Source organism: Mirounga angustirostris, unplaced genomic scaffold (assembly GCF_029215605.1).
Source record: "Mirounga angustirostris isolate CCGP_5_RB_7025 unplaced genomic scaffold, mMirAng1.0.hap1 SCAF_10, whole genome shotgun sequence".
Lineage (NCBI taxonomy): Eukaryota > Metazoa > Chordata > Mammalia > Carnivora > Phocidae > Mirounga > Mirounga angustirostris.
This window is the reverse complement of record NW_026991718.1, coordinates 124,321,180-124,462,464: the sequence shown is the minus strand read 5'-3', so window position 1 is coordinate 124,462,464 and position 141,285 is coordinate 124,321,180. Positions and strand designations below refer to the sequence as shown.

General features: G+C 49.7%; 2 protein-coding genes across 9 annotated transcripts; both read left to right on the top strand.

The window, feature by feature from the left end:
• The first annotated feature begins 53,939 nt into the window (after positions 1-53,939).
• ELMO2 (engulfment and cell motility 2) lies at positions 53,940-92,797 on the top strand. 6 transcript variants are annotated; one of them, XM_064573291.1, is made up of 25 exons: positions 53,981-54,038; positions 55,539-55,603; positions 55,951-56,037; positions 56,285-56,424; positions 57,020-57,119; positions 65,137-65,264; positions 65,596-65,636; positions 66,084-66,156; positions 66,558-66,608; positions 69,781-69,962; positions 71,523-71,622; positions 72,741-72,892; positions 75,355-75,433; positions 78,737-78,787; positions 83,574-83,696; positions 84,052-84,186; positions 84,763-84,867; positions 84,947-85,055; positions 85,472-85,608; positions 86,659-86,822; positions 86,924-87,036; positions 87,219-87,326; positions 88,274-88,356; positions 89,948-90,025; positions 91,236-92,797. In XM_064573291.1, exons 6-25 carry the CDS (start codon positions 65,187-65,189, stop codon positions 91,434-91,436), a joined length of 2,163 nt encoding a protein of 720 aa, XP_064429361.1. In that variant the 5' UTR covers positions 53,981-54,038; positions 55,539-55,603; positions 55,951-56,037; positions 56,285-56,424; positions 57,020-57,119; positions 65,137-65,186; the 3' UTR covers positions 91,437-92,797. The 6 variants fall into 6 exon arrangements, with proteins under 6 accessions (XP_045741837.1, XP_054366115.1, XP_064429361.1 ...); XM_054510138.2 differs by lacking the exons at positions 56,285-56,424; positions 57,020-57,119; XM_054510140.2 differs by lacking the exons at positions 55,539-55,603; positions 56,285-56,424; positions 57,020-57,119 and having other exon boundaries at positions 53,957-54,038.
• Positions 92,798-94,536: 1,739 nt separating this feature from the next.
• SLC35C2 (solute carrier family 35 member C2) lies at positions 94,537-108,732 on the top strand. Of its 3 annotated transcripts, none has more exons than XM_045885879.2 (10): positions 94,537-94,623; positions 99,980-100,354; positions 100,967-101,117; positions 101,959-102,022; positions 102,722-102,794; positions 103,346-103,514; positions 103,592-103,675; positions 105,962-106,137; positions 107,292-107,421; positions 107,785-108,732. In XM_045885879.2, the coding sequence occupies exons 2-10, from the start codon at positions 100,235-100,237 to the stop codon at positions 107,913-107,915; spliced, it is 1,098 nt and encodes a 365-aa protein (XP_045741835.2). In that variant the 5' UTR covers positions 94,537-94,623; positions 99,980-100,234; the 3' UTR covers positions 107,916-108,732. The 3 variants fall into 3 exon arrangements, with proteins under 3 accessions (XP_045741835.2, XP_064429359.1, XP_045741836.2); XM_064573289.1 differs by lacking the exon at positions 94,537-94,623 and adding an exon at positions 94,670-95,005; XM_045885880.3 differs by lacking the exon at positions 94,537-94,623 and adding an exon at positions 95,053-95,320.
• Positions 108,733-141,285: the final 32,553 nt, after the last annotated feature.

Sequence of the window (141,285 nt, the reverse complement as noted above, 5' to 3'; positions counted from 1 at the left end):
GAAAGCAGAATAAATTATAGGACTATTAACAGTTTTGGACTCAGAAAATACTTCTGACCAATGACTCCAGAGTAAACAAAATCATTTCTTAAATAGGGACATGGCCTTGACCATTTTACATAGAAAGCCAATCAAAACTTCGAAGAATGGGGCACCTTCCTGGCTCAGTCAGTAGAGAGTGCGACTCTTGATCTTGGGATTGTGAGTTCAAGCCCCATGTTGGAGGCAGAGTTTACTTTAAAAAAATTTTTTTTTAATAAAAATAAATAAATGAAAACTTCAAAGGACACATTTCCTTTTTATACAAAACAGAAGAAAGAAAATCGGTATGGGAAACTTCACCACCTTATTCTAGGAGACAAAGACACCCCCAAAACAAACAGGGCAAACATACTTGTAGCCACAAAAGAATAAATAAACTGATTTCTATTTTAAACAGATACAGTTTCTAAATATAAAATAGCAGAATTATTCTGCTATATAGTTAGTACATTTTGCTCCTGGAATGAACACAAAGGTCAATTATAAAGACCCTGTTATTCAAATTTAGTACATTAACAGAGGAAAGAAAAACTCCCAGTGGGTACCAAACTGTGAATTTGATAAGATTCAGCCAATTTTCAAAACAATACTATTTGCTGGGGCTCCTGGGTGGCTCAGTTGGTTAATCGGCTGCCTTGGGCTCAGGTCATGATCCTGGGGTCCAGGGATCGAGCCTCGCATGGAGGCCCCTCACCCCCTGCATCAGGCTCCCTGCTCAGCGGGGAGTCAGCTTCTTCCTCTGCTCCTCTCCTGCTCATGCTTGCTCGCGTGCTTTCTCTCTCTCTCTCTTGCTCACTCTCTCAATTAAATAAATAAAATATTTTAAAAAGAAACAAGTGTCATCAATCCTGCTACTTCCAGCTGGGTTAGACAAGAAAAATATGCCTCAATAAGCACACTGTATAATGGTAGAGACAACTAGGTATGGAATGTTCGGGACATGAGTGGATCACCTACTGATTTTTCTGTGACTGTGTTCTATTGTGCCAAGTGTTACTACTGCAGTCATTGCATATGTGAATCTGTATTTTGTAATGAATGGAGTATGTTGGAGTCTGCCTAGGTAAATTGCCCTGTGTGTTGTGACTGCATTTGCATAATCAGTTGAGTGGGTATCTCCGTCCTTTCTTTAAAGATGTAGATTCTGCAGGAGAATATTGCTACGTAAGGATATGGGTATAGATGTATGACTTTCACAAGCTCAATAATGGTAAATAAGCCACCAGAAATGGCTTCTGCTTAATACTTCACACCCATCAATTACCAGTTACTTGGCATATGGTCACCAAACTATTTCTCAAATCCGTTCCCTTCTGTCCTTTTCCAGATGCAGTCCTAGTCCAGGTCCCTCCCTATTATAGTCCCTGGGGAAGTAAGTGCCCTCAGTCCCTCACAGTGCCCTGCTCCTCCACTCTTTCCTGCTCTGGGCGGTGGGTGAGGGGTCCCCAGTGTCCCAGCGCTCCCCCTCTGCCTGCCTTTCAATGGGAAGCCTATCTGGAGTCAGTCCTGAGCCATTCTGTTTATTAGAAGCATTACTCTGCTTTTCTAAAAAAAAAAAAAAAAAAAAGTCCTGCCTGGTCTAATTATTTTCCTTTCAGATGAAGTTTTAGAAATGTCTGTCAAGTAAAACATCAAAGCAAAAACTAAACCAATCAGATTTTGGTTGGGATTTTGTTAGACCAAAACATGCTTCCCAAAGGTGTGCAGTGTTCTTCATGTGTGTTTTTTCTTTCCCTCTTTACTTTTTTCTTCTTTCCAAAGCAGTTTGTGGGAAAAACTAGTCGCAAGATTGGCCCCCGTGGGTTGGAGGCAAACTTTAAGATCAGCCCATCCATGCCAGCGAGGACCCTAAATTCTTTGTTTCTTCGCCTGCCCGAAAGTCCCCCCAGGTCTACCAAGGTAGACCTCAGCCCGAGATCTGCTTTCCAGGGCTGGAGGAAGCTGGGGGAGGCTTAATTTGCCTTCATTCCTTTCTCAGTCAGTGTACTCTATATGCTAGTCGGGAGCATGGAAATGCATGAGAACTGTCTTCCCAGACGTGGGTGTGGTTCACTCGCTTTCCTATCACAGTCATTTGGTAAGCCACACACTTGTTTTTTTTTTAATTTTATTTATTTATTTGAGAGAGAGAGAGCACGAGACGGGGGAGGGTCAGAAGGAGAAGCAGAAGGGGAGCCCGATGCGGGGCTTGATCCTGAGACTCCGGGATCATGACCTGAGCTGAAAGCAGACACTTAACCGACTGAGCCACCCAGGCACCCCATAAATCCTCATTTTAATAAGTAAAGTAAGGCTCATCCAGCTGAAGTAGAGGTCATATAGCTAGTGGATGGAGTTGCTTTGGGGTTCAAATAGATATTTAACTCTAAATTTCATTATCTTTTCAATACATATTTATGCCTAAAATTAAAAATGTATGCACCATTTTATCCTTAATATCAAAACAATGTAAAAGTTATCTTTGGGGCACCTGGCTGGCTCAGCAGGTAGAGCCTGTGACTCGTGATCTCAGGGTTGTAAGTTCGAGCCCCACGCTGGGTGTAGAGATTACTTAAAACTGAAATCTTCAAAATAATAAATTAAATAAATAAAAAATAAAAATATCCTTAATCACATGTATCCCCTATGCCAAATAATTATGGAGAAAATATTGAGTTAATCTTACATTTGTGGTGATTGCATTTCAAAAAGTCAGACAGTGAGAATTGTAAGCCTCCCCTAACCTCTCAAGTCTGGCTGTGTCCTCAGTAGCCCAGTATAGAGTTTATAGCTCAGTCTGAGGTTCTAGATCAAGTTCATTTGACCCCCACATCCAAGCTCCAGAGGAACACGACCTCAAGAGAAGGAACAAGGGGATGGTTCTAGAAGCATCTTGGAGAGCACCCTTGCTAACCTGAGACCTGTTAGGACAGAGTCAGATTCCCTGGAAGGAGAAGGTCCTAGACAGCTGGGCTTGAAGCAGTTCCTGATTCTCCAGCTTCTAGTGAGCAAAATTAGGATAACATCACCACATCCGTGAGCCATCCAGTTCAGTGTGACAGTGGAAGCTGTGGGCAAACTTTGAGAGGTGAGCGGTAAGCCAGGGTAAAAGGGACTGGTAAGGGACAAGGTCTAAGGGGGAAATAAACATTATCGTAGGGTATTTAAGGGGTTGGCCGTGGAATAAGAGCTCACCAACCCCAGCAGATGAAATGTGCCTCCACTCTTCCCTACATTATACACCAATTCTATTTTCTGCTTCCTCTTTCCAGATCCTGGGATGGTCGTATACCATAGGTGTTAACCATACCTAATTGATTTTTTTTTCCCCCTCGATCCTGGTCAAGGTGAAGAAAAGCTTTTCCTCTTAGCTAAAGAATCACTGAAAGGTAGTACTGGGGTGAACTTTGTAAGATACCTAAATCTTGCTCCTGGTTTACAATAGCCATAAAATTAGGGTAGAATGAGTAACTTGTCTAGGATCACATATATCGTGAGTGACAGAATTAAGACTAGAAATTGAGAGAAACCTCCTGCCACTGTTTTTAGATGAAATGGATGAATTTCTAGAAAAATACCAATTACCAAAACTGATAGAAGAAATGGAAAATCTACATAACTCTTTATTTAAAATTCTTTTTAAAATTGATTCTATAATTTAAATTTTAAGGTCCCAGATATTATCACTGATTAACTGTAGCAAATACATAAGGAAGAAGTAACCCAATCTTACAGAATTGTTCTAGAGAGTAGAAAAAGAGGAAATATTCTTCAACTTATTTTATTGGCCAACATATTATTTTTTTTTCACAAATCATTAAAATTTTTTTTTAATTTAGCCAATAGCCATTCTTTAATAGAGTAGTTCAGCCTACTTACATTTGTTAAAATTAGTACAGCCATTCTCCCTTTATCGTTGGGTAAATTTAACTGTATTGTTGTAGATTTTTCTTTTGTTTTTAATCAAGAATGGGTATGGGATTTTATTGAATGCTTGCAGAGCATCTATTAAAATAGCTATAGAGTTTTTCATACTTTAATATGATAAAATAACTTTTTGGATGTTGGATTATCTCTGTATTCCTGGGATAAATCCAATTTAGTCATAAAATACTGTTTTAAAACATTGCTAGAGGGACGCCTGAGTGGCTCAGTCGGTTAAGCGTCTGCCTTCGGCTCAGGTCATGATCCCAGGGTCCTGGGATCGAGTCCCGCATCGGGCTCCCTGCTCCGCGGGGAGCCTGCTTCTCCCTCTGCCTCTGTCTCTCTCTCTGTCTCTCATGAATAAATAAATAAAATCTTAAAAAAATAAAAAATAAAACATTGCTAGATTTGGGTCACCTGTATAAGGGAAGTGGAGGTATAAAAAAGAGGTCATTGGGAAGTTAAAAAAAGACTTCCAATTTTTCTCCCTTTTTTTCTCCATTTTATGATTGAAAATTTATAACATTCACAAAAGTAGAAAAAATAGTATGAAAACTCAGGTACCCATTTAGCAGTTACAACAGTTGTTAACTATTGGCCAACATAATCTGGATATCAAAACCAAATAAGGATATTATAAGAATGAAACATTAAAAGTCGATCTCACGGGGCAGCTGGGTGTCTCAGTCGGCTAAGTGTCTGCCTTCAGCTCAAGTCATGATCCCAGGGTCCTGGGATCGAGCCCCATATCTATGCTCAGTGGGGAGCCTGCTTCTCCCTCTCCCTCTTCCTACCACTCTGCCTACTTGTGCTCTCTCTCTGTATCAAATAAAATCTTTTTTTTTAAGATTTTATTTATTTATTTGACAGAGAGACACAGCGAGAGAGGGAACACAAGCAGGGGGAGTGCGAGGGGGAGAAGCAGGCTTCCCGCCGAGCAGGGAGCCCGATGCGGGGCTCGATCCCAGGACCCTGGGATCATGACCTGAGCTGAAGGCAGACACTTAACGAATGAGCCACCCAGGCGCCCCTCAAATAAATAAAATCTTAAAAAAAAAAATTTAAATAAATAAATAAAAGTCGATCACATTCATGAAGTAGAGTTCTAAACAAAATATTAGCAAATAAAATTGGGCAATATTTCTTCTAGTTTTATTGAAACATAATTGACATATAGTACTGTATAAGTTCAAGATGTACAGCATAGTGACTTAACTTTTTTTTTTAAGATTTTTTTTTTTTAAGTAATCCCTACACCCAAGGTGGGGCTTGAATCTACAACCCTGAGATCAAGAGTCACATGCTAACCTGACTGAGCCGGCCAGGGGCCCCTGACTTGACTTTCATATTTTATGAAACAGTTACCACAATGAGTTTAGGTAACATCCATTATCTCACATAGATACAAAGAAAAGAAAAAGGCAATATTTTTAAAAGGTGAGAGTTCATGACCAAGTTGGATTTAGTCCAGGAATACAGTATTTGTTTAACTCTAAAAACTAACCAGTGAGGGCCACCTGGGTGGCTCAGTCATTAAGCATCTGCCTTTGGGTCAGGTCATGATCCCAGGGTGCTGGGATCGAGCCCCGCATCGGGCTCCCTGCTCAGTGGGAAGCCTGCTTCTCCCTCTGCCTGCCGCTCCCCCTGCTTGTGCTCTCTTTCTCTCTATCATTCTCTCTGTGTCAAAAAGATTTTATTTATTTATTTGACAGAGAGAGACAGCGAGAACAGGAACACAAGCAGGGGAAGTGGGAGAAGGAGAAGCAGGCTGACCGCTGAGCAGGGAGCCAGATGCGGGACTCGATCCCAGGACCCTGGGATCATGACCTGAGCCAAAGGCAGACACTTAACAACTGAGCCACTCAGGCACCCCAATGAATAAAATCTTTAAAAAAAAATTAACCAGTGAAACAAAAATATATTAGCAACATAAAGGTCATATCAATAATATGGAAAATGCATTTGTTAAAATTCAAGTCCAGTCATAATTTTTTAAATTCATTATTTTAAAGATCCTTAGCAAGCTAGGAATAGAAGGAAATTTCCTAAATATGATTGATAATGGACATTTATAATAAACCAACAGCAAGTATACTAACGTCTCACATTAGGTACAAATTTCAATATAATACAAGTCTGTTGGATTTTCCAAAATTGTAAGGAACCACAGGCATTATAAGCAGCAAAGAGTGCTAATTGTGAGCTCTGTTTATGTTACTGAGATTTGGCTATGTCATTTTAGCAGATAAAGTAAAATTCATCCATTTAACAATCAAGCTCTGGATTGTTAATGTCCTCGAATGAGCACACTGTTACTAATGCTTTAGAATATTTTGAATGATTTTGTTACTTTGGCAGTTATTTTAGCATTCACTGTTATTAAAATTTAAAATATTTTAATTACTACACCATTCTCATCCAAATATTCATTAAATGGTAGTGCTCTTAAGGGGCTTAAAAATTCATGAAGACCAATTACTTTGAAGTGGAAATTAGATGTTATAATATACTACAAAGACACTTAAATAAACACCATAATGCACTGTGCAGTTAATTTAGTGGAGAATGCTCAATACAACATCAGAGCTAAGGCCAACAAAATAAAAAAGGCAGTATTAAAGCTGATACATTCCACAGTGGGTGTGAATTTATGCTCTCTGGGAATGCATTCTTCCTATTCTGCATCTCTTCCTATGGGGATACGAGTATTGAATAAGGCAGGTTTTGAATTTTTCCAGGTCTTATAAGCAAAATCCTTACATAGACTGCTCTATTGTTACATATGAAAGTCAAGTAATTTTTAAGTTTTTGGGTTCAGTTTTGTTCCTGTATTTGGTTTTTACATTTGTTTTTATACCCTTAGGAGACATTTATGATTTTTATTAAAAAAAAAAAATCAATACCTTATCTTTTTGTGTAAAAAGTATTTTATTTTTAAAATATTGTAATAAATAGGACATCTGGGTGGCTCAGTCAGTTAAATGTCTGCCTTTGGCTCAGGTCATGATCCCGGGGTCCTGGGATTGAGCCCTGCATTGGGCTCCCTGCTCGGCCGGAAGCCTGCTTCTCCCTCTCCCACTCCCCCTGCTTGTGTTCCTGCTCTCTCTATCTCTCTCTCTCTATCAAATAAATAGATAAAATCTAAAAAATATGTATTGTAATAAATAAATAAATAAATAAATAAATAAATAAATAAATAAAATATTGTAAACTCCCCCCATGTCAGTCAATATATCTCTGCATTATAATCTTTCGTGGGTACCTGATATATTCCCCACCTTATGGATTCCTACAAGCTCTTTTTTTTTTCTGGTTTTCTGGTTTTTTTAGATTTAGACTTTTGACAGTGTGGTGCTGTTAACATAAGTTGTAAGAAATGTACTTATACATGTATCTTTAGACAATTATTTCTTTAGGTTGTATTCCTAACAATAGAATTGATACATTAAACTACATGCTCCTTTAAATCTTGGTACAGAGTGGCTTCCAAATTGTTTTATAAATTACATTCCAAATAGAAATTTATGAGAATGAACATTTTCCCAAACTTATGCCCACCCTGGATATCATTTTTCTTTATAATCTTTGCCAACTGTAAAGGCCAAAAAATGTATTTAAACATTTGCATTTTTTTATTTGTGGTTTATCGGCTGCTTCCACATATTTATTCCTCATTTGCATTTTCCCTTTTATTACTTTCCCCCTCCTATCCATCAATCATTTTTATGGTAGTGTGATCTTCTTATAAATGTGTAAGAGATAATTAAATGAAGCCAATAAACCATTCTTTCATATATTTAACAAATATATTGCCCAAGTGTGTGTTTACTTGATTTTTTTTTCTGAAAGTAAGGTTTTAAATTTTTCTAGAGTAAAATTCAACAGTCATTTTTTTATGGCTTGCCAGCTTGCCATCCCTGCCCAGTTTAAGTGAGAAAATTCTTTTATATTTTCTCTAGGTACTTGGTGGCTTACTGTTCATATGTTAAATCAAGAGTCGATATGAAATTTATGTGTTATAATGTGTCCGGACTGAGACATAAGCTTGCCCTCTCCTCCCATGGCCCCTAGATTCTGAACATGATTTCTTGACTGCCTCATTTCTCCCCTCCTCCCACAGTGCTCTACTTGGAAATTCCACCTTTATCGTGCTCTAAATTCTTGTGAGGTCTTGGGTACCTGTTCTTGGAAGGAGCAGGCAACGTTTAGGAAATACTCCAATTTTTTTTAAGTCCCGGCTTTTTTGCTAGGGTTTGGTTTTTTTTCCAGATGAAATTTAGATGTGTTCTGTTAAGTAAAATAAAGCAAGAGGAAGGAAGGAAGGAAGGAAGGAAGGAAGGAAGGAAGGAAGGAAGGAAGGAAGGAAGGAAGGAAGGAAGGAAGGAGGAAGGGAAGGAGGGAGGGAGGGAGAGAGGGAGGGAGAAGGGGGGAGGGGAGGGAGGGAAGAAAGAAGTCAGGTCACTCAAGTTATTAAGATTTTGATTGGAGGGGGGCGCCTGGGTGGCTCAGTCGTTAAGCGTCTGCCTTCGGCTCAGGTCATGATCCCGGAGTCCTGGGATCGAGCCCCACATCGGGCTCCCTGCTCCGCAGGAAGCCTGCTTCTCCTCTCCCACTCCCCCTGCTTGTGTTCCTGCTCTCGCTATGTCTCTCTCTGTCAAAAAAATAAATAAAATCTTTAAAAAAAAAAAAAAGATTTTGATTGGAGGGGCGCCTGAGTGGCTCAGTCGTTAAGCGTCTGCCTTTGGCTCAGGTCATGATCCTGGGATCCTGGGATCCTGGGACCCTGGGATCGAGCCCCACATGTGGCTCCCTGCCCAGCGGGAAGCCTGCTTCTCCCTCTCCCACTCCCCATGCTTGTGTTCCCTCTCTCGCTGTGTCTCTCTCTGTCAAATAAATAAAATCTTAAAAAAAAAAAAAGATTTTGATTGGAATTTTTTAAAAGAATATTGAGTTTTCCCATCTAGGACAACAAATATGTGTCTTTAAAATACAATATGTGTCACATCTTTAATGTCACACAGTAGAGTGTAATAGTTTCTTTTGTGTAATTCTGCCAAATTCTTGTTTTTTATTTTTTTTAGTATAGTTGACACAATGTTATATTAGTTTCAAGTGTACAGCATAGTGATTCCGCAGGTTTATACATTATGCTGTGCTTCCCACAAGTGTAGCTAAATTCTTGTTAACCTAGTCCTAGACACTGAATGCTACTGTCAATGGAACTCACTTCCTTTTACCATCATTCTCATGTGGCATAAGAGAAACAATTGATAGAAGAGTATATCGACTGGCACATCATCTTAATCATGGGATCAAAGGTAATATTACCAAAAATGGGACAAACGAACATCATGTATATGAAACTGATCTGATGTGATTTACTAAGAAGAATATAACATCCCTTATGTAGAATTTCTGCCAAGAAATGTGATAACCTGAATCTGTTGAGGAAACAGACAAACCCAAATGAAAGAACATTCTTCACAACAACTGCTCTGTTCTCTTCAAAACAGCCACTGCCATGAAAGACAGACAATGGTTGAGGAGCTAGATTAAAAGACTCTAAATAGTTTGACAACTGCATCTAATGAATGATTCTGAACTGGATCCTGGATCAGGGAAAAAAAATGTTGACAACTGCATCTAATGAATGATTCTGAACTGGATCCTGGATCAGGGAAAAAAAATGTTATAGAGGCTATTATTGAGACAATGGGTGAAGTTTGAATATATGGTCTGCATATTAGATAACATTTCAGTGTTCGATTTCTTGGGTTTGATCGTTGTGTGGTAGTTACATAAAAGAATGCCCTTGTTCTTAGGAGATGCACACTGAAGTGCTAGGGATGACAGTTCATGTCTGCAGCTTACTCTCAAATGGTGAGGATGAGAAGATGGGGAGAGAAATTGAGAATTGCGTATATGGCAAAATATTAACAACTGGAGAATCTAAATGGTTTCCAGGTGTTCATGCAGAATGAATCGTGCCTGCAACCTTTCTGTAAGTTTGAAATTTTTCAAAATAAAAAGGTTAAAAGGGTCAGAAAATGAAAAAAAATCAAAATAACACATTGAATTTTTAGGGTCCTGTTTTAACAAAAGTATCACCTAACATGGTCATCTCGGGGAGGGGAGATTATGAGGGCTGTCCTTGATCAGATCTTCCTTTGATTTTTGTGTATCTGCTGTTTTATCTACAATTTTAGTGGTACTTCAAAATCCAGTTTTGAGTGGAGGCGATGTTTGCATTCCTGGGAGAAAACTGGCTGGTGGTGGGCATCAATCTTTTACTATATTGCTGGGCTTTATTCTCTAGTACTTTAGTTAAAATTTTATGTTTTCATGTGTGCAGTTGATATCTACCCTTCCTTCTCAAGGTCGCTTTGAGTCTAAAGGGACCCTGGTCGTAGGAACCCGTGGAACCGGGTTCAGATTCCTAATGCAGGGATCATGGAGGAACCAGGGCTCCGAACAAAAGTAAAGACGATTTTGGACAAATAACCCAATTCACCAGATAAGGCAGGGACTCTTCCGACATTCCCTAAGACAGGGGCGCGGAGACTTCTGGGAAACGGAGTCCCGAATTGGACGGATTACCGGCAGGAGAGCCCAGGGAACCTGGCCCTCGCAGCTCCTTCTGCGCATGTGCAGTTCTTCCTCGTTGTTCGCCCGCTCCCTCGTCTCCGGCTTCGCCCCGCAGGTAGTCGTAGAGCCTCCGGGTCGACGCGCTGCTCGGTGACCGAGTCCTCGGGAAGGAGGTGCGCTACAGGTGAGGACCTAGTTTGGAGAGCTGCTTTGCGGGGCGCGGGATGGGTTTGTGCCCCCACACGGTGGAAGCAAAAACTTGAGCGAACCCCACGCGGGCTGAGGACCCTTAAAGAAAGCCAGAGACAGAGCAGCTTCGCTGCAGACGCACAGGTTCCACGGAAAGGATGAGGGCGCGGGTTTCTTGGTCAGAATAAAGTGCGCCGAGAAAAGGCGCCTAAATGTGAAAGAACTGTTTCCAGGAGCTCCTCGAATTTGCATGTGCGCTGGTCAACCATTCATTAGCGAGTCAAATCCACGACAGCAGTGGGCATGAGAGGGAACGCTTATAACATTTATTATATGCCTGCAAGCTAAGGGCAGATGGTGAGTCTGCATTGTAGCAGACTGATGGAAGAGCCTGAGTTTGAACTCCGAAGAGTTTAAATTCTGGCTCAGCCACTGAGTCTCCATGGGCAAAATGATGAGCCTCTAAGACTCAGTTTCCCCGTCTGTAAAATGAACTTTTTTCCTAAAACCTGTCTCCAGGTTGTTCTGAGGATTGAATAAGGTAACACCTGTAAAGCGCTCAGCACAGGTCCTGGCATTCATTGAGTACCTGGGAACTGTTAATTGCCCTTATCATTGTTCTTTTCATTAAGAATATTATTTATTTCCAAAGACCCCCCCCCCCCGTAAAATTGGTATTAATCCCATTTTAACCAAGAAGAAAACCAAGACTCTGGAGGTGAAGTCTTGTGGACAGTAATTGAAGGAGCTAGCATACAAACCTCAAACAGTTTTATTTCCAAATCCCATGTTGGGCTTTGTCCGGCAGCACATCCTTCCCAGCACTTAGCAGAGTGGCAAGTCCCTCAGAGGCATGAGGAAGAACCTGGAATGTACCAAACTGAGTCTTCTCTATAGTTCTTGGAGATTTCTTGACATCTTTTCAGAGCGCTCGGGTTACTGCCTCATGGAAGCTTCTCTACTCTTTCTTCATTGTCCATCTGCCCTGTGACCTCAGCAGTTTAAGACTCCCAAACCAGATTTTTCTGACAGTTGTTCTCAAATAAGCTTGTTAAAACCCAAGAGCTGGCTAGACCCCACCCCCAGAGTCTCCGGTTCAGTAGGTTGGGGAGGGGTCCCCACATTTGCATCTCTATCAGGCTCCTGACTGATGTGCCTACTGCTGGTCTGGGAACCACACAGAACTCCTGTTGTAGGGGTGGTGAAGTCCCAGAGACAGTTGGGACCTGGGCTGGAGATTCCAGTTATTTGAATTTACCCCTCCAGCCAGGTTCACATTTCCTTGGATCCCACAGCTCTTGTAAGGAAAAGAGGTGGGGCCACCACGAGCAGGACTCCCACCTGGGAGATCCCCACCCACCCAGACGCAGCCCACCACCGCTGGGGGCACAGACCCCAGAAACAAGCAGGTTCTATCTATCTTTGCTTGCTCAGAAGCGATTTCTGATCGTTCTGCCCTGAGTCACATCACCACACCAGAGGTTGTCAAGAACAGTCGGTCAGCAAAAGTGTGGGCCAACTTTCAAAAGAGAGAGGTGAGCTGAGCTGAGGGTGCTGGGCAAGAGGCAGGCTTCTGGGATGAGGAAATCCTGTGGACAGTGGATGAGGATGTGTTCTGGGGGGATGGGCAGGGAGACACTATCATCACTACTCCCATGCTTTTTATTCTCCCTGAAGCCCCTCTCCCAGGATTCTGCACAGCCTGCAAAACCACAGCCATCCCCTCATCTGGAATTTAGGGATATGCTACCCACCCCCCCATTCCTGCCTTTGTAAGCATACACCAAAGGCCTTCAGAGGTTATGTAACCCTGCCTCATTTTAAAAATGAACAGTATTGGGTCTGAGGGAGTCATTAGCATAGGGTTAAGTACAAGGTTTCTGGAGCCAGACTGCCAGGGTTCAAAGCCAGGCTCTACCACATTACTTTCACTTCTTCCCTCAATTTCCTCACCTATAAACTGGGAGTGATAATACTACCTACACCTTGCTTTATTTTAAGGAATAAATGAGGTAATGTAAGTAAAGTACTTAGAACAGTGCCTGTTACATAGTAAGCACCATCCAAGTATTGTCAGTATCCTTAATATTAGTATAATCTCGGTTTACATTATTTGTTAGTCCCAGAAGGACCACTGGGGCCCCCTGACTCCCAAGCCCTTGTTCTGTCCACTGTGGCTCAGTTAAGTCGAAACAAGTTTCTTAATAAAAAAAAATTAAAAATAAATAAATCCCTTAGAGACACTGAAACCAAAGGAGAATAAATCCCTTAAAAAAAAAAAATAGACTTCCTTAAGGCACACCTATCCCTGTTAGAGGTTCCTATTAATTTTTTAACTTGAAGGAGTTAAAAATATAAGTAGGAGGGGCAGCTGGCTGGCTCAGTCCATAGAGCGTGCAACGCTTGATCTCAGGGTTGTAGGTTCAAGCCCCATGTTGGGTCTACAAGAGATTACTTAAAAATTTTAAAAATGCAAATATATGTGTGTGTGTGTTGGAAAGTAAATGAGCAGATCTCTGTCAGGTTTTTGTTGCATCATTTTTTACACTTTTTTCTGATGAAAATATTCAAAACATACAAAAGTAAAGAAAATAATATAATGACTCCCACATATTCGTCACAGCTTCAGCCATTATCAACCTAAGACCATTTTGTTTCATCTATACCTGCCCCCAACACACACGTACACATTTCCCTTCCACCTTCCATCACTAGATTATTTTAGAAAATCCAGAGGGCTCCTAGCTGGCTCAGTCGGAAGAGAGTGGGACTCTTAATCTCAGTGTCATTAGTTTGAGCCCCACATTGGGTGTAGCGATGACTTAAACAAACAAATAAATAAATGAACTTAAAAAAATAATAAAGTAAAACCCAGACATTAAAAACTTAAAATGTAACATGTTTAATAATGGCCAAAGGCATGGCATGTCATCCTTGCTATGCTAAGATCTGTTTAACTGGCTCTTTCTTAGTTGGACTTTGGCTTGTTTTGTATCTGTCTGCTATTAAATCAAAGAAAGCTGTGAATTGTAAGAAACCAATAAGATAAGAATATTTACTCTCCGCAGTGAAAAGCATGCTTCTCTTAGTTCCCCATGGTTATACCAGGGATAGGAGAGTCCCCTCAGCACCCCTGCCCCTTTGAAGGGTCAGAGACATTGTCCCACCGTGTGGCTGGCTCTCAGCTACTACATGTGGATTTCTAGGCAAGGGCTCCGAGGACCTTCAGGACAGACCCTATTTCTCATGATTGCTCCGCTCCTTTCCCTTCCTCCAGCTCTGGCCTCACAGTTCTCGAAACTTTCCCCACAACAGGAGAAAATGAACACATCTCAGGTAAGTCATTTACTTCTTACTCAACTTTTTCAATGAACTCTTAAGAGTGACTTCACGTTTTTTAGTGACCATGCCTTCTTATCGATTGTTTTTCTTCTTTTTTTTTAAATTTTTTTCCTGGGGTATCATCTGACTTTCCTTTTTTCCTTTCCTGGCTTTGGAGGTCTACATTTGATTTGTGTTGTATTATTGATTACCTTTGATGTGTGCGACACATAGGTGAACATATTTTTTTTTCAACATCAGGGATTGTTTTCACCCATAGTTCCATCTAAATAACATATACTCCTTTATCTCAGATTCTCCTTTTAAATGCTTTTCTTTTCCCACTTTCTCTTTACATAATAAATATTATTTTTTGAATTCTTTGTTAACAATCGCATCACACCTTCTAGCAACTGGAACAAAAATTATTTCAATTCTAATATACATTTTTTTGGTTATTTTTGCTGTCCCAAGTTTGAAGATAAAGTGTTATAATGTTATCTACAGCTTAGGGTTGCTTATCATGTTCCAGTCACTGTTAAATTCCTTGCCTGATTTAACTCTTTTAATCACAACAACAGCATTATGAGGTATGGAGTTTTATTATGCCCTTTTTACTGAAAGTATAAATAACAGATTAAAGTGCTTGTAGCTGGAATGGTTCTAAGGTTATCTAAGGATACATCATTAGAAATTTGGCCAGATAGGGGGTGACTGGCTGGCTCAGCTGATAGAACGTGTGACTCTTGATCTCAGGGTCATGAGTTCAAGTCCCACATTGGGTGTAGAGGTTACTAAAGAAAAAATAAAATAAATTTGGCCAATTGTCAAATTTGTCCTAGAGTCTAAGTCCACTATAAGCTTTCCACCCATTTTGGGGAGTAAGATTTTGGGAGTAAGTTCCAGCCTGTCCAAGAACTTGGAACGGGACATCTCTTAGGTATGGCATTGCCAGAGAAGATGCAGGGCACAGAGATTATACCTTGCATGGGACATACTTATCCTAAAAACCTATTTGTTGTTTCCCTGGGTGCCCTGTGTTTTTATTTACTAAAGCTGGGAACTGTACTCAGGTAGAAAGAGGGTTTCAGGTGCCCTCTGCTGCCCATGAGCTCTGGCATTCCTAACGCATCCAGAGGACCAGTCATTCTCTGTCTTTTCAGGGGCTGGTTTTACTACCTCGTTCCAGATGGCCTCTTGCTGGACCAGCACAGCCTGCCTCAGTTTTCCCATCAATCATTGTAGCAGCCCCTCTTCCCAAGTTTCAAGAATTCTCAGGCTTCACACCCACAATATGTTGCTTTGCCCAAAAATGTAAAAATGTTGCCTACATGCAGTTCATAAATATTTTTTGAAGTTTCCTGTTGAATTACCCTGTGCTTCTTATGTCTGTAAGTCCCCCTCCCTTCACTGGCTTCACTAGGAACCGTTCTTCCTGCTCTTCTGTCTGCTCAACCATATTCCCCTTCTCCTGCTGTGTTCCTTCTCCAACTGCTGAGTTCTGACGGACGCCTCTGGAGAATCTTCCACCTTCTGAGTCTGAGTATCTGGAAGTACCTTTATTCCACCCTGTGACAGGAATGACTGGCTGTAGCACTGGGGTCTGCACTCCTTTTCCTTCAGGGTATGAGGAGAAAACAGGATCTCCGTTATATCCCAGCATCTGCAGAGACTGAGGAGAAGTCATCTGCCACTCTGCTTCTCACTCCTGTGTTATTCTTTCTTCTTGCAAAGATTTTCTTTCTCCTGGGGTCTGAGCTATCTTGCCAGGCCACATCTGCTGGAATGCTTGCCTGGTACCCGAAGAAGATGCTCCTGCTCATGAAGCCTCGTGTGCCCTGGGACACTTCCAATGATTTCCCGAGATTATTCCATTCCCTGCCTCCTCTCTCTGTTCTTGACACCCAGAGCTCCTGGGAGGCTGTCAGTGGCTCTCCGCAGTGGTCTGCCTGTCCTCCTTTACCTTTCTGTCACGTTTTCCATTATCCTGTGTTTTCGTTCTGTGCGTTAAGAGATTTGCTCATTTTTGTCACCCAAGTCATGTGGTTTTCAAAGCCTTCTTTGGAGGGTTTTAGATTTGTTTTGTTTTGTTTTCCTAAGTCAGCCACAGAGTATGTCCTATCTGGGTCCTTTTTCTTTTCGCAGAGCCAACTTCTCTCATTTTATGGAAGTAAGACTCTGACACCAATCTGACCAATTTGAAGTCTTAAAAATTATTGTCTTCAACATCTAAATTAATTTTGTTTTCATAGGCTTCAATTGATTCCTCTTGGTACTTATTTTTTTAGGCTGTTGGTTTTTATTTACAGGAAATAATACTTTGTTACGCAGTTTTTCTTGATGCTTATTTTTCCAACTGTTTGTTTTACCTCCAGCAGAGTCTGGGCCCTTTTTAGTTTTCTGTTGTAAATGGAAAGGCAGAAACCTCAGAAGATCGATCTAGGCAGCTGATGTGCGTTCACTCCACAGCACAGAGGTCTGTTTCCTTGGCAAGCTCTTCCCTGGAATGGAAGGACAGACTTGGGGCCTTTTCCTGATGGCAGAGCACGTTGGTTTGTTTCCCTAGCGTTGCCCTAAAAGCAAAGCTGGGACCGATCAGGGTACTCAGCATCGTACTTTGCTTCTCTCTCGGGTTGCAAAATTCACGCAGACTCCTTGAGGCAGTTGCCCCGCTTTTTATAGAGAAGGTTCTCCTGAGTGTTGACCCTTCGCCAACCCCTCTGGGGGGTAAGAATGAGCCAGGAGTGTGGCAGTCCTCATATGCCCACTCACTCTCCTGGGTCTTCAGCCCAGAGCTCACTTCATCTTCCTGCCACAGCTACTGCTGAGCTGGGCAGTCCTGCCTGGCTCTGAACAGAACCTGAGATTCTTGCACCTTCTGGGTTTGTAGGAGAGGATGAGCACACGGCCTCCAGTATCTACCTCCTACTCTATAACTTACAGAAACCAGTCAGAATTTGTCTCTTGCTGACAGCCCCCTTTCCATGCACTCCTGTGCCCCGATCACACAGTGGTGTTTTTATGTCTCTTCCTGCTATGGTTTGGAGGCAGAAGAGATAAATGTGTGTGCCCAGCCCATCATGTCGAGTTAGGAGCATCTCTTATTTTTTTTTTTTTTTAAGGTTTTATTTATTTATTTGACAAAGAGAGACACAGCGAGAAAGGGAACACAAGCAAGGGGAGTGGGAGAGGGAGAAGCAGGCTTTCTGCTGAGCAGAGAGCCTGATACGGGGCTCGATCCCAGGACCCTGGGGTCATGACCTGAGCCGAAGGCAGACGCTTAATGACTGAGCCACCCAGGTGCCCAGGAGCATCTCTTGTTCTTGAAATTATCACCAGCGATGGCTCCCAAGGAGCACTTCGTTCCTTCGACGGCTGCCTCGTGAGCACCGTCATGGATCTGCCCTGCTCACCATGTGCAGATGCAACTGCTAAGTCCGGCTTCTTTGGTCACCAGGGCCTTCTCTCCCTCCTCCTCCCCATCAGGCTCTGAATCTTCCATCTCCCCACTCTTTGTGGGCAAGTTCCCTACTTGGATGGCTTTAGCTACACTGAGATACTCCAGATTTCCAAAATTTATCTTAATCCTCGCCCTCTCTCCTGAGCCCCAAGACCTTATATACAACCGTCACCTGGAACTCTCCACCTGTGTGTGTCACAGATATCCAAGATTTCTCTCTCCTGCCCAAACTATTCTTCCTCCCGGCTTGTCAGGCTCAGTATATGGCACCAGCCTTGACCCAGCTGCTCTTGCAGATAACCCTGGAGTAGTGTTCCGTTGCCCCTCTTTCCCTAACCAATTGATGATGAATACCATCTAGAATCAACTCCACTTCTAACTGCCCCTGTTACTGCATTAAAATCTTCTCTGATTATGGTTATTATCTTCCTCTCTGACGTCCCTTCCCTTCCCTTGAAAAACCCTTCCCTGGCTTTCTCAACCTCAACACAATCAGTATTTGGGGCCAGATAATCCTTTGTTGTAGAGGCTGTCCTGGGCATCGTAGGTTGTCCAGAAGCATCTCTGGACTCCAGCCAACTAGATACCAGAAGCACTCTTTCCTCCGTTGGGACAACCACAAAGGTCTCCCGACATCACCAAATGCCCCCTACCCCTCAGCAGGCAAGACCATGTTGATTGAGAACTGCTGCTTTGAAACACTCTCCTACTCTGCTGCTAGGGCATTGCTTTCAAAATATAAATCTGGTATGTCCCCATTTCCATGGAAGTCATCTCCAAGCCAGGAGTCCACCCCATACAACTGCACTTTGACAATCAAGCAGTGTATGGTATGTGAAGAAAGTACTAGAATGACCTTTCATGTTTCTTTTGTATCTAGAAAAAATTAAGGGCACCTGGATGGCTCAGTTGTTAAGCGTCTGCCTTCGGCTCAGGTCATGATCCCAGGGTCCTGGGATCGAGCCCCACATCGGGCTCCCTGCTCCACGGGGAGCCTGCTTCTCCCTCTCCCACTCCCCCTGCTTGTGTTCCCTCTCTCGCCGTGTCTCTCTCTGTCAAATAAATAAATAAAATCTTAAAAAAAAAATTAAGGAAGGAAACTTTACTTTTGGTGGCTAGCTGGAGAGTCCTAGACGTATATCATTTATAGCTAATGCACAGAGGGATGCTTAGGAACACCTACTGATGGGGTGACTCAGTATTTGGAAGCCATTGGTCTCCAGGGGAAAGTCCAAAATTTCTCCATGTCGACCACTAAATAACTCTACTGGTCTGAGTCTCATCGAAGCCCCCAACCTTATTCAGTCACCCTGCACTACTTACAACTCCCTTAACTTAATGTGTGTTGTTATTTATTATCATGTAATTTATTATTGGACATGTATGTGCTTTGTAGAAAGTCTCCTTGTTGGTCTGTAAACCCTTAAAAACAGGACCAGTGTCTCCTTTGCCTTAGCATCCTTACAACTAGAATAGTTCTAGATATATATAAAGGGACTCAAATTTTCATTATTTTATGAATTAATAAATAAATATAGAGGCAGAGTATTTCTGATTTCTGTTTCTTCCGCAAAGTATAACCTAAAGGAAGGTACATGGTTGTCATCCTTTGTAACATGTTCTAGTAAATTCTTAACAATGAACACAGTAGGGGCGCCTGGGTAGCTCAGTCAGTGAAGTGTCTGACTCTTGATTTCGGCTCAGGTCATGATCTCAGGGTCGTGAGATCGAGCCCCACGTCGGGCTCCGCACTGGGCGTGGAGCCTGCTTAAGATTCTCTCCCTCCCTCTCCCCCTGCCCCTTCTCCCCTCCCTATCTCCCTCTCCACTCTCTCTGCCCCCCCAATTTTTTTTTAATTTTTTTTTTAAAGATTTTATTTATTTATTTGAGAGAGAATGAGATAGAGAGCATGAGAGGGGGGAGGGTCAGAGGGAGAAGCAGACTCCCTGCTGAGCAGGGAGCCCAATGCGAGACTCGATCCTGGGACTCCAGGATCATGACCTGAGCCGAAGGCAGTCGCTTAACCAACTGAGCCACCCAGGCGCCCGCCCCCCCCCCCAATTTTAAAACAATGAACACAGTAGAAATTCATTCCCATACGGATTTCCCATGCCATCTGGTCTTGAGCACTTCCCAGTGAGCAGGATTGGACTGTTACAGGGCTCGGTGTTGTTCGAGGATATATCTGTGGACTTCAGCCAGAAGGAGTGGCAGCTACTGGACCCTGCCCAGAGGCTCCTGTACAGGGAGGTGATGCTGGAGAACCACAGGCTGCTGGTGTCCCTGGGTAAGCACGACTTCCCATGCAGCTACCCACAGCATGCACTTCCTGTCTTAGCCACCAAATCACTGTAGGGTGTAATGAGTCTCAGGCTTGAGATTTTGGATTCCAAGACCTTTTTAGGGAACTTGAAAGTCTGTTACATTCTCACCTCCCTGGTGAAAAGGTCTTCTTTGATGAGGGCCCCATCATTGTACAGCTTCTAAAGCTTCTCCCTTCCGATTCTTCAAACGGCCTGACCCTTAAGCAGCTTTGCCAAATCCCATGTCACTTCCCATAACAGGGTGCTGTGTCACCAAACCTGAGCTGATACGCAAGTTGGAGCAAGGAGAAGAGCCATGGGCACCAAAGAGAGAACTCCCAGGTCAGAGCCACCCAGGTGAGTTCCCGAGGGGGGAGAGGAGGCAACTGGTGGGAACTGGATCCAAGTGGCCAGTCCAGGGTATTTTTGAAAAGGTTTTAGAGGCTCTTAGACGTGACTAAAGACAGATGATCACCCTCCCTTAGATATCAAACCTCCAGATAACACTCTCAGATGTAAGTGCTCTTTGTGTTCTGTTCAACTTTTATGCATAGAGAGATTGGCTTGGTTTTCGTAGAACCCGATTGCTCCTTTCCTCATCCTAGATCTTTGTTTCTGTTTTTCTCTGTTGGGTAATAGCCATTGTTCACCTTTCCTCCTGTGCCAAACATGCTGTCAGAATGCAGTTATTGGAAAAAAAAAAAAGAATGCAGTTATTGGTGCATTCTTATATCCAACAAATATTCATCAGGCACCTGCTATGCACCAGTCACATTCTAAGCAGAGGGGATACAAAGTCTCCACTCCTATCAGTAGATCTAATTAGCAGATTGGCAGATTTAGCAAAAAGTTGGCAATTAACAACAACAACAAAGAGTAATATGTCTGGCAGTAATCAGCAGTATGAAAAATTAAAGTCAGATGAAGGGTATAGGGACCGATAGGGAGTGCTGGTTTGGGAAAGGAACAGTGCAGGAACAGTGGAATAGAGTCTTGAATGGAGGGATGGAGTGAGCCACAGGTTATCTGAGAGACTTCCAAATCGAGGGAGCAGCAGGTATGAAGCCTCTGAGATGGGAGTGTGCTTGGTGTAATCAGGGAACAGCGAGGAGTCAGTGGGACCAGAAGCGGTTCAAAAGAAAGTAGCAGCTGATGTCTGAGAGTTAGCTGGAGCAAAGCTTTATGGGCCTGGTAAGACTGACTTCTACTCTGAGTGAGACATTAGGTGAGAGGGGAGGTCAAGGGCTGTACCTGTACGTACGCACTAGGTTTGGAGATCAGGAAGGCACATGACTCTAGCAAGTGAGACTGAGCAGAAGCACTCAGTACACAGGGAGGGAACCAGAAGACAGTGGGTCCCAGAAGCCCCATGAACAAAGCGTTTTGAGAAGGGAGGAGTGAATTCCAGATGGATGTGTTCAGTCAGCGTTGCCTCTTCTTTTCCTGCGGATTATTCAAAGGCCACAGGGAAAATAAAAACAAAATGTCAACTCCATTTTCACTGGAGGTAGGAGGCAGCTGAAATCCCAAACTTAAAATAAAAAGTGGAATGGGGTGCCTGGGTGGCTCAGTCGGTCAAGCATCTGACTCTTGATCTCAGCTCCGGTCTTGATCTCAGAGTCGTGAGAGCAGGCCCTGCGTGGAGCCTACTTTAAAAATTAATTAATTAAAATGTGGATTACAATCAAAAGCGATAGAAATCAGGCTCGGTCATGGGAAGTAGAAGTAGAGAGGAAACATCACACAAACCAGCTGTGGACAAAAGTGTCAGAACACATTGTACAGATAGTATTTACTTGCAAACTTTGCCACAAATGGAACTTGAAGTGATGAGATTCTTAAAACAAACAAACAAACAAAAAAAACAGTGGGACAGTATTATTGCCCTAAAGGATGTGTAGGTTCTGAGTAGAGCTAAGGACAGAATATGTTAACCAAGTGAAGAACATGAGTGGATATGTGGCTAGAAATGTCCAATTTACAGAATTAAATACTCTGATCTGATACATCTAACAATACCTTAGCTTATAATATGCTGATCACTTGAACATGTGTTGTGAACTTAGGTATAAGAACCTAGTGTAAACTCTTAGGTATAAAAATCCAGTATCAAATTTTACTTGCTAGCATATTGGCTTCTATTTGTTTTATCTGCTACAGAAAAGTCATATATTTTTAAGCATACACTTGATATTCTTGCATAAAATGAGAATAGCAGAGGATAGTAATAATCACCCATAGCTAAAAAATTTTTAAGACAAAGATTAATAAAGGTCCTTGGACCAAACTGGATAGCCAGCTGCTTGAGTTTTCACAGAAAAAAAGAAATCGGAGAGGAAGAAAACATGATATAAAGGTGGAATTAAACATTAGTATTGTGAGAGGACACAATCAGTTGGCAAAGTAAATCAGCAGATTGAAAGAGGGAGAAGTAGAGGGTGTCAATCAGGACAGATAACTGTTGATTAATCCTGATGGAATCAAATGACAGAACCAACAACCAGAATACAGAATTGAATCAGATCCTGTTGCAAGCATGGCTTGTTCTCTCTTATGTTTAACACTCTCTTGGACATTGTTTTACCATATCACAGCTCTATGAAGAGATGGGGATGAACTATAGGACTGGACCCTGAGACCCAAGTAAATTAGTAATTTCATAAGTTTAATTGGGGGTTGGTGTACAGAATGGGAAAGAGGAGGAAGAGTTTGGGAACATGGTGAGTGGAGTAAGGATTTCACTGCAGGTGGTAAAGTATGGGGGAGAAGAGGATATGGTTCTAGTCTGATCTGCTGTCAATCTGATCTTGGCTCTGATACTTCCCTTACTACCCTCCAGTCTTCCTTGTCTCCCTCCTCAGTGTCCCTTGTCTTTGCCCATCCTTTGATAATTCTCCATCCTTGGATAAATTGTTTTCCTGACATCCTTTTTAACTCAACTCACCATTCCTTATGTCTTAATTTCAAACTCTCTATCCATCTTGACATCATATTTGTAACAAACCAAAGCCACTTGTGTTAATTTTCAGCTTCCTCTCCTTTTTTTCTACTATAATGTGTTTTTATCTTTGTTTTCATGTTACCAAATCAAAGGAGTAGAATAAATATTTGCTCAGGACTTCTTTCATCCCAGAACACTATGTCTAAGAACCTAAGAATCAACTCCATATAGGCCACTTATGTACAATGCCAGTTCTTAAGAAATGTGTGAAGATTTGTAATGTATGTCAATTTCTCATATTTCTAGAAGTCCAGAAAGCCAATAGCATGAAAGAAAGAAGCCAAGAAAAGGAAGATAAATTTTCAAGGCAAGCTTTATTCAACAACAGAATATTGACTAAGGAGAGAAGTAAGACCTTGGGAGAAACATTTAATATGGCCACAAACCCAGTGCCCTCAAGAAAAGTATCCCATAAATGTGACTCATCTGGAACAAGCTTGAAAAGTGTCTCAAAATTAATTATTAGTAATAGAAACCATGTAAGAAAAAAGTCTAATGATATCAATGGATGTGGATTCCTTGATACTATGCATGAGAAAACTCATACAGGGAACAAGCCCTATGAAAATGATCACAAGAAGAAATCCCACAGACATAATGAGGACTTTATTCAACATCAGAAGAATTCTGTTTTGGAGAAAGTTCTTGAATACAATAATTGTGGGAACGCCTTTCACAAAAAGACTGCCTTTGTTACATGTAAGAGAGCTCACAAAGGAGAGAAACCCTCTGAAGGTAATGAATACAGACAAGCCTTCACCCAAAAATTAAAGCTCAATGCTCACCCAAGAACCCTTAAGGAAAGGAAACTGCATGAATCCAGGAAAAATAGGAAACCCTCATGCACGAAGTCAACATGTGTATATCAGAGAGCCCACATAGGGGAGAAACGCTATGATTGTAATAAACTGGGGAAATCCTTTAGCAAGAAGTCAAGCCTTACTCAACAGCAGAGAGAGTACAGAGGAGGAACACCACCTGATGAGTATCATGAAAGTAAGGATGCCTTGCAGAAGTCATACCACACTCAAAGTGAGAGAACTCATGCAGGAGAAAAAATCTATGACTGTAATAAATGTGGGCAGTCCTTCCATGAAAAGCCATGCCTTGCTCAACATCAGAGAACTCACACAACAGAAAAACCTAGTGGGTGTCATGATAGTGAGAGAGCCATAAAGAAGGAGTCACACCTCCCTCGAAATCAGAGAATTAACACAAGAGAGAGAAGCTTCCAAGGTGGTAAATGTGAGAAGTCCTCCTGGGAGAAGTTAAAACTCGCTCGACATCAGAGAATGCACCCAGGGAAGAAAACCACTGAGTGTCACGAAAGTGGGAGGACCTTAAGTAAGAAGTCACACCTCACTCAAAATCAGAGAGCTCACCGTGGAAAGGAAGCCTATGACTGTAATAAATGTGGGAAAAGCTTTCATAAGAAAACAGACCTTACTCAACATCAGAGCGCACACACGGGGAAAAAACCCTATGAGTGTAATGAATGTGGGAAGTCCTTCTTTGTGAAATCCAACCTCACCGAACATCAGAGAACTCACACAGGAGAAAAACCGTATGAATGTAATGAATGTGGGAAGTCCTTCTGCCAGAAATCAGCCCTCACAGTGCATCAGAGAACTCACACAGGAGAGAAACCGTATCAATGTAGTGAATGTGGGAAAACCTTCTGTGTGAAATCAAACCTTACTCAACATCAAAGGACCCACACAGGAGAGAAACCCTATAAATGCAATGAATGCTGGAGATCTTTCTGTGTGAAATCCAACCTTGTTGTACATCAGAGAACTCATACAGGAGAGAAACCCTACAAATGTCCTGAATGTGGGAAAACCTTCTATGAAAAATCAGCCCTCACAAAACATCAGAGAATTCACACGGGGGAAAAACCCTATGAATGCAATGAATGTAGGAAAACCTTCAGCCAGAGGTCAGCCCTCACCAAACATCAAAGAAAAACACACAAGAAGAAAACTCCCACCCACGTTGCCCGCATGCAGAAACCTGCATCTACAAATCAGACTCATTGAACATCAGCAAAATCACAGGGCAGAAGAGCTAAGATGTCAACATATGTAGGAAAGTCTCCATCAACTGGTTATAGCTTATTGGAATTAGAGGATTAATATAGGAGTGAAACTTTATGAATGCTTTGAACATGTGAAAGTTTTCAACAAGTGTTCAAAGATAATGGAGGGGAAATTTATCACTTTAAGGAATATGGATAAAAATGTTCTTGTGGAAAGGTTGTTTAACTAGAAATATATACGCCTTTGTGTATAAGTAGATGTAGATATATACATGTGAGCTATCAAAGTACAAAGTACAAAGGAAAGCAAGTGGATGATTAACAAAATCTAGGATAGCAGTTACATCTGTGGAGGAAAGAGGGACTTATATTTGCAGAGAGAGAGAGAGAGAAAGCTGCATGTTTCTCATATGACTCATGAATATACAGGTATTGCTTTTAGTATTTTATATCATATATATGCATACATGCCTATTTCTGCTTATAGACTAATTTTCAAGAAACGGGCTTCAAGATCATTGCACTAGAATGTTAGCAAAAGCGGTGTTTTGGCATAAAGATCATAGGTAAGTTTTTTTCATTCATCTCTTTTTCTGGATCCAAAATTTCAATAATGATGTTTTCAAGAGTCTACACCACTCACCTTTGTGCCTCGCCATCTTGATTTTCTTCATTGTATTTTTTCTTTTGCTCCCTAGTAAGATTAATCCTAACTTTTTAAAAATAATAAAGTGAACATTGACCAAGATAGAAAAAGTAAAGCCAATGAAAAAAGAAACAAAATCAAAGTACATTAAATAGTAAATAGAAATAAAAATGAAAAAATAATGAAAATTCTCACAAACATGAACAAGTTGAATTCACACATCAAAAACAGTGGTGGTTTGATGGTTGGTTTAAAAACCACCTGTGTGGGTGCCTGGGTGGCTCAGTCGTTAAGCATCTGCCTTCAGCTCAGGTCATGGTCCCAGGTTCCTGGGATTGAGCCCCACATCGGGCTCCCTCCTTGGTGGGAAGCCTGCTTCTCCCTCTCCCACTCCCCCGGCTTGTGTTCCCTCTCTTGCTATGTCTCTGTCAAATAAATAAATAAAATCTTTAAAATAAAAAAAAAAATTTAAAAGCCCATCTGTGTGTGGTTTGCAATATATATATAAAAACCAACTGACAAAGGAAGTTTAAAATTTAAGGGGTTGGGGTGCACCTGGAAGGCTCAGTCAGTTAAGCATTGAACTCTTGATTTTGGCTCAAGGTTGTGAGATTGAACCCCGCATCAGGCTCCATACTGGGCATGGAGCTTGCTTAAGATACTCTCTCTCCCTCTCTAAAAAGAAAAAGAAAGAAAAAGAAATTTAAGGGATTGGGCAAAAGATGATACATAGATGGATAGATATACAGATAGATATTGATAGATATTTATAAATGTAGATATATATCTTTTCTATTTTTTTTTTTACATTCATCCGCTAAAGCATAACTACCTACTGGTAAGTCCTGTGATTATATCATTTAACCCAACTGTGCTCTTAAACATTAGGTTCTTCAGCCTCTCATCAAAAATGATCTCAGGGAAAGAGCCATTTATATGAATATATGTTCAGGTTATGCCGCTTTTCTGTCATCAATGAACGTTTTTAACCTTTCTCGATTTGAGGATCCACAGGAAGCTCTGGAAAGAGCAGAGAAGGGAACGGGCTTTCAAGCATGTGTGTCTTTTTGATTGAGGGTGCTCCCTTGGTTGTCGTTTCTAGTAAGAAACTTTAAGATGCTTGCTTTGACTTTATTTGGAATGATGGACAGGGCACTGAGAGTGGGCAACTTGACTTCTAATCTTGACATTGCCTCCAACCCGATTTTATTAATCTTTAAAACGAGCAGATTTAGACAATATTATTGGCTTAGTCCGGTTGGACTGCTATAATAATACCATAGATTGAGGGTCTAATAAACAACAGAAATTCATTTCTCACAGTGCTGGTGGGGCTGGGGAGTCCAAGATCATGGCAGTATCTGGTGAGGGCTCACTTCCTGCTGCACCGTGTCCTCGTGAGGTGGGGTCTCTTAGAAGGGCACTAATCCCATTAACCAGAGCCCCACCCTCATGACCTAAGCACCTCTCAAAGGCCACACCTCCTAATACCATCCCATCTGGGGGGCTAGAATTGCAAGATGTGAATTTTGGAGGGATACAAACAGGACATAACAGCTATAATGTTTTTCCAGTATGATCATTCTGAACTTCGTATGTCAGTTTACAGAGCAATCAGCACATCTGTAGAGGCCAAAGGTGTTGATCTGGAAAGAGTGTGGAGAATAAAGAACGCATGGAGCTTGAATGTCCTCAGCTGAGCCTGATGACACCCTCCTACCTAGCTTGCAGACACCCAGTAGTAGTCCTTGTCTGGTGGAGCCTGTTTCCTTCCAGTCCCCTCAGCTCAGCTCACATCTCCGAAAGCTGCCCCCAAGCCTTCCATCGTCAGCCAGTGCTGACAGTTTCTGCAGAGGTGAATACTGCAAATTTTGCACGCTCAGAACAGAAGGATCGAGAATTGCTTCTGACCCAGCTCCCTGTCTGGAGCCCTCCTGCCTCTTCCCAGAGCTTTGGTAAGAAGTCTAATTTCAGTGTGTGTCCCCTTGTTGGGTTTTTATTCCTGGGGTCTCCTCCTAACAAACAAGAGCTGGTGTATTTATGTGGAGTCAGTATCTGGGCACCAAACAAAGTCACTTTAGATGGGACCTCCACTCCAGTAACCAATATCTATCTCTGATGGCACCTACTGGCCCCTGGAATCTCAAACCTGGCTTCTAGCAAACTCAGACCAGGGCCACTAAGAAAAACAGCAGGCTGGAGTGTCCAGGAGCCATCCTGAAGCTGCAGAAATTCAATTGGGCCTCAAAGTCCAAAGAAACACCGAGAAATCCAAGGACTAGAAGACAGGAGTCAGTTTTAATTCATCACTTGTTTCCTGGGGTCACTTGAGGGCCTTTTATTGGTCTGAGTGCTCTGAAGAATTCAAAGATGGTTGAAGTCCAAGTCTGGGTTTTAAGCGGTGCGGTATGGGGCGCCTGGCTGGCTCAGTCATCAGAGGAGCATGAGACTCTTGATCTTGGGGTCGTGAGTTAGAGCCCCGCACTGGGTGTAGAGATTACTTAAATAAATAAAACTTAAAAAAAAACAAAAGAGAAACATAATCTAAGCTCACGACTCAAGAATCTAGAAAAAGAACAAAACAAATCCAAAGCAAGCAGAAGGAAAGAAAGAATATGGATAAGAGGAGATACCAATGACATTAAAAACAGAAAAACAATAGGAAAAAGATCAGTGAAGGTAAGAGTTGGTTCTTTAAAAAGATCAACAAAATTGATAAACCTCTAGAAAGATACAGGAAAAAAAAGAACACAGAAGATTAAAAGAACACAATATAATGAAATTCAGTATCATGACAGACCCTACAGACATCAAAATGATTAACAGGGGCAGCTCTGAACAGCTTTATACCCATAAATTTGACAACCTAGGTTAAGCCAATTCTGAGGGGCACCTGGGTAGCTCAGTCAATTAGGCATCCAACTCTTGACCACAGCTCAGGTCTTGATCTCAGGGTTGTGATTCAAGCCTCTTATTGGGCTCCAAAATAAATAAATAAATACATAGCTAGATAGATAGATAAAAAATAAACCAATTCTGAAAAAAAAAAGACAAACTCCCACAACTCACCCAATATGAAATAGAATTAAATTGAATTTGTAATTTTAAAATTCCCCAAAAGGAAACCTCCAGGCCCAAATTATTTCACTGGAGAATTCTACCATATGTTTAAAGAAGAACTAACACGAATTCTACACACTTTCTTCCCAAAAATCAAAGAGAAGAAAACACTTCCCAATTCAGTGTATGAACCTAGTATTCACTGATACCAGAACCAAAAAATAAAAAAATACACGATACAAAAAAAAAGATACAGACCAATATTCCTTTGACTATATGCACACAAATCCTTAACAAATATTAGCAAATAGAATTATTTATTAATTATATGAAAAGACATGAATATATGAAAAGAATTATATACCATGGGGGTTATTGCAAGGATGCAAGGCTGGTTCAATAATCAAAATCAAATTTAAAATACAATACCATTTTAAATTGCTCCCCAAAAAGCCTATGGTTAGATGTAAATCGAACAAAACTTTTGCAGAACTTGTATGCTGAAAACTATGTAATGCTAATCAAAGATAATCTAGGGGTGCCTAGGTGGCTCAGTTGGTTAAGTATCATTGGGCTCCCTGCTTGGCGAGGAGCCTGCTTCTCCCTCTCCCTCTGCCGCTCCCCCTGCTTGTGCTGGTGCTCCCTCCCTCCCTCCCTCTCTCTCTGTCAAACAAATAACTATCTTTAAAATTTAAAAAAAGATGATCCAAAGAAATGAATAAACATACCTTGTTCGTGGATTGTAAAATATGTCAATTCTCCCCATACTGATACATAGGTTTAAAGCAGTTTCTATCAAGGGGCACGTGGGTGGCTCCGATGGCTGGGCATCTGCCTTCAGCGCAGGTATTGATCCCAGGATCCTGGGATCGAGCCCCATCCCCCTGCTTGTGCGCTCTCTCTCTCTCTCTGCCAAATAAATAAAATCTTTAAAAAAAAAAAAAAAAGCAGTTTCTATCAAGATGCCAGCAGGAGTTTTGTTTTGTGGGTAGATATAGGCAAGATTATTCTAAAGTTTATAGGGAAGAGAAAGGAACTAGAATAGCTAAAACGATTTTGGAAAAGAATAAAATGGAAGGCTCAGTCTACTGGAGATGTATGATAAAGCTACGATAATCGAGTCTGTGTGGTATTGGTGAATGGAAAGACACATAGATCAATGGAACAATGCGTGAGAATGGAGAACCCAGAAATAGACCCATACAAATGTGGCCAACGGATTTTTTACAAACGTGCAAAAGCAATGGAGGAAGAGTAGACTTTTGGACAAATGATGCCGCAGCAATTAGCCAGGTATAGATGGAGAAATGAACCTCGACCTCCAGAGGAGGAGAGTATGGGCTTTGGATTCGGACAAACCTGACTTTTAACTCTGGTTTTGCCGCCTTACTACTGTGTGGTTCTGACTCTGTCAGTAAACCTTACTAAACCTCAACCCCCAGCCTGGAGCTCAACAGCGACACCTTACGGATACTGGAAAAATAGCAGGCGAGTGAATGGGCTACGTTAATTTACTGGGCGATGTTCCCGAAATGGCCAGCAGAGGGCTCTAGTCGCACGTGAAAGACCGCCACCTCTCTGAAAGCTTGCTGCCTCGCGAATCCTGCCTGGGCATTTCAGCCACCCATTTTCGGAAGTCCACCTTAATACACAGTGCTGAGGAAACACTTTCCACAGCCATGTGTGTCACTATGTTTCTGTCAAAGAATCAAATCGATCATTTTAATTGTAATACCTCCTTTTCCTTGCCCACTTTAATTATTTTCATACTGGGATAGGCATGCGTTCTCAACGGGAGCAATACTGCCCCAAGGGGGTGAAAATTGGTTCTTGGGTCCCACCCCAAATCCTAGATATTGCAATGGTCTGTGGCCTTCAAAGGGCCATAGTATATAAACAGGTGTACAGTATATGTATGGTATTAAAATTTCATGAGGAGGGGGACAACTAGGGAAGAAAATAGCTAAAAAGGCTATCCAGGGGGAGGGGGCTGTAACCTAAAGAATACAGGTTGAGAAACACTGCAGTAAGGGGAGATGAGTCAAGAGAACACCCCAGCGTTGCCCCACATCTGAAGTTAGAACAGTCTTTTCCCCTGGAACTTGGGGTATGCTGTGATATTGTCCGACCTCAATAGCTCCTAACTGCAGATCTTGTTCCTGCCCAGAATGCACTCCCCCAAGGGAAATTTAAATCCCAGTGTTCCCTTACACTCATTCCCAAAAGTTTCCACGTGCACCATCCCATTCCCTCCCTTTATGTCCCGCCAGCCCATCCCCCCCAACAACCACTGACCTGCTTTGTGTCACTGCAGATATGTTTGCGTTCTTCAGAGCGTTCTATAAATGGAGTCCAACGGTCTGTACTCTTTCTTTTTTGCTTGTTTCACGCAGCCTCATTATTTTGAGATGCATCCATGTTGTTGGGTCTGTTAGCGGTCCATTCCTTTTTACTGCTGAGTACTATTCCATTGTACCAAAATTTGTTCATTCATTCACTTGTCCATGGATATTTGGTTTGTGTCCAGTCTGACGTGCCCGTGAATAAAGCTGCTGTGAGTATTCATGTGCAAGTCTTTGTATGGACATGGGTCTTCATCGCTCTTGGATAAAATACCTAGGAGACATACTACTGGCTTGACGACTAAGGGGCTGATTAAAATCCCTTTGCCCCTGGCGATGGGGCCCCTTTCCCACGCCTCTGGGAGGAGCCCTCTTGCATAATTCAAAAGGAGTCTTTCCTGGGAAGCCTTCTCCAGTGATGGCAGGTAAGTGATGGCACCCTCTCTTTGGAGAGCGGGGAGCTGACAACAACTTGCACTGAGCCAAGACGATTTTCTGGAACCTCTCTCCAGAGGAGTGAAAACACACCTACACACATGTAATCTCTGGCGTGGCAGAGTACATCTGCTATGGTATGAAAATGTGGAAAATACGAATACAAAGAAGATTAAAATGGCCCACACTACCACCACTGAGGGGTAAGAATGGCCAACAGTCCACTGTATTTCCTTCTAGTCTTTTCCTAAACATCTTGTACATAGAAATGTGTGGCCCTTACGAAGACACATCATTTTTCACGACTTAACTTTCCTGATCAGGTGGTTTATCATCCCTTTCAAAGTCACAATCCCTCACTCAGCTTCCAGACGTGAGCCAGTGTTAGGGTTCCAAACACATCGATTGAAGGAGAAGCTGGAGTCCTAGAAGGACCCTGTAAGACCATGACAGATAACAATATGCTGGGAAAGGGGGAGATGCCAGTATTTTAAAAAACCACCAGCACAGGGTCCGAGTTGGCATTTATACCCGCAGAACCATTTGAGATAGTGTAGAAATGGATATACTTTATTCCTTCCATTTTAAGTCAACCTTACTATTTATTTTACTCTATTATTTCCTTTTTCTTGTTTTTGCTGGCTTGATAACATGGCCATTATCTTTTTTTCTTTTAGATTTTAGTGTTCTTCTATATTTTTCCATTCCAACAGCAATTACCTTTCCCTTTTTTTTTTAAAGATTTTATTTATTTATTTGAGAAAGAGAGAGAGAGAGCGAGAGAGAGCGCATGAGCCAGGGGGAGCGGCAAAGGCAGAGGGAGAAGCAGGCTCCCTGCTGAGCAGGGAGCCTAATGAGGGGCTCAATCCTGGACCTTGGGATCATGACCTGAGCTGAAGGCAGACACTTAACCACCTGAGCCACCCAGGCGCCCCTACCTTTCCCTTTTAACATTTACAATAAAGCACATCATCGCAATTACGTGACCTATTATATGAATACCATCTCTTTTATATTACTTTTTAATTACCATTTATATTACTTTGAAGATGACCCATTTATAACACTTTTACATCTCCATGCTCCCCAACCCCCAAAGAGATGTAAATGCTTTTATTCTCCTCCATCTGCCCCTCTCCCAGACACCAGGCAGAGGTCCTCCAGTACTAAAATTAGTCTTCTCCATAGGATTCCTTTTCTCTCAAAACTCTGTAGATTATGCTTAACACCATCCTTTGCTTACCGTGTAACAGATAAGAAGCCCAATGCCCGCCTCATTGGTTTTCTTTATAAGTTACTTATTTTTCCTCCCTGGAAGCTGGGAAGCCTTTTTTTTTTTTTTTTTAGATTTTATTTATTTATTTGACAGAGAGAGAGAGAGCACAAACAGGGGGAGTGGCAGGCAGAGGGAGCGGGAGAAGCAGACGCCCCACTGAGCAGGGAGCCTGACGCGGGACTGGATCCCGGGACCCTGAGATCACAACCCGAGCCAAAGGCAGACGCTTAACTAACTGAGCCACCCAAGCACCCAGGGAAGCTTTGTATTGGAGCTCACTCAGTTTTTCAGGACATGCCTAAAGGTAAGTATTATTTTTTCTAAGTTCTGTCTAGAATTCAGCAAATCCTTCAGATCTTCGGATCAAGTATTTATTGGCAAAATTTCCTCCTTCGTTCTGTTTAATTATTGCCCGTCTTCCCTTTCCTCTGTTCTATGAGTTTCCAGTATTCCAATAATAATTCCAATATTGAATAATTCCAGTATCCTAGTATTTGGTTGCCTGCATCATTCTCTCAAACCTTTCTTTTTTACCTTATCATTCCATCCTTTTGAATTTCTGATGTGTGTTTTGTTTTATGTCTCCCCTGGGTAGCCCACGTCAGGTTCCAGCAGCGACCATCCCCTCCCCTGCTCCTCGGATCCTCTCTTGAGATGTTTGGTCTGAACATGAGATTTTCCTACCGCCCAACACACGTGTGTGTTAATGAACGTGAGGGTGAGGGTGCCGCCCTGTACTTGCAGCTCCTTGGTGGTGCTCTCATCATCGGCTCCTGTTCAGGGCACCCTCTCTCTCCTCTCCAGTAGGTTTGTACCTGCTCTTCTCCACGATGCCCCTGTTCTTACCCTTGCTCATTTCTAGCTCCCCGTACGCATGTTGGTGTTTTCTCTTGCTGGCTCACTGGGGCCCATGGTCAGCTCCTGGGGGTCTTTGGCAGAGTCAGTCCCTCAAGTAATGGACGGCCAAGTGGGTTTGGCCCTTCTGGGTCAGTGGTGCTTTAGCTGGCAAGTCGTGGTTCCCAGAAGGACCCCAGTCTCCTCCGCTGACATTTTCCTGGGGAAGAGGGGAGAGGCACATTGTTAACTCCCCCACAACATTTTTTGTTTGTTTGTTTGTTTCTTTCTTTTTTAAGTAGGCTCCATGCCCAACATAGGGCTTGAACTCACGACCCTAAGATCAAGAGTTGCACACTCTACCCACTGAGCCAGCCAGGTGCCCCCGTCCCAAAGCACCCTCAGATGGGCAAGTGCAGGCTCTCCCTCAGGATGTCCTGGGATTTCTATAGGTCAGTGTTCCCAGATCTCACCACTTTGCTTCTGACCACGACTCCTGGGCTCTGTGCTTCTTGTCCCCAGGCCCTCACTGGACTCAGAGGTGGAGAGTTTCTCTGCCAACTCCCTTCTTCTGGACTCCAGAGAAAAAAGATCTTGAGGCTACACTAAACCTCGGAGGCTTCTTGCCTCAAAGAATGTTCCGTGGCTAGTTTTAAGCTGAAGGAGGATGGTGGCAAGGATGGATTCAAGAACCAGATCCCCGGAATTCCCAGAGGAAAATTCACTATATTCCAAAATACCATAGGCTGTTTTCACAGACCACTGTGCAACAAAACCAGGAATCATCAACTAGAAGACCCAACTCAGAAACTAAACACTTCACCATCAACAAACCCCTTCCAGACACAAATGTCAGCACTCACTCTTTTAACTATCTATCGGGTGAAAGAGAAAATCAAGATGGAAATTATAAATTATCTTTAATGAATAACAATGAGAACAGAAAATACAAAAATCTGTGAGATGTGACCAAAGGAGAATTCGAAGGAAGACGTGGAGATTTATATAACTGTTTTAGAAAAACAAACAAAAGATTAAAAGTAATGAAGAGGCCCCAGGTAAAGATAGCACATTGCATATTCAAGACTAATTTTGCTTCCACTGAGACACCTATTAAAAATAAACAGATTTTATTTTCACCTATATTTTGTAAAACTTCAAATCCCCAGAAAAGGCAAAAGAACATTACAATAAACATGTCTGTATGAACCATCTAGATGCACCAACTGTTATGATTCTGTCACATTAGCTTTATCTCTGTCTCTCTTTTCGTACATAGATACACATTTTTGTTCCTGAATCATCAACAATAGTTACCAATATTATGACACTTCACTCTTTTTTTTTTTTAAGATTTATTTATTTATTTATTTGAGAGAGTTAGAGTGGGGGGGGGCAGAGGGATAGAAAGTCTCAGGCAGACTCCACGCCCAGCACAGAGCCTGACGGGGGCTCGATCCCAGGATCCTGGGATCATGATCTGAGCCAAAACCAAGAGTCGGACACTTAACCGACTGAGCCACCCAGGCGCCCCTATGACCCTTCACTCTTCAGCACACATCCCTTAAGAATAAGGACAATCTCCTTTTGCCATAGCTGGCATTCTCAGAAGAAAGACTCCGAGGCAGAGATTTGCATGTGGAGCGCCCTTGGGATCCACATCTGTGAAAGGGAAGAAAGATCTGGGCTGTTACATAGATTCAGTAAAAGCAGGTGCAAGCCCCTAGAGGAGCTTTGAAGCTAGGCTGGAACTTCAGAGTTGTCCCAAGTTGGTATGAGGGGAGCTGGGCCTTTATACTCCCCTGTCAACCAGTAACCGGACTTGGGCTGCCCAGGGAAAGGGCATGACCTTGGGTGAAGCAGTTTTCTTTGGCCCAGGTGCTCCCCAAAGAGTGCTAACAATGGAGGATGATTTGCTGGCAGTATTTCCAGCAGCCATGGGAATCAGTCCTTCCCTCCTGAGGGGAGTCAGGGCCATGCATCCAGTGTCCACTACTGTCCACTCCTGCCACTCAGTGCCACTTCCTCATTTCAGTTCCAGGACTCCCACGGGCATCTTTCCTGGTGGGAAAATCTATACGAGCAACCTTACAGGGACAAACCGCCACCTCTGCCAAAGCAGCTGGTCTCAGGGCCACACTGATCCTCTTGCTCTGTCAAGGTGTTTGGGATCCAAAAATTGGCTTTGATCTGGAAACAGACAAAAAGGCAAGAGTAGCAATATTCACACCAGACAAGCTGGACTTTAAGATTAAAATCCCCAATTGGATAAAGAAGGACACTAGTACTACATGATTTATGAACAGGATGGGCATAAAACTTTCTGCACCCGACAACATAGCAGGCAAATCGAGAAAGCAAAAATGCTCGGAAACACAAAGAGAATCTCATGAGAATACAGTTTCAGTAGGAGGCTTCAATCTATCTCTTTCAAAATCGGTAGCTCTGATAGCGAAAAATAGGTGCCTTGAAGAATTAGTAATATAGACCACAAACTCAAACAAATATCTCTTCATTTACAGAATATATATTTTTGGGGACGCCTGGGTGGCTCAGTCGGTTAAGCGGCTGCCTTCGGCCCAGGTCATGATCCCAGGGTCCTGGGATCGAGTCCCACATCGGGCTCCTTGCTCAGCAGGGAGCCTGCTTCTCTCCTCTCTCTCCCTCTGCTTGTGCTCTCTCTGTCAAATAAATAAAATCTTAAAAAAAAAAAAAAGAATATATATTTTTGTGTATACATGAGCATTTACCAACATTTACCATCTACTTGTTCATAGAAAAATCTTGAAAAATTCAAGAAATTAGATATCTCATAGACTATCTTCTCTGCTCATTATTCAATTATAAAAAAAGAAATAATTTAAAAGGTTACCAAAATATGCTAACTACTTGGAAAGATCTGGGCTGTAAGAAACACACTGTTTAATAACACTTGGATCAAAGAAAAGCAAAAGTAAAATTACAAATTATCTAGAAAACATAAAAAAGAGATTTCACTGGAAAACTTACGGGGCCAGAAAAAGCTACACTCAAAGGAGATTTGCAGCCTTAAGTAACTCCATTAATAAGTGAAGAGAACTCGCTACCTGTATATAAGCCACTTTAAGCATTGCTTCAAATCTGGAACCACATCCTACACCTCCCTCGTCTTCCCTGCCTCCGTCACCCCTCTCTCCCTTTGTCCTTGGGCATTGTCTTGCTTCAGTGAACATGATTTGTTTGTCTTACTACATACAGCAATTCTTCTCAAACTTCAACGAGCAAATGCATCACCTAAGGCTCTTGTTAAATTGCTGATTCTGGGGCATCTGGTGGCTCAGTCGTTAAGCGTCTGCCTTCGGCTCAGGTCATGGTCCCAGGGTCCCGGGATCGAGCCCCGCATCGGGCTCCCTGCTCAGCAGGAAGCCTGCTTCTCCCTCTCCCACTCCCCCTGCTTGTGTTCCCTCTCTCGCTGTGTATCTCTCTGTCAAATAAATAAATAAAATTTTTTAAAAAAATAATAAATAAATAAATTGCTGATTCTGTTTTAGTAGTTCTGGGGTGGGGCCTGAGATTCTGCATTTCTAATAAGCTCCCAGGTGATGCTGCTAATCCCCTCCCCACACACATACTTTTTTTTTTTTTAAGATTTTATTTATTTATTTGAGAGAGAGAGAGAGTGAAAGAGAGCATGAGCTGGGGGAGAGACAGATGGAGACAGAGAGGCAGACTCCCTCCTCAGGGCTCCATCCCAGTTACAAAACTCTCAGTAATGCTCCGGCTCACCCTGGCTCTCCTCCCAGACTCACTTTTCCCTCTCAGCCTGGTTTCGCGGAGGCTGCACTCCTCCGTGAGGTGTTAGCATGTAGACTTTGGCCACAAGCTCTGTTTTCTGGGAAGCCCAGGCTAAGCCCATGCTGTCCTTGAGAGATAGAAAAAGAATGAGAAGATAAACTGGAAAAAAAAATTAAGGAGAATTCATTAAGATAGAAGATGATATTTTAAGAATAGTAGGGGGAAATATCCAAAATCTCTTTCTTTGAGGAAAACAATCCCAGGATATCAGTCAGGGTGCTGTGTGCTCTGCAATACAAGCCGATGCTGATGATGAAACAGCAAAGCAAGTTTATTAAAGAGATACTGAGTAGCTCGCACTATTGCTATGAGGCCTGGTAAGCCAGACTCAAGGTGAAGTCATGCCCCCAACTCCACCCATGCCATCTACTCCTGTCACCACCCCTCCCCCATGCCAGGACCTTGACCTTGGAACCATTGCCGGCACTGCCACCTGCAAAGCTCATTGCCTGTCCCACCAGGACCTACAGAAAGGGCAACTCCGTGCTGAACTTGATTCCCCATGTAGCCAGCCCACTTCCTATTCATCCCACAAAGGTCTGGTGTCCACAACCTAATAATGAAGGAGCCTTGGGAACTTGAGTTCTGATCCAAGCCAGGAGAGACAGGACTCATGACTGTGAATTTCTCCAAATCTAAGAGTGCTGTCCCGAAGATGACGGGAAGTGGCGAATGTAAGACAGATGTCTCCTAGAAGCAATAAGACAGCTACACCCCTCGTGAGGCAGATCAAAAATAAGAGAAACAGAACCAACATGTTTAAGAAATAGTCCTGACAAGCTCCTTATCTGGAGTACAGCTGTCCGAGAGAAATATAATGGAAGCTGTGTATGTCATTAAAATTTTTCTAGCATCGGGGCGCCTGGGTGGCTCAGTTGGTTAAGCGACTGCCTTCGGCTCAGGTCATGATCCTGGAGTCCCTGGATCGAGTCCCGCATCGGGCTCCCTGCTCAACGGGGGGTCTGCTTCTCCCTCTGACCCTCCCCCCTCATGCTCTCTCTATCTCATTCTCTCTCTCAAATAAATAAATAAAATCTTTAAAAAAATAAAATGAAATAAAATTTTTCTAGCATCCACATTAAAAGAATAAAAAAGAACTATGTTAATTTTAATATTAATCCAACATATCCAAAATAGTATTTCAACATATATAAATATAATCAATCAATATAAAACTAACGAGGCACTTTACATTTTTTTAATCCTAAATCTTGGAAATTGGTGTATATTTTATTTTTTTAATATTGTATTTATTTATCTATTTTAAGAGAGAGACAGAGAACATGAGCAGGCAAGAGGAGCAGAGTGAGAGGGACAAGCTGACTCCCTGGTGAGCACAGAGCCTGACGCCGGCCCCATCCCACGACCCTGAGATCATGACCTGCGTTGAAATCAAGAGTCGGATGCTTAACCGACAGAGCCACCCAGGTGCCCCAGAAATTGATGTATATTTTAAACTTACCATTCATTTCAGTTGGACCAGTCATATTTCAAGTGCCCAAAAGTCACATGTGGTTCACTATATTCGATAGTCCACAGATAGAAATAAAATCAGAACCCTATTGCACACATCATTTGAACCGAAACAAATTCCAAGTGAATTAAAGATTTGAATCTAAAATATAAGGTTATTAAAATCTTACAAGAAAACATGCAACGCTGCACTTGTAAGCTCTTTCTAGCCACCTGCAATGCAGATGGCAGATAAAGGGTTAATATCTATATACACAAAGAGCTTTGGCAAATTAGTATCAGAATAAAAATGGTCAGAAGCTCTCATAGAACAAACCCACATGGTCAATAAACCTAAAAAGATATCCAGCTTCCCTGGGAGTCAGGAAAATACACATGAAATAACAAGACATCACTTCACTCACATCAGACTAGCAAATCGGAAGCTTGTGAACACCTACTACAGGCTAGGGAGAGACTCAATTCACCACATCACAGATTGCTGGAGAGCCATCCGGCAGCACCTATCAAAATAAAGCAACTCCACGTACTCTTTGACCAGCAATCCCATGCCTGAGAATCCACAGCGTAGAAAGAAAAGCACCAGAATGTATGTAGATGTGGATGTTCACATCAACAGGGATCGTGAGTATAGGTAGAGTAAGAGCTGAATAAAGTGTGACACGTCATGCAGCCACTAAAAAAGAGTTTCTTGTCTCAAGGGGACTTCTGTCCTCCATCTCGGCAAGATGCAGAGAAATGTATAAACTGATATAGGAAAGACGTTATTAGTGTTCAAAGCCCACGGCCAAGAAAGAATTCTTGAGACGTCTTTGGTGCAAAAATGTGATTTTCTTAAAGCACAGGGACAGGACCCGTGGGCAGAAAGAACTGCATGGGGGTCATGAGGAGGGGCCCATTATATACTTTCAAGTCGGGAGGGGGTTAGGGATAGTGTAAGTCCCTAAGGAATTTTGGAAGCAAGGTTTCCAGGACCTTGAGGGGGCTAGCTATTGTTGGGAAAAGGTCATTTATTACCGTCTAATAAAACCTTAGTCATGAGACCCTTCAGATGTGTATCGGTGGGCCATATGCTTGGGGGATGATTGCCAATACCTATCTTGGAGGGTTTAGAGATAAAGGAAGTTTCCAAAGGAATTCTTATACGTTAAAGTAGACTTATAGGATTGGGGGCGGGGTCAGACTAGAATTGCCTTTTGCCCTTAGCAAAGTATTAACATCGAGGCAGTTGAGTCCTTAGAGGACAAACTCTGCCTGTTTGAAGGACTTGTCAGTGGGCTCTAGGTAGTAAGGAAATTTAGTAATTTTTCTTCTGCCTTTGTTTCCCACATCATAAACTATGGTTCCATTTCTGTAAGAGACCGGGAGAGAAATCTACATCTGATTTTATGAGCATGAAGAGAGAGCTAGATGGAGATAATCGCTCTAGTATCAAGGTTATCTGAGAAGGAGAAGCAGTGGTACAGATAGAAACCCGGGAAGGCAGGAAAGAAAAATATGAGACTAGAGAAAAGGGAGGGAGGGTTGAAAGAAAAAACTATTATTTCAAAGACGGACAATTTCTGTAAAGTTATCATGTGTGTTTGAAAAGGGCAAACATTTATCTCCACATAAATCTATTCGATAAAGCTTGTGAACCATGGTATTTCAAATCTTCCATGTGCTTTACTTGATGTTTCAACTACTTGTTCTGCAGATTTCTAACAGGCGTATTAAAGTTTCCCACCGAGCTGTGGATTGGTTGTTTCTCCTTGGAATTCTATCAGTTTTAGTGTGATACGTTTTAATCCTATGTCACTAGGCACATACAAGCACAAAGACTAAATTTATTGGTAGATTGAATATTTATCAACATATAGTTTGGTCTTTTCAAAGAACTCTGATCATTTTTGTGTGGAATCCATTTTGCCTAATGCCATGATTGTTTGCAGGGCTTGCCTTCCTCCTCCTGGCTTGCCCGGTGCACCTTTTCCCTCTCAGCATTTCCAGTCTTTCTGTGTCACTCTGCTTTTGCTCCCTCTAATGAAACAGCATACAGTTTGACTTTTTTTTTTTTAATTCAATTCAAGAGTCTCTGTCTTTTCACAGTGAATTTAATATATTCACATTTATTATGGTTATTGATGCATTTGTCCATTTCTACCAATTTACCTTGTGTCTTCTATTGTATGTGTTGTGTTCATGTTTCTTTTTCTAGCATTTTATTTGCTCCCAATTAATTTTTCTTCTAATGACTTAGAAAGTATATATTCTGTTCCTATTCTTTATTTGTCGAAACACATAGTTAAGCATATTAACTAAAGCTATGTCTTCCTACCAAATAAAATGATGATCTTAACTTCCTTTTACTTTTCTCTCCTACCTCCTTTCCAGTCTTCATACCTCCCCATCCCATGTTGTCATCTCAGGTTTTAGTTAATTATTATAATTCAAGATTTTTATTTAGACTTATATTTTGCTGATTTCCTTGCTTACCTGTGTTTCTTATATCCCATGTTTTCTTCTTGGATCCATTTTCTCTTCATTGGAATCTAACTCCCTACACCAGTGGTTTCTCAACCAGAGGCTATACCACAGCCCTTCCCAATGTGGAGTTGTATTGTCAAGGTGACTAAGGAGAAATTCCACTGACGTTTGGTGGACGGTGGTCAAGGACACTAAGCACCCTGCAGTGTGTGGGTCAGTCTTACACGATAAAGAATCCTTCCACCCAAAGTGCCACCAGTAGCCTGTGGAGGAATGCCATGCTACATGAACTGTGAGTTGTAAACTTTTTTAGTCCATTTCTCTCTTAAAATGTCTTTATGATGCCCCTACATTTCCCTGACAGATTGGTTGAGTAAAGACTCCAAAAACTCGCAAGTATTCCCCCAGAGAACTTTGAAGATACCATTCTGCTATTTTCTTGCTTACAATGTTGCAAATGAGAAGACTGATGTCAATCTTAGTCTCATTCTGTCCTGGGTAATTGTTTTGTTTTTGTTTTTGTTTTTTTCACTCTGGAGACAGTCAGGATTTCCTTTTCATTCTTAGTGTCCTGAGATTTCAGGATGACGTTGGTAGACATAAGTCTTTCCACATTCTTCCCATAAATATTCACTAGGTCCTCTCGCTAGAAGAGCTCGTATATTTCTTAAGTTCTAAGAAAATGTCTTGAATTACTACCTTGCTTCAGGGACTTTCCTTCTTTTGTTTTCTTCTCTTATGCTGTAACTCACGTGAAGCAGACAATGGAACTTTTGCAACTGCCCTTCACATCTCCAAGCTCTGTTCCTACTTTCCATCTGTTTATTCTCTTGCGCCGCCCTCTGGGAGAATTCCCTAACTCAGTCTTCTGGTTCATTACTTCACTCTTTAATCCATTTTGCTATTCAACCCATCTATTGAGATTTTTATCTTTAAAACAATTACTATTTTTTATTTTAAGAAGAATCCAACTTTTTTGATTTATAAAGCTGTTGTACACTTTTTGAATGCTTTTTTTTTTAAGATTTTATTTATTTATTTGGCAGAGACAGACAGCGAGAGAGGGAACACAAGCAGGGGGAGTGGGAGAAGGAGAAGCAGGCTTCCCACCGAGCAGGGAGCCCGATGCGGGACTCGATCCCAGGATCCTGGGATCATGACCTGAGCCTAAGGCAGACGCTTAACAACTGAGCCACCCAGGCGCCCCTGAATGCTTTTTTTTTTTTTTAAGTAAACTCAACCCACAATGTGGGGCTTGAACTCACGACCCCACGTCAAGAGTCGCATGCTCTACCAACTGAGCCAGCCAGGCACCCCTTGTTGCGTGCTTTTTTAAAAAATTGATGCAGGGGCACCTGGCTGGCTCAGTGAATAGAACATGCGATTCTTGATCTTGGGGTTGTAAGTTTGAGCCCCATGTTGGGTGTAGCGATTACTTAATAAAATCTTTTAAAAAATTATAAAAATAAAAATAAAAAATGGATGCGATAGGCCCTTTCCTTTGTCCAAGATATTAATGATACTTATTCTATAGTCTGGTTCTATTCACTCTCTTAACTCAGTTTCATCATCTGTGAAGCAGGAATAATAATTCCTACCACTGAGTTTCCTGGTGATTATTAGAATTAACATAAAAGGATGCCTGGCATGTAGTGCATTAAATACCTAGTTGATGAATAGACAAAGCAAAATAATAAATGTAAAATACCTAGCACATACGTGGTAGGTAGTCATTAAATGGAAGCGTCTTATCATTATCCTCATTGTTAGTATTTGGGGACACAATGGCGTTCATTCCTGGTTTTGACTCTGTCATAATACCACCACCCCTCCCACCCCCAGATCCACAGCATGGACTGCTTCGTAACTTTGCTAAGGCACGAATTTGAACTCTAAGGTGCAAGGCTGGTGAATGGGAGTGGGAATGTGCCCAGCGTCTGTCTGCCAGAATGGCTCTCTGTTTTTATTTAATATATCAAGCCAGTTAACCCTCGCCACCACCCTGAAAGGCAGATGTCATTATGCCACTCTCGTAGGATGATAAACCGCGAAGAAAAATACAAGCTGTGGTCCACAAGGCAGTGGTTTAGGAATCTCTGGTAGGCAGTCAGTTTCTTTCTGACTCAAGAAACAGACTCAGTTTATTATTCTGTAAAATGGGCCTTACAGTGCCTTTTTTGTCCGCTCTGCTGGAATGCTACTTCTCACTTGGCCTTGGATGCCAGTTCCAATGCAGTGTGGTCACTTTCAAGGATTAGAACCATTCAGGCGGAACTCCACCACATTCTACCACTCCCTCTGCCCCTTCATTCACCTAAGGCATCACCCTTTGCTGGGAGTCAGTTGGCTGCATAGGCCATGGGCCTCATCACCAGACAGGGAGCAATTTGAAAGAGATACAGAAGGCAACAATGAGGTGATTTCCCCAAATCTTAGAAATAGGGCTGCCCTCTGAGGACTAAATAAGATAAACCAGAGGACAAATTGTCGAGATGAATTGCCATTGACCTAGTAGTCAAGTTGAACCCAGCTCCCTTGGTGACATGTTGCTAGGGCCATAGAAAAATCACTCTTTCATAGGAGTGACATTCCCCCTTTGGTCTTCCTGCTTCCATCTTTGTATTCTAGAAGCCATTCTCAACACAATTCGATCACCGCAACCCATGGGATCTTTCTTCAAAATTCAGACCAGTTCTCTCCTTTTCTCTGCCATCCCAGTGTGTGTGGTTGACTGTTCCTCACCATGTTTTCTCACAAGACTTTAGGGTTAAGCGATTCCTGGCCAAGAAACAAAAGCAAAATCATCCCAATCCACTGGTAATCCACTGGAAAGCTGGTAATAAAATTAGGTACAACTCCAAGAGGAGGCACTGAAGAAGAATCAGGCTGGGTCTGTGAGGGATCACTATGAGATGGCACACATATTTATGCTGCCTGAAGGTCACATGCTCCTATCCGATTACTCTGTAAACTCCACTACTCTACCTGAACAATAGATGTTTTATCAGGGAAATGATTTTTCTCTGTCACTATGCTTCTGCACAGTTGGTTGAGTAATAAACCAGTAACCAGGTTGGTTGAGTAATAAATATGCAAGATCTCTCTAAAACTTTTTTTTAAGATTTTATTTATTTATTTGAGAGGGAGAGAGAGAACACAAGCAGGGAGGAGGGGCAGAGGGTGAGGGAGAAGCAGACCCCACACTGAGCAGGGAGCCTGATGTGGGGCTCAATCCCAGGACCCTGGGATCATGACCTGAGCCAAAGGCAGACACTTAACCGACTGAGCCACCCAGGCACCCCAATATGCAAGACCTATTGTTTGAAAAAACAAATTCAAATCAGACAGTGCTATTCCCCTGCTTACAACCCTCTAGTTCATTCCCATTGCACACAGAAAGAAACCTAGACTCTTCACAGCAGGGCTGACAGGCCTGCATTAGCCGGCTTCTCCCTACCCTCCTCTTCCCTTTGCTTTGATGATCCAACCACCCAGTTCAAGCCAAGATCTTTCGTACTTCCAGGCCTTCCCACATTATGCTGTTCCTTCTGCCTGGAACATTCAGCCTTTGACCCTTCACCTTTCACCCTTCACCTGTCAGGTCTCAATGCAATTATCGTTTCATTTGTCAAGCCTCAATGCAATTATCACCTCCTCAGAGAGGACCTCCATAACCGTGTCATCCTCCTGCTTTGGTTGCTGGAATGCAGGGGAGTGAACCTAAGCATTCTCCTATAACGTTTATCTCAGTGTATAATAGCATATTTTATTTATTTGTTTGTTTGTTTGTTTGCTATCTCCCCTCTGGGGCTGTAAATGCTCTGAGGACAGGGACCATGCTTTTGCTCACCACCCTATAACCAGTGGTTGCATGCATTAAGCACTCAACAAATGTCTATGGAGAGTGCAGATGAATTCTCGAGTAGGGAGGTCTCCTACAGTATATAGGAGCCTCTCCACATGGTTTCCTCCCCAGGCCAGACCCCCAAGGCCAGGCCCTCTGGCAAGAGGGGGCCTTCACTTCTTCTGTGATGGCTGCCTGCATTCCAGTAACTTTTCGGTCCTGGTCATAGTGATGTGGGAAATGTCCTTACTGCCTACAGCCCATTAGCAAGTCCTTGAAACAGGTAGAGTGACCTTCCTCTGGGAGCTCAACTGCCTCGATGTTGACACTTTGCTAAGGGCAAAAGGCCATCTTAGCTTAACATTATCATGATCCCCCAGGATCCTGTAAGTCTACTTTAACATATAGAAATTCTTTTGGAAACTTCCTTTATCTCTACCTCCCAAGACATATGTTAGTAATCATCCTCCAAGCATACAGCCCACTGATATACATCTGAAGGGTCTCATGACTCAGGTTTTATCAGACAGTAATAAATGACCTTTTCCTAATGATAGCTAGCCCCCTCAAGGTCCTGGAAACCTTGCTTCCAAAATTCTTTAGGGACTTACACTATCTCTAATCCCCTCCCAACCTGAAAGTATATAATGGGCCATTCCTCATGACCCCGATACAGTTCCTTCTGCCCACAGGTCCTGTCCCCGTGCTTTAATAAAACCACCTTTTTGCACCAAAGATGTCTCAAGAATTCTTTCTTGGCCATGGGCTCTGAACCCCAACATTTCTTACATCAATAGGAGGTGGGGGGGCAGACAGTCCTGCCCTCATTCCTCAATGGTTGCTAAATATTTTACATTTACTGTTTTGGATTCTCTGTTGTAACCAAGATGCTGGAGAAGCAGATCCGAGTTTATCATTGGCTGGGGGCTTATCTTCCAGCCAGACAGATGCAGTGGTGGCAGACCAGTGGCCCAGAGGAATCTACAGCCTCCCCCACCACCCACGCTGAGTACAGAAGCAGCGGGCTCACCACTAAATCCTAGCGTGTTTACCATTTTCTCAAAAATGAGGAGCCATTGCTGCTCTTAGTGAGGTTCTTTTTTTTTTTTAAGCAGGAGAAAATCAAATTTAATAGTGTACATATGGGGAATCCACACATATTTGGAAATTCTAATGACAGGCAACAGACGTGATGGCTTCATGAGCTAAGGAGGGGGTAGGGGTCTGAGGATACAGAAGGGAGAAAGACCATTAGCAGGAAGATGAGTGGAGATGTTTGGAAAACAAGGTTGTCCTGTTATGCAGAGAAGCTTCTTAGGCAAAGAGGAATCTCTGTGAAGAGCTCTCTTCCTGGTGAAGCAGGCAGTTGAGGGGGAGGTAAAAAGCTTTTTCTGAATCTGCTCAGTTTGGATTGCTTTTAACTCAAAATAATGTTCCTACCAAAGTGGCTCATCTTGGGGCACCCTGCCCTCGGTCCCCGTAGTTCTCTCCTCTGAAACTTCCCTGAAGTTTCATGCATTAAAAATCAAGCTGGTAAATTGTTCTGTATGATTGAACCAGTCTTAGTCCTGATGATATAGGTCAGGTCAGTTATAAACTCATTTCAGGAGGTGGTGAAGCAGATGTGTTTTCCAAGTTGGGCTCGTGGTGCAAGAAATCAGGTACTAAGGGCACCTGGGTGGCTCAGTCGGTGAAGCGTCCAACTCTTGATTTTGGCTCAGGACATGATCGCAGAGTCGTGAGATTGAGCCCCGTGCTGGGCGTGGAGCCTGTTTAAGATTCTCTCTCTTCCTCTGCCCCTCCCCCCCATTTTCTCCCTCTCAAAAAAAAGATGTAAGATACTAAACAAGAGGCCTTTTTTTTTTTTTTTAAGATTTTACTTATTTATTTGACAGAGAGAGACACAGCGAGAGAAGGAACACAAGCAGGGGGAGTGGGAGAGGGAGAGGGAGAAGCAGGCTTCCCGCAGAGCAGGGAGCCCGATGCGGGGCTCGATCCCAGGACCCTGGGATCATGACCTGAGCTGAAGGCAGACGCTTAAAGAATGAGCCACCCAGGCGCCCCCAAGAGGCCCTTCTATGGAAACAAAAGAAAAGCAATGGTTAATGATTAGGTCAAAATATAAATCGGTTTCTGGGTTCTGAGGACAGCCAGTGAAGATTTCTATGTGTCAGGCTCAAAGCATCTTCAGAGAGCGTGAGAGCAGGCAGCGACCTTCTGACAGGTTCTCCCGGCTGTGCTCCCCAAATGTCTCTGGTGATCTCTGAATGGCCCACCCAGCAACAGGCATGAGGATTGTCTATACATGAGCTGTTGTGGTGATTTCCCTGAAGTTTACACGAGGTCCTTTATATTTAGTTTGCAAGGCGTTAGGAAAAAAGGCAGTTTTAGTTTTCAAAGGAACCCACCTCTTCTGACAGCTGTTTGTCACTTTTCCCAAGGATCTCTCCGCAGCAGTGGTGTCCCCGGGGCAGGTGGTGTCCAGCGAGTTAAAGCCTCCTGCCAACCACACCAACTGTTCTGCCCTTTGAGGTCCTCCTAGCTGGACTTAGAATCAAACTGATGTGAGGCAGATTAACAGGAGAAAACCAAATTTAATAGCTTCAGTACGGGGCGGGGCAGGGCCGGGTGGGGGGTATCCAGACATGGAAATTCCTGAGTGAGGCACTTTACAAGGGGACTTGCCAGGGAGCGCTCCAGACATAAAGAATGGCCAGTTAATGGTTTCCAGAGCACCGGCCGCCGGTTCAAGTCCCAGCTCTGCCCCTTAATAGCCGTATTCTGAATGACTTAACCTCTCTGTGCTTCGGGTTCCTCTTGTGAAAATGGGAGGAAAAATAATAATTTCTACTTCAGACGATTGGGGTGATGGTTAAATTAGATGTAATATGTAAAGTCCCAGGAGTCAATAAAATTAATGTAAAATCTATAAAACAGTGCCTCCCACTACCCTGTTATATTGGTAAATGGTAGCTATTATTTTTATATACTGGGTGTGCTAGACATTTCTCAAATCTCATTGAATATACGTCCCAATGCCCTCCTGCCCCAACACACACACACACACACACACACACACACACACACACACACAGAGCTTTAGATGTTGAAGTTGACTTCCTACGCCAGCAGGGGGCGCTGGTCTCACACAAGAAGCTCCAGCACTCTCCTGCTGGGGCTGACAGCTGACGGCTCACCACGGTGTCCAAGACACCCCCCCCTCTCTCCACTTCCACTCACAAAAATACCTGATAAGCCCCAGTTCCTGGAAGAATGATCTTTGCAAATTGAGTTATGGTGAGTTATGTGAACCCCCAACCTGCAAGAGCCGACGCTAGACTGGCTGGCTGTCTCCTGCCCTTTGCTTCCCACTTAAAAAACCAAGTCACCATGAATTTTCATAATGATACTTTATTCGGCTGTTTTCGTCATTTTTCTTCTCTTTCTATCTGAGGCTGAGAGTTGCCTTAAGGGAGATAGCACGATGTTGCAGGAAAAAACTCGGGCCTTGAAATTAGGCAGAGTGGATTTGAATACTGGCTTCACCACTCCACCAAACAACCCTGGGCAAACGCCCACACCTCAGGATCCTCCACGGCAGAATAGCGGTAGTAATAGATGTCCCTCAGGAATGTGAGGAGCAAACGAGATCATTAACGTGCAGACCTTAGCACAAAATCTCATATGTATCCAGGCTTAATCATTATTTGAGAAATAGAACAAATTGGAGAATGGAATGCCCAGGTACTATATTGTTCTCAGGGGGTAGCATAAAGAGAAGGACACGTACTTTGAAGTCAGGCTGACTTGGGTATCATACGAGCTGTGCAACCTTAGCAAGTTTCCGTGTACCGCTAAACTTCAGTCTTCCTCATCTGTAAAATGGGTGCTCTAATACTCCATAGAAAGTTGATAACTTTGAATGATCATCTATATAAGAGTCCCCAACATAAATCTTGGCATATAGACCCACAGTAAACACTGGCTCTAGTTCTTTAAGCAGATAAAGGTAGGTTTTGGTGTTTATGAGCCACCATATCAGAAATCCTTCCAGTGTGGTTGCAGGGATTGTATTTCAACAATAATTTCTGTGAAGGGCTTTGCTTAGTATATGAGTGTTTAGGAAGATTCAGATATAACATGAGTCAAATTCGTAGAGCCCCTCCATTTGCCCATGGCTTGTTTTCCTTTGTTTATTCAGTACTGCAAAACATCACATATTGCCCATGTATGCTGTGCTAGATCTGCTCTGGGCGCTGGGGATACAGCCAGAGACAAGACAGTCAACATCCCCGCCATTGTGGAACTTAGGACTCTTGTGGAAGTCAGGCAAGAAAAAAGGAATGATGTTGAGCACATTGAAGGTAATTAGAGCAGGTTAAGGGATCTGAGTGGGGATGGGGATGGGGCTAGATTCAAGCCCTTAGGGTGGTCAGGGAAGACTCACCTGAGGAGGTTTTAGAGCAGACCTGAATAAAGCGAAGTAAGCAGGTGACCATCAGGAGGAAGAGCATTCCAGAAAAGGGACCAGCAAATGCAAAGGCCCAGAGGTGGGGAATCAAGCTGCAAGTCTGCCTCTGAGTGAGTGGGGGGAGACTGGACATAGCTGAAGTCAAAGTAGTCAAATGCCAGATCATCCGGGGTCCTGTAGACCCTGGTGGAGCCCCCACCATTCTAAAGATGGGCCACCTTACAGCTCAGGCGGATGGGGGGGGGGGACTGAGCACCGATGGTGCAGGGGAGTCGGGATCCCTACAGAAGCAAAATCTGTGAGTAGGTGAGATAAGATGCCATCTCGGGAACACCTGCAGGGTGGCCCTTACAGGAGTCAGAGAAGGCGACTTCCCCTCACAGGAGAAGGTGGAGCTCTCTGGTACTGAGGAAGACAGGCTGGTGGATTTGGCAATGAGATGAGAGAGTTTTCTTATTTGCTGATTGTTTCTTTTTCTTTCTTTCCTTCAGTCTTTCCTTTTGTTGTTTCTTGTTTTGTTAGATAAGAAAGTCATCAATGACAAGTGAGGAGCTGAAGGCAGAAGAGAGAAGACGCAGGAGAGCCTCTGGGAGAGCGGGACAGGATGCACCAGGGAAATGCAGCGACATAGGGTTGCCCCCACCCCCCACCCCGTGCAGAGGACCCACTCAGGCCACAAAAGGGTCTGTATTTCCCTCTGAGCCTGTCCATTGCTGGACACAGGTGGGAAATGGGTGGTGAGCTGAGTTTAAGCAGAGTTGGGACTTTCCAGGTGAGTCAATGGAGAGAGAAGGGACCACAGGAGATGAACATGAACACAAGGGGAGTCATTGTAGGGGAGACCAGGCTTCTAAGTGAGAGAAGAGGGAAATGAGGCCACAAAGGGGATGGCAGCCTATCCGAATGTGGAAGGTCTGTGGGTTAGAGAAGCAGGAGGTGTATTTCGATACCCTCCAGTTTCAGATGTGGTTTCAGAGGAACTCAAAATATTCTAGATAATTCCCTCACAGAATAAATACTTATTGAAGGCCTACTATCGTTTTTAAAACTACCTACAATTTATTGAGCACTTGTTATGTCAGATACCGTGCCAAATGTTGTTCATTTACTGCCTCTCATTTAATTCTCAGGACAATCCATTAGGGTCAGGACTGTTATTATCCCCATTGTACAGATGAGGAGACTGAGGCTCACAGAGATCTGGTAGGTTCCACAAGCACACCCAGCTGGGAAGTAACAGAGAGCTCTGTATGGTACCAGGCTCCACCATGTGCCAGATACTGTGTTGGGTTTATGTAATCATGACATTCAGCGTCAGGTACTTCTCCTACTTGCTCTCATCGTGAAAACAGAGCACTGGCCTCAACTGCCCAGGGGTAGCAGCTGGGAGTGGGGGTGGAGGAATCTGGAATTCTTTCCTTGTGTACAGTCTGGATGGGGTTGCCAGTGAAGGTGTCTGCCTTCCTCAGCTGAGGGCAGGACGGGTTGCCTGAGCTCAGACAACCAGACTCTTGCTCCAGGGACTTTGGTTCTGATCAAAGAAAGATTTGTTTGAAAAAGGGGAGAAAAGGATGGAACTAATTCATTCTGACTACCTCAACACCCACAGCATCTCCAGTCTCTGTCCTTCCCTAACCTGGCTCCCCAGCTTCCTGTCACCTCTGTGAGTTTGCCACCAGCCTGCCAACAAACTCCTTTTCTGCTGAAGTTAGCTAGAATTGGTTCCTGAGACGTGCAGTGAGAGACCTGCAGTGGCATATCAGGAGGAAAAAAAAAAAAAAGACAAAGTAGTACAAAGCTAACGTGAGTGACTCATTCCTGGGATTAATGGGTACCGAGCAGGGCCAGGACTAGGGCCCAAAATTAAGGAGGTATCCCCCTCAGGCTGTGTAAGTGCAGGGCTTGCTCTAATAGATGCCCTTCTCCTTCTGGCCCCCAAAAGTGAATGGCCTAAAGAACAAAGATTAATTCTCTTTTACATAAGAGCATGAAGTGACCGGGAAGTATTCCAGGTCACGAGGTAGCTTTCTGCTCCACGTGATCATTCGGGGACCCTGGCACCTTCTGTATGGTGGCACTGTCATCCCCCTGCAAGGGCAAGGCTGGGTCCAGCCAGAGAGAAGGACAAAGAGCGGGGAGGAGGCTGGCCCACTGACTAAAGGCCTTGCCTGAAGTTTCATTTCCACTGGCAAGAACTTAGTTACCTGGCCATTCTTTTGTTTAAGATTTTATATATTCATTTGAGAGAGAGCACAAGCAGCGGGAGAAGCAGGGGGAGAGGCAGAGGGAGAGGGAGAAGCAGACTCCCCACTGAGCCTCTATCCCAGGACCTGGAGATCATGACCTGAGCCCAAGGCAGATGCTTAACCCTCTGCGCCACCCAGGTGCCCCTCCCTGACCTTTCTTAACTGCAAGTGGGGCTGGGCAGTGAAGCTTAGCTGGGCAGCCATGTTACGAGGGAGGCAGGGAGAGGGATTTTGACAGACAGCTGGTGGACCCTGACAGTCACGGACCACATGGAGACCATGTCTCAGGAATAATCAAGGCTGCTGGGTATAAGCAGCATGGGGGCTCAGGGAGGGAGAGCTGTTGATGGGCTGGAATAAATGGGGAAGGCAGGAAGGAGCAGAATGTTCCTCAGGAGGTTCATTATAGGAGTTCTCTTTCCCTGGAGCCCAGGAAAGGTAAGGTGGACATGGCTTGCCACTTTCGACGGGCCAGGAAGGAGTGTGGGATTTGGAGTAAGCGAAAGCTGGATCTGACTTCTAGTTCTTGCCTTGACCTCAGGTACACCCTTAACCATGCCACACCTTTGACTCCTCCTTTGTAAAAGGATTAAGATGGCAACATCATCAGCAACAACAACAATAGACAATAACAATATGGGTACCAACAAAGTTGTCATGAGGATCCCACAAAGCAATCGTCTATGCGAGGGCGCCTGGGTGGCTCAGTTGGTTAAGCGACTGCCTTCGGCTCAGGTCATGATCCTGGAGTCCCTGGATCGAGTCCCGCATCGGGCTCCCTGCTCGGCAGGGAGTCTGCTTCTCCCTCTGACCCTCCCCCCTCTCATGTGCTCTCTCTCATTCCCTCTCACACAAATAAATAAATAAAATCTTAAAAAAAAAAAAAAAAAAAAAAATCGTCTATGCGAGACTCTGATATCCAACAAACATGTAGACCGGGGTGGGCAGACTATGGCCCCGGCCATCCCCTAGGACACTGTCACACTCGCCTGTGTATCTGTTGCCTGTGCTTGCAGTAGTTGTCAGAAAGACCATATGGCCGAGGATTTACTATGTGGACCTTTGCGGAAAGTTCGCTGGGGACCTCGGCGGGGGCTGCATTGATGTTAGCTATTACTGACCTTCAGCTTCCCTGAGCACGTTTCTTCACCGGTAAAATAAGACTAACAAAAGTCATCTTCGATGTTTCGGGGATCAAATGAAACAACACATGTAAGACTGCTTTGTAGACCGCAAGGTGCCCTATAAAGGGTGGTCATTGTTTAATCCTTTCTGGATATTATCAATCTCCTGCAGTCTCTGCCGAGCATCTGTAAAATGGACAACAAAATACATACTTCTCGGGATTGTTGTAAGGATCTGTGAGACAAAATGGTGAAACCATAAACTTTAGAATCAAACCCGCACAGTGTGGCGTCTTGATCCGCGGGCCACCAGCTGTGTGATCTCTGGCCCGCTCGCTCCAGCCTCAGTTTTCTTATCCACAACAAAGGGATCGGCATAATACCTACATTAGGGCTGCTGTGAGTATATAGGGAGATAGCACGAGTGAGGCCTTGGCTCGGTGCCCGGCCTTGCTCTGATCCGCAGGTGCGGTGACAAATGCCACCGCCCACGGGACTTCACTGACAGTACAGCTGAGCGGTAGCCCTCTGCCTCTGCTCAGCGCCCACGGTCAGCCCCGGGTGCCGGTATAATTAGCTCCATCTCGGTGGTGAGTAGCCACGGCTGCTCACAGCCTCTGACACGACTGTCACCTCCCACTCAGTTATCCCCACTGTTGAGTGTGCATTACATGCCCGCGGAGCATGAGGCTGAGTGCCACCAGAGGACAGCTCAGCCCTCAAAATCTCCGAGTTGTCACAGGGAACCGAAGCCTTTTCCTTCACTCCCGGGCTGTGCCAAAAGAAAAGTTTGAGGGAGAAAAGGCCGCCTCTTGGATCGGCTGCGAAATCCCGCTCCTTCTGACCCCACAGCCCGCAGGGTGGGTGGTGAGGGTGGGAGGGAAGGAAGCCTGTTTCTTTAAGAGGCCTCCGCCAGTGGGGCGGGGACAGCCGGCGTTTCCCCCGGCAGTTGGGCCCGCCCTCTCTTGAGTGACAGGCAAGCAACCCAATTGAAGAAAGAGAGCTCAGCGTGACGGCGAGGCGGAGCAATAGGAGCCCGGGTCGGCCTGCGGGGGCGGGGTCCCGGGCAGGCGGGGCGGGCGGAGGCTGGAGGAGCCGCGGAGGCGAGACCCGGGCGCGGGAGCTGGGCCTAGGTCGGCGCCCTGGTGAGTGAGGGGCGCGCCGGGCGCCGGGGTGTGGCGGGCGGCGGCGAGGGGCCTGGCCCGAGGGATGCGGGGAGGAGAGGCCGGGCCGGGAAGGGGGCCGGAGGCTGCGGCCTGCATCTGCCCCAGGGGTTGAGGGGCTGGAGGGCGGGCCCCGGCTGCACCGCGCCGGTTCGGCAGGGGGTCGCGGCCCTGCTGGGCCCGCCGGGCCGGAGGGGCGCGGGTCCCCGACCCGGAGGGGCGTCGGGTGGGGAAGAGGGCGGGCCGAGCCTGGAGGAGCGGAGGGAGGAGGAGGGTGAGAGGATGAAGCCTGCGGGCGCGAGGAGCAGATGGGGGAGGGACGGGGTGGGAGAGCGCTCGATGGGAGCCGGGGGAGTGTTTGCGGCCGGGTGGCCCTCGGCCGCGGCCGGGGAGTCTCTCTTGACATCGCCGCCGCCGACGCACTCGCTGCCCATCACCCCGCCCCGTCGAGCCGGCCGGCTATGTGGCCCCCAGTCCATCTACTTCTCATCTCCGCCGCTCCCCTTCAGTTCAGGCGTCTGTCGCCTCCTACCTGGGCGATTGCATTGTCCTACCTGATGTGCCCCCCGCGCTCGGGCCGCTCTGCTGTGGGCCTCGCACCGTGGCCGGTGGGATGTTTCAAAATGCACATCCGATCCGGACACTCCGCTGCTTAAAACTGGCCAGCTGCCCACCTCTTGCAGGGTCAGTCCCAGATCCTCGCCCAAGCCCTGGAGATCTGGAACCTCCAACCTCTCCCTCCCGCTCAGTACTCTTCACACTGTCCTTTTCCTGTTCCTTCTACATACCAAGCCCTGGCCCTCCTCCGGGTCTTCACACTAAGCCTTCTCTGCCTGGCTGGCTCTTCCCCGCCTGTCTTAGTTCATCCTTCAAATCTGCACTCAAGTATCACTTCCTTAGGAGGCATGCCTGAGCCCTGACTCCTCCTCCAGGTGAATTCCCCACGTTTGTCACCCTGTGTACTTCTTCACCACACTTGAACAACTGCAGTTTTACTTTTATTTGTGAAAGTATTAAAATGTCTGTCCATTCCAGCAGATAATAAGGTCCAGAAGATAGTGTCTGGTTTTGCCCCTTGTATCTCCAGCATCTTGCACAGGACCAGGCACTGTAAATATTTATTAAATAAGGGGATGGAGGACATGGCTTTGACAGGAGGAAGGGGGTGTGAATCGTGGTCCCTGATAGCCTGCCAGTGGGGGGAAGGAAACCAACCTTGGAATACTTTCTTTGCAGAGCAATACCCAGCGTCCAATAGAAATAAAAGGCACTATGTGTAGTTTAAATTTTTTAGTAGCCACATTAAAAAAGTAAAAGGAAACAGGTGAAATTAATTTTTGGAACACATTTTACTTAGCCTATTATATCCAAAATAACATTATTTTGACATGTGATCAATATAAAAATACTATTAGTGAGATAGTTCACAGTTTTGTGGGTGCACTAAGTCTTTGAAGTCTGGTGTGTGTTTTCTACCTACAGCCAGTCCGTTTCAGTTTGTGGTGACCACATGCCCAGTGCTCGGCGGCTGTACAGACAGGACACAGGTTAGGTGCTACCGTATCGGACTGTGCAGTTCTAGAAGCTTCGTATACCTGTGGCATTTAATCCCCTTTAGAGTCTTTTGAGGTAGTTATTGTTACCTGCATTTTACTAATAAAAATAAGGAAGCTCCTAAAAGTTACATTGCCTGCTGGTGCTCATCCTAGAGTTTGTGAGTGGAGGAGGGAACATGAGGACCGGGACCCCATGTGTTAATCTAGAGTCTGGTCTCTCTATACCTTGTGCTGCCTCTGGGAGGTGCCAAGGAAGTTTGGGGGTGCAGGAAGTGGGGACTAAACTTGAGAACAGTGGCACCGTGGCTATATTGTGTATTCTGTCTGGTTTCATGCAGAGCAATGTGTCTGGACGCATCAGTACCACCTGTCTAGGTGGCTCAGGAACAAGCATATTTGATGCCTTTGGAGGAAAACCCTGCAAGGCAAGTCCTTCTTTGACCCAGTCCCTGTACCGCACAGCAGTACACACCCTGGTCCCAGGATCTGGGGAGAAAAATATGCACGCCCTGCAGCATCGCAGCGGTCCTGGGAGCACCACGCTCGAGTTAGCATCCTGGCTGCTCAGTTCCACAATTGCTGACCGAGTGAGGTTCCCCTCAATGCGAGGCCAGCACAGTTCTAGGCTATTTAGGGGGACTGGGGAGTGTAAGTCACAGCCTTCATTTTCAGGATGCTTCCCGCGGAAAGACAAGACCAGATCACAGGGTGATCTAGATGATACGCAAGACAACCATGTGGTGTGATGGAGAACCAGAATCAGCAGTCTGCAGAGCCTGCAAAGTTGCTCTCGAGGCCAAGCTGTGAAACATGTGTGAAAGTGTTGAATTTGAGTTCCTTTAGGTGGGGTGGGTGCTTTGCAGTTTGCCTCCATGCCTGCATAGACGCTACTTGGCTTATTTACTTATCTGCCCAGCTGCTTAACGCGTTTGAGTTTGTCACCCCACTAGGCATGCTGGTTTAATGTGAGTCACCAGGAAAGATTTGTTGAGCGCCTGTTATGTGGCAAGCCTTGTATTGGCCATGGCTCTGGCACTGACTAAAAAGTCTCCAAGGTGCTTTTTCTAGAAGAAAATAATAATAATAATAATAATAATAATAATAATAATAATAATAATAACAGAACACCCTCACCAGCAGTGCTTTGCCTTTGTATTGATTTGTCTCCTCCTTTGCCTTCACATATGTTCTCGTTTTGTCATCAGTATCCTGCAGCCTGGAGGGTAGGGGTTTTTTTTATGCTGGGAAATGTGGTTACAGTGTTTTTGCAACTTCTTCAAGTTCACACAGCTGGAATTCTGCTTACTCTGTGTCAGAAATTGTGCTTCTGTGATTAACATAGATTATCTCACTTAATATTCATAACCACTTTAGAGAGTAGGGTTGATTCTAATCCCCATTTTACAGATATGGAAATTGTTAGAGCTGGAATCCAAATCCAGGTCTGGCCCACTCCAGAACAAAAGCTCCTAACCATTAAGTGACACTGGCTCACCAGAAGGTCAAGGTAGGAAGAGAACCCAAAAACATCTAGTCTGACCCCCTCACGTAGATCAGGACAAGAGGGTTAGAGAGGCTCGTGGTCGTGGTGAATCTGGGCAGTCGGGTCTCCTGTGTTGCAGAGAGGGAACTAACCCAGGCATGGGGGACCAAGACCTTCTTTTGTCCCCAACTGGTGGTGTGGCCTTGCCAGCTTCTCTGGACCTCAGTTCTCTTATTTATAAAATGAGAGGGCTTGGCCTGATTTTACAACGAGAACAGTGCTGTTTTGTTATAGTCGGTATTGAAAGAGTTGGGCCCAAAGCCCGGGCCTTCAGCCCTAACCCAGGACTCTTCTCAGCTCACCACGCCCCCTCCCCCCACAAGCCCTGCCACCCTATTGCAGCCACAGTGGTCTGTTGAAGGGGAACAGTTTCTTAAAGTTCATCAGTATTTTCCATCTCAGCATCTGTTTCACTTCCAAAACCTGAGGCAAGCAGTCTGTAAATACTGAGCCCTTCTAAATCTGTCGATTATTATAGTTAGGGATTTGTAAAGTTCTAGGCAATGGACAGTCCTCTGTAGTGTTTTTTATTCTTGTTGAAAGGCTGTTAGATCTCAGGACATCCTGGAGGGTATTTTTATTTATTTTATTTATTTATGTACTTATTTTTAGAGAGGGAGGGGGGAGAGAGAATCTTAAGCAGGCTCCACGCCCAGTGCAGAGCCCAAGGCGGGGTTCAATCTCACAACCCTGAGATCATGACTGGAGCTGACATTAAGAGCCACCCAGGTGCCCCATGGAGGGTACTTTTAGTGTGGAATTCTGCAGGTGCTGCAGTGTGCCAGGCATTGTGCTGCAAGCTTTGGGGAAGGGGGGCGGGTAGGAGACCCAGGCTGGATGCGTCCCTGCTCTCGGATGGCTAACAGTCCTGTTGCCTGTGGCTCTCAGCCCTGACCACCGTTAGGATCACTTGGGTGGGGAAGGGGTTCGGTGGCGTGGGGTGAGCATTGATGGTGCACAACCAGAGTTGAGAACCACTGGTCTAGAATCTGCTTCTCAGGCTTGACCGTGCATGTGAACCCCCGGGGGTCTTGTTAGAAGGCAGATTCTGACTGAGTGGGTGATCCTCCATGACTGCCGGCTCCCGGGCGCTGCCGATGTGTTTGTGTGCAGCTCACACTTTACTAGCAGGGGAGGAGGCCACACATAGAGAATTACAAGTCAGTGGGACTGTGAAACTTTGTATAAAAGACTGGGAGCGCAGAGGAGGGTGCAGTTAATTCTGTCTGAGGTGCGGAGACGAGGAAAGCCACACCCATGAGTGATTGTGTGAGCTGGGCCTTGAAGGATGAGTAGAAGTTTGCCAGTTGGCTAAGGGGGAAGGCATAACGGCTCAAGCGAAAGCTCAGACTCAGAAGAGCATGGTGTTTGAGGGAACAAGATGGCCTGGTGCGACATACTAGCATCTCCACGGGAGAGTCTGGAAGGCAGTTCCACCCTGAAGAGCCACTGAGTGGAACTGGGGTCAGCCTAGTGCTCTGCTAGGGAGTTTAAACTCTGGTCTCCACGTATAGGAAGCCTGTAGAGGGTTTCTGTGCAGGGTAAGAGGAGACCTAGGTGATCCTTAGGGTAGGTGTTCAGGGGAAGAAGCCCGAGCAGTTACCCAGGTCTCATACCCTTCCTCGCTGTGCTTTGGCCCAAGTTAGTGGCTTTTGGGTGAGTCTGGTGTTCAGCAAATTTCTACAAAGAGAAACGTTAGCCGCTATTGGCATGTGACGGGCCCTGGGCGTTTCGAGCAGTGTGTGGCAGAAACTGAAGCTCTGTCAACCCACTTCCCCCGCTCTGGACCCGAGAGCTCATCCTCATCTAGCGGTCGGAACTCAGGGAAGTTGAGTCCCTCCGCAGATGAGAAGATTTCAGAGGGAGAAGCCTCTAGTGAGATTGCAGTTTCAATTAGAAAGAGGGTGTGACCTCTAGTTCCCTTCCTGGTATGGTGGACTCTGTTGCAGGAAACGTAAACCAGACTCACCCACACCGTCCCCCCACTGAGTCAAAAGCAAAAGAAGAGAACAAAAAAGCACACCTCAATCCTTATCCTTAAAAGAGTGGGAAGGAGGGGGGAGGGAGGATGGGGAGCTGGAAACCGGGACTCTTCATTCTCAATTCCTTACTGGTGGGGAGGGATCCTCTTTCACTTCCTTCCTTCCTTCAGATGGGCTGTGTCACCTGCCCTCAGAATCCAGCTCTTTGGAGCAGTCACTGCATGGGTGATGATAAAGCTCCACGGGGCCTTTTTTCGCGGTGTTGATTTCATAAGCACGCCTTCCAGAGGCCACTCCGGGAATGCTCCATTGGAGACACCGAGGTTACTATTTCTCTCATTTCCCCAGCTTTGCCTTTGAAACCGTGCACTTTCATTCTCCTGCCTTATAGAATTGCCTTCCTCAGATCAAATGTGTGCCTGTCTCCTGTTTGTGGCATGGTGAGTTTTCCCAGCCGGCTTGATGTCTGCAACACTTGCTTTAAAGGGGGTGGGAGGTGAGGGGTGGCGAGCGGTTTCATCTGGAAGAGGGGTATCACTTCTTTGCCCCTTGGGCCTGGATGTAAACCACAGCTCCCTTATCCCGGCTGTTTGCTGTTGAACTCAAGAGCACCACTGAGCGCCAAGCAAGAGGCTATTTATAACCCCAAGAGTTTTGCAATGTTATTGAATTGCTTCGACCTAATTTCCACTTCCTTTCTAAAATGGAAATGAAGAGTAAGCAAGCAAGTACTGAAGGAGTTCCCCACAAGGAGACCCTTCATTCAGGAATGTGCTCGGGAGAACATGACCGATCCTACTCTCCTGTCCCCTGCCCCCTCTACTGAGAGAAAAGCAGAGGGATACTCGCCCCTTTCTTTTCGGTAGAGTCGATCAAGGGCACTAAACCTGGTTTTCCGGTGAGACGCGTTCTTATGTCGGAGATGACAACCAGACTCTTGACAGTGGAAATACTGTGTAACTGGAAGGTGGTGGGATGTGCAGGGAACACCAAATTCACGCCAGTCCCTTTCCATTCAGAGGCAACCCTGGTTCATAGGAGTTGAAGAAGTCAGAGGTGGTGGATTTGCACAGACACTGGTGCTTACTGAGCCATAACTGCGTGCCAGGTGCTGGGCTAGGTTAGTGGGCGACAAGGGTACCTTCCTTGGAGGAAGAGCTAGTGAGGAAGAGAGATGCATAAATACTTCACTGTGCTTGGGCTCCAAGTTAGTGGCTTTTGGGTGAGTCTGGTGTTCAGCAAATTTCTACAAAAAGAAACGTTATTATACAGCATCAGCTGTATAATAATAATAATACCTATAACGGAGTAGGACAAGAGCCCTCATAGAGGTCTGAACAGAATGCTGTGAGAACACAGTGGCCCCATCCTATTTCATTTTGCTAGAGAAAGGTGGGGACAGCTCAGAGTGGTAGAGAGGAAGTGGCATCTGACCTGGGCTTTGATGTTTGAATAGGAGCTCTTTTGACAGTCCAAGGAAGGAAGAGGACATGCAGGGGGACAGAAGAAATGAAAGAACATGGCCTGCTCATAGAAACAGCAAGTAGTCTGGGAAGATCTGGCTAGATGGAGAAGAACTGAATAGCACGTGAAGAAGTGTGGATCTCCTCTAGACAGTGGGGGAACCACTCCCTGTTGGACCAGGGAGCTCTTGTTATGCAGGTCTCTTTCCTTCAGGGTGCTTTAGCTTCAGGTACAGCAAACCAGAATCCTCCAGGCACCTGCTGCGGGCCACAGACAGATCTACCTGCTGCTCACATGGCTTTCAAACAACACCAAACTACCCGGAATCTAATTATTATTATTAGCTGTGTGATGCTGAGCATGGTCCTTAATTTCTCTGTGCTTTGCATTGTCTTATCTGTTAAATGGGCGTAAAAATATGCCACCTAGTGTTACTGTGTGGATTAAATGAATCAATATATGTAAAGTCCTTAGAAAAGGATCTTAGCACTATGTAATAGTTAGCTAATGTCATCAGCATCAAAGAAGTATTATGTAGAGGGAAAAGAACAAACTTTGAAGTCATACAACTCAACAAATCCAGTTCTGATCTGATTTCTTTCTTTTTTGTGGGGGGAGGGGAGGTGTGGGAAAGAGCCCTGTGGAAGACAAGCTTCTCAACCCTTCTGAACTTCAGTTGTCTCATCTGTAAAGTGGGGATGATTTTCAGGGTTCCTTGAGCATCAGCTGTAATAATGCTATAGAAGTGAGTGATCAGGGGTGCCTGGGTGGCTCAGTCGTTTTAAGCGTCTGCCTTCGGCTCAGGTCATGATCCCGGGGTCCTGGGATCGAGCCCCGCATCGGGCTCCCTGCTCAGCAGGAAGCCTGCTTCTCCCTCTCATATTCCCCCTGCTTGTGTTCCCTCTCTCGCTGTCTCTCTCTCTCTCTCTCAAATAAATAAATAAAATCTTTAAAAAAAAAAAAGAAATGAGTGATCAGGGGTGCCTGGGTGTCCCATTGGGTTAAGCGACCGACTCTTGATTTCAACTCAGGTCGTGATCTCAGGGTCATGGAATGAGCCCCCCATCAGGCTCTGCGCTCAGCGGGGAGTCTGCTTGTCCCTCTCCTTCTGCTCCTCCCCGTAAAATAAATGAATAAATAAGTAAATAAATAAAATCTCAAAAAAAAAGTGATCAACTGTAAAGAGGCTATCCATTACTATTATATACAACATGATTACTAAAAGGTCACTTAGATAACTAATCTGTTTTAAACACATCAGACTTATCTAAGTGGGTTTTACTCTTTACTAATTGAGCTCGTGTTAAGTAAGGGCCCACTCACTGTCATTACCCTTGGCCTGTTTCGCTGCTGCCTGTGTGGGCCCCCATATCAGAGTTCCTTCAAAGCTTGGGGTCAAACTTAGTCTTGGGCCTTTTCATTGCAGTGAACAGAAAAGCAGACTAGTTCCATTTAAAGGAGGTTTTTTGGGGGCAGGATCCAGGGAAATTTCAGGTACCTCAAGTGTAGGAGTTGGAGGCATGGAATCTGGGAAGGCTTTTCCATCTCTTTTTGGGACTTTGTGGTTTCTGGTTTCTGGCCTCCACTTATCTACACATTTCTGGATTCTTCCTGCAGAACAGCTTCCTCTGGAAGACTCTTGGTTTTTGCTTCTTGGTATCTTTGGCTTGCTGGTGGCTTTGGCTTGCCAAGGTACCTGCTCTGAGGCTGACTATGACCTTTCTGCCCCAGGGCCCCTTGCCATCCAACTTCCTTAGCCTGTGTCTTTGAATTTAAGAGAAAGAATTGGATTCGTCCAGCTGAGGTTGAGCGTTCACCTTGGCCCCACCAGCTGGGGCAGGGTTGGGGAGAGTGTCGTGCAATACACACGGACAGCCTGCCCGGTGTGAGAAAGGGCAGAGTTGCTGAGAATGGGGCTCATAGTATCTCTTGAATAGTCTCGGTGGTTGCAAACCTCCACGCTTTAAAATGACTATGAGTTTTTGAAACAGCCAAGAATCACTCAGGGCGAAATTTAATAAAGAGACAGTCAACCTAGGAAATGCCAAGTGGGGTCAGGGTAAAGTGGAACAGCCAAATAATGAGCTTTAGCTTCGTTGTCTCCAAAGACAGTATCCAGAAAGGAGTTCTAACAAATAACAGTTGTTTCTTAGCAGCACCATCGGAAATAAGGGTGTGGTTTCTTTGGGTGTAGACTTTGAAATGGGCAATCTTCATTTGGATTTGTGAGTTCTACTTTAGAATCATGGACTTTTAGACTTAGGATGCGCTCTACACGTGCTTTAGTTCAACACTCACATCCCACAGTAGAGACTTGGGTGAAAGGGACACGTCCACATTGCCCAGACACCTAGGGATGGGACTGTGGCTGGGTCCTGAGTCCGTCGGGTCCAAATCCAGTTGCTTCTTCAGCAGGACAGTCATCCCAGCTCCTTCTCTTGCACCTGCACCACCTCCTTGTTGCAAAGAGAAGAAATAAATGAGAAATGGTCTAAGAAGCCATCCTGTGCACTTCCGTGTATATAAAGTGCAAAAACAGGCAACACTCATGTATGGCGAGAGAAGCCAGAAAGGAGTTGCTTCTTGGAGGGCTGGAAGCTGGGGGATTGACTGGAAGGAGGTAGGAGGGATTTTTTCAGGGTGATGAAAATGTTCAAAGTCTTGTTTCGGGTGGTGGTTACAGAGAGATGTGTGTATTTCTATTCTATATATACACACGTACATGAGCTCTGTGTGTTTCGTATGTAAATTATGTCTCAGTTTTAAAAAATGATCTCACAACTGTACAGTCATACCTCCTAATTATGGCACATTTACCAGTAAGGATAAGGATGCTGCCCTAGGCATCCAGAGAGTCACAGTCCCACCCCTGCTTTGCCATGTTGCCTTTCAACCAGGAGGTATTCTAATGGGAACAGTCCATTGTGTGTCTAGGCCCAGGAACATCACATGCGGGAGATTCTGCTTGCAGAAGCTTTAGGGACCATCCGCCTAGCCCCCTGCAACCCTTTTAGGCTTGATTTAGTGCCAACGAACAGAAATTCAGGCTAGCTCGGAGGGGAGGGGAAGAGCACCGGCCAAAGTCGGCTCCAAGTTCTGTCCCCTTTCCTGCCTATTAGCTGGTTGAACTGGGGCCCTTTTAACCCACCTCTGAGCTCCAGCTGCGTCATTTCAGAGGTAATAGTCTGGTTCCGTCTACTTCCGGAGGCTGCTGGGAAGGCTCAGCAGAATCAGTGAAAGCCCTTGGAAAACCATCTGTGCATTGTCACGTGCTGGAAATGCTATTGACACTTGCCTTCTGGGGCAGCCCGCCCTGATCGGGAAATGGTCATGGAAGCTTTCCTCTCACGGAGACTCATGGGTGTGTAGGGGAAGGGACTTTTACCCCTTTCACCAGACGGGTCTATGTTCACGGGGCTGTGAGAGCTGACATCCGTGTCTGGGCCTAAAAGTCGACAGCACACACGAATGGCAGCTTAGCAACGGCTCTGCTGCGAGTTCAGGAGAGCCAGGCGGTCTCCATCAGCGAAGTGTGAAGTGCGGAGTGAGCGGCTGAGCCTGGCGGAGGCCGGAGAAGGTCTTTTGCGTTAAGAGAGCGGCCTCTCCTGAACCGGTAGGCAAGGAACGTAAATATACATGGAAATAATCCATCAGTCGAGTGACTTGCCTTCATCAGACCTTGGAGAGAGGATGCTTTAGCTGCTGCTCGGAATACCGCTAAGCTAGCAGAGTTGCCTAGGAAACCGGTCACATGGGCCCATCTTCCAGACCTGTTCAAAATGATTTATTTTCCTTTATTTTGGAGACAAATGGGGGAGGGGGGTTAGAGGTACTTCCGAAGCCTCGTCCTCCTATAGAGGGGCCTTTGTGTGAGGCGGTCCTCACCTCCCTACGCTTGAGCTCCAGCAGCCCTTGCCCTTGGCAGTAGGGACTAAAATAGCATTTCCTGTCCCAGTTCTCTTCCCCATTTTCTGAACTCTGCGTCATCCCACACAGAGGAGGCCCCACATTGTGTCCTTTGAGGGGGAAGGAGTGGAGCAGTAACTAGGGAGGAGGCGAGAGAGCATGTGGCCGGGCCCTGCTGACACTGGGATCCTCCTCGGATGGCTGCGGAACACAAGTGGGCTGGCTCCTCAGCCAACCACTCAACCAAGCAAAGGCTCTGCCTATTCTTATCTGTCTCTGAGCATATGCTTCTCCCTCCCAAGGTCCCCAAGTAGGAATTTGCAGTAAATTCATTCTTCTACCACACAGTGCTCCTGACCCTTAGACCAAAGTGTTGCGTTGGCAGATCTTGCTACTGGCTGATCTGCCGTTGATGGATAGGTTTGTCCCACTTCCACTTGCTGACTTAATCTAAAAGAGACAAAAAGCCCAAGGAGAGGGTCTGAGTGTGATATAGAAAAATTCCAACCAAGTAGTTCCATATGTTACTTTGGACACTATCTGTCTTTTGATTCTCAAAAATATCTGATGAGTGAAAAATGAAGGCAAACTCTCTGACTCTTTCCTTCTCTCTGATTCTTTCTCTCCAGGCGGCTGTGTCTGTGTGTGTTTCTTGGGGAAGTAGGGCCCATTGGGAACAATGCCACCGCCATCAGACATTGTCAAAGTAGCCATTGAGTGGCCAGGTGCTAATGCTCAGCTCCTTGAAATCGACCAGGTGAGCTCCTGAAAGGAGAAGCAGAAGCAGCGATGCAGGACGGGGGAGCTGGGAAGTGCACGGCGCAAGGGGTGTCTTCAAGGGTGGGGGCCTTTGGCATCAGGAGTAAGAGCCAGCAACAGGAAGGTCAAGGCCTGTCCCGCCCCATGGAAGGTCAGTCCCCCGGCTTGGGAGAGGCTTTCTCTCCAACAGAAGCTATCAGGGAGGCAGACCCCAGGTTGATCCTCTTTGGCAGCCCCTCTGGCATGAGTAGCATGTGGTTGCAGGTGAAGGATCTCTCTCTCCCCCCACCCTCTCTCCCTCTCTCTCTCCCTCTCTCTCTGTCTTTCAGAAACGGCCTCTGGCATCCATCATCAAGGAAGTTTGTGATGGGTAAGTAGAAAGTGCCCTCGTTCTGGACAACGGTAGGCTAACAACTACAGGAACACTGCCCCACCTTGAGAGGAATCTCCAGTTAGTTGAGTCCCGGGAATGGAGCTTTTGTGGATCATTGTCTTACAAAGGAAGTAGGCTGAGGAGGATGTCCCTAAGACCTTGTAGAAATCCTTCTTTTTCCTATAAGCCCAGGAATGCCCTGCCTGAGGCCCTGGTGGGGTGTGAGGCCCATGCTGAATTGTGCGGACCGCTGCACCAGTCTGTACCCAAGGCTGGGCAAGTTGTCTTGTCAGCATTTTAGCCTGAAGCTTTGGGTCTCCCCCATCCTCCAGATAGGCCGCCCAACCCCTGAGGCGACTCTGCTGGAAATGATGAATACATCTATAGCTTTTTGCCAGGCCCAGCGAGAGGGCCAGACGTCTGTACTGTGTGTTTCTTCCACAGGTGGTCGTTGCCGAACCCAGAGTATTACACCCTCCGTTATGCAGATGGCCCCCAGCTCTACATCACCGAACAGGTGAGTGCGGGAGCGCAGGGCAGCGCGGGAGCGCAGGGCAGCTCGGGAGTGGCAGAGGAGGTGGCCCTAGGAGGTGGCGCTGCCGGGGCTGCTGGCCTTGCTGATATGCGGGCAGCTTCTGTTTACAGGGGAGGGGTTGCCTCCCAGGCGGGTTGGGGTGCACCAGCCCTGCCTCCTCTAGTGGCTGGAAAACCATGCCTTCTACCTCCTGAGGGCCAGGGGCACGTGGAGGGGGTCTGAGAAGGGGGTCTGAGAAGTTCTTGGGCAAGACGCATGCAGAAGGAGGCCTGACCTAAGAGGCTCGGTTACAACTACTATAAATGACAGCAAGTTCTCATCAATTCAGCTGGCTTGCACAATTTTAATATTGTATCTTAGTCTTTTTTCTCTTTGTTACCCAGACACGCAGTGACATTAAGAATGGGACCATCTTACAGCTGGCTATCTCCCCGGTAGGTATCCGGCTATCATCAGCAGTAAATTTATTTAACACATATAGGAGCACCCACCATGGGCCAGACCCTCTTCTAGAAACCAAGACTACAGAGCTTAAAAAGTCAATCTTTGAGGTGTCCCTGGCTGGCTCGGTCAGTGGAACATCTGACTCTTGCTCTCGGGGTTGTGAGCTTGAGCCCCACGTTGGGTATAGAGATTACTTTAAAAAAAAAAAAAAAGTCAATCTTTGCTCTCACAACCTTGTGAGGAGGAAACAAAGGCCTCTCTCAAGCATCTTGACAGAAAGTTGCTTAGGGAGCTGTGGGGACTCAGAAAAGGGGCTGCCTGGCTCAGCCTGAGGATTCCCAGAAAACCTTCCCATAGAAGGGAACGCTTAGCACAGATGTTGAAGGATAAGCAAGAGTTAGCTGGAGAGAGAAGAAAATGGAAAGTATACCAAGCAGAGAGATGTGCTTCGTGTGGGGGAGGTGGGGCCTGTAGCAACCAGTAGGGAGCCAGACCTGGAAGGGTCCCGGATGGCCTGCTCTTGGGTTTGGACTTGATTCAGAAGGGAATGTGGGGACATTGAAAGATTTTAAGCAGGAAGGTACATTATGTTTAGATTTATATTTTAGGAAGATCACTGTAGTGACAATGTGGAAGATAGGCTAAAAAAAGAAGGTTGGTGGTAGGAGGAATCTTTAAGAAGCTAATGAGAAATGTTAACAGCCCATGAAGTGAAGGCAAGTGACAGTGGAGACGAGGGGACGGGCATGAGAGATATTTAGAGGTAAACCTGGGGATGTGGTGATATCCTGGATGTGGAAGGAAAGGGAAGATGCCCTGATTCCTGCGAGTGGTCCTGAAAGGTAACTAAGGAAGCGACCAGAAGGGCAGAGAGAAAACCAGAAGACCCGAGGGGGGAGGGAGGGGGCAGGGAGTATGAGGATAGAGGAAAGCGTGGTCTGCAGTGAGCAGAGATCGAGTGGACTGAGAGCAGAAAAGCTGTTCACTGATCCGGGAAGTCCATGGTCCCTGGTGACCTCTGTGAAGACAGTTCTCGTGCTGTGATGAATGACAGCCAGGCTACAGCGGTGGCAAAGTGAGGTCCCCGACTTCACCGCACTATCAGGAGGCTTGGTTATAAAAGGAAGTAGACAGCAGAAGGCAGGAACTCGGGGACGTGAAGCCAAAAAGATAATGCTTTTTAAAAAGAGGTAAAACATTCCTGGGTTACAAAAATCAAAAAGTTTGACAAAGATACAGTGGAAGGTCTCCCTCGCACTCCCATCCCTCACCTACCCAGTTCCCCACCTCCTCTGACCCTTCCTAGCTGCTAACTTCTGTTGCAGTTTCTTATGTGTCTTTGAAAACAAGTTAAGATGGAAGAGAGGAAGGTTGATGGTGCAGGAAAGGGGGTGATGAATGGAATAGGACCTCACTGGGTCAGGACAGGGGGAACCCAAAGCCCGGATGGAGGGATTTTTGACCGCTCAGTCCCCAAGGAGGATGGTCGATGTGGGGGTCACTTAGGTGTAGAAGGGCTGCCAGTAAATTAAGGGCGTGATGGCCCCTGTTTTCTTGGCGAGGCAAGAGACTGGTCCATCTGAGCAGAAGGGTGGTGTGCAGTAATAACAGCTAACAGTTCCAGAACGAGCGCTTCGCATACAATGTATCATCCCATCTTGACAGACCCCCGAAGAGATGGGTACCCGAAGAGATGGGTACCCTCGATAGCCCCGTTTTGCAGATGAGCAAACAGAGACTCAGGTTAAGAGACTTGCCGCTTGTCCCACAGATAAAAACGTGGCCGAGCCGCCTCTCGAACCCGGGGCTGGCTGACTCCGGGCTGGTATCCTCCACCTCCCCACCGTCAGCTCTGCAGCTTGATGTGACCATCTGGGAGCTGCTTTCGTAGGTGTGCCGCAGCATTTTACGGACCTCCTGTGCAGGGTAGCTGACTTGCCCAGGAGTCCATCTCTCTGGAGTAGGGGACAGTGGCCTGGAAACGCTGTCTCAGGAGGAGCCTTAACGTTTGGAGTTAGAAGTTTCTAAGTGTGGTGCAGACCAGTGCCCTTCAAATTGTTCTATCCTGTGACCTGTCCTCGCGGCGTGCCTTTTCTCCATGGTGGGGAGCCTGGAGGATTTCTGGGTCGTCCCAAGCCCTGTGTCTGTGATAATAAAAGAGGAGAGGCAGATGGGGGAGAGGGGTGACCGGGCCTGACTCCTCGGTCAGCGGCAGGAGCCGGGCTGCAGTCACTTGCTGAGCACTGTAAGAAAAAATAAAGGCCACAGCAGCATTTTGCTCTCAAGGCTCTTCCGTTCCAGCTGAGAATATTAATTAACAGACAAAAAATAGAGAATGACGACTTGCGGGTCAGTCGCTTGCGGGGGCCCTGACTGCAAAGCCAGGAAGTTCAACAAGAGGAAGGGCCGGCGTACTCTAGGGGAGGGCTTATGGCTAGGGCTTGCAGAAAGGAAGCAAGGCATTCTGTTGGGAGAAGTTCGTGTGCTAGGAGAAGGCTTGGTCACCAGCCATCACTTTGAAAAAGCTGTTTTGAAAGCTCCCGGCTCCTCGGTGTCCTTAAAATTTCCCCAGGACTGTCAGTTTGAGGAACAATGATAGAGGCTTTCAGAGAAAGTTACAAAAAAAACTTGTCAGGCTTATCCCATTTTGAGATTGAAAGGGACTTTAAAGGTGATCAGCAGATTAAATCCTCCCCCCAATGCAAGAATCCCTTGTGTAGCATCTTTGACAGCTGGTTGTCCGGATTCTCCTTGGTTGCTTTTAGTGACTGAGAGCTCATTACGTCAAGAGACAACCTGGTCTACTGTCTGATGGCTTAAATTCATAGAAAACTCCCCTCTGTTGAGCCAATATCTGTGTCTCTGTGACTTGCCAGAGGTGGTGGACTTTTGTCTCCCTGGTCTCTTTTGTAGTCCTTCAGTGGGAAGTTTTTGTAATCCGTAGAGCAGAGTGCCTATATACACAGCTCCAGATCGGTCTTGGCATACTGGTAACTCCCTGAGTGATCCAATAAGCATTTATTAAGCCAACTCCTAGACAGCATGAACTAGTTCTGCCTCGGGCTCGGATGTCCACAGAAAAGCCTTTATGAGCTACTTACTCACAGAGCAGTAACCTGCCGCAAGGAGCAGACAGCATACATCTTGTCCCTGGTCTCATAGTCCCGGGCCGCACGCCAGCTGATGGAGAGGACCCAGTCGTCCAACATGGAGACCCGGCTGGATGCCATGAAGGAGCTGGCCAAACTCTCTGCTGATGTGACCTTCGCCACTGAGTTCATCAACATGGATGGCATCATTGTGCTGACACGGCTTGTGGAAAGTGGAACCAAGCTCTTGTCCCAGTGAGTATAACTGAGCTCCTATTGGGGGGTTTCAGAGACCGACTTCACTCAGCAGGGCATCCTTTTCTCATCTCCACTGAGTCACTTGAATTTACTGAACATCTTCTGCATACAGAGCAGTGAGCCAAGTACTGGGCTCTGCCCAGAGGGATTCGCTATTGTGGTCCTGAATCTTGTACTACAGGTGGTCTTCACAGATGCCAAGCAGTAGTAAAATCAGGGGGTACAGAAGTCAGGTCATGAAAGATCTGTTAATTTATGGGAAATGATTGGCCTGGTGGAAGCTAGTGAGCAGACTGTCCAGATTTGACCAGAATAGGCATCTGTCTATTCTTAACCCCTGCCCTTGCTTCCTCCCTTTCCAGTCACCGCCCCACTCCACACACGCACATGTGCGCGTGCACACACACACACACACACACACAGGCTTTCTCTGTGCTCACCATAGTTCGCCATCTCCCTACCGCCCATTTTCACAAGGAGGACGAGCTCCAGGACTTTGCGTAGGTCACAGACATCTCTGATTCTCCAGTGCTAAGATGAGTGTGGCGGGACAGCATGCCCGTGGTCAGCCGTGAATGAACAGCTATTCAGTTAGCCGTCTAGGCCCAAGGTGGCTTTCTGTCCCTCTCAGGTGGCACAGACGGAGGCAGAAATCTTCTTTTCAGCTGATGGACCAAGCTATTGAAATTTGCAGCCAAACCAGGCACCTACCTAATCATGAGTGTTTGTTGTAAGTTTCGGATTTTGCAGGAGCACGGACATCCTGAAGCCTTCAGCAGCCATCAGAGACTTGTGCCGTCTCCAGGGGGTGTAGCATTAGGCTGGCCTTGGTTTCCTCCTCTTTAAAATGGGGATGCTGCTTACACCGCAGTGCTGTCAGGGGAGTGTTGTTAACGGGTCTGACCCTGCCTTGCCAAGAGCACCGTGCAGCTGTGTAGAGGATGGTGTGTAGAAAGAGGAGGGACACCGGAGAGAAGGCACTGGAACCCCCATTCTCCATCAGCACTGCAGCCAGTGTGTTGCACGCATTGTCGTCTTGCCCTCGCCACGACCCTGTGATCTTCACGCTGTGAGATTAACTCAGTTTTACAGAGATGGAATTTGAAGTTTGAAAAGATAAAATTTGCACAGTTAGTAAATAGTTGAACAGGAATTGCGCCCCTGTCCGAAGTTAGTACTCTCTGTCCTGCACTGCTGACTCTTGGCCTTGAACATGGGCGGTAAGCTCCCTTGGGTACGCCTGCCAAGTGTTGGGATTGTAAAGGTCTGATACCGTTCTTGGTTTTGGGAAACGAATGAGTGCACGTGTTCCCCTGTGGTGAAGTGATGTGGGGAAGGAAAGCCAATCCCCTGGCAGCTCTTTTTTCCCAGAGGTGAATACCTGGACAGAGTCTGCTGCACACCTGGCCAGGTGTGCATGCAGGAGCTTACTCACAGCTGTGCTGACTGTCCCTGGCGCTTTTGCTGAAATCCGTCCCCGTCACGGCTGCCGCCACACCTGTGTCCCCCGGCTCTGAATCTTTGTCCAATTTTGTGTGTGTTTTGCCTATGTCTCAGCTACAGTGAGATGCTGGCATTCACCTTGACTGCCTTCTTAGAGCTCATGGACCACGGCATTGTCTCCTGGGACATGGTTTCAATCACCTTCATTAAGCAGGTGAGGCCTCCAGCATTCCGTCGTCCTCCTCCTCCCTCTGTGGCCGGTTGTCCTGTCGGTTTATGGAGAAATGCATGCAAGACAGCCGTTCTGCTGAGGGTCAGCTTTCTATGCCCAAGGCCCGATTTTTCATCCGCACGCTCGGGTCTTCCTGGGGCTCCTGAAAGAGTTGCTTCCCTGTTCTCTCAGGGCCTGCTCTAAGAAGATGGAAAGGGGCTCTGGGAACTGGGTGTGTGTGGCCCAAGCGGGATGGGATTGTCAGTGAGACTTGGGATGACACCAGCTGGGCCACCAGTGGCAGCCCTGAGCTTCCGAACTGCTTCCTGAGCGCTCCCTTCTCTTTGGCTATACATGTTCATTTTCTCCGCCTTAGATTTCTAAGTCTGCCTTCTGTTGACAGATCTGCAAAGCAGCCTGTTTGGATCGTCAGATCGAACTCGGCGGGTGGGAGGGGATACTTCTACTTTAGCCTTCCTTTCTTCTATAGGAAGGGGAGGTGTCAATTCTCAAAACTGGACTAAAGCCAATGAGTCATGTATCCACTGACCTAGAATCACACCTGTCGTTGGCTTGGGACATTGGGAACTTCCTGATGCTGGAGATATTTAGGCAAAAGTGAAATGACCATGTGTCAGGGACATTATAATGGGGGTTGAGAATAATGGGGAGTTATTAGATTACAAGACTTTGAGGCCTTCCTGCCTCCCGAGTCTTTGCTGTCCTGTGTGCACGTAGGGGCAGAACATGTGTCAGGAGAAGGGTACATGGAGATAAAAGGAGATCCCAGTTTCAGGAAGATCCTCTGCTTTCTACACTTAGCGTTTTCATGCCTCAACCCTTATTTTGAAAACAAAGGATTGAGCCCTTAGATTTTGAGGAAACACAGTTGGCTTGGATCATTTGTCATTTGACAAATGGAGTTGCCCATGCCTAGGGAAATCCTGGCATATCGGCCAGGGTGGCCATAAACCAGATACCACTGTCCACATGGGGACAGCTGCCCCCGTGTGGGCTGCACACCTGGGAGGAGAGCCTTCGTGGGCCAACATCAGAAACCCAAGCCGTCCAGCACTCTTGGGCCCTGGGCTTCCTGACTGACCGGCCCTCGCTGGCTGTAGATTGCAGGGTACGTGAGCCAGCCCATGGTGGACGTGTCCATCCTTCAGAGGTCCTTGGCCATCCTGGAGAGCATGGTCTTGAACAGCCAGAGTCTGTACCAGAAGATTGCGGAGGAAATCACCGTGGGACAGCTCATCTCTCACCTCCAGGTGTGAGTAAGAGACCCTGCCCCAGCCTCCCTCTCACCTCTCATCCTCTGGCCATCTCCCAGGCCTCCTCCTTTGCTTGTGTTCCACACCGCTGGGCTGCTCGTTCACTCATTCATCAGCACATCCGCACTGCTGCTGGGACGCTCCCAGGATTTGGACCCGATCATGTCATGCTCCTGCTAAAATGCTCCGTGGTGCTCCTCGTCCCTCAGGATGAAGCTGAGTGCTCCCAGCCTTTCTGTCCCACCACATGCTGGCAGAATTAGATGCTCTCTCCTCTCTGGGCCAAATAGTCTCTCTTTGTACCTATGACAATGATATAAATCCTTTATTTTTGTTACCTGTCTCCCATTTTAAATTTTGAACTCTCTGGGAAGAAGGACCAATCCTTTGTGGATCCCCTGCTTTGATTTAAGTAGAAGTCAATTAGTGTTTGTTCAGCGAACATTTAGCCAACGAGAGGTATGCTGTAGGGGGTAACAAAAAATATCTCATAGGGCATGAGTTCAGGCTACCGTCAGATCCCGGCTCTCCTGCACACTGAGCAGGTCTCTGCCTTCAGCAAGTTACCTGGTCTCTCCTGGTCTCGGTTTCCTCCTCTCTAGACTGGGGTTAGTCCTCCCCACCACTCAGACTTGTGAGGATCAAAGGAGATAAAAGATCTTGCATCGTGGCCAGCACAGGATAGGTATTCATTTCAGGACTTGTTTGCTTTTCTTTGTTTTCTAAGAAGCTTAGCACAGGGGGGCCTGGGTGGCTCGGTCGGTTAAGCGTCTTACTCTTGATCTCAGCTCAGGTTTTGATCTCATGAGTTCAAGCCCTGCATTGGGCTCTACGCTGGGTGCGGAGCCTACTTAAAAGTAAATAAATAAATATAAATAAAAGTGGAAAAAAAAAAACAACCAGAAAACCTAAGAAGCTTAACACATCCTAAAACATTTTACCAGGCAGTAAAACCAGAAGACCGATGAACCCTTTGGAACACTGTTCCTCTCCTCTCCATTCTTTTCACTTCACTTTAAGCCCTCTAATACAATTTGAGGGGCCTGGGCTCCCCCAAACAACATGGTGATACTGTTGACTCCTTTCTGAGTCTTGCTCCCTTTTAGCAAATCGGACGTGGGCAGATGCCGACAAATGCCCTGTCAGTTCCCAGCTTTACTCAGCTCTGCTCCCAACCTGTACCCCCCGCCCCCAACTAATCCAGGTAATAAGAAAGCACAATTTGCAGTTCTGATGTCTCCTTGTCACTTCTAAGGAATTCTTCAGTCTCTGTTTTCATACCCCAAAGCCAAAAAGGTTGTTTGAAGTGAAGGGAACTTTATAAACTCCAGATGGAGAGTTCTGATTTTCCTGACATCAGACTTTTCTCTATTTCTTCATTTCTGAATCGGGAATGACCCAGCTGTGTCCCCCAAGGATGACAGAGGAGCATGGCATTTCTTAGGGGTCGGTCTGTGACTATTTTCAGCCCGTAGCTGTTACTAGACATTATGTTCTCTGCTGTTTGGGCTGGGACACTGAGTACCTTCCATGAGACCTCCAGGATGCCCCCCACCTGACCAGGAAGTCTGCCGGCCACCGAGTGTACCGCCAGTGTGGCAGGTGGAGACATCTTGCCAAGTGCTAGGATTATAAGATTCCACAGAATGGTTGTAGTTAATTTGTTTTAAAATGAAACAAGTTTGTAGTAGAAGACTTTGAAAATACAGAAAAGCACAAAGAGTAAATCCTTTGCCCATTTCCCCACCTCCAGACAGAACCACTGTCACGTTAAACTGACTGCCCTGCTAGTCGTTTTTTCCATGCATACTTTTAACAGAACCGAGAGCTTACTCTACATACTCTGTGTACCTTGGCTTTTTTTACTGAGTAATAGCTCTTGAACATTTCCCCATGTTAAAGATTTTTCTAAAAGGGTAGTTCTACATCTTTTTTGTATCCCATATGCCTTTGAAAATCCAGTAACAGTTATAGACTCTCACTTCCTTGGAGAAAATAACATATAGTCAACCAACTGCGTGGAATAATTTTTGCACTGTTTCTAGGGTTTACAGACACTCCAAACCCATCCCCAAATCCGGGGTGAAGAACCTTTACAACGTGATTTTTAATGACGACTTAGGACTTTAATGTGTATAAACAGAGTTCTGATTGTGGACATTTGGATTATTTACCGTTCTGTTCTTTCTTTTCTTTTTCTTTTTCTTTTTTTTTTTTGACAGTAGTTGAATGAAACGCTTTGCCAATACATCTTGCCCAGCTCCCTGATTACTGTCTTTGGATAAATTGCTATTAGTAGAGTTGCCAGGTCACGGAGTATGCCCACTTCTAAGGCTTTTGAGATGTCACCCTGGATGATTGTTTGATTACCATCTGTGAGCGACTGTTGCAGATGCAGCTGAGTGTCCTCTCGCTGGTCAGTGTTCTAATCGCCCTCTGCCTTCTTTCTCCACTGGCACAGCTCCAACCAGGAGATTCAGACCTACGCCATTGCACTGATTAACGCGCTTTTCCTGAAGGCTCCTGAGGACAAGCGACAGGTCTGTGGCTGCCTTTTCAAGCTTTTCATCCGGGCTCTTCCAGGAGAAGAATTGTCTCCCACGCACCCTCTGTTGTGCAGACAGCCGTCACACGGCCATTTCCCCAAGAGTCCTTCCTCCCGCCCCTCTGTGTCAGGGGCCCTCAGAGCGGCCTTGCTAAGGAAGGCCTGGGAGGCCCAGGTCTCAGGTCAGAGCATGGCCTGCAGACTTTTTCCTCCGAAGGGCCCAAGAGTAAATATCTTTTGCTCTGTGGGCTCATGGCCTGTGTGGCAGCCAGTCAACTTTGTCATTATAGCACGAAGAGCCTCTGACAATAGGTAAACAAGCGGGGGTGGCTGTCTTCCAAAAAGACCTCTTATACACAGCTAGACGACAAGCCCAGGCTGGTCTTCGTTGCCAACCCAGGCTAGAGGATCGAGAAGGGAGAGGACCCTCTCGGCATCACCGTCCAGTCCAAGGAAAGTGGGACAAATGAGATCCTTACTTAAGGAAGCCAGAGTGGGGGGACTTGGCACGAAGTTTGATGTATAAAGATCCTCAGATTCGAAGCTGCATTCTTCCCCGGCCCGTTAGCTGTGCGGCACGATGCACGCAGCTCTGTTCTGAGGCCCGGTGTCCTCTCCCGTGATACGGGAGTAGCAGCCTATGCCCCGGGTACTGCACAGGGGTGTCATGAGGAAAAGCCCCCTGTTTTACGAGTGAGGAAACCAGGAATAGGCTGGGCCAGGGAACAAGCAGGGACCTGAGCCCAGGGCCCGTAGGCTTAAGTGCTTTTCCAGGCTGGGCAGGTTCTTTAACCTCTCGGGTCTCTAATGAAAGAGTCAGGTTAGATGATCTCTAAGGGCCCTTCCAACTCTGACACTCTAGATATTTCTGGTTAAAAAGCCCAAGTGGCATACAAAAGAAAGACTATTAGATTCTCTGTCCATACCATGGGCCCTGGAAGTTGAAATTCATGTTGTGGGATCATGAACCAAGCTCTTGGTGGCTTCCCGTGGGAGGACCAGGAGCATCTATGGTTCTGTGTGTCCTTGTCTTTCTTGGATGGCTTTGTTCTGTTAATCTCTCCCTTCCTAGTCCTGTTTTGAATGTAAGCTGACAGCTCATTTTTCCATCTGCTTCTCTCTGTGCTTTTTGCTTTCTGCCGGCAGGACAAGCACCTTAACCCTCTAGACCTGCCTGTCACTGTAAGTAGCACCGCCGTGTGGAAAGGGCCCCAGCTCTCTTCCAGGTGGGGAGGTCAGAGCTGGGCGAGAACCTCTTGTTCTGACCGAGGGGTTCACGGAACTCCAAGACCCAGGGAAAGGTTGTGTGCTGTAAATCTCATTCATCAGAACACTCAGGGAACGTTCTGGAGACTAGTGTTACATCCAGGATTAAGGAGACGTCTGCCCCAGGGACTGCTGCCCAATCTTTCCTTTGTAACCTGTCTTTACATAAGTTCGTGGTTCAGCCAGGGGAGATCAGATTCAGAAACAGCCTGAGACTTTCATGTAGATGATACCACGGATACATCGCCTTCCAGCTTGGTATGGCAAAGAGTAAAGATAAATCCATGTTGCTTTGGATGCATACTAGACCATAGGAATTTGAAAAAGTCTAGACACTTGTCAGGAGGGAATTTGCATGCTTGTTTCTTGGTTGGAGCTTTTGAAGTCGGCTTTCCGAGGCTATGAAAGAGGATGAGTGCTTTCCCCCAGCACTGCAGAGAAGCTTCTGGTCTAAGGCCATTATATTCTAGCAGTAGGCCAATGTCAATTACCCACTTTGTAAGTTGTCCACAGCAAGATTTAATCTCAAGCCAACCTATAGCTACCAAAGAAGTTTCTAGGCCACCTTCCTCCTCTGCCAGCCCAGCATGTGCTCAGGGGATGCAGAGTAAAACTTAATGTTCCTGGCAGCGTCAGCCATTTGGAATATGGCTAGAGATGTAGAAGGGAGAGGGAAAGGCCTTTTAGCTCTGAGAAAAATGAGAGTGCTCACAGATACTGCTCCATGGGAGAGGTGGGACAGCTCCCTCAGGCCCACTGATTTAGAATTATCCATAAAATTAAATTAAGGCAGCAGTTTAGAAAGTGAAGTCATACTAATTAATGTGGTAAGAAGCAATGGCCGAGATTGGCAGGAGGAGACAGAAGAATTATGAAAAGCTGTCAGAAAGATGAAAAGCACAGGAACCTTGGGACCATTTTGTTGAGGGAAACACAGCCGCACATTTCAGAGGTCCTCGGGGTGGCAGAGTGGCAGAACGTACCGCTCTTCTGGGGAAGCCAAGTCCTCGGCAGTGATGAAGTTGTAATTATTGTCGTCCCTTCAAAAATAAAGAAATGTCTATCATATATTTTTAGAGAATTTGTGTAAGAACAATCAAAACAAGGTCCTGAAAGGACCCTTGAAGCTTCGCTCCCTGGAAGACTCCTTTATGTAGGATCCTTTATTTCCTGAGGGTGCTAAATAAATAAAGTGTTACTGTCAAAATCTGAATGAAATACAATAAAAACACTGACCCTATTAGGAGAAATTACCCAAAAGCACCAACATGCTGTTCTCCAAACCAGTCAGAAGTGAATCATGGCTACTTACTGTGGCAGAGTGTGGCGCTGGGGGGCCCCGGAGGGGGCACTGGGGCCAAAGCCCTGTCCTTGGGTTGGAGGAGGCCCTTCCAGCCTTGGGGGTGGGTGTCTGCCTGGAACGGTGCATGGGAACCATCTCGCTGCTCTGTGCTCCGTACGCATTGTCCGTTGCCCGGCATCCTTGTGACTCAACTGTCTCGTCCTGAAGTGGTCTTTGTTCCCCTTGGAAGATGATGTGGTTGACTGTGCCACTGGGGAGGGACACCCTATCTGAGTCAATTTGCCCTCTCAGAAAAAAAGCATGTGGGAATTTTTCAGAGTATAAAATATGTTTGATGGTCTGTGGGTTTTTTTTTTTTTTCCATTTGCCCACTTTTTATTTGAAAGGAGAGGGGCGCCTGGGTGGCTCAGTTGGTTAAGTGACTGCCTTCGGCTCAGGTCATGATCCTGGAGTCCCGGGATCAAGTCCCGCATCGGGCTCCCTGCTCGGCGGGGAATCTGCTTCTCCCTCTCCCACTCCCCGTTTGTGTTCCCTCTCTCTCGCTGTGTCTTTCTCTGTCAAATAAATAAATAAAATCTTTAAAAAAAAAAAAAAAAAAAAGAAAGGAGAAAAAATTTCAGAGAAAAAGCCCCAGAGCCACGATATCACTTGACAGTGACTATCAACTTGATAGTTGTCACAGCTGGGTGCCTGCCACCTTGCCTTACATTTGCTTGTTTTTCTCAACAGGATATGGCCAATGCGTTTGCACAGAAGCACCTTCGGTCCATAATCCTGAATGTAAGTTCCCAGAACAAGTTGTATTTTGTTACTGGTGATAGCGATTATTACTGTTACGTAGTTGTATTATTATTATGGAAATTACTGTTGCGTGGGGAGGGCGCTCAAAGGGAACCTAGCAATAGATAGGTGCTAATAAACCCTTGTTAAGCTGGAATGCTTCTTCTCGTAATCCTGCGTCAACAGAGCTGTTTCTCGGAGGCCCTCGCACCAGGAATCCCGGAGCCTCTGAGGAGCTCCGAAGGCCAGCCCGCTGTGCTCTTTGTTGCCCTGCAGCTCCGACAGTTTTTATGCAGAAGGAATGTGTTAAAATAGGCCCCAAAGGGGAAAGTAATTCGTTCCGCTAACACCAGTCAGACCTGAGTTGTGTGGGGCACGAGTAGGGAGGTTAAATAAGACAGTGTGTTTGCTCTCAAAGATATTCCGGTTCCCTGGGACGGTGCCAGAACACCGTGTGCTCAGTGCTTCCATAGAGCTTCACGGTCTGAGGGATGGAGGGGTAGCAGGTGTCTGGAAGCCTCTAGAGGAGTGAGGGCAGGTGAGGCTGAGGCTTCCTCAGCAGACCGAGAAGGGGTGTGTGACTGGGCGAGGGTGGGTCCAGGAGCAGATGTGTGCGGGGCTGGAGGCTGGAGCGCAGCAAAGACCAGGTCAAGTAGGGCCTTAGTCTCTCTCCCAAGCGCAGTTGAGGGGATTTCATAGGGATGGTGACATAACCAGGCTGGCATTTAGAAACCTCATGCTAGCAGGTGTGTGTGTTTCTTGGGGGTGTATGAGGGAGGAAAGTAGAGGGGGAGGTGGCGGGGAGGGAGGCCTCTGGGAAGAGGGCTGACTCCCTGTCCCCACGCGGGGATGTGGGTGGGAGAGAGTGGCTGGGGCGGGGTGGGGGGCAGGTAAGAGCTGGGGAAGAGAGCTGGGGATCTGGGTGAAAGGGAGGCCGTTTTATCAGTTGTCAAAACCAAGGGAAAACCAGGAGGCCACAGTGAAAGGAATAAAACGAGAAATGAGAAGTCAGGTGTGAAAGGCTTGGTAATTCTGAGCACGAACTTTAGAGTCACCAGCCTCCACTCTGCCATTAACCAATCTTTGATCTTGAGCAATTCACTTAACTTCAGTTTGCTTTGATTTGCTCATCTGGATGTGAGGCCTGAATGAGCTCTTATATATACAGCGCTTAGCAGGGTGCCTGGCCCTTGGTAAGCACCCCGCTCACATCAGCAGTTCTTTTACTGTAAGCAGGAGACAAAGGTGGTAGAATTCAAGAAGTGAGCTCTGAGCACTTGCAAAGTCAAGCAACGGCCTGCTCTGAACACACAGAGCCCACCTCTTCTTCACCTTGCAGAACAGCTCCTGCCTACTGGCCGTTTCCCTGGTCAGAGCCCCACCGCCAGCCAGGCAGGAGGGTTGCGGGCAGGAGGGACGCGAGCAGACGCTTCGGCCCGCCGCCCGTGAGTCATGCAGAGCGCACAGGTCCCACGCGTGCTTGTCCACATTCCTGAGCAGTCCTCTTAGGCGCCATCCTCTGCATGTGTGGGAGGGGGGACCCTTCTAAGGGAAATGTAATGAATTTCAAGGCTTATTATTTACCTCAGTGGGATTAGTTCCACTCATTTCTGGACAAACCTTGGAACAAGCGAAGATTCTACTATAGAAGACAATTCAGGGTCAGGACTCAGGACTTAAATGGTTTGCTCCGAAATGGTTAATGCGTGCTCACTGAAGTCCCAGCAGTTCACAGAGTCAAGCCAAAGAGTACAGGCCTTGAATCCCTCAGCACTCAAGTAGGACTTGAGCTAAAAGCTCTGCAGCCGTGACTTCTCAGAGGGGCTGAGTGATTACCTCCCCGCTGTGATGTCTCTAAGTTTGAGAAAGGGGGATTCAAGTGAACGAAAACCATATCACATTAACTGGGGTGGTTCTCAAAATGGTTTGATGAATTATGGAGAGAGGAGAGGAGGAAGGAAGGGTAGGGAGGCATCGGAGTGGCAGAGGGAGGGGGCACAGAGAAAGGAAGAGGCTCAGAGGGAGGCAAAACGAGGTGTGGAGGGGGCCCTGAGGAGACCCCGCGGCGAGAGGCTGGGGGTGGGGTGGCTTGCTAGGGCGGGGGGAGCGGAGAGCGGCAGACAGCCACCATGTGGAGGAGGTGAGGGCCTTAGCACACACTGGAGGGGGGTTAGGAGCAGCATTGCCCGTGGAACCTTCTGCAGCATGGAGGTGCCGTCCAGAATGGGAGCCACTGGCCATGTGTGGCTCCTGAGCACCTGAAATGTGTGTAGTGCAACGGGGGAGCTAAATTTGTAATTTTGAAAATTTCAGTTAAAATACCCACATGTGGCTTGTGGCTGCCGTATGAATCTGTGCAGATCTAGAGAAATGAAGAACACTCTGGAGTCACATGTCGGGGAAAGGAAGTCTGAGCAGCGCCGTCAAGTGGAAATACAGCGCGAGCTACTTATTTCATTTTTTTTTTTTTCAAGGATTTTATTTATCTGTTTGACAGAGAGAGAGACAACGAGAGAGGGAACACAACCAGGGGGAGTGGGAGAGGGAGAAGCAGGCTTCCCACTGAGTAGGGAGCCCAATGTGGGGCTGGATCCCAGGACCCCGGGATCATGACCTGAGCTGAAGGCAGACGCTTAATGACTGAGCCACCCAGGCACCCCCACTTATTTCATTTTAAATGTTAGAGTAGCAACAGTAAAAAAGGAATATGGGAAATCAATTTCAATAATATATTTAATTTAACCCACTATATCCCAAATACTATGATTTCAATGCGTAATCAATAGAAAAAAATTGGTAATGACATATTTTACATTTTCTTTTTTTTACACTAAGGCTCTGAGATCTGGTGTACATTTTGCATTTGTGACATATCTCAGTTTGGACTAGCCACATTTTAGGTGTTCAGCAGCCCCATGTGGCTGGTGGCTACCAGATTGGGACTGCACAGGTCTAAAGACATTGATGTCAAGCCAGAGCAAACTTTAGAGTTACGGAGCTTTAGAGCAGTGCTGTCTGGAAGAACTTTCTGCGATAATGGAAATTGTTGTAGGAAAGACGTTATTAGGATTTGAAGCCGACAGCCAAGAAAGAATTCTTGAGATGTCTTTCTTTGGTGCAAAAAGGTGATTTTATTAAAGCACAGGGACAGGACCCATGGGCAGAAAGAACTGCATGGGGGTCATGAGGAGGGGCCCATTATATACTTTCAAATCAGGAGGGAGTTAGGGATGGTGTAAGTCTCTGAGGAATTTTGGAAGCAAGGTTTCCAGGACCTTGAGGGGGCTAGCTATTGTTGGGAAAAGGTCATTTATTACTGTCTAATAAAACCTTAGTCATGAGACCCTTCAGATGTGTATCGGTGGGCCATATGCTTGGGGGATGATTGCCAACATGTATCTTGCGGGGGGTTTAGAGATAAAGGAAGTTTCCAAAGGAATTCTTATATGTTAAAGTAGACTTACAGGATCCTGGGGGGGGGGGTTTGGGGGGGTTGGCGGTCAGGCTAGGATTGCCTTTTGCCCTTAGCAAAGTATTAACATTGAGGCAGTTGAGTCCCTAGAGGAATGTCACTCTGCCTGTTTGAAGGACTTGTCAGTGGGCTCTGGGTAGTAAGGAAATTTAATAATTTTTCTTCTGCCTTTTTTTTCCCACATCAGAAATGTTTTATATCTACTCTATCATTGTGTGGTAGTCACTGGCCACCTATACCTGTTGAGCTTAAAATCTAGCTAGTGTGACCAAAGACCTGAATTTTTAACTTCAGTGAATTCTAACATATGCCAAGTGGCTACCATATTGGACAGCACAGCTCCGGAGACATAGAGCTAGACTGAGTGAGAGAACATGAAGGACACGGAGGGAGTGTGTGTGGAAAACTGGGCAAGAGTCTCATTTGGGTGAGAAGAGACCAAGAACGATTCAAGATGGCGGGTAAGACAGAGAAAAAGCAAGAAATATGAGGGAGCAAGCCAGGAAGAGCAGCCATTGTGGGAGTGAGAGCAGGGCAATAGGAGGCAAGAACTGTCGCCAGGTGTTGATCAACCCAAGGGACACAGGGAGAGGTAGCATGTGAGAAAAAGAGGTGGGGTATGAGGGAAGGGGGGAGCCTGAAGTGGGGTGGGCGTCAGAGGGACGGAGGTGAGAACTGAGAGGGCGTGGTGGGGGTCATGGAAAGAGAGGGGGCGGGACAGAATACAGTGGACACAGGGAGGGGAGCATACACAGAGTGATAGGAGAGAAGGTGGCGGGGGGAGCGTTGGGGGCTGGACAAGGAGCATCAGGTGCTCTCCTTTGTGTAGGTGTCTCCATACTATTTCAAGAAAATGTCCTTTCCTAAAGCCTCTACTTGGTGAGGCCATGCACAACATTGTATTTTTCTACGGGAAGACAAAGCGGAGTCCTCCGCACACACTGTCTGTTGTCTTGGATTGAGTGCCCACTTGGAAGAAGGTCCAGCCACTGAGCCCTGCATCAGAATCGTAGCAGGGCAGCCTCCCTTGTCTTTGGCGTGACCGGATACAGCCTCTGCCCTGGGTTCCACTTCCCCTGCCCAGGGGAGTGCGGAAAAAGGGACTGTGCCCTTGGGGCCTGCAGTGAATCATCTCAGCCTGAATCGAGACCTTTCATGCTCCATCCCTTCTAGAACACGAAGTCTCCAAGTTCCGTGTGTGGGAGGGAAACCCTGTTCCCTGCCCAGCATACTTTCTTTTTCACCAGCATGGATGTGAGTCTTCAGGAGAAGAAAATCAGTTCAGCCCTTGCCCCCTGCCTTTGCTTTTTCCAGCATGTGATCCGAGGGAACCGCCCAATCAAAACTGAGATGGCCCATCAGCTGTATGTCCTGCAAGTCCTGACCTTTAACCTTCTGGAAGAAAGGATGATGACCAAGATGGACCCCAATGACCAGGTAGGTGCTCCGTGGGACCAAGTACTCCTGGCTTAAGTTGTACGCCGTTTGATGTGGTGCATTCCACCGTTAGGCTCCGCATTGAGCACCTGATCTGTGCCAGGGACTGTGCTCGATTGTGTCTGCAGAAATGGTTTGTGTTGCCCTAGAAACCTGGCTCTACCTCCCTGCCATCTCTTCCCGCTGGGTGACTCTCTGGGCCAAGCCCACCTCTGTCCCTTGAAGGCAGAGGTGATGCCTTCTCGGAGACTGAGCAGGGCCAGGGTCCTGCCCAGGAAAGCCCAATCTGCTCTTTCTTTTCCTTGCTTCCCTGGGTTAGCTGATTTACCTCCTGGCTGTCCGTTTCACTTCTCAGGCTCAAAGAGACATTATATTTGAACTGAGAAGGATCGCATTTGATGCAGAGTCTGACCCTAGCAATGTCCCTGGGAGTGGGACTGAGAAGCGCAAAGCCATGTATACCAAGGACTACAAAATGCTGGGATTTACTGTAAGTTTCCCAAAGTATGGATCTTGGGAGGCCCGCTCCCCTGACAGAAGGTCAGAGGGCGCACCCACTCAGAGCCCCGAGGACCCCCCCTTCATCATGGTGGCCCTGGAATCGATGACACCAAGAAGCTGGAGGGGCCCTGACACTTAGTTGGCCTTGGCACTGGGAGGTCACACATTTCCGTGCAGCATTTGGCCCCTTGGAACGAATCCATCTGTTGGAGGGTCCAAGAGGTCAGTCACATGGGTAAAGAGAGGACCTCTCCTGAAAGCAGCGAGGTGCTCTGAAAAGCAGAAGTGGATATCTTGTGGTAGGACACATTTGATGATGGAGTTAATTCAATTAAACACTTAGCGCGCACCTACCCACTCAGCACACAGTATGCTGGGTGCTGGGGAGACGGAATGAGTCAGCACAGTCCCAGGTCAGGAGCTCCCCGTCTCGCAGAGATGGTGGGCAGGAAGGAGGTAACACGAGAGCTAGTGGCATGGACAGGAGGGCAGTAGGGCATCCCCTCAGGTGGCACCGCACACGGGAGGCTACCGAGTCTCAAGTCCGGTTCCTTTATTTCCCCAGAACCATATCAACCCAGCGATGGACTTTACCCAGACTCCTCCTGGAATGCTGGCCTTGGACAACATGCTGTACTTGGCTAAAGTCCATCAGGACACCTACATCCGGGTAACAGCGGGGGGCCAGCTGGCTCAGCCCTGCCACCACCTGTCTCGCCTCCCTAATCCCCCTGCCTTCCTCCCCCCAGATCGTCTTGGAGAACAGTAGCCGGGAGGACAAACACGAGTGCCCCTTCGGCCGCAGCGCCATCGAGCTCACCAAAATGCTCTGTGAAATCCTGCAGGTTGGGGAGCTGCGTAAGTCCCAGCCACCCCCCTCTTCTTTCAGCGACTCCGTAATCAGGAGCCTAGGGGGACTCGAGGTTACAAAGCTAGGGGTCAGTGGGATGGGACAACTAGTGTGCTTTGTGTGGGCAGTCACCGGGTGAGCTGTGAGCCGTCTTATCCTCGCTTTTGGGAATCATGGCTGCTGCTTGCTTTGAGCGGGTCATTTCATGTGTGCAGGAGCTGCGCCTCCATCCATTTGGCCCCGTGTGTCAGGCTGGCCGAGCCTGAGAGAGGGCAGAGCCAGACCGAGAGAAGAAAGCTGAGGAAGTAGAGAAAGGCCCATCCCACACTCTTCACTCGCCTTGGCCTTGCTCTGCTTTTGTTCCTCGGGACTTGAGTGCACGCGAGCACCCAGCCTCACCCTCCCTGCTTCTCTTCCTCCGTAGCCAACGAGGGCCGCAACGACTACCACCCGATGTTCTTTACCCATGACCGCGCGTTTGAGGAGCTCTTCGGGATCTGCATCCAGCTGCTGAACAAGACCTGGAAGGAGATGAGGGCGACAGCCGAGGACTTCAACAAGGTCCGTGTCACAGAGCTCTGACGCCCACGGCTGGAGGCCGTCACGTGACAGTCTGTGACCACTCTCCGGAGCCTGGGGAGCCCCTGAGCTGGGAAACCAGCGTGTCGGCAGCCCCGGGTCACAAGATGCCACACCGGAGAACCTCAGGCCCCTCTGCTTGTGCTTCCTCTGTGGCCTGGAGCAGGGGTCTGCCCCTCGGTGCCCTGGGCCCCTCATGGCCCCAGAGGAGCCAGTACCTGCCCGCCTGTCTCCCGTAGAGGGCAGGAGGCTAAGCCTAACCATACAAGCGCTGGTTGACTGAGCGCTTACTATGTCAGGCCCTGGTGCGGTTCCATGGCCAGGAAACGTTAGGGAGAGGTGTGGACTGGCAGGATAGGCCCGTCCTGGCTATCCACTCAGTAGTCATTCCTGACGCACACCCAAGTCCCCACGCTCCACAGAGCACTCACCGCTGGGCCGTCAAAAGCCGACAGTCCAGAAGCTGCTCAGCTCATTGTAAACAATCTGCAAGGTATGAGGAGGAGAAAGTTCTCTGTAGTCCACCACCCAGCGATGACCATGTTCACGTCTTCCTCTAGTCTTTTCTCTTGTAGACTTTGCCCTGCATGAGCGCAGAGCTGCCCGACGGGCTATGGGCTGGCCTGTTTCCTCTTTCACTATTGTTTGAGGGGAAGCGTATATCCGAAATCGAGTCTTCCTTTCCCTGGCTTTAGAGATGAGGAGAGGGAGGCCTGCAGACGGCAAGCGGCTTGCTCAAGGCATAGATTAAGAGATGGGGTCAGGATCTGAGCCTCTTTCCCTCCGACTTCCAAACCTGTGCTCATTTCAGCACACTGTCGACTAGTTGAAATTTGTGGGAAAGAAAGCATTTGTCCCTAGCAGGCATTTGTCCCCGAGAACCACCTAAGGTGTGTGCCTCGGAGAGTCAGTATTCTTGCTCACCCAGCAGGTGTCTGGGGTGACTCCAGGGCAGGGGCAGAGCCGGGCTGCCTGCACCCGGCCTGGCCCCTCAGCAGAGGGACTGAGGCAGCCGGCTTCCTTCCTGCTCAGGTCATGCAGGTGGTCCGAGAGCAGATCACTCGAGCTTTGCCCTCCAAACCCAGCTCTTTGGATCAGTTCAAGAGCAAACTGCGTAGCCTGAGCTACTCTGAGATCCTGCGACTGCGCCAATCCGAGCGGATGAGTCAGGATGACTTCCAGTCCCCGCCAATCGTGTAAGTGCCTCTGGGTGGCGGGGGGGCAGCGGGGGGTGGGGGAGGCACCACCAGCCCTGCCGTGTCTTCACCTCCCCTTGCTTCCGTGCACGTCCCCCCAGGGAGCTGAGGGAGAAGATCCAGCCTGAGATCCTGGAGCTGATCAAGCAGCAGCGGCTGAACCGGCTCTGTGAGGGCAGCAGCTTCCGGAAGATTGGGAACCGTCGGAGGCAAGGTGAGGGGGTCTGGGCGACTGGGCTGGTCCTTACCTCTCCGAGTCACTGCACGGGGGAGGGAGCCTGCCGGACAGAGCCTGCAGGGAGCAGGCCGGGAACATGTCATCCTTTTGCCCTTCATGTGCCCTGGCCTTTGCCAGAACTGTCCCTGGTCACCTGCTTGTCTTGCCTTGTGTTCCAGAACGTTTCTGGTACTGCCGCTTGGCACTGAACCACAAAGTCCTGCACTATGGTGACTTGGATGACAACCCTCAAGGGGAGGTGACGTTTGAATCCCTGCAGGAGAAAAGTAGGTTCATTTCTCCATCAATGTGTCATAGTAGCTGGACTCGATGTCAGGAGACCTGAGTTTGTTTTTAAAAGATTTTGTTTATTTATTTGACAGAGAGAGAGAGAGCACAAGCAGGGAGGGCAGCAGGACTAGGGAGAGGGAGAAGCAGATGCCCCGCTGAGCAGAGAGCCTGACACCGGGCTCGATCCCAGGACCCTGGGATCATGACCTGGGCCGAATGCAGACGCTTAACTGACTGAGCCACCCAGGCGCCCCAGGAGACCTGAGTTTTAGTCCTGGCTATCTCAAGCCGATTATCTGGTCGTGGACCACTTGTCTCCCTGGACCTGTCTGCCCATCTGTCAGAGGTCCTCTCTACCTGGACTACCTCACAGGGCTGCTCGGGGAAGCCCGTGGGATCCCCAGTGGGAATGGGGCTGGTAGATTGTCAGGGGCGCTACCAGACTGTACCGAAAGGCGGTGGCACAGCCGGGGCTCTGAAGCCAGACTGTCTGGATTCAAATCCAAGCTTTGCCGTTAATTCTAATTAATGCAGGTTAACTCTCACCTCTGCCTTGGTTTCTTGTGCAAAATGGGAGCAATAGGCACATGTCCCTCATCAGAATTGAATGAGTCATGTACGTCAAGGCCTTAGGGCAGGGGCTGGGAGGTAGTGAGCACGGCTGTTTGCACTGGAGGCCTTGTCGCCTTCCTCACGGTGCCGTGGAAGTGACGTGAGTGTCTAAGGCTCCGGTCCTCGGGGAGACAATCCCAAAGCCCTGAACTGACCCCCGGTGAGATTGGACGCAGCCCAGCAGGCCATGGCCCTGGAAAGTAGCACCAGGCCACTCTGTCTGAGCTGACACAGCCCTTTGGTCTGGGGGCTGGGGCTCCCCTTCCAGCACTGATGCAAAGACCCACTCGCAGCGTGAATCTTCCAGAGACTAATGCCCTTCATTTCCCAGTTCCTGTTGCAGACATTAAGGCCATCGTCACTGGGAAGGATTGCCCCCACATGAAAGAGAAGAGCGCTCTGAAACAGAACAAGGTGAGCGGAGCAGCAAGCCTGCCGGAGTCACGGTCACAGTCACGGTGACGCCGGAGGGTTCAGGCGGTAGTCGCAGTTAAAGTACATGCTCTCCCGCCCCCCTTCTCTCCCTGTAAGTTATTCCTACGGCTCTTACTAAGAACAGTTTTGAACATACACAAAAACAGATAGAACCCGCACATACGCATCACCCAGCCTCAACAACCGTGGCCGGTCCTACCCATCCGCTTATTATTACATCAAAGAAAAAATCAAGTATGATGTCATTTCCTCTTAAATATTTAGAATGTATCTGTAAATGATAAGGACTCTTCACATAATCGCAATACCGTTATCACACCTGAAAAGAAATTTTAAAAGTTGTCATTTAATATCAAATATTCCATATATGTTTGTATTCTTATAAATAACATAATTTCTCTGTATAAAAATTTTAAGTGCTTACGTGTACACACACAGGTGCACACATATGCATACTCATACCCGTTTTGTTCACTGAAACAGAATCCAAATAGGATATGCACATTGTGATTAGTCTTTAGTTCCTCTTTCTCTTTTCCATCTGTGTTTTCCTCTTTGCGGTTTATTAGTTGAAGAAACCAGGTTGCTTGTTTGGTAGTTTCTCAGTCTGAAATGTGCTGATTGTCTCCCCGTGGTATAGTTTAACTTGCTTCTCTGTCCCAGATCTGTACGTTGGTGGAGAGATTTAGGGGGAGGCTTGAGCCAGTTCAGGTTTGACCCCCTTTTTTGTGGGGGGTGGACAGGATGACTTCCTAGGTGGTGTTATGTTCTATCAAGAGACACATGATGTGATCGTCTTTCTTTTTGCGATGTTAGCAGACTCTTGGTGCTAAGTGCCTCTTCCACGAGTAAATTAAGATTTGCAAACTAGTGGTGTTCTAATGCGGTCATTCTCATTTATGAGCTGAACTACTTCTCTAAACAGAAACTTACCATCATCTACTCTTGGCTTCCCAGTGGTCCAGTTTATATAAGAAAGGAGAGTAAGTGCTTGATTCTTTCCTTTTGTAAAAGTACCTACTTTTAAAACAGTGAGTTGGTTCTCTGGTATCATCCAACATTGACCAATTTTGTGTATGTGTTTTGTTTTGTTTAGTAGTACTGTGAACTCATGGATTTAAGCAAATTGGTATTTGTCCCAGTCCATTACAGTTATGTTGTTGATGCTTAAATTCTGTCATCTTTGGCCACAATTTGTTATTGTTGTGGTGGTTTCTAAACCGTTACGACTTTCAATCTGATCACCAACACACATACCTACATATGTAGGTCACCTACAGTCTTGGACTCTGAGATGCAGAGGTTTTGAGTGTTGAGAAATGACTTTTCTCCAGTGTTAGGAGCATCCACATGTTAGGTGTGACTCAGGTGGGGGGTGGGTGAGTTAGCGCTCATACCACGATGCCTCGTCTCCAGCCACACTGGTGCACGTGCTGGGGGCCTGGTGATACCACGTCTGAATCAACGCCTTCAGTGACGGTGCCAGGTGACAAGGAATTTGGCCAAGATCTTGGCGCACAGAGCCCAGGCCACCCCCGCCCCCACGGAACTGAAACCCTTTCTCTTTCAGGAGGTGTTGGAGTTGGCGTTCTCCATCCTGTATGACCCTGATGAGACCTTAAACTTCATCGCACCTAACAAGTATGAGGTGAGCAGTGTGGTCCCGCTTTGGACAGCCCCGCCCCTTCTGTGACTCTTCAGCTGAAGGCAGGAGTGGGCAGAACAGGGACATCCCCCAGAGGCAGGGGACCACAGCATGTCATGAAGGCTTTTTGGCGCCAGCGATCTGCCAGGCTGGCGTCCATCCCCCTGGGCTGGGCTCCCCAGCTTACTGCTCTTCAGCAGCAGCCGTAAGTTGCAGTTAGAAAATCAGGGTCACAGGGGATAAGCGAACTTGTCTGGACTGGGAAAACTCTCCCCCTTTACAGTCTCCGCATGGCCACCTTCCCGAGCGAACCCGACAGATCCTCCGTCCTCAGGGCTCCTGGGCACAGGTGGTAGAGGGTCTGGCCTGGGCTTTGGGGCTGACGGGTCTGGTTCGCCTGACGGGCCCCCACAGTGGTACTTGCAGCACTGGAAGATACTTGGTGTTACATGAGTAACTGTGCTTGAGCCCCGTGTGGCTGCTGAGCTCGGGGAGCATCAGAGGGCACTAGAGGTGGGGCTTCTGGAAGAGGAGACACTTTGGCAGCCCCGAGCTGCCAGTGGAATTCTGTTGGGAAGAAGTGAAGAACTAGCAGGTGGGGAGACAGGTGAGCAAAGGCAGGGAAAAAGACTGAGCAGGAGTGAGAGAGGGATAGGTCGACAGTTCTCTGTTATTCCTCCCTATCATGAGACCCTCAAGTTCAATTTCTCTAGCACTTACTTTTAACATTTGTTGACTGGGCTTTTTTTTTTTTAACTTTTTTTGAAATAAAATTGAGATGCTACAGTGATTCCTTTTGGGTCCTGCTTTTTACACCTAATATGTATCCCCCTCCCCGCAACCATTGCTCATTTCCTGGGCAGTTTTGGCTAGTTGATGCCCCAGTACTCAGGTCTTGTTTTGCTGTATTCATTAGTTGCATTTTTAAAAAATCATATTTAAAAAAATAAATAAAAATAAATCATATTTCAGATTATCTCAGGAAGCTTAAATGTAAATCCCTCATAAAAGCCAAAAGGTTGTTTTTTGTTTTTTTTTTTTGGAAAGTGAATGATCACCTCCCATTTTATCTTTGCCATTATCCCAAATCAGCTCTGCCTATACTAAGTAGTGTCAAAAGAGACTACGGTGAATCCTGTCATCAAAGGGACCTTGGCAGGCCCTCCGGCTGACCAGGGGCCACCATGTGATGTTTTACAACTTGCTTCCACAGTACTGCATCTGGATCGATGGCCTCAGTGCCCTTCTGGGGAAGGACATGTCCAGCGAGCTGACCAAGAGTGACCTGGACACCCTGCTGAGCATGGAGATGAAGCTGCGGCTCCTGGATCTGGAGAACATCCAGATTCCTGAAGCCCCGCCGCCAGTGCCCAAGGAGCCCAGCAGCTATGACTTTGTCTATCACTACGGCTGAGCCTGGAGCCAGACTCCACCGTAGCCAGGAAGGGATTTGGGGCCCAGGAGAAACACCCACAGACTGGTGCCTTGTCTTTTGCTTGTACAGAATCTGTAGTGACCACGGTGGCCAGTGAATGCCAGCCATTCCTCAGACTCCCCTCAGACCACCCAGAGCTTCTTCTTGGTCCCTGCCCACCATAAGTCACGAAGGCAGGGTGCTCGGCCCTCGCTGTCACCGCGGAGCCCGGGATCGGAGCGTGAGGAATGAATAGCAGACGCCCTTGTCTTCCAGGTCAGGGACTGCTTGGGCTGGAGTTAACAAGAGTCACTCACCTTTTCTTCCTGAGCCTGCTCTCGGGTCAGCTGGATCCCGTGTGGGCAAGAGCTAGCCCAGCAAAGGTTGCCCACAGAGGACAGACGTTCTAGGTGTGTTGAGAGCCTCAGAGAGACTGCCTTTGGGTGACCCATGCCTGTGTCTCAGATCCAAGCAGAGGCCTTGGCCTTTACTTGGTAGATGCCTTGCCCTTGCTTTCGTCGCCTTCGTGAGGGCTCACTCTGGCCTCATTCAGTGCCAGTAAGCTGCTGCTATTGAGGCTCGGCTCTAACATCTCTGGTCTCCGGAGCCACCAGATCTCTCTTGCCCACACAGTTGTCTGGGCGGATGGAAAGTTCTCCCTACCAAGCTCTCAAGCTCTCATCCTGGCAAGTTAAAGACATGCGAGCTAAGTCCTACCCTCTAGTCTCAAAGAACTCTGCAGGGAGAGCCCAGACAAGGCCTGGGCCGAGACTGGTGAGGCCACTGGAGTCCACTCCCTTCCCCCCCCCCCGCCATTTTTATCTTTTCCTTCCTTAGAGAGAAATCTCCCGCCTAACCTGAATAGCAGCCCCCTCCTCTTTGCTTTCCTTTGGCCTCCCCCACCTCAGGAAGTTTGGCCTTCCCTTCGCCCTCCCATCCCAGTGCTGTGGTTTCTGCCACTGGCCATGATTTCAGGGAGCTAGCTGAGGCCACGGCTGTGCCCACGGGCTTCCCTGGTGCTGCGGCACATGTAAACCACGCGCCCAGCCTCCCTCCTTGGACATGTGAACACAGCGGCATTCAGTCTTGGTAGGCCGGCATGGTAGGTACTGCCCGATGAAGAGTGTACTATATATTTTCTTTACTAGAGGCCATACTTATACAGACGTGTATATATATTTATATAAGATCTACCTATCCTAGGACAGAATGTTTGAGGGAAAATAAAATTGGAGGCTCTCCCTAAAACAAAAAAAAGAAAAAGAAAAATACCACTTCCAGTTGTGAGCCAAGAGAGTAACCGAGAGCAGCCAGGAGCTTCCCATCAGTAACCATGTTTTCAATAAATACTCTTTCATGTACGTACCGTGGTACCTATTAACAGCTGTTTCTCTGTACTTGCTCTCTCCGCCCAAGGGAGCTGTCACCTTGACAAGCTTTCATTTCATTATGTCTTTTCAACCACTTTGCCCTCCCTGGGCGTGTGCACGCGCACACACACACCTCGACAGTTCAGGATGCTCACAGACTGTTGCACCAGGACAAAGTGTTTTCTGCTGCGGCTTGCCGGGCACGGCCGGGAACGGCATACCGTACACCCCCATGAGCATAGCCTCCCTCTCCCCCCTGTCAGGGACGCAGCCAGGGAACAGCTCACATTCTTGTGACTTACACAGAAGACACGTTCTTCACCCTGTGTGTCGCCGGTGCTTAGTGCCCAGCCTTCCAGCTGGTGTTTTAGGCTGTTGCTCCAAACCTCAGCCTTGGTAGCTGGGAGGCTTGAATGAGGGTGGTGATGAAAATAGATACTTTCTTTTCCCTCTGAGGGAGAAGGGGGCGAGGACAAGCTTTTTCGAAAGGCACAGCAAGTGCGTGCGGTGCAAGCCTTGAGGACTGAACACAGCCAAGACCTCGGGCAGTGATGGGTGCCATTGTGGGTACTCGCTAAGTGCTGAATGAACAAACTCGGCTGCAGGATGCCAGCTGGCGGGGGCAGGGGGCAGCAGGGGTTTGCATAATGCACTGCTTACACTCTGGGCTTGAACCTTCTGTTCAGAGGGGCCGGGGAAGCTGGCCGAGTCACTCGCAAGGATCCATGTTTGCAGCCAGTGTTAGAGGAGAGCACAGGAGGCACTGGGAGGAGAGGGCAAAAAACCCCTAACTGGCCCCCATTCTGCAACCCTAGCCTGCTCTGCCCTCCTGGGGGTTCTTGCGCCAGGCTCTGCCTGTTTTAATCCATCCTGCAACATGAGTGGGATCTGAATTTCCTAGCTGGCATTTTTGAGACCACTGCAACTGCCCCACAGCTACTTTTCCAACCACGGCTTTTGTTAACTCCCCTTATAAACAGCTGGGCTTTAAGCCAGGCCCCAGCCTTCCCCTCTCCTCATTTCCTCTGCCCTGACACTCCCCCCAGCCCCCACTCAATCTACTGAAATTAAGATAATTCTTAAAGTTTAAGGCACACAAATGTTTCACAAATGTGTATTATTATCTCCCATGGATCTTCTAAGTCCTAAAATTTAATGCCCCTGACTTATCACACTCCCCAGCTGGCTTAAGCTCGCAGAAGAAAAAGCCCATGAGAGATTTCTTTATCTTTGTGGTTCTATGATTGCCCAGCACTGGGTTGGAATAAGGTAAATTAATCTGTTCAATATAAGTAAACAGGTGGGGGCGCCCGGGTGGCTCAGTCGTTTAGCGTCTACCTTCAGCTCTGGTCATGATCCCAGCATCCTGGGATGGAGTCCCGATGGAGCCCCTCATCAGGCTCCCTGGTCGCGGGAAGCCTGCTTCCCCTCTCCCACCTCCCCCTGCTTGTGCCCCCTCTCTCGCTGTCTCTCTCTGTCAAATAAGTAAATAAAATCTTAAAGTAAACAGGTGGCTATTTTCCAGCTGCCCCGGGTACGCATGCCTCCGCAGCACGCACCGGGGCTCCAGAGCGAGGCCGATGGAGCGCAAGAGATAAGCTAAGACAGCACAGGGGTTGCTCAGCGCTGGGTCTCCAGGACGGTGCCAGCGGGCCCACCTCCGGAGCCCCGCCCCGCCCCGCCCCGCCGCCGGCAGGCTCCGCCCCGCCGCCGGCAGGCCCCGCCCCCGGCGTCTTTCGGCGGAAGTGCCCCCCGGTGGCGGCGCTCGGCCCGGCACTTCCGGCCGGATGATCCGGCCCGGAACGCCTGCGGCCGAGGTGAGTGGGCGCGCCGCGGGCCCTGCGCGCGCTCCCGAGGGCGGGGGACGGCCGGCCCGGGCCGGGAAGCGGGGTCCAGGCCGGGCTCTGCGCGCCGCAGCCCGCCCGAGCTCCTGTCCTCCCCGGGCCTCCGTGTCCGCGCCGTGGAGGGGCCGGGGCCTCCACTCGCCCTTCCCGGCCGCCTGCGCGCGCGGCGACGAGCCGGGCCCCGGCCCGGGCGGACCTGCACGGACGCGGCCCAGCCCGCCGAGAGCCGCATCCCGCGGTGGGGTGGGAGTGCGGGGCGCGCAGTAAACACGTGGGCAAACAGGGCAACGTCAGCTGGTGGGAGGTGCCAAGAGGATGAGGAGCGGGCCCTCGAGGAGGGTTCAGCCGAGCAAAGGTCCGCGCAAAGGTCCGCGGGAGAGGGAACGGCTAGTGCAAAGAAGGACGCGGGCTCGACGGGCCTGGCAAGCGGCCAAGGGCCAGCGTGGCGGGCTCCGGGGCAGTGGCGGGAGAACGAGGTTGCAGACACGGGCAGAGGCCAGATGGTTTAAGGCCTCCTCGCGGGCCTGCTCGGGGCTTGGGATTCGCTCTATGAGGGCGTGGTCTGCTGTCAGTGCGTAAGCCTTCACTCCCGCTGCTGTGTGGACTCCTGGCTGTGTCGGGGAAAAGGAGGAAGCAGGGACACCAGTTAGGAGACCGCTGCAGTCCCTAGGTGAGAGATCAGCGTGCCTTAGACTGATGGCCGAGCGCAGGTGAAGACGGGTAGCTGGTCCACAGGGATCTGGGAGGAGGAACTGACAGGATAGGGTTGGAGGAAGGAAGGAAAGAGTGGTCAAGGATGAGTTCATCATTCATTTGGGGACTTAGGCTTAAGTAACCAGGTGTATTGTGCTGGCATTTACTAATAACTTTGGAATAGGTTGGGGGCACCTTCAGTTTGAGGTATCTTGGGTGGAGCTACCAAGGAGACTCTTCGATGTACCAGCCTGGAGCTGGCAGAAAGGGTAGGGCTAATGAAAAGAATTTAGAAATCACTGGAATGTCCATCAGATGGGATGAGATTACTCAGGGGAGAATGAACTTCCACAGGTTGGTTGACAGGAGGAGCCAGCAAAGAAGTCTAGGAGTCCAGAAAAGCAGAAGAAAAAGCAGGAGAGGGGCGCCTGGGTGGCTCAGATGGTTAAGCGTCTGCCTTCAGCTCAGGTCATGATCCCAGGGTCCTGGGATCGAGCCCTGCATCAGGCTCCCTGCTCAGCGGGAGGCCTGCTTCTCCCTCTCCCACTCCCCCCTGCTCATGCTCTCTCTCTCTCTCTCTGTATCTCTGTGTCTCGAATGAATAAATAAAATCTTGAAAAGAAAAAGCAGGGGAGTGTGGTGGGCATCCAAGAGGCTTTAGCAGGAGGAGGAAGTGGTCAGTTTTTAAGGTGCTGATGAAAACTGAGACTTGGTCTTCAGAGGGGCAACAAGGAGGAAGGTGTGGTGACTCAGTGGAGCAGTGGGGACAGGCTGAAGTGAGTCTGGGCTGCAAGAGAGCAAGGATGGTAGTGCTGGGGGCCCTGGGAGAGTTTTGCTCTAAGGGGGCCAGGAGGGGCGTAAGCCCCTGTCACAAGCCACCATCAAGCGCTGTACTGGATGCCATTGACTCCCCTCCCAAGATGCAGATGATTTTATCCTCCTTTACTGGAAACTGAGGTCCAGAGTTCAGGTCATTCGGGGGTCCCAATGTTCACAGAGGAGCCAGGACTGGATCCCAGGTCTTTCTCACTCCAAGCCCACACTTGCACCACTAAACTGCACTGCTCACATTACAGTCACAGAGATTGAGGGGAGCCAGGTGCTCCGGGGGGCTGGGCACCAACTCTACCCTGGTGTGGCTGCCACCCCAGCTAGGCTGCCCCCTGGAGAGTAATGCAGAATATGGAATTCCTTTCTTGGCAGGTGAGATTTGAAAAAGAGCATTTGCCCCTTTAAAAGCCTGGTTTCCCTTATCATAAAAGAAGGGTGGGGACCTTATCAGTTACACATCTCTATTTCCAGTGCTAGGTACACAATGGTGCTTAATAAATGGCCATTGAGTAAATGGCTAGATGATTTCCAAGAGCCTCTCTATCTGAGGACTGATTTTGTGTTTGGGGTTAGGTGACTGAATGACAGTAAGAGAAAGAGTGTTGTTAACTTGGAGGCAGTGCTCCCTGTGGGCTGAGGTAGTCATAGGGACTTTCTGGAGGTGGGGGACCTGGACTGGCTGAAGAAAGGGTGGGATTTGAACAGGAGGTGGGGAGTGGGGGTTGGCACAGATTGCCCTGTTGGAGCAGGAACTGCACCAAAAGCAGAAGATGTGAGAAGTTGACTCACAGAAAGGTACAGACTGCCCTGCCATGGGTGGGAACCCCGGGGAGCAGGTGCTAGAAGGTAGAATGCACTGTGGTTGCCTGTGTAGTGTAAGTAGTCATTCTCAGCAGGGAGTATTTTTGCCCCCCATGACATTTGACCACGTCTGGAGACATTTTTGGTTGTCACAACTTGGGATGAGGAGGAGGGGCTGCTCTAGGCATCTAGTAGGTAGAGACCAGGGTCGCTCCTGGACATCTCACAATGCACAAAGAATGATCTGGTCCCAAGTATCAATAATGCCAAGATTGAGAAACCCGGGTATAGGGAAAGAATATGGGCCTTAAGGTCTGTTAGGCATAGATTTGGTGCCCATGTATCCTGCTCTCCAGCTGTGCTGGCAGGAACCTGCGGGGGGAAGGTGCGGGCAGAAGTAGAGGAGACTAACCTGTCATGTTGTATTGCGGGGGGAGAGGACGGTGGCCTGGAGGGCAGTGGTGGTCAGGAGACGTGACCATATTGGCGATCTTTTTTTAAGACTGAGATGACAATATTTGCTGATTGAAGGTGGGCTGAGGGAGCAAGGACTCAGGATGGGAACAAGATTTCTGGCCTGAGCATCCAGGTGAATGGAGGTGCCCCTGGCTGGGGTGGGAAGAGGGGCAGGTTTGCACAGCTCCTGGGAAACGAGTCAGTGCTGGGCAGGCCGGGGGTGAGTGCCTGGCATTAGACATCCAGGCGTGGACAGACGAGTAGGCCACTGGAGATTCTTCTGGAGGTGACGGGGAGATGTCAACGTACTGATAATAAAAGGTCGCTGAGAATAGAATGTGTTCAGTACGTCAGTTCTGGGTACAAGGATGCTAGAAGCCACAGTGAAGCAGCTGGTGCTCCCACCACCCGCGGGACCTCGGGCAACGTGCTGGCCACCGTGCACAGCGCCGTGGCCATGCTGGGCCGCTGCTCTAGATGGTGTGGTTTCTCCAGACTCGTTATCAAAAACATGTGCATGGCAAACGTAATCTTGGAAATTGTAGTGCATAGGAGAACCATGGAAAAACTGCTCTGTATCACAGATAAAACAGTTGGATTCTTGGGGCGCCTGGCTGTTTCAGTCAGTAGGGCGTGTGACTCTTGATCTCAGGGGTATGAGTTCGAGCCCCATGCTGGGGATAGAATTTACTTTATCTATTTATTTTATTTATTTATTTTTTAATTTTTTTTTTTTAAGATTTTATTTATTTGCGAGAGAGAGAATGAGAGACAGAGAGCATGAGAGGGAGGAGGGTCAGAGGGAGAAGCAGACTCCCTGCTGAGCAGGGACCCTGATGTGGGACTCGATCCCGGGACTCCGGGATCATGACCTGAGCCGAAGGCAGTTGCTTAACCAACTGAGCCACCCAGGTGCCCCTATCTATTTATTTTTTTAAACATTTTTTTTTCCTAAAGATTTTATTTATATATTTGACACAGAGAGCGCACAAGCAGGGGGAGCGGCAGGCAGAAGGGGGAAGGAGAAGCAGGCTCCCCGCTGAGCAGAGAGCCCAATGCGGGGCTTGATCCCAGGACCCTGGGATCATGACCTGAGCCGAAGGCAGCAGCCTAACCAACTGAGCCACCCAGGCGCCCTAGGATTTACTTAAAAACAAAAAAGCAAAACACAGTTGTGTTTGAGGTTCAGGTAATTATAAGTAAGTCTTATACCTACATGGATTGTCAAGGTTACAGAGGATGCAGAGCAGTTCTTAGTTATGTGGACCGTCGCTCTCAGGGACCCCCCCCCCACCATATCACTAAAAGCTAGGAGAGTTCCCCCAAAACACCCCCACAGGTTTCCGAAGTTCCCCTCACGAGAACCTCAGCCCTACCATATCCTTCCAGCAAAGCCTTATGCTAGCTCCCAGTTTGCCTCGGGGGAGGGCGGTGATACCCAGCTTCCAGCATACAGAGGTGAATGAGATGACTCCCTTCAGAAAGGACTGGAGGTGGGGAAAGCAGGGTATGTTGGATCAGATGGTCCTAGGAAGGCTTCCAGGAGGTGGCATTTCAGCAGGTTGGGAATGTCTCAGAGGAGGAGATGGTGACTGAAGGGACACACACATGAAGCAGCAGGTGGGATAGCTGTGGACCTAGGTCAGCCCAGTCTCAAAGCTCGTGTGCTCTGGACCCTCATTAGGGTTGCCTAGATTGATAGGCTGGGAGTGGTTTAGTTAGGCAAGACCCTAAAGCAGGCACGGCCTCTATGGGAGTGGTCCCTTAGAGGCTAAGGGCAGGGTAGGTTGGTTTCCTGGTTTCCTGGTCCATTTTTAATGCCTTAAAGATCAGATCAGTGCCCTGAAAACCAAGTGCCCACTCTCTTGCACTGAGTCATCGAACCATACGGACAACTCACAGTGTGCCCAGTGGGCGCAAGACTACCATGAGGTAGTCCAGGAAGACAGGAGCGCACAGCCTCCCAGGGGACAGACACCACTCAGATGGGCATGCCCTACACAGGTGCACTGAAGGGAAAGTAGGGGAGCTGGGGGAGCACCCAATCAAGGAGGGGTCATCCCTGAGGAAGCAGCGGTTGAGCTGAAGTTGAGTAACATCAGCTGAGAGAGGACTGGAGGGTAGGCAGCGCGTCCGTTCCTTCAGGCAGTAGGAGAGAGCCTGTGTGTTTGGGGAACTGAGGCAGTGGTGGGGTGGGGACAGAGAGCCCAGAGCTGAGGCTGGAGAGGCCAGCGGGGACAGGTCAGGAAGGCTCTTGGTCTTTATCATAAGTGCGCTGGGAGCCACTGAAGGGCTGACATCTGATCTGACGTGATCAGATTTACAATTTTAAAGGGTCACTTTGGCGGCAATTCATAGAGAACAGCTTGAGGCGACAGAGTGGATGTGGCTGGAGCTCTGTGAGCCCATTGCTGGGCCTGCGCCCCTTCCTGCCGCCCCCCACCCCCGGGTCCGCTTTGGTCTGCTCCCTGCGGGCAGGGGTGGGGCGGACCAAGTCGGGCAGCCCTCGCTCTGCCGGGCCGCCCAAGCTTCCTTTCCATTCCTCTAGCCTTGGACCTGGAGACCTGTGAGGCCTGCATCCACTTAATCATGGAGAGGATTGCCTCGGGCCACCAGCCCCTTGGGTGAGGCCTCTGCCTGGGGCTCCGTGGATGGTTCCGAATCATGGAGGCGAAGAGGACTCCTCCAGCCAGGAGACCTTGTTGAAAGTCGTGGCCCAGCTCGGCCGGCTCTCCCTGCGGCTGTTTTCGGGAGGGGTGCCTGCCCCCACTGACCCAGAGCGAGGGAGTTGGAGCTTCCCCGGATGGGGAGGTGGGCCCTCGACGTGGCCTATGTGTGGAAGGCAGTGTTGACTCTGGGGCTGGTCCTTCTCTACTACTGCTTCTCCATCGGCATCACCTTCTACAACAAATGGCTGACGAAGGTAATGGCAGGCCTTGCAGTGCAGGGCGCTGGTGAGGAGGGGGCTGCGCCATGGCCCCCGCGTCCCCGAATATTTAGCAGCGGGTGGCACCGGCTTCAACTAATCAGACTGGAAGCCAGTCACACCAGTGATGGGACAGGGCCCTAGAGCCCTGCTGCGCCAGGGGTTCCCCTCAAACGTGTGGATCGAGGGGAAATCGGGAAGGCGGGGAGACACTGAGGATGAGCTGGGGTAACTTGGGATTAAGGCAGCAGCTGTTTACCAACCGGCAGAGAAGGACTTCAGTATTTTCGTGACTGGTTGGGCCACACTGGCCAGCGCTAGCTGTGACCTGGGGGGCGGGGGGCTGGAGCAGGAGGCTGACAGGCCTGTGGAAGCCATGGGGACAGCACCGTGGTCCGACTGAGCCCTGGTCTGCCACCTGCTCTCGGCCTGGTCTCCACAACTGGAACTACGGGGCTCTCACCCCAAGTGACTGCAATGTCGGGGGCGGGGGAAGCCCCCTGGCCGCTGTAGAGCCCTGAGGAAGCACCCAGTTAGCGCCACTGCCTGCAGTGGGGGGTCATGGGGGGCTGTGAACCCGCCCGGTTGTCTCTGCTCTGGGTCCCGTAGAGCTTCCACTTCCCGCTCTTCATGACGATGCTGCACCTGGCCGTGATCTTCCTGTTCTCTGCCCTGTCCAGGGCCCTGGTTCAGTGCTCCAGCCACAGGGCCCGTGTGGTGCTGAGCTGGACGGACTACCTCAGGAGAGTAGCTCCCACAGGTACGTGGCCATGGGGTGGCCGTGGGCGGGGGGGGAGCCTGGAGGGGGGTCACGTGGAAGCCGTGGGCTAAGAACAAGGAGCCTTGGTGGCTTGGAGCAGAGGCCCTCTCCACCCCGCCCCCCCACTCCTCTCTGCCTGCCTCCCCCCAGCCCTACTGCTGCCTCTTGTGTCCTCCCCGCCCCCCCCCCACATACACACAACACGCACGCACGCTCACACGCACCGGGAAGAGCCCCCCATGCAGCACTGGCCTTGACTGGTGCGCCGAGCCCGCGCCTGCTCTCACCTTGCCGCGGGGGGACAGTGGGGGGCACCTCGGGGCACAGAGCAGGGAGCCAGCCCGGGCCCAGCGGGGAGGGCCTCCCAGAGCATGGGCTGCAATGGCCGAGCGTTTAGTGCCTGTGCAGGTCTGCAGGGGGACGGAAAGCATCTCGGGGCCCTGGGAGCTCCGCGCTGGTGAGGAAACGTGGGCGGAGAGGGTGGCAGGGACAGATCCTGGAGGGGGACCAGGTCCTCCACGAGGGGTGCGCCTTCCATCCTGAGGGAGGAGAAGCCGCTCTGAAGAGTTGCTCATGAGGGATGCTGGGACCAGACACATTAATCCTCTTCCTGGGGGACATTCCCAGCACTTACCGATCAGAACGGCCTGAGCCTCTAATGGTGGAGCTGCACCCCCTCCCTTTGTGGGCCAGGAGTTAGCCCTTCAGTTGCTGTGAGTGAAAGGAAGGCCCAAGGGCCCGAGAGAAAGCCGGGTGTCCAGGGCAAAGCAGGGGGCGCTCGGGGGCCTCATGGAAGTGTTTGAACACCTGGCCCGCCCGGTGGGCGCCCCTGTTTCCACAGCCCTGGCGACAGCGCTTGACGTGGGCTTGTCCAACTGGAGCTTCCTCTACATCACCGTCTCGCTGTGAGTACCAGCCCCCCGCCTCCCGCCAGGCTCAGGCTCAGGCTCTGTCTGACCCTGTCCAGGCGCCCCCCGGGCCTGGGGGCCGGCCACGCCATCACTCTCTGGGAGTGGCGCCTGCTCTCAGCTCCGCCCTGACAGCCAGCAGCGCTCTGGGAAGTTGACGGGCTCTGAGGGGTGCTGTGCCTGCCTTCCCTGGGGGCCTGGGGGAGCCAGGCGCTCGGCAGAATGGTGCCAGTCATGCCGGGGAGGAAGGGCACTGACCTGCACAGAGAGGCAGGTGTAACAGCTGTTTCTCATCTCTGGCCTTGTACTTCAGGGTACACAATCCCTGCCTTCTCTTTTCCCCCTTCCCTCCTTCCTTCCTGATCCTGGTCTCCACGGAAGAGCAGATAAGTAAGAGGACTCACTGAGCCCAGGGTTCACCTGCAGCCTCTTCTCTCTGGCGATAGTCAGAGGCCCCTTCGTCAGAGGTTTCTTCCAATTAAAGGTCACATACTAGCCCAGATGACTCAGGCCGCCTTCCTTTGGTCTTTTGTACCCTGATTGCCCAGCTGCCCTGAGCAGAGCCGGTTGCCCTCAGGGAAGTCAGAGGTCCCCACAGCCTCCCACCCTTTCCAGCACAGTCAGTGGGCTCCTCTCCCGGTGGTGGGTCTGAGCCCTGGGCCCCGGCGCTGCATCGTGGCTAATTTGTCCTTGCAGGTACACAATGACCAAGTCTTCCGCTGTCCTCTTCATCTTGATCTTCTCCCTGATCTTCAAGCTGGAGGAGCTGGTGAGGCCCCAGCTCCCCTGGTCCCTCCTATCCCTGCAGATGCTAAGACTAAAGAGGGTGTCTGAGCAGTGGCTTGTCACTGTGTGTGACAGAGGAGATGAGCCCAGCCCAGGTGGCGGTAACTCCTGTCGCTGAGGAAGGACCTAGGACAGGCCACTGCTGAGAATACTTAGCAACTGGCGTGGCAGGTGTAATGACCAAAAGAATGACAGAAAGAGAAAGGGTTCAAGGATAGGGACCAGATGCAGCCAGGTCCTGGAGGCAGTCGCCCTTTATTTGCGAGGTCCAGGGTACTAGGGGACCTCCCGGGGGCCTAGAACAGCTGTAGGAAAGCACATCAGAAGGTTAGCTCAAGGAGGGATGCTGGGTACATGTCCACTGAATGTCAGCCCTGCCTACATTGGTGGGAAGGAGCTGGCCGGGACCCCCAAGGTCACAGGGAAGAAGGGTTTCTTGCCCCAGAGTCAGCCAACACAGCTCCTGAGCCCAAACTCCAGGGTTGAGCAACTCAGGACCCTGCAGTCAGTGGCCCCTGCTCACCACCCTGATAGCGTGCGGCCCTGGTCCTGGTGGTCCTCCTCATCGCCGGGGGCCTCTTCATGTTCACCTACAAGTCCACGCAATTCAACGTGGAGGGCTTTGCCTTGGTGCTGGGGGCCTCATTCATCGGTGGCATTCGCTGGACCCTCACCCAGATGCTCCTGCAGAAGGCGGAACTTGGTGAGAGAGGGCCCCGGGCACCAGGCAGGGTGGAGGCAGGCTGAGCCTGATGACTCACCCCCCGCCCTCGTTTGCAGGGCTCCAGAACCCCATCGACACCATGTTCCACCTGCAGCCACTCATGTTTCTGGGGCTCTTCCCTCTCTTCGCCATCTTTGAAGGTACGTTGGGTCGTCCATCTTGGGGGCACCTCACTACAACAGATCCCCCTTCCTTGCTCGGAGCCCACCTCCGTGGTAGCTGCAGAGGTTATAGAGATCAAAGTTTCGGTCTATCCATTGGCAGAGCCTGGTCTAAGGGCTGGACAGACGTTAAAGCAGGTGGCTGGCATCCAGCCTGATAAATGCTTACACAGAAAGTGTATGTAAAAGACAACAGCCGATCATGACAGTGGATGTGTACAGCCTGGGAGCTATGCCAGGGCTCTTCTGACCTTTTTTTTTTTTAAGATTGATTGATTGATTTATTAGAGAACATGAGCGGGGGGAAGAGCAGAGGGAGAGGGAAAAGCAGGCTCCCTGCTGAACAGGGAGCCCGACGCGGGGCTCGATCCCGGGTCTCCAAGGTCATGACCTGAACTGAAGGCAGATGCTTAACCGACTGAGCCCCCCAGGTTCCCCTGTTCTGATCATTTTAAACATACTAATTCTTATACTCCCCCAAACCCCATGTGGCAGTACCAGCATTATTTTCATCCTGCAGGTCAAAGAAATAAGTGGAGAGAAGTAAAGATAACCTTGCCCAACGAGCCAGGGTTTGGTTCCAGCAGCTGGTTCCTGAGTCCTTCCTCTTAACCGTGATGTGTTCTGTCTCTTAGAAGGAGCAGAGGGCCAGGAATTCTTTCAGGATGCTAGGGTGGAAAGCCAAGTCAAAAAGACTTCCCAGGCCATGTATTTTGGAGGCTGGGGGAGGCTTTGCTGGGCTAACGGGCACAGGGCATAGCAGGAAAGCATCAGTAGGTTCCGAGGGTGGAAGTGTGTGGGATGGTCTGTGTGGCCCTGGCCGTGGCGCAGTGGCTGGGTAGGGGGGACCCCCCCACCCACCATCACCTCCCAGAGAAGAGGAGAGGCAGGGAGTACTGTCCAGGCTGCAAGTGCATGCCTCCTTCCTTCCTTCCTCCCTCCCGGGTTTCGAGATTAGTCTCTGTCCCTGTTTATCCTTCTTCCCTGAGTCCCTTCCTTCTGTCCTCGGCGTCATTACAGAGAATTCTGTCCCACATCCATTTAAGTTTCAAGCCGTGAAGCGTCTCGAACCTCCCTGAGAAAATGATTCTGCAGCCCCCCTTTTTCTTCCAGTTAACATCTCCCCGCCCCACCCTCGCCTTCTGCCCCCTCCCGTCCTGGCCACGGACACCCTTCCCCATCCCTGCACACCCTCAGCCAAAAGCCCTGGTTGTCGTCACTTAGTAAAGCTGTATGGATTTAGCTCCTTTAATCTTTTCTGGTAAATTAATCCCCCAAGCGCCTTCATTACTTATGTTGCTCTTTCCCGAATTCCCTTCAATTTGCTGACGCCTTTGCAGTACGGCTGAGCCCAGCACCAGACAAGATGTCTTACATCGGGAGGCTGTTTGTCCGGGAGGGCCTGTCACTCTGCATTTCTCTGGTGCTTCCCTCCAAAACCTCAGCGAGCCCGGCCCGCCTCCAGCTCCCACAGGTGTCATCGCTGTGCTTTGCGCGGGGCCTTTCCTGCGCACAGCCACGGAGTCACTCTGAGGGACGGTATGGGAGCACCAGGAATCCTCTAGAAGTCATGCCAGACTCGGTGTGTGGGTGCCCGTAGGGGTGTCTCGAGAACAAGGCTTTGTCCTATATTTGTGTGTGGGCGTTTACTTTTTGGGAATTGTTCCCCACATTATACTGTCTGTCTGAGGAACGCAGGTCTAGTCGAAATGCTCTCACTGGGGGAGCGGGTCCCGAGAGGGGGCACGTCTCAGCCTCGTCCCACAGCTGTGTGATGGCAAGAGCCGGCTTAAAGTGGAGAAGGTTTGGGAGGATAAAATGAGGCCCTGTTGATAGGTGGCCCCCCTGACATTGAGAGCGAGGGCTCGCCCTGGGGTCCGGGGCGCTGATACTCATCACTCATCACCCAATGGGCTGCCCCGCCTCTCTTTGGCCCACTACTTACCACAGCTGCAGAGGCCACGTGAAGTCACGCTCCTTCCCAAAGACAGGTCAGTACCGTGGGAGGACAGAGGCTTCTGTCCGATTTTCTGTGCGGTGCCAGGCCCTCCACCCTAGCCCGCAGGCTCTCGGGGAGGCCCTCGCTGCTTCCCCAGGTCCCCAGGTGTCAGGCCGTCCGCACAGCGTTCTCTTCCACCTGCCATCCCCCTCCTCGGGGCCACAGTGAGTGCACAGGTGTGCGGGGGCCGTGACTGCCCCATGCTGGGTCTCCTGCTCCCTGGGGACACCAGCACGTGGCCTCCCACTCTCTCCCTCTGCTTTCAGGTCTCCATTTGTCCACGTCTGAGAAGATCTTCCGTTTCCAGGACACCGGGCTGCTCCTGGGGGTACTAGGGAGCCTCTTCCTTGGAGGGATCCTCGCCTTCGGTCTGGGCTTCTCTGAGTTCCTCCTGGTCTCCAGAACCTCCAGCCTCACTCTCTCCATTGCTGGCATTTTTAAGGTACAGACTTGGGGGTGGTTCCAGTCCTGTCTTACAGCGCGGCCCCCAAGCTCAGTAGCAGCTTCTGTCCCAGCTCCCACGCCCCAGACCCCAGAGAAGAGACAGAAGTGCCTGGTTAGGGTGCTGTGTGCCGTGCTCTTGTCTGAGACTCCCTGTCATCGGGGCTGCAGCCCTGGGCGGTGGAGGCGGTCCTCCCTGGTTCACAGATGGGTGGCTCCTCCACCAGGACACACAGCCAGCAGGTGGCCGAGCTGGGATTCTGACTCCACTGGGCCTGGGATGCATTCTCTTGTTACCATGAATGCCCACTCTGGTCATTTGGTAGTGGCCTGGAGCCAAGGGTTGAGAAGCCCCGCCCAGGCTCGTGGGGAAAGGGTTCCGTGATTGATTGGCGATGTCTGCCGTGGTTACAGCAAGGGACAGCGCTAGCACGCGTGCCCGGTGTTTGCCTGGTTTGCCTTTACTGCTGCCTGGCATCACACGTGCCTCTACTCCCAGGCTCCCCCCTCCCCTGCCACCCCTCACCCCACCCTGCTCGGGCCCATGGGGGCGGGGTGCAGTTTCTCCTTGATGAGACAGACGCTAATGCCGGAGCAGTGTTGCCTAAACCCAGAATCATGTCTCCCCAAGGGGCTTAGGAAGAGGCGTGAGCTGTGGTTCTCAGAGTGAGTCATCCCACCAGTCCCATCGGCAGCCACCGTGTCTGCAGAACCCCGTGGCCAGTGTGTGTCCGGTGGAGCCCGGGGTGATGCTGCATTCCCCTGTGGCAGCGTTGCGCTCTCCATGTTGGGTGCCTTCTGGAAGCACAGCTCTCCTTCACTCTTCACTCCTGTGGACATGGCTGTGGGCTGGACACTCTGTGCTCCCAGCCCTGGGTCTGCTTTGCCTCTCTTAACACTGACAGGACACTGTGCAGAGCACCTCCCTTGCTGTGTCTTGGTAGCACGAAGGGAGGAAAGCATCGCAGGCAGGCCTGGTCCTCCGAGCTCAGGGAAGGCCTGTTTTTGCCCCGCTGGCCAGCCTGCCCCGGCCCCAGGAGCTCCGGCGGGTCAGGCTCTCCCCTGCCGTTGTGCCCGGTGCCCCTGCCGTCCACCCTCCTTGCGAAGGAGCCCACTCCAACTGATCGCTTCCCCTTCCTGCCTCTCCGCCCTCAGGAAGTCTGCACTCTGCTGTTGGCAGCTCATCTGCTGGGGGATCAGATCAGCCTCCTGAACTGGCTGGGCTTCGCCCTCTGCCTCTCGGGCATATCCCTGCATGTTGCTCTCAAAGCCCTGCACTCCAGAGGTAACCCGGGCCCCTTTCAGAAGCCTCTTTTCTGATGACGCTCCCTGCTCCCCGTGTGACTCGGCCCCTCTGACCTCCGCTCCACCCAGTCCTGGGGCCCCAGCCACCCCGCCAAGAAAGGCAGGTGGCTCTCGGCTTGCCCAGAGCAGTTGCCGCTGGGTGGCTGTCTCCGCAGTTCAGCTGCCTCCGCCTAGGCTGCCCCTGGGCCAGGAAGTCAGCCTCGTGGTTCTGCCACCGCCACTCAGAAGATGGTTGTCTCCAGGGAGGGGGGGAAGGGGGGGGACCTGGGTGACTCAACACGCGCATCGGGGGGCACCAAGAAAGCCATGATCAGGTCTACAGCCGGTTTTTCTCTCTCCCCAGGTGATGGTGGCCCCAAACCCTTGAAGGGCCTGGGCTCCCACCCTGACCTGGAGCTGTTGCTGCGGAGCGGCCAGCCGGAGGAAGAGAACAATGAGGAGGAGGACTACTTTGGGGCCCAGGGGCAGCAGTGACCAGCCAGGGGACCTGCTGGGAGCCAGGCTGCTCCCAAGCCTCACACCTCACAGCAGCCTGGGGACCCGGGTGGCTCTTCACAACAGCCGGGGAGCAGTGGGCCAGGACTCTCCCGGGCTGGGCCTCGGGGAGCACGGGACCACATGGCAGGGCTTGGTCAGGGAACTGGTCGAACAGAGGGGCGAGCGTCAGACCAGAGCAGGGCCTAAGCCGCGCTGGAGTCACAGCGGGACAAGGGAGCGGGCTGGTCTCAGCTGCTTGCCAGGCTCTGACAGCCCAGGTGGTGATTTCCGGGGGAGAGCAGGTTTCTAAGGGGACCGGGTTTAGACTGCGGAGCGGTTGGGAAGGGTTGATGGAGAGCCTGGAGCCTCATCACCTGGAGCCCATCTTTTCTCAGTACAGGTCTATTTATAGTTTGGAAATAAAGGATTTACGGTCCACTGGCCTAGACTGGCCTAGTGTTGCCTAGAGGGGTGGGGGTGGGAGGGGGCGGTGTGGGCCTTGCTCTCCCGTTCTTCCCCTGCCTGGGACCTTCAGATGACTGGTCAGACTCCAGGCTTCCTGCATCTCTTGTACTCCTCTCGGGGCCCCAGCACACCGACAGGCAGGAAAAAATACGTGCGGAGCACTATTCTGGGGCGGTTAGTGCTTTCACAGCGTGGATTTGAATCCTGACTGTCACTTTGAGCTGTGTGACCTTGAGCAAATTACTTAACCTCTCTGTACCACAGTATTTTTCTCTGTGAAATGGGAATAATTATCTCAGTTGTTCAGATCGAGTCAATATTGATAACAGATTAAATGTTATATATATAAGTGTTTATTTTGCAAATTCTTTCAACAACCATGGAATCAAGACCCTAAACGAGTGCCGGAACTAGGATTCACGGCCAGGTCCGTATGCCACGCGTATGCCCATGGAATGTGGATGGAATGGCTTAGGGGCCTCTGGGACCTGAGCTTTCTGCTCACCTACCTTGGACCAGTCACGCCGCCCCTCTACACTGTAGTCCTTCTAAGACGGGAGGGCTGGGCCCAGATCCTGGCTCTGATTTGCCAGGGTTCTGAAGCCTGGCCGCCGCCCGCCGGCCAGCCCCGCTCCCCCCCCCCCCCCCCCCCCCCCCCCCGCCAAGTACTTCGAGGCCCAAGCGCCTGTAGGCACCCACGGTAGGTGGCGCCATTGCCGCACGCGGCGCCGCCACTCTCCGAATGCAGGCTGGGGTCCTCGGAAGGGGACAGTGGTGTCTCCGGGTGGGCACCAGGATGGGGCTTGGTGTGACTTTTGCTCTAATCACATCGGAGCCACAAAAGCTCACTCTGTTAAGCCTAGGAAAACAGTTCCACTTTAGAAGCAGGTCGGCAAACTTTTTCTGTAAAGGGCCAGATAGTCCGTGTGGCAGCTCCTCGCATCTACTGTCCCCCTCCCGGCAGGACGGCGGACAGACACAGACACAAGAGGGTGTGGCTCTGTTCCAGGGACACCTTACTTCCAGAACCAGGACTCTGCTGCCGGCTCTAGTTTGCCAACCCCTGCTGTAGAAGAGCCCTTAAGAATGATGGAGACCTGCAGTCTTCCAGCGAGGGAAACTGAGGCCCAGGAGAGGGGCAGTGACTAGCCTGAGGTCCTCAGAGCCTCCGGGCTCTGGAGGAATTAGGATGAGATCTGCGTCCAGCTCCGCAGTCACAGTGCAGACAGACTTGCCCCTGGGAACGGAGGTACCGCTCCAAGGGCTCCCCGGAGCTGGGGGCTCCTCTGTGTCGTCACCTCTGCCCCCCCTCCCGGATTCTGCAAGCGCAGAGGCCCGGGTTAGAGGCAGCTCACACTGCACACCGGATGGGATGCCAGATGACGTGGGGAGAGCCAGCCGAGGGGAGGGCCTCCGCCGGAGGGGCTGCTCCAGGGCGGGAGAGCCTGCCACGGCCCGCGCTGGCTCAGGTGGCTGAGAGCTTCCTGTCTGCTCCCCCCGCCCCGTCCCCCCTCTCCCCCCACCGGGAGTAAGCACTGCTGTCTGGTGCAGTAATTACAGGGTGCGAGCGGGGCCCACACCGCCGCATATTGGGTTCAATGACAGCCCCTCACTTAGCAGCAATTACCAGCTGAGCCAGGAGGAGGCCTCCCTCTCCTCCCCCACCCGGCCCACCCAATCGCCTGGCCTCCTGGGCCAGACGGCGTCCCCTCGGGGGCCCGCGAGCCCCAGAAGTACCCATGCTATCTGCAGGCTTTGCATCTCGGGGCTGCAGCGTCGCCATGGCAACTCGGTGCTTGCACAGGTTGAGGGAAGCTGAGGATGTGACTTGTCTCTCTAAAGCTGTGGCGTCTGTCCCCACACAGCCTCCAACTCTGGGGCTTCCGCAGAGGAGGGAGGAAGGAGGGCTGACCTGCAGGTTCAAGTTTTAAGTGCTTACATGCCCACCGTCTCTCCCCGGGGCCTGCGGTGGAAGGAAGGCTAATGCCCCTAATATATGAGGATGTCTGCAGTCGGGGTCGTGGCGGGGGGGGAGGAGAAGCAGCCGGGTTCACCTGTGGGGGAGACCCGAGACAGGAGCTGGACCTGAAATGCGTTCATCTTCATTCTGGCACCCTTCTCTGCCTGGGCTTGGGGGGCCACCCCCGTCTGGTTCTGCTCCTTGCTGCTGAGAAAAACCTGAAAATCCCAGTGGCTGGAGAGTGGAGTCCCTTGTCACCAAGAGAATTGTCTCCGTGGTACTTGCCACAGCTTTCTGCATCATGCAGTAACGTTGGACTGAGAGGGGTCCCCAATTTGCAATAAAGAGGACAGGGTGGGGACCCCCAGGTGATCCATTTGGGTCGACCGCCCTCAGTGAGCGTTGGCCACAGGCCGGACGCTGTGCTGGACTTGGGTTAGCACATTCACTGGGCACCCTAGGCCTCTCACAGAGAGGTTATTTGTCCCCAACAACCCAGGGAAGTAGGGGTGGATTGTACCTATTTCAGAGCTGTGGAAACGAAGCTCATGGAGGTTAAGCAGCACCGTGACTGAGAGCAGCCTGGGACCCCACCAGACTTGGAGTTACCTCTCCTCTCGGCCCTGTGACGAGGCACGTGCCTTGGGCACATTGCTGGTCCCCTCTGGGTCTGTCTCCTTGTCTGTAAAGAAGGAATAATAATAACCCATATCTCTTAATGAAGCGATTGAGTAGATGAAATAGACTCATCTGTGTCAAACCGCACAACGCCGGGCACACGCTAGGGGCTGCACAGCAGACGTCAGCGGCCAGGGTGTCACATCACTTGCCAGGTGACAAAGCCAGGGAGAGGCACAAACACGGGGGCCCCGGCCCTGCAAAGGCGCCATCCTGCCTACCATGCCCGGCACAGCAGAGACATTTAATAGATATTTGTTCTGTGAAGGAGTTCCCAATAGTGGAAACTAAAGGGGATTTTCCAGGTTCCGGGGACCTCGGCCTAACTTCTAAATGAGTCCCCCTGCCCCCACCCCAACCAGCACCACCCATTCCTGCCGTCCTCCAGCCTCCCAGCCATCCCCTTGAGCCTTCACCCCTAACCACACAGCCCTGACATCAGCCAGGCCCCTTTGCCCCTGCTTTGTAGCAGCCAATTAGCTTGACTTCTGTTCCCATGGTTATTTACAGCTTCGTTGGCAACTAGTGCATTTCTCAGAAACAGGCCCACAGCTCTGGTCCCACTGGCATCCTGCTGGCAGGACTGTCCCTTTCTCCTGGGTGTCTGATGAGAACTCTCCTGCTGGGACAACAGAGGGACAGAGCAGAGAACTGAGAGAAAAGGCCCTAAGATGTATTGAAAAACTGGTTCTGGAGTATCTATCATGTGCCCTGGCCAGTGAGAGCTGCTAGAGATACCGAAGTCATTAAGACACGCTTGCTGTCCTCAGTGAACTTCCGCAGGGCTTTTTAATCCACTGGGTTCCCTGGGAAGTAGACGCAGGGTGAGAGATCGGGCTGGAGGACCTTGTTTAGCAAGTGCTCTTGGGAAAAACACCTGTGGAAGGGAGGGAAAGGATGCAAGTTTGGGCAGGGGAGAAGTCCAGCTTTGAGGTAGTCCCGACAGAGAGCTCTGGAGAGGGGATAACCCTTCAGACTTATCCCACGTTGGGATAACTAAGCCTTTGCACTTCCACATTGATCTGTCACTCGAAGTGAGCCTACCCTGGATGAAGGCATGACTTTGGGTCAGGCAGTTGCCTTCTGAATAAGACAATCTCCAAAGAGGGCTGAGAGTTGAAGGCCATCTTCCAGCCGAGATCCCAGTTGCTGCGGGAAATCAGTCTTTCAATCCCAGAGGGGTCTGAGCAGCCCTTCACAGCATCCACCACTCCTGGGGTCCACAGCCTGACTTCAGAGATGACCAGAAATCTTTGAAGAGGGAAGCAACATGGCATGTATGTGCATATGTGCATTTTCCAGGGGAGAGTCCTTGACCCCCAAAAGATTAAGAACCACTAGTCTGGGGAAAGCCAAGCTGATCCAAAACAACATGATCAGAGATGCAAACTATAAGTACTTAATAAATATGAATGAGTGGATGGGTGGATGGATGGTTGGGTGGATGATGGATGGGTGGGTGGATGGATGGATGAATGGATGGATGATGGATGGATAATGGATGGGTGGATGGATGGATAGATGGATGGATGATGGATGGGTGGATGGATGAATGAATGGATGGATGGATGATGGATGGATGGATGGATAATGGATGGGTGGATGGATGGATAGATGGATGGATGAATGGATGGACGATGGGCGGATGGATGGATGATAGATGGATGGATGGATGGGTGGGTGGGTGGATGGATGGGAGGGTGGATGGATGCCATAACAGAAGAATGTATGGGAGGGACAGAAAGGGGAGCAACGAATTTTGCCTGGTGCAGGAGAAGAGCAAAAATTCTGAGGAGGAGCCGACCCTTTTGAACAGAGTCTTGAAGACTAAATAGGAGTTGCCAAGCAGACAAAAGGAGAAAGGCATACAAGGCAGGGGGAAGAGCAGATGAAAAGACACAGAGGTATGAGTGATTTCTTTCCCTCTTGCAGTCCACCCCTAGGAGGTCCGTGTTATTAGCCACCCCACTTTCCAGATGAGAAACAGGCTCCGAGAGGCCAGGTGACTTGCCCAAGGTCATTCACCTTGCTCCCCATCATAGCAAGAAGCCAACCCCCTGGGACTCACACCTCCCAGGGCCGCCATCCACTGCGTGGCCCTCTGGTTGGGATGCCAGCCGTCTCACTACCCTGCTGGGACTAGACCCCTCAGGCTAGTGACGTCAAGAATGGCCCAGGGCTGGTGGTGGGGCAGCCTCCCACTGGCAATATTTTGCTCCAGGAGGAATCCCCCACTGATCCAAACCTCCTGTCCTGTTCCAGGGCTGCCCCATGAATTAAACATGCCCCCGTGGTTAACTCAGTAATGCTTTTATTAATAGTTAATTACTCAGCGCGCACTGGGGAAATGAGAGTCGCTCAGGCCTCGTAAATTAAGGCAGTGATCTTGTGAAGGAAGCCAATAGGAGTTCATTACCCGGCCCCTCCCGCCTCCGCCCCTCCAGGCTTGCCACTTAGCGGTGCTAAACGGGCTGAGCAGGCTGTGGGGGGACAGGCCTTCTGCAGAGGTGGAGGCGCAGGGGGCTCTCCCCCTCCCCTGGTGTCTGAGGAGGGATCAGCCGCGGGGCTGAGGTGTCTGCCAGGAGACAGCACCTTGTCCTGGGCCTGTGGCCCCTGTCACTGGGCAGGGGGAGGCAGGACCCGCAGGCAGGGCAAGGCCACCTGGGCCAGGTGCAGGCTCCCTCACTCAGCCCCTGGGCGGACGGAGGGCAGCAGAGCCCGGACGCCCCGCCTCGCAGCCGCCCTCCCCCACCGCGGCCAGACTGCTAGGTTTTTGTCGTGGCTGAAGCCAATTTCCCGTCCTGATTTTGCGGCTGAGCTTGGATAAGGGGCCCGTTCTAACCTGGTTTGGCTCTTCTAAATTTAACTTTGTCCCATGTTTTGTTTCCCAGGAAACCAAGCCCCTCTGTTCCTCTTCCTGGGGGACCGGAGCCAGCACGTGTTCGGAACCTACTATGTGCCAGGCCCTGTCCCTGTGCTTGATCTTCATGAGCGCTCAGGTTTAGCCCTGACTTCAGGCCAGAGACCCCAGCCCCCTAGATCTCCATTTCTTCTTCTGAAAACAGAACAATAATACCTGTGTCAGGAGTTGCTGGATGATTAAAGGCGGGGATCCGAGAGTGCCAAGCACGTGGTCACACGCGGCCGACGCGGGGACGGCTCTAAGTGGCAGCCAGGACCCTCCCCAACCACGCTGCCATCTTACAGACAAGCACGGAAGGGTTTAAATACGCTCCTTGGCCTTGCCTGAGGATCCAGAAGGTCATAACGCCGAAGTTCACACTTTCCTTCCCTGGAGGCCACGTGGGGAGCCAATCGCCCCTCCAGAAGATTGGCCAAGTCCCAGGAGCCGGGAAAGCTCAGCCCTCCTGTCTGCACTTTGCAGAGCCTCACCAAGGCAGCCCAGGGTCGGACCCAGGAGCACGGCCGGCCCCAGTCCAAATCCTGCCATGCCAGCTAGCTGTCCTGTCGACCCCCTCGAGCCTCAGTTTCCACTTCTGGCAAAATGGGTTCATGGGTGCATCTGCCTCCTTGCAGGTTCCTAAGGATTTCTGTTTGAAAGTGCGCGGCACCCAGCAGCCTTCTTCCAGGCTCCCTGCACCTGGGTTTCTTTATATGTAACCTGGGGATAGCAAAAAACCTCCCTCACAGGTTGTTGGAGGCCCCACAGAGATAATGGGCATCAGCCTGCCTCGCCCACAGGAAGATGCAAAATAGGTGAGCGGCTGGTGTGAATGGCCACGGTCCCACAAAGGCAGGAGGGTTTTCCGGAGAGCATCTGGGCAGTTAAACACTGCCCTGGGTGGATGCAAGGACCTCTGGCCGATGAGGACCCTCCTGGGTCAGGTGATGCAGAGGGCTGAGGACACATTGCCTCCCCACACCCACGTTGACATCAGCTGTTTTGCAGGCAGAGATCAGCCTCTGCAGTGACCCCCCAGACTGCCAGTGCCCCATGCAGGCAGAGTCTGGGGAGGGAGACTGAAGCCTCCCCCAGTTAGAGAGCACGAGTCACTGAGGAGTGCAGCTCCAGGTTCATATATAATATGTAGCGTCAGATTTAAATGTCACTGCTGCAGGCGGCTGACCCGGGTTCCCACACAATGGGCCGCCAGGGGCGCCTACACAGCCTCTTCATCTTCCTGGCGGTAGCTGACCAAAGGGAGGGGGATTTGGTTTCTTAAAAAACTAAACAGTTGTTGAGCACTCTGGCGTTGCCTGGGCAACAGCCGAGGGGGAGAGAGAAGCATCTTATTGTTTAAAGTTATTCTTGCTCCATTTCAAAGGGCTGCTCGGGGAAAGACCGCATTCTCCAAGCAGCCTGGCTGCTCCTCTCTTCCCCCTGCCAGGCTCCTGCCCTCCCTCAGCCCCAGCCCCGCTTCCCAGCCAGAGGTCATGGCCGTGCTGGACATCAGGGCCCCAGAGGCAGCTTCCCTCCCGTACTCTGTGCATTTATACCCAGGCCCGGCGGGGCATGTGCAGAATAAACGCACCAGCCACGGGCTGCCCTTTCAGCTCTCCCTGCCCTGGGCAGACAGACGTGTGGCTCCGGAACTTAGGGGTCAGCTCCCCGGAGTGCCTGAACCTGCGGGGAGAGGGTCTTGGCCATGCAGCTAAGTTCCAGAGGTGGGCGTTCAAGCCCAGACACGGGCAAGATAAAGGTGGGTGTGCTAGGTCATTGCTTGGAGGCCATGGCTGAGTGTCGCCGCCAGGACTGAGCGAGACCAGGCCAAGTGGCCTACCGCGCCCTCTGCCTCTCATGCGACACTCTATGGGCATTGTTGACTCTTCTCTCTTCCCCGTGAGACTGTCAACTCCCCAACAGCTGGGCAGCCTCTATTCATCTTTGTGGATTCTTGTAAGTGCCTCAAATCCTTTCAGGACCAAAGCAAATTCTGAAAATCCAGATGAGATGTACAGGTATTTTTAATTAAAAATGTTTAGAGAGCGAACACATACACATGAGGCAAAATTCAAAGGGTTCGAAAGGAATAAATACCCGTGTTTCCGGCTGCCTAATCTCCCTCTGTGGGGACAGTCATGGTTTCTAGCTTCTGATGGAGACTTCCAGAGATATTCTGCTCATCTAGAAGCAAATGGGCATCAAATAAAATATATTATTCACATCTCTAGCTCCTGTGTATAGCAGAGGGCCCAGTACACAGAAGATGCTTGATAAATGTCTGTCAGATACATGGATGCACAAATGGATGGATGGATGGATGGATGGATGGATGGATGGATGGATGGATGGATGGATGGACGGACGGATGGACGGGTAGATACACGGGTGGCTGGGCAAATAGAAAGGTGGTAGGTCGGTGAGCAGGTGCAGCTCTTGTACTGTTAGTTCTCTTTCCCCCAGATATCTGGATTCCCCAATAAGAAGTTCCTTCACAGAAAGATGGCAGGCCCAGCATCAGACATGTTGAGCCCGAGGGGCTTGTGTTATTCGGCTGGATACATCCGATAGGCAGTTGTGTTGTGGTTGTATCAGGTGGGAATTTTATTCTACTGCTAATAACAGAGATCCAACTACAGGGGCTTGAATCCACAAAGGTTGTCTTTTTCTCATGATGAGAAGCTTTGATGGAGCTTCAGTCCTCAGGGATATCAGAGTCGAGTTACTGTCATATCCTTGACCTTTCCTTCATGGTCTCTAAAAAGCTGTGGGGGGAGGGCTCCAGCCATCACGTCCCTGTTCCAGGGAGGAAGAAAGAGGAAGAAAAGAGGCCAAAGGATGAGTCCACCTCCCATAAAAAGCCTGGAGGCCCCACCCGATGACTTCCTATCATATCTCCATGGCAAGGCCTAGCTGCAAAGGAGGCTGGGAGATGTGGCTTTTAAGGTGGGCACGTTCCTCCCCTAAATAATACCGGGGATCTATTAGTAAGGAAGAATGGGGAACTGGATAAAGAGGAGATAACTAGCTGGCTCTGCCACATGGTGGAGAATCCCAGGGTTCTGGGCCAAAGGATTGATGCCACAGGAAGGCACAGCCCAGGGGGAGCGAGCATAAGCTAAAGCACAGAGCGAGAAAGCTCACAGCTCGCTCCATCTAAGTCCTGTTGGTTCTCGCCTCACAATATCTCCAGGATGGGGCTGCCTTTCCCACTGCCACCTGGTCCAAGAGGTCACCATCTTCCCCCTGGAAGACGGCAGGGACCTTGCACCTGGTCTCCTGCTCCCCTCTGAACCCACTGCTCAGCCCAGTGCTCCATTCTCGGCTCATCATCCAGAGTGACCCCCTAATCAATACATTGGAATGCATTGTCCCCTGCAGTAGCTTCCCACACCTCTAAGAACGAAACCCCAAGGCTTACTGAGGCCCTTGAGCCCTTGCTTGATGTGGCCCCTTCCCTCCCCACCCTCCACCCTCCACCCTCCCTTACTCCGGCCATGCTGGTCTCCTGGCTCCTTCCCACTCAGAGCACTTAGACCTGCTGGTCCCTCGGCCCAGAATGAATTTCACTCAGAACCTTTGTGTGGCAGTTCCTCTGCCTCCTTCTGGTCACTGCTCAAGTATCACTTCCCCAGAGAGGCCCTCCTGACCCTTCTGCCCACACTCTGCCCCTCTGCATCCTTCTTAACTCCAGGAGTTAACCCATTTGGGAACATGAACCCTTTGGCACCCGGTGAAGCCTACGGACCCCTTCCCAGAATAGCGTTTTAAAGGTGTCGCAGAAAACACGTCGAACCGCAAAAGAAGCCAATGATATTGAAATAGAGTTCTCAAAATATTTACCAAACACACGTGTGATCAAGTACTGTATGTGCTTCTCTCTGAAAGCGTTACGTAACAAGAGCCAGCGGCCGGTCTAGTAACTATCACAGTTTTGAAGCAATGATGAGTATCAATGACACTTTGAAATGCCGACAACTGTAATGTGATCGGAAAGATCTGATTTCTGCTGGAGACAAAGTCATAGGCATCGCTGGTGCTCTTACGGTGTGTTGCCAACATTTATAATTGAAGAGAAATGCTATATTTCAGTTAGTGATTAGTGCAATAAAAAATGTAATCCCGGGGCGCCTGGGTGGCTCAGTTGGTTAAGCCACTGCCTTCAGCTCAGGTCATGATCCTGGAGTCCCGGGATCGAGTCCCGCATCGGGCTCCCTGCTCGGCGGGGAGTCTGCTTCTCCCTCTGACCCTCCCCCCTCTCATGTGCTCTCTCTCAAATAAATAAATAAATAAAAAAATCTAAAAAAAAAAAAAAAATGTAATCCCCCCCCACCGCCTTTAACTTCACTGACCCCCTGATTCTGTCTGTAGACTCTTTGGAGGAGTCTGGTTTTGTTTTGTTTTGTTTTTCTTAAAAGCCCCTTTCTCGGTCTGACATTACACATTATTTGTTAACTTGCTTACTGTCAGTTCCTCCCAGGAGGGCAGAGATTTTATCTGTTGTGTTCTCTGCTGTATCTTCAGTACCTAGAACACTGCCAGGCGCAGAAGTGATCAAGAAATATTTTTTAAAATAAATGAGCAAGTGGCGCCTGGGTGGCTCAGTCGTTAGGTGTCTGTCTTCGGCTCGGGCCATGATCTCAGGGTCCTGGGATCGAGCCCCGCATCGGGCTCCCTGCTCCGCAGGAGGCCTGCTTCTCCCTCTCCCACTCCCCCTGCTTGTGTTCCGTCTCTCGCTGTGTCTCTCTCTGTCAAATAAATAAATAAAATCTTTAATAAAATAAATAAAATAAAATAAATGAGCAAGCAACGGATGAGGCTGGAGAGGCAGAGAGGCTGGGGCCAGAGGCAAGGGGCTTTGAATGCCGCAGTCAGGAGCGGGGCTGTGACCGGTGGCGAGGGCCGGGGAGGTCTGACAGGGAGAAGAACAGGCTGCCTGAGCCCGCCTTCCCGGAGACAGCCTGCCGAGGGAGGCTCAGGTGTAAACAGTTCTGCATCAGTCGTGAATGTCAGCGGTCACTTCACCCTCCGTCTCCTCCTTCCGGCCTCCCTGTCTGTTAAACGGAGACCTTGGAGAAGCTGGGCCAGAGCTCTGCCATCATTCTTCAGTGTTTCCAGCAATGATGGTTGCCAAGTGACAAGGACAGGGCCCACAGGGAGACGGGCACAGGGGTGGGGGGGAAGGAGAGGCCCAGAGGCTCGTGACCCGCCTGGCGGACGCCTCACCGGTGGCTGCTATAGAGGAACATGGCGTGTCAGACCCTGGAGCCACAGAGGAGATGGGTCACCCCTCCTAGACCGGGGCTGGCTGTTCGGGGCCACGGATTTTACAGCAGCCCCAGAATAGGGGGGAGTAGCAAAGTTCTGGAATCAGACCGACTTTGGCCATCTGTTCCTTAATTGCATGCACTTGAACAGGTCACCTAAGCACTCCATGCCTCCATCTCCACATCCCTAAACTGGGGGTGAGGGAGGCTTTGGTGGGGAGAATAATGGATCTAAAGCAATAGCTCAATGCCAAGTGCATGGGGGACACTCAACCGAGACCCTCGGTACTGTTCGCATCTAGCGAATGATGGCACAATGGGACCAACAGTCCCTCGAGCATTCCTTACTAACCCACTCCATCTCCCTGCCCAAAAAGGGTGGTAACATAGGAGTCAATAAGGTGGGAGTGGAGTGAACAACCAGGCTTGGAGACAGATGTGGGTTCAAATCCAGCTGTGTGACCTTGGGTAAGCTCCACCACCTCTCTGATCCTTGGTTTTCTCATCCATAAAACAAGGATAAGACAGTCTTCCTGCAGTACTGTGAGGACTACTGGACGAGAAGGATGTGTGACAGGCTCCAGGGACAGGGCCTGACCCCAGGAGGCTCTCAGGCAACAGAACCCTTGAACGCCTGTCACAGTCCTAGTCCCGGGGCCTGGGAGAAAGACCATAGGAACGGTCCCCGCTTCTGTCATGCAGTTTACACTGTGGAAATCACACCCGAACACCCTATGTTACCAGCACGTCAGAATACACAGGACTGAATGTTGGATCCATATTCGACAAACAGGGAGTTCAGGTGGCCGCAGACTCCCAGAAGCAATCTGCTCAAAGGTCTCACAGCCGGTAGGGTTTAGGGCCGGCAAGAAGCCAGGTGTCTGAGCGCCCATTGCACAGATCAGCCACTCGGACATTCATTCACTCGACAGACAGCCCCTGAGGTAGGCCTCAGATGTGACTTCTGCCCCGAGGACCTTGGATCTTGGTGGCCTCAGGGCTCAGAGTCAGGACTCGGGCCACGCTGCCTCCGTGGGAAGGACCCACATCTGCTCATGGGGGACAGGTCAGGACATGCCCTGAGTCCAGTCAGGGCTCAGAGAGTCCACCCTGGGCAGTGGGACAGAAGAAGAACATTGAAGAGGAGAGTTCTCTGTGCTTGGGGATGAAATCCACTCCTTCATAAGCCCAGAGATAGAAATTAGGATCCCCTCATGAACAAGAGCCCTAAAATAAAGAATCCCGTGGCCAAATGCATTTAGGAATCTCCTGCCCTCTCTGAGAGCCACGCTGCTTTGGAATAGACTATAGCCTCTCTGGAAAGTCCTGCAGAAAAGAAACCCTCTTTAACCTGATACTTCCCAAATGTGCTTGACTGTGGGAATCTTTCTTCCAAGCCACCTCTGCGACTTGGAAATATGCTAGGATGGTGGAAAGGACAGTGTCTACAGCCAGTGCCTAGGGCTAGAGGCCGAGCCTTAGATGTGATTAGAGCTTCGTAAACTGTCAAAACATTATAACCCAGAGGAGGGAGAGTGACTTGCCCAAGGTCACTTCCCATCCGACCTAGAACCCTGATCTCCACATGATTGATAATCCACGAGGCGTCCTTGAGGCACAGACTGCTTTGCTTCCCCTCTGATAGGGGTAGTCCTGACAACCTGGCCGACAACTCACTATAGTGAGTGCCTTTGTGCAGATCACAAAACAGTATCTGCTGCTCCTGAGTCAACAAAATTCCATGATGGCACACATGCATTGATAAAGCATTGTATGGGCTACATTTCAGTCCCCACTTGCTCCCTGGCCAAGTATCCTTGTGCAGGATACAACCTGTACAACTGTACATGGCAACCCTTGTTAGCCCCTTTTTCCTCATTCTTCCTCATTCCTTCCACCCTTGTTCCCTTCATGTGAGCAGTGCCCTCTGCTCAGGGTGTCAGGTGGAGGCTGGCATGGGAACATTGTTGGGCTGCACTTCCCAGGCCCCAAAGTGGCATCGGCCAAAGGTGCTGACTCAGCAAACTTTAATTTATCTCACAGGCCAGGGGTGCGCATGAAGCAATTAGTGAAATAATGGTTATGTCGCACTAAAAATTATTTATAGAGTCACCGTGCACACAGCTGTGATTAAATTAGATAAGCAGGGGGACAGTGTCCAAGGCCCAGGCTCCAGCCGGCTGGGGCTGAGGTGGGGTCACTTCTCCTGTCCACTCACCCCCTGCCGGTCAGGTGAGCCAACCATGCCCCGGGCAGGGATGAGCAGGGTCTGCATGGGCAGGGGCATGGCAAGACGACGCGTCCCAGATGGTCTAAGCTGCCAGGATCCTAGAACATAAACAAGTCCAGGGCTAGTACACATTTGAGGCTTAGTGGTCGCTAAGCCTCTTGGCTCCCGAGAGCCCAGAGCCAAGCTGGAAACCATAGATCCATCCAGATGTCTCCTTCTGCAGGTGGCAAAACCAAGGGCCAGAGAGTCCATCTCTCTGGTTCCCCCATAGGTGTCAGGAGACCCAGCCCCGGATCCTGGGTGAGCCCTTGACCCCAACCTGGACCTCAGTGTATCCCCTGCGAGTTAGTGTTGGACGGGGGCTCCTACAGGCAGGGACAGGTATTTATTGAGAACCTACTGCATACTGGGCACTGTCTATAAATATATAGATAGATTCTTGTTTATGTGTATATTCTTGTTTAGCTCCTTGCAACATTCCTGTAAGGTAAGTATCCTCCTTCCCACTTTACAGATGGAGAATTTGAGGTTCAGAGAGGCGAAGATGTTTGCCCACAGCCACACAGCAAGTGAGGGCAGAGCTGTTTTCTAAAGGCCCATCAGACTCCAGCGATGGAGCGTTTGCGGTGCTTTTGGGTGAGTGTGTTGGGGTGACTTCTGGGCGCCCCCACTGTGCTGGCTGTGATGCTGGAAAAGGATAACAGGGCTTCTTTGACACTGGACACTGTGCCAGATCATCTCATTTCATCCGCAGGCTGTCGCGCACATGGGGAAACTGAGTCACGGAGGGCTCCGTGAGTGCCACCCAGCCCACAGCCTGTCAGGGTTTGTAGTGGTCAGCAGATCTCCATCTCTCACCGTGATGCAGGCAGCCCCCCATGTTGGAGGTGCAGATTTTGCCGAAAGGCCAGAGCTCCCTGTGATTCTAGGGTTCTCCCAGGGCGCCGAGGGTGTCAGCCGCCCGGAGGGCCTGAGGGGTGGCCGGCAGGGTAGGGAGTGTGGGGGGCAGTCAGGAGGCCCTCTTGGCTCCTGGCCCAGCTCCTCCGCCAACCCCAGACCCGCATCCCTGGCGCTTCCATCCCTCCCCCCATGAGCTAACGAAGTCTCGGACCATTTCACAAGAGTCCCAGCCTCGGTCATCCTGTAGTGGCCGGGGCCGTTCTGGGCCTCCCTCCAGGCCAGCTCCTGGAGGCGCGGAGGAGTGGGTGACTGAGCAGGGCCCACAGAGTTCCATCCTCACGGCCTCCCCAGCCTGCCTTCAACTCCTCCTCTCTTCCAGCACCTTCCCTGGGCCGCCCCCCTCGGCTCCTCCCCTCCCTGGGAGCAGGTACCCTCCCTGCAATCACAGTTCCCCGGAAAGGGACCAGCTGAGCTCCAGGTGTCCCCTGCCCAGTGGCAGGCACTCCCAGGTCCCCACAAACCTTACCCTGGGATCCCAAAGGAGGAAGGCAGAGAATTGACAGAGGAGCTAGGTGACCCTGACGCCCCCATCTCCCAGTAGGTACCCCCCAGAGCGCGCAGTCCCCCTCGCTGCCCCCTGTCACTGCCTAGTATGGCTCCTCACCCCAGGCAGGGCCGGCCTCTGGGTTCTCCTGGCCACACACAGGTCCAGTCCCCTCTCCTGGGTCTGTCCTGAGTCGTACTGCTGCCTCCGACCACTTAGCATGCAGCCCTGGTTGTTCGGGCTGCAGCAACCAAATGAGATTAGCTCGCCTGCTAAAGCAAGTCCCCGCTCGCTGCCACCCACGGCCCGACGCACCACCAGCTGCTCTGGGGAGCCTCCCTCGGCCAAGCGGCCCGGCCGGCCCTGCCACCTCTCCCCAGACCAAACCTGGGGCCAGTGTGGGGCAGCTGGAAAGAGAAGGAAGGATCCTGTCCAGCTTTAGAGACCCTCCACCCCTCCCCTGACAGACCTTCTGGAGTCAGCGGGGGCGGGAGGGGGCAAAGAGGGAGACAAACAGGATTAAAGATGCTTCCTTGCTTTGTATCCTTTGCCAATTCTCCTGCCTCAAATCTGGGAGGAGCTCACCCTGCCTCTTCCCCTCCCATTAATCCCTGGGGGCCAGTGGCAAGGGGCGCCAGAGGAAGGGTCCAGCCCAGCTGCGATCCCTCCACCCCTGCAGCCGGCCGTGGGCCACTGGGCATCAAGCAGGAAGGTCTGGGCTGGCCCTGGGCTTCCCTGCCACTGTCCTGGGTGGGGAAGGGGAGAAGCTCAGCCCCTCAGCCCCAGTCCAGCCCTCGTCCCTGCCCCTTGCCTGTGGGGAGCTCCCAGGGGCAAGTCCGGGGTTCTCAGTCAGGTCCCCTGCAGGACTTAGGTGGGGGCGTCTCGTAAAGTGGGGAGGGTGCGGCAGGGACCCCGCTGGGCTCCGGGCTCTGGGCTCTCGCAGACAGCTGCTTGCCTGCAGCTGCTTCCCTGGCCGTGCCCCAGGCCAGTGGCCCCCTCGCTGCTTTGCTCCTGTCCCATCTCTCTTGGCTCTTTTTTTTTTTTTTTAAGATTTTATTTATTTATTTGACAGAGAGAGACACAGCAAGAGAGGGAACACAAGCAGGGGGAGTGGGAGAGGGAGAAGCAGGCCTCCCGCGGAGCAGGGAGCCCAATGCGGGGCTCCATCCCAGGACCCTGAGATCATGACCTGAGCCGAAGGCAGACGCTTAATGACTGAGCCACCCAGCGCCCCCTCTCTTGGCTCTTTACCCCACAGGCTACGGGCCCAGCCGGCAGTGACAGGCTCCTGAGGCCACTCAGACAATCCTGAGCCACACTGGGGCTTCATGCCAGGCCGGGTCCTGCCGGGCCGCTCCCTGTGAGGTCTGAGGTTGGCACCTGCTGGCCGAGGACCGACAATCCTCACCACCTGCTCCATCCACTTGGCCTGGCCGGTCCCGTCCGGGTGGGTCCAGCTGAGTTGGAAGGTGGCCCGGTGTGAAGGAGGGGCTCTTCCCGTCCTTGCGTGGAGGGGAAGGTCCCCATGCTCACCAAGCCCGCACACCATCTCCTTCCCCAACACCCATCCCCCACCCCGCAACTCGGGCACCAGCTCGTGCCCTGCCCACCTCAACTTGCTCTTCTCTTTACGTGTGCCATCTGTGTAACCTGAGGCAAACCACCCTCCCTCTCCGAGCCTCCCTTTCCCCGTCCACGAAATGGGAGTGATCCCTACTTATGCCAAGGGCAGCTGTGGGCCTCAAATTAAATCACGACGGTGCCTGCCCGTGGGCATGAGAGCAACCTGCGAGATTTTTCCTTCTCGGTGACTGAACATCGCCGTTCCGCCTGGGTTTGCTGGCCTTGGCCCACAGAAGGCTCCAGAGGCCTTTGCCCCAGCAGGGCTGCTCAGCACGTTCGTTTGGAGCCGATCCGGTCCCTTCTGGCCTCTGGCCCTGGGCAGAGGGAGGGAGCCTCGCTGTGCTGTGCACAGGCAGGGGGGCGTGGATTAGAAACCCAGGCAGAAATGGCTTTCTTATCATGACACCACCTAAATTGCAGGGACCAACTCTGGAAATTGAATTGCCACCCCCTCCCCTGCCTGCGTCCCCTCCACTACCCCCTTCCCTCTGCTCCTGGTTCCCTCCCCAGCACCCACCCCTTCTCCGAGAGGCGGGATGGAAGCACAGGAGAGAGGAAAGTGGGGCGGGCAGGACCCCAAGCTCCTGGGGGACCGGCAGGCAGAGGTGGAAACAAGGCTGGGATGGGAGACATATCGGGCGCCGCGGGGCTTGGCAGAGAGGATGACCCCGCGTGCTCATTCCCCCACCTGCTCCTGGGCCCAGCTGGCCTGGATGGTGCCTTCTCCTCCCCGCTGGCTCCTCTCCAGCCCCCACCTTGGCACCTCTGCTGGGCCCAGAGCAGGGCCCTGATGGCCAGAGCAGAAGCCTGGGCTGGAGCCCACGGGTGCTTGGAAGCAGCCCCAGTGAGTTCCTGGCAGAGCCAGGCTGCAGGTGGTGGGGCGCAGGCCTCGGGTGGCGGGGGGCAGCCAGCTGTGGAATCAGGCAGCCTCTCACCGTGTCCAGGTCCAGCCGGACGCAGGAGGTGGGCAGGGTGGGGGCTGAGGTCAGCAGAGGGAGGCTGCGGCCCCACCTGCCTCCAGCTCCCCAGGCAGGCCAACTGGGAGTATCCCATGGGGGCTCAGTGCGCCAGGAACCTCAGAGGGGCTGCACAAGTCTCAGCAGGGGGCTGGGACCCAGCCTATAACTCCCTAGCCCCCGTGGCACAGCCCAGCCCAGCCCTCAGGACTGATGGAAAGTGCTTCTGCCTCCCCTCCTGAGCTGGTCCTGGCTTCCCCTTCCAAGCCAGGGTCCCTGTCTACAGCCTGGGGGTCTTGAACTCCCTCACTAACTGGCCTCTGGGCTCTAACCAGGCAGTAGCCCCTTCTCTCAGTCCCTGCCCCCCTATCTCCCCTCCATGTTGGCACCGATCACTAGGGCAGACCTGGGATGGGCAGTCACAAGAACCAGGGAACCCAGCAGGAGGAGGACCCTGGCCCAGGATCACATGGCCCCAGACCTTTCCCCACTTGGCCCACCCTCCCCAAACACACACACACACACACACACACACAACCCTTCTTTCGGATCATTCAGAATGTGTTGGTGAATCTCAAGTTCACATATTATTAGCTCCAAAGACATCTGAATCTAACCCCCATTTTACAGGTGGGAAAGCCAAGGCCCAAAGAAGGGAATGGACTTGTCCAAAGTCACATGGCAAGGTGATCCCTCTAAGCCCAACCCGTCCTTCCCTCCCAGGGGGACCTCCCCTGAAAGCTCCCACCGTCCTGAAGACTCTCTTCCCAGACTTCCCAGGTCCTCCTGGCCTCCTTGTTCACCTGGGCCTCCCAGACCCGGACATTTGCAGGGCCCCAAAGTTAATAAATCAAGGTGACTTTGGGGACAAGAATCGGCCTCTTTCTCCCTTGTCCCTCCCATTTGCATAATCCTGGCTGGCAATATGATAATGATGTTTGTTAAAGACAGAGCACAATAAATTAATACTGTTAAGTTGTTGCTGCAAAATGCAAAGCAGGTAATTTACTGCCAGCAAGAAACGGAGCCTTTAAACTGTAATGGATTAACTTTCCCAGCAGCAAATGTGTCCCCCGAGGGAGGGAGTGGGGGAGGTAGGGGCGGGGCTGGGTTGATGTTAAGGGGACCTGCCTGCTTCCCAGGGTGGGGTCTGAGGTGTCCAGGTCCCAATCATAGGTCTCCATTGGGTGTCAACCCCTTCCCTGTTGTACAGGAGGGGAAACTGAGTCTTGAGTGGGGCAGGGAGCAGCAGAAGAGCGCAGCAAGTCAGTGGCGGTGACCTGGGACTTCCTGGGACAGCCCATACCCCTTTGGAGGAGGGGGCTGCGCATGCCTCATCTGTGCGCCCACTCTGGGACCCTCAGAAGGAGCTCCTGTGGCAGACCCTTCTTTCTTGATGGTGACTAGAGAGGTCCCACCAGGCCTTGTCCCAGCCCCACAGGTGACAGAGCCCGCAGACCAGAGGGGGCCTCAGCCCCAGAGTCAGTCCTCGCCCAGGCCCCTGCTCCTCCCGGGGTCCACACCACGGCAAGGAGGGAAAGATCCTGTTCAGTTAGGAGCCAGGGTGGCAGGGAAAGGGAGGGGTACACCAGGAACTGAGTGCCAGGCCCTAACAGGATGCCCCCTGACCCCAGCTTCCCCAAAACAGGGCCCTCTGGTCCAGGGAGGGGAATGGGTTGAGGAAGGAGGAAAGGAGGAGAGATCAGGAGGAGAGAAGTTAGTTCTGTATGAGGAAGCAGTGGGGAAGGTGGGTGGTCAGAGGGAAGGCAGGTACTTGGGAGAGGCTGGCCCGGCACCTTGGCCCTCACCAGCACCTCTCCAGGGCAGCCCCCCATTATTGCTCAGACAGCTCCGGTCCCCAGGAGAATTGCCGCAGCCCCAGCTCAGGGCGGGCCTGCTGGGCGGGTGGGCGGGTCTCAGGGACCCCAGCAGAATTCTAATTTCCCATTTATCTCTGCAGCTTCTCCAGCTCTATTAAAGGGGTGATGCTCTGCAGTCGGCTCCCAGGCTAATTGGATTTGGGCCTCCACTCACTCCTGGGCAAGGGAGGGGGCTGGGGGGCCGAGGCAGCCCTGACTGGGGGAGGGGGCGCTGGAGACATGGGCAGGGGCTGGGCTCAGTGTGGGGGCGCTGGGGTCCTGGGGTTACAGTCCTGACTGCCACACGGCCTCGAACAAGCCTCGTCCCTTTCTGGACCCTCACATCCCCTCCTGATTTCCTAAGTATCAGGCCCTGGTCCAAGTATGCGACCCTCTCTACTCCCTGCACAGCCCAGCGCAGCGAAGACTGTGTTCCACTGCACGGTTAACTGAGGCGTGGGGGCTCAAGGAATCTCAGGGTCTAGAGAGTAGCCACAGTGAAGCTTTCTAAGAGCCTGGAGTCCCATTTTTTAAAAGTCTAGTTACACTCAAACAGACTCAGGGTGGGGGGTGGAGCTCCCCATGCCCATTTTGAAGATGGGGAACCTGAGGTCTGTTCCACAGCTGTGTTTAGCTTTAGGATTTTTTTGGTGGGGGGGAAGAGAGGGAGAGAGAGAATCTTAAGAAGGCAAAGTGGGGCTCGACCTCATGACCCTGAGATCATGACCTGAGCCAAAATCAAGAGTTGGACACTCAACCGACTGAGCCACCCAGGCGCCCTCGCTTTAGGAGGAGGTTACTTTCAGGAAGGCTCCCTTCCATTCCCTCCCACCCCAGGGTCCACACACAGGCTGAGCTGGAGAGAGGGCCTCACCTCCTGAGCACAAATTCATTCCCAGATGAACCCCAAATGCAAGTCATGCACATCTAAAGGTCCAGAATGAAGGGAGAGATTGGTGAGAGGCCCTAAGTCCGCCAGAGCCTGTTCCCTAGTGATCCTAGAGCCAGGCAGGCCCTTTGTACGTGTCACCCCCATTTCATTGTCACAACAGCCTCATGAGCCAGTGTGGCTTCCATGACCATTTTATAGAGAAAAAAACTGGGGCTCCTGTGAAGTGTGTTGGTTTCATGGGGTTTCACAGGGAGGACCTGGTTGAGCTGGGATTCGAACCCAGAACCTGAGCCCGTCACAGCACACCCTCTCATGCAAGAGGAAGGTTGGGACTCAGAAGTTCCAGTAAGCGAGGTCCTGGAACCAGGGCCGGAGACGGTGACAAGCAGTGAAAGGAGCTCTGGGCTGGGAACTGGGGGACCTGGGTTTAAATCTCTACTTGGCCCCAGACTCACTGTGTGAAACTTTATTTCTCTGAATTCAGCAGCAAAATGCAGACGCTAACAGTCCCAGCCCTACGGGGCGATCGTATTATAGGAACGATAAATGAAGCATTAGCCCAGTGCCTGACACATAGTAGGTGTTCAAGCTAGGCTAGCTGTCATTTCGAATTCACACCAGCCTCGAGACTGCTGGAGTAGCACAGGGAAGAGCGTGGCTTGCTCCGCAGTCTCGGAGGGTTTTCAGAGCTAGACGCTCTTCCAGATGGGGAAACTGAGACCCAGGTTTGTGACAGGTCAGTGGCAGAGCCAGGACTCAGCCCTGAGACTGCTGGCAGCCTCCCTGCTCCAGCCAGCATGATGGTTCTCCTTCCATTCTCCTTTTGCCCTGTGTGTCCGCATCTGTCTGTCCAGGCGTCCCTCCCTAGGAGGCCAGCTGGATGGCTGACCCCGGCCGCTCTCCGTAGTCCAGCCGCTGGCAGAACCAGCCGGAAAAAATGCAAAGAGACCCCCCTCTGGAGACTGCTCTTCCAGTGTCCCCTGGCCAGATGTTAATTTTGCCAGGGCCTTGATAAACCCGCCTGAGACGTAGATTTCATCTTATTGAGAGTTGACACTTCTCCCCTTTGGTGCTGGCTGTCAATTTCAGGCAGCACCCAGAGTCAAGATCAGTGAACAGCCAGGACTGGTTAACCCCCCTCCTGCCACCAACCCTTCTCTCAAACCCATGGGGCCAGCCCACTTGCGACATCACCACCTGCCCTTCCAGAAAAGGTGTCGGGACCCCACCCCATCCCCTCACTCTCAGCATTTCAGTGCACACCTGCCCGACCCCCAACTGCCAACACCTGCACCTGCTTACCTGAGGCTTGCTCAGGCCTCCAGAGCCACTGCAAGAGCCATGGAATAATGTCCGGGGAGGAGCTCCTAATTACTGACTCTTTGGAGCTGGGCTGTGAGGACTCCAGCCCCCTCACTCTTTGGCGGGTAAATACTCTGTGTGAGTTCTCCACTGGCTCCCAGAATTCCCTAGTGGAGTCAAGCTCCAGATGTCCTCTGGGATAATGGATTTGATCATGCACCCCTCACTGGCTGTCTCCCTTTCCCCCTCACGTCCTCGCCCCCCTGCTGCTGTTCTCTAGGATGACATCCCCAACATATTACTTGCCCTAGAATCCTTTTCTTTGGATCTCCTTTTGCAGGAACCCTAAGACACTGGCCAACATTTTTTAGCAGCTCAAGATGTAATGCATTCTAATCAGCAATGGAGATACAACCGAGATCTGACATTTACCAAATGCCTACTACGTGGCAGGCCTGTGTGTTTCTTGCTCCTAGATCAATTTCTCATTCAAGCTGCAAGACATCTCTGGGAAGTCTTGTCCCAGTTTTACAGATGAGAAACAGATGCTCAGAGAGGTGAAGTGATCTGTCCGAGGTCACACAGCCAGCAACCGAGTCCATATCCAAACTCAGGCAGCACACTCTCTTAGCCACTTCACTCTACTTCCTCTACGTAGAGGCAGGAAATGGAGCCAGGATTCACCTTCAGGTGTGATCAACAGTTTGGTTGGGAAAATTTCTTCTGAGGGCTTACTCTGGAGCAGCTTTCTGCAAGGTGCTGAGGACACTGCAATAAAAAGATGTAGTTCCTGCTCTAAAGGGGGCTGGAGAGCTGACGGAGGAGTTAGATGCAGGAAAGACTGTGTCGCTGGGACCTGTCCCAGAGTGCACTGCAGCATCTTGCCTACAACATCCTCTTCTTAGAATCTTGGGATATTTGTGCTGGGAGGCAGGCAAGAGATTGTCTATTTCTTTTTTTTTTTTAAGATTTTATTTATTTATTTGAGAGAGAGAGAATGAGAGACAGAGAGCATGAGAGGGAGGACGGTCAGAGGGAGAAGCAGACTCCCCGCCGAGCAGGGAGCCCGATGCGGGACTCGATCCTGGGACTCCAGGATCATGACCTGAGCTGGAGGCAGTCGCCTAACCAACTGAGCCACCCAGGCGCCCGAGATTGTCTATTTCAACATCCTTATTTTATGGATAAGGCAACTGAGGCCCAAGAGAGATAGGGACTCACCCAAAGTTGTACTACGGGGCCAGGGCTCTTGTCTCTGAATTCTGCTGAGCATCACCCATGCCCCCGCCCTGTGCCTTAGTCTTGCCCCACAATTCCTCAAGAGAGCCAGAGGATCCATCAGGCTTATAAGCAATTCTCAAAACTCAGAAGTCTCAAAGTTAAAATATATATATATTTTTTTTACTACATAAAATGTTTAAATTTCTGTGCAACCTAAGAAAAAAATAAATGTACAGACTTAGGGGGAAAATACTTGCATATAGCGGGTAAAGGATTAATAGCCTTAATATACAAAGAGCTTTTACCAATCAATAAGGCAAAAATAAACAACCAGGGGGAAAAGTAGACAAAAGATATGAGCAGGAGAGACGCCAGTCTGAGGAGCTAATGCCAGAGCTTGGGACTTCTGAGGATCCTGAGGGTGGTAAAACTGTTATTACTTGTTAAATAAATGCTTATTCATTATTAAAAGATCCATTTGTAGTGTAGGTCACACATTACTGCTTGTTAAACCGTTAAAATGCTGGGAGTCCTCCCAGATGCCTTATTTACAGTTACAGTCGCAGAAGAAGGTGGCCAAATGCCAGAGCCACGGCCCGGCGGTGGGATCCAATCCCTGCCCCCTCCCCCAGCCCTGTGCCTGTGGTTCCTCAGACCCAAGCAAAGTGGCCTTAGAGCCAAGTTGCCCCTGCAGCCCGGATCGGGCAGACCAAGGAGAAACATGGCTGGGGAGTCAGGATGCCTAGGCTCAGATCCTGCCCACCCCCACCCCCCCACCTGACTGTCTGTGTGCCCTCCACCTCCATCTCTGGACCTCGGTTTGCCTGTCCGGAAAATGGGTGGGTTGGCACCCACGACATCAGAGGTGCGAGGTCCAGGGAGCGAGGTCCTGGAACCAGGGCCGGAGACAGTGACAAGCAGTGAAAGGAGCTCTGGGCTGGGAACTGGGCGAACTGTCCAGCACTTATGAGCTAGCATTCGGGGGAGGGGCTGTGAGGGGCAGGGGGAGATTCGGCACCTACCGTCCTCCCTGCCCCCACCTCTGTGCAGCAGGGCAGCTGCTGGCCGTAATCAGTTAGAACTCAATTAAAGAGCCCTTTTCAGTGACTTAGGACAAAGATCCCACTTTACAGATGAGAAGACAGAGGCCGGGAGAAGAGCAAGGACTTGCGGGAAGTCGCCCAGCCCAGTCAGGACAGAAGCCGGGACTCTGCAGGCCTCCTCTCTCTCCCTGAAAGGGAAGCGGAGCCCAGAGGCAGCTGCAGGGCCTGCGTTCTGCTGTCGCCTGCTCTCTTGTCCCCGTCTCCCAGTCTCCCCCTCCTCCTCCTCTATTCCGTGGAGCTCCCTCCCACTCAGGGCCATACGTTGTCAGGCCAGTGGCATCCTCCTAGCCGGCGGCCTCCGGCCCAGAGCGAGCACCACGGGCGGGGCTCTACGCTGCCCGCATGTTGCCATTAGCCACGTGGGCCTGCCCGTGAAGCACGGAGTCCCCAGGAGCCTACCCCCCCACCCCGCCACCGCCACCCCAGTCCTACAGAACACCTGCTGTGTTTCACCTGCGCTTGTATCCTTCATCTTCATGACTCCTCTTCTGTGTGCCCGGTGCTGGCAGTGAGGAGATCAGGGCTGGGGGCCAGCTTCTGCCACTTGCTGAGTGACTCCAGGCAAGCTGTGTAACCTCTCTGAGCTTCTCAGTAAACACACTGTGGTGAGGAAACAATTCGATAATAAAGGAAAGGTATGGTTAGCACATTACCTGGGACAGAGGAGGAGGTCAGTAAAGAGCTGCTGCTGTCATTACCCAAACAATGAGATTCAAAAATGTCCCCCTGAGGCTTCTTGGGAGGAGGCCTGACACAAGGCTTCTAAAGCATAGGCATAAGGCAAAAGAGCAGGGGCTCATTTAGGACCATCCTGGGGTGAGACCAGAAATGGCATTCAGCCCCTTCCTGGGCAAGGGGCCCACCCTCGTGGCTCCAGATGCTCACCAGGGAGATGGCCACCTTGGCAGCTCCCACCTGGGGCGGGCCAGCCTTGGGATCTGATCCAAACTGGGGATGCCAGCATCAGGGGTGGGTGGGAGCCTGGAGCCCGGGAAGATGCACATGATCAATACTAAGCCAATCTCTTACAAGATTACCCTGGCCTCTGGTATCCAGTTGTAAAGAAAATCACTCAGCACGCTAGGGAGATGTGAAAAATGCCACGGATTACAGTTTGGGATGTTCCGAGTGAGAGTAAGTGAGTCCGGGATTGTTTCCTGCAGTAAATAATTCATCCACTTTAAATTTCGTTTTTTTCTTGCCAGTGCCTTCCCTCCCTCCCTCTGTCTCACAGCCTCTCTCACCAGCTCATTCTCAAGCTTGATCTCTCCAAGCCTCCCACCCCTACCTCCGTCCAGGGCACCCCCGCAGCCTGCAAGGAGCTCGAAACACAAATGTTTTGAGTCTATTAATGACACTAATCGCCTTTCACTGCTAATTAGTAACGCTGCCAAGAAAAACTCCTTTGTTACCAAGGCTGCGGACCACCCAGGCAGGAAAACCTACTTGGGGCAGCCACGGGAAAAGCTGTAGCTATCCTGGGGAACCGGGCAGAGCTGGGAGTCGGGTATGGAGCTAAGAAGGCTCAGTGTGCTGGACTGAGGGTGATCTGGCCAGGGGCAGCTCCTACCATGGAGCACCCTGTCCTCTGCCTCATCTGCTACATCGTTCAGAGGTGAGAGCTTGAGAGGGGTGGGGTGGGGGCTGGGACCAAGCCAGGAGGCAGGGAAAGAGATCTGGCCAGTGATGGCCCCTTGGCCATCAATGTGGTCACTTCAGGGTCCCAAGTCAACAGCATGGATCAACTCCAATCTAAGAATCAATTCTGAGACCCAGGACACCAGAAGTGGCTGATGATGGGCACCTATGTGGAATCCCTTTGCACCCCAGCAGCTGGGTCTGCACCAGATGGCCACTCGACAAGCAGACCCTGGGGAGGTGCTGGGCACCCAAAGGCACATCAAACTCTGTCCTGATCTCCAGAAACTCGCAGCTTGGTGTAAGATGAATGACAGCCCACATTTGTTGAGCATTTATTATGCCAGGCACTATGGCACAGCGCTAATAACTTATGTACATTCATCGATTCCCCCCAACAACCCCGTGAGGTAGGTACTTTCTCAGTGTAAGGTTGGTTTTTTAAATTTTAAAAATTTTTTTTAAGATTTTATTTATTTATTTGACAGAGAGAGAGAGAGAGAGCACAAGCAGGGGGAACAGCAGGCAGAGGGAGAGGGAGGAGCAGGCTTCCCGCTGAGCAAAGAGCCTGACATGGGGCTCGATCCCAAAACCCTGGGATCATGACCCGAGCCGAAGGCAGATGCTTAACCAACTGAGCCAGCCAGGTGCCCCTAAATTTTTAAATTTTTTGATAGGGACTCTTCTTATCCCCATTTTACAGTTGAGAAATCTGAGGCAGAGAAAGATCAAGTAATATGTCCATAGTCACAATAAGGCAGAACCAGGCTGTAAACTCAGGGAGCCTGGATCCAAAGCCCACCTGGTTGAACCACAAAACCTTTAACAGAGAAGTGAAAGGGCAGTTTTAATTCAGTGTGAGCCATGCTAGAATTGGGTACATTTGTGGGCCATGCGAGCAGAGAGAAAGCATGTCATGTAGTCTTGGGTAATCAACACAGGCTTCCAGGAGGAGGTGGGGTCTGAGAGAGCCTTGAGGACTGCATAGGAGTTAGTTTTGGGGGGCAAATAGGTGGTAGAAAGGAATTCCAAAAGGATAGGGCATCGTGAGCGAAGCACAGAGGTAAGAAAGGGCAGGACTCAAATGGTCTAGTGATGTTGGCGGGCAAGCAGTAGGTGGGGGACTGGGAGAGACCAAGCTGGGGAGACAGGAGGGGCTGGAGGTTATGCTGGGGCCATGGGGAACCATAGAAGCAGAGCAGTACAGGGGACCTGCTCTGGGAAGCTCCCTCCCGTGATTGCTAAGGGCTGAACACAGACTTCGGAGCTTGGTGATAGGTCAGGAAAGGGCTGAGGGAGGAGTCCAAGAGGTGGGACCCAGCAGGCTCCCAGCAGACAGTAGGCCAGCTGGCTTTCTCCCAGGCAGAGGGGTGCTGCCCAGGCCCCTTGAGGTGGAGGCATGGCCTGCTGATTCAACCCCAGCTCAGGCTCAGAACGGGGAGCTGCCATCAGGAGCTGATCAGGCCAGAAGGGGCCAAGTCTGAAAGGCCCCCTGGCCAACTACACCTCAGATCCCCCCATCCCAGTTCACTTCCTTGGGTTAAGCAGTGCCTACTCCTCTGATGGGGAGATCCTAGGATGCCATGAACCCCTCTAACACAACGTTGAAGATTCAAGCTACATGTCTTCTTTCTCAGGGGCAGCTTTCTAGGGTTCCCGCAGGCAGAATACAGGGTCCCCTTCTCCCGGCTCCCAGAGTACTTTGTATATTCGCACAGCTCTGATGACCCTGGGGTGAGGTGTTCTGTTTGTTTGTTTGTTTGTTTGTTGTAGGCTTTTGTTTTGTTTTGTTTTTCAGTCGGCCTGCTGCATTAGCCTGGGAGCTCTTGGAGGGCCAAGGTGACAAGAGATCCTTTTGTGTGCATGTGCTTTTGCAAATGAGGACGGTTTTTCGTCAATGCATTTTTTAAAGTGTGTCTCCCATTCTAGACTGTGAGTGGTCTGCAAGAGTCTCTTGTCCTTATTTTATTTTATCTTATTTTATTGATCATATAGTAACATTGACCTTTTTTTGGTGTTCAGCTCTATAAATTTCAGCACACATATATAGATTCATGTAATCACCATCTGAATGCACTTTGAGTTCACAGAAATGCTATTACGCTATAGATCCCTATCTGTTTCTTACACCTTTCATTTCGTGTTTTAAAGACCCATCCACATCTGGTGCCGTGTCCATGTCTGTGGCACTAATAGCTGTCCAGACCTCACAGTGCGTCCCCACATCTTCCTGCCCACTCTGCCAGGGAGGGTACCAGGGCTCCCTCCAACTCCCCCGACCACAGACACCTCTGGGATGAGCAACCCCCAGACTTGACCCCCGTAGACATGCCAAGGATTTCCCTGGGATTTATACTGAATCCCTGGGTCCTAGGGTCAGTGTATAAATAATGATCTCTGAATCCCACATTACTCAGGTCACTCACAAGGATGTCCCAGCCCATCTTGGGAGATGATAGGCCATAGAGAGCCAGCACTCACCAATAGGGCTGTTCTAGGTGTTAAAATGTTGACACCTTTCCACTCTGGTGGATAAAGAGCTGCTTCCCTGTCTTCTGAGTCTCCCAAAGTCTCAGCCCACCTCCTTAATCCCCAGGTCTTCCTGGGGCTCCTGGCTTACCTAGGATCCAGCAAGTCATACCTGCTCCAGTTCCTGATGTCCACTCTCAACTGGTACATATTTTGAATATCATTCTTTTTTTTAAAGATTTTATTTTTAAGTACACTCTACACCCAAAGTGGGGCTCGAACTTACAACCCTAAGATCAAGAGTCATATGCTCTACCTACTGAACCAGCCAGGCACCCCTGAATATCATTCTTATCCATAACCCTGTGTAGGGAAAGAGTCAGAAACGGCCCCGAGGTTGAAGTTCAAATCCTCTCCAGCCAGTCTCGCAGGCCCCCTCCCCTTACCGGATTCCCACAAGTTCAGGGCTCACCATGCTGCCCCATATGTTTACAGAATCCTCACAACCACCCTGAGAGCTATGAGTGTTTCTGCCCACTTGACAGATGAAAAACTGAGGCCCAGAGAGCGGGAGTGACTTGCCCAAAGTCACAGTGAGTGGGGGGCAGAGCTGGGACCCAAGAGCACTTGAAGATGGAGACAGGATCCAACGTACTCCTGCTATGAGGGGTCTCTACTCCACACCACATCACGTGCAGAAGGCACCAAACCGCACCTCACCCATCTCTGATGAGTGAGGATGGGAGACGTGAGCTGAGCTGCAGCTGACTTGTTGGCACAATGCTAGGTTTTGTAGACATTTAATTAAACGCTCGTTAATTTCGATTTTGCGGTTTTCTTTTGGTATTTTGGAGCTAATTTTTTTTTTCTCACCTCAAACTTGTCTGTAGGCCCTTGACAAGAAGATCAAGGGCCCTTCTGAATGCCTGCACATCACATGTGGGACTGGGGCCTGCAGTGACTGGGCCCAAGTCTGTCCCTCTGACTCAATGTTGGGCCCTTGGTACACCCCCTGGCTTCAGTCAGTTTGGGGGCGAGGGGAGCACAGAGGTCAGGATACCTGGGATTGTGCCCTTAAGGAACCCAGTGCGGCCTCTGAAACTCAACATTCCCGAAAGCAAACCTTCTTCAGTCCCAGGAGGGTCCGTGCTCAGGCTGGCTGCCACCACTCCGAGCACTGTGATTCTCCAAGGTTAGCACTTGGGGCAGGGGTGGGGGGCTCCCGGCGGAGGCTAGAAGTTATCCATAGTTTGTTTTTAAAAGGTAGAGAGGAGCAAAGAAGGAAGAGTGGCATTCCAGGCTTAGAGCCCTGGTCCAGATTAATAACAGTGTCAAGCGACATTTATTGGGCACCTACTGCATGCGGGGCACTGTACTCTCATCTTATTTCATCTTCATGACGTCTCTGGGATGCAGGCAGGGCAGATATGCGACATATAATAATACCCAGTACAGCACGTGCGGATCTATCAGAACATTCACCACTGATACAGAAGCAGGTCCTCAAGGCCGCCAGAGGACTTGACCTTTGGTTTTCGGATCACAGGGAGGGGAGGTGTCCCCAGCTGGGACTGGAGTGGTAGCAGGGAAGAGCACTGGGTCCATCAGCTCTTTGCTGAGCAGGATGGGAGGGTTGCAATATTTGCACAAGGTCAGCTGAATATCACTTCAGATTCCAGGCACATTATGATCCCCACTTCACAGTCAAAGAGCCTGAGGCTTGGAGAGGAGCCACCTCTAGTCAGGAGGTGCTTCCTGAATTCAAACCCCGGTCTGGCTCATGCCACGCTCTTACCTTTAATCATTAGACTCCTGATGTTGAGCTACCCCGTCCCAGGCCAGGGAACTCACATGCTGGCTGTTTTGTCTTCCCCGCAAAGGCCTGGACATCGACCTCCTGGCCGCAGTCTCCTGCTCAAAGGCGGAGGAAGGGAAGGGTTAATTGGGCCACAGCCCAGGGCAGGCATGGCATGGCTCTCAGGCCTGGAAGCCTCTGACACCTGCCCTGGTCTTTCATCTCCACGGGCTCCAGGTGAGAGAAGCTGGAGAGAAGCTGGAGCCGGGCCCACCAGGGACCCAGCCGCGTGGCTTCCCTTTGATTCCTGTTGAGGCTGCGTGCTCTGAGCCCAGGATCAGAGGCAGGCGGCTGGGGCCGGTGCTCCAGAGTTGCCAGTATGGCAGTCTCAGGCTGCCCCCTTCCACCTGCTGGGCCTGGGCCCCGGCTGGGGCTCCCCTCCAGCCAGATTCTCGGGGACCAGCCAGAGCAGGTGAGGTGCTGCAGGAAGCTCTGAGCCACAGGAGAGGAAGAAGGGCTAACAGCGTAGGGGCCAGGGCCCCGGAGGCTCAGACCCCGGACAGACGCGGGGGTGCGGAGACAGTGGGTGCCCGAAAAGCACAGAGCTTGAATGCAGCCTTTCCCTGAGGTGCATATCCTCATGGGGTGCAGGTCTCAAGGTGAGAGCTGCAGGGGGCCGGTGAGAAAAGCAAGGAATTTAAAAAGAATTAGTCAGGAGGAGGTGACAGGCCCATTCTGAAGCAAGATGAATGGGTTTCAGTTGGAGAAAATGATTCTAATTTATAATCTGCTTCTTGCTGCCGCTTGCCAATTAATTCTCTATAGATACATAAATAGGCCGCGTGTTTGCTTTGCTTCAAACGTAATAAACATTACACTCTGTCCTCTTCTTTTGTGCCGGTTCCTGTCACGGCATTAGTCCCTACAGCTAATTCCTCACACCTGTCTCTGCCACTCAGGGGAGCGGGCTGATCGGGGAGGAAGTGCCCGGCTCCAGGAGATAAATGACGGATCCAAAAGCGGCTGGGGAGAGGCCCCGGCAGGCAGGCAGGGAGGGAGAGGAGTCCCCCATCCTCCTCTTGACACTCCCATGTCACAAACTTTGGGACTGTCTTCCGTGAGGGAGGGAGGGAGACAGAGAAGCAGCCATCGCTCCCTTCTGTCCTCCTTCACTGTCCCCCCCGCACTGGGCTCCAGACCCCCAGGTTCCCTGGTTCTTCCAGGCCTCGCCCTGCTCCTGGCTCTTGCTATTCCCTCTGCCCAGAAGGCTCTTTCCCTGAACAGCCACCTCCTTTGTGTCTTTATTTATATTCCTCACCTCGCAGTGAGATCTTTTCCTGAACCCCCTTCCTAAAAGGGAACCCCCTCTTCAACACTCCCTGTGACCCTCTCCTGCTTAAAACTCTCCTTAGCACGATCACCAGCTGACACACTATGTATTTTACTAATCTGACTTGTTGATTATCTTCCCAACCTGAATGGAAGTCCATGAGGATGAGGATACCCCCCCTTTGCTGCTATATCCTCTGTGACGCACATGGGCTCAGAGTAAGTGCTCAATAAATATTTGTCGAATAAATGAGGTGGGAGTGGGATGAGAAGGGGTAGATGGGGCCCAAAGATTGACATATCTCATGGCAGTGTATCAGCTTGCTGTCTCGCTGGACCCCTGAGAGGTAAGCAAAACCAAGGTGGGAGGGGGGTGGGGGGTGACTTGCCCAAGGTGACCCAATGGGTAGGTGGTGGAGCGGGAACTAGGCTCTTCTCTAAGGCAGCTCAGGCCAGGAATATATGCCTCACAATAATTCTCCTGGGGGGCAGGGGGTGTTGGAGAAACTCAGGGAAGCACCATGACTTATCCAAGGTCACACAATCATTTATTCAATGGAATGACTGAGTAGCTACTGTGTGCCAGGTACTCTAGGAGGTGAGGGTGTCCGGTGAGCAGGTCGGATGAGATGAAAGACCAGGGCAGGTGTCAGAGGCTTCCAGGCCTGAGAATTCAGGAAGCGTGGAATGAGCCAGACCTGGGTGCTACGGGATGCTACGCCAAGGTCTGCTTCCTCATGGATGAGGGCCCGCGGGTGAGAGAAGGCTTAGGTTCTCTAGCTTCTGGGCCTTTCCCTACTGGTGCTCTGCCAGCCATTCACCCCACAGCCCCCTGCTGATCCCCCTTCCCCTCCTACTGGCTGCTCTTCTCCAGGCCAGGAGTAGAACCTCACATCTGACAATCCTCAGCGGTGTTTAAATTTAATGGGCCTTCCTGCTTTTTTTCCTCCTCAGCACCTGGGCTGGCCCTCACCAACCTTACAGGCCAGAGGGAAGGGACAAGGGCTGAGGAGATAAACCAAGATGAAAAGCTAGAGAGTGAGGGGGGTGGGTGGAGGGTGCCACTTTACTTGAGTGGTCAGGGAGGTCCTCGACAAGGAGGAGCCCAAGCAGAAACCCCTTTGACGAGAAGACAACCGTGTGTGCACAGGGCAGGGCCCGGGGTTTCCACTCACATCTGCCTGCCCCAAAGTGTGGGTTCTTCTTCCCCAAACTGTGTTACCGCTAAAACTGAGCATTCTGAGGGGCGCCTGGCAGGCTCAGTCAGAAGAGCGTGTGACTCTTGATCTTGAGGTCGTGAGTTTGAGCCCCACATTGGGTGTAGCGATGACTTAAATAAAAACTTTTTTAAAAAAGGAAAAAAAGAGCATCCAGGGAGGAGGGAGGTGACAGGAAGAAGACTCACTCTGAACACAGGACATGGGACTTGGAACCTGAACCCTGCGTGGGAAATAACAAATAGTCAGGGATGGGGCTGGGGCCTCTCAAACAGGGGAAATCAAAGGGGTCAAAGCCTGGAGGTGGGAGGGTGGCTTTCAGGCAGAGATAAACTGGTTCCGGCAGAAGACCGCGGGGAAGCCCTGATTTGTAGTGCTTGCCAGTTTTCATGGTGTAAATACTCTGGACATGGCCAATTTCAAGGGCTTGCGAAACTGGCTTGCAAAATTCCTGAAAAACCTAACAATTGGCTTTGATGAGCCAGCACAAGCCAGCTCCAGCCCCTCACTGTTTCAGGTATCAATAAGGAAGCTGGTCTGGCAACATCCATACGGGGGGAAGAGCAAGAAATGGCTTGAAACAGTATGTGAGCTGCAGAGAATTCTGGATTCTAATAACTGGAAGGGCCCTCAGTCATCGTGAAATTATCCCCTGCCACTCCTCCTTTATTTTACGGAATAGAAAACCAAGGCCAAGAGAGAGCCGAAGACTTGCCCAAAAACACAGAGAGAGTTGGGGCCAGAGCCAGGACTGGGAAGAGATCTCAGACTTCGCAGGGTAACCAGCTCCCTCTCCACCACTGCTTCTTACGCGGGTCATCATCCATGATGGCCCCATCAAGCCTGATAGCCCAGGACTCCACCATCCACGTGGGGCAGGAAGAGGAAAGCAACTCCAGGTCCAGTGGAGTGCAGAAGTGGGAAAGCATATGCCATCTGGTGGGGTGATGCTTAAGCTGGGTTTCGAAGGATAAATAGGAGTTTTCCAGCAAGACAAAGGAAGAAAGAACTATCCAA

What these genes read in the sequence shown, in the direction of transcription:
- ELMO2 (XM_045885881.3), top strand. Translation starts at nt 65,187, where the DNA reads ATGCCACCGCCATCAGACATTGTCAAAGTAGCCATTGAGTGGCCAGGT. An exon ending in AGCTCCTTGAAATCGACCAG is followed by an intron (nt 65,265 to 65,595) that starts GTGAGCTCCTGA and finishes TCTGTCTTTCAG; the next exon opens with AAACGGCCTCTGGCATCCAT. An exon ending in GCGCTCTGAAACAGAACAAG is followed by an intron (nt 88,357 to 89,947) that starts GTGAGCGGAGCA and finishes TTTCTCTTTCAG; the next exon opens with GAGGTGTTGGAGTTGGCGTT.
- SLC35C2 (XM_045885879.2), top strand. Translation starts at nt 100,235, where the DNA reads ATGGGGAGGTGGGCCCTCGACGTGGCCTATGTGTGGAAGGCAGTGTTG. An exon ending in CCTGCAGAAGGCGGAACTTG is followed by an intron (nt 103,515 to 103,591) that starts GTGAGAGAGGGC and finishes CCTCGTTTGCAG; the next exon opens with GGCTCCAGAACCCCATCGAC. An exon ending in TCTCTTCGCCATCTTTGAAG is followed by an intron (nt 103,676 to 105,961) that starts GTACGTTGGGTC and finishes CTCTGCTTTCAG; the next exon opens with GTCTCCATTTGTCCACGTCT.